This window comes from Onychostruthus taczanowskii, unplaced genomic scaffold (genome assembly GCF_017590055.1).
Source record: "Onychostruthus taczanowskii isolate IOZ18803 unplaced genomic scaffold, ASM1759005v1 scaffold21, whole genome shotgun sequence".
NCBI lineage: Eukaryota > Metazoa > Chordata > Aves > Passeriformes > Passeridae > Onychostruthus > Onychostruthus taczanowskii.
Window position 1 is genome coordinate 3,338,988 of NW_024499351.1, and position 142,677 is coordinate 3,481,664.

Consider the following 142,677-nt stretch of genomic DNA (forward strand, 5'->3'; position numbering starts at 1 on the left):
TCCTCTTGAGCTCAAAGCCTTGTGTGACTTGGAAAATAAACTGCATAGGAAGAATGAAGATGAAATTGTGATGGAGGGGCTGGAAGTAGAACTTGATATAAAATTCCTGCTAGAAACAGTATTTTTACCTTTGAACTGAATATGATTCATGCTTGTGATCTGAAGGTAGAAGGCTCTAGCTCATTAGCACATTAACAAAACCCTGAGGCATTTACTTCCATAAATGCTAATGTTATTCTCCTGAGAATGAAGCTCTTTTGGGGAGGGGGAGATGGATCTTTAGTACTCCAGTGGAGTTATAATTTTACCAATTCCAATTCGTTGCCAGCTAGAGCGGACGGAGACAGCACCGAGTGCTCTGACCTACTGCAAAAAAATGTTGTTTGGGTATTGGAACCATGTCCATTGGCCAAATGGTAAATTGCCATCTTGTTCAGAGAGAGCTGGGTTCTAATTTGTGGCACACAGCAGCATAACTTTGGTTACAAAAGCATGAGATTAGCAATGGTATGGAATGGTGAAGTGAGATTTGGATCTCTCTTTAGAAATGTTATGGTGTACCTGCTTGTTTTGATAGAGTTTGGAGTCATCTTTGAAGTAGGGGATGGTTTCTGTGTTAAGGTAGTGTTATCTTCATTTATGAGAACTGTGAAGATATTATAGATTGGATTAGCAGTCCTAATGATTGTTCTAATCATTAGCAGTCCTAATGATTGTTCTTGCAAAGAAATGCAAGTTCCCGAACTTGTGAGCAAGCAGAAATTCTCATGAGGCTGCATGTAACAAAGGCTCAAGTCAGGATCATGAGAGATGTTGGCAGAAGTGCCTTATCAGTGAGGTTCAGTGCTGTGTGAGCTCCCTTGGACCTCTCTGATCTCCTTCTGGACCACAGAGCACTCGCTGGCTGCTGCTCTTCAGGTGCCAGTTTGGATTAAAGAAAATCAGCAGTAGCAAAGGGGTGTCCCTTTCACACAGAAGTACTTGCTCTGGGTTCTGTAAGGCTGGAGTGTTTGTGTGTGGGGGGAAGTGGTCTGTGCAGCTCAAATGGGGATGGGGAGGCTTTTACATGTGGCTTACAGCTCACTAGTGGCTCCTAGGATTGAAAGTTCCTTCCTGGTACATATGAGTCACCGTGCCTGGAGGGATTAAGATGTGTGGATGTGGCATTTGGGGACGTGGTTCAGCAGTGCACTTGGCAGAGTTAACAATTGGTCTCGACGATCTTAAAGGTCTTTTACAACCTAACTAATTCTACAGTTCTATATTTCCCGTTAGCAGCTCCATCTACCGAGTGGCTGGAGTATTTCTGATTGCTGCTTTTTGCCCTGTAGCAATTTTTGTCTGGTTTCTTAAGAAATTGAAGCTTGTGTCGAACACACTGGCTCTTCTCCTTCCTCTGCACATCTCCACCCCCAATATTAAACGGTTTTTTATGAAAATCGACTACTGAGTTGCTTTAGTTTATGCAATTACGAATTTGAACACAGTACACTGGATGAAATTAGTTTCCTTAAAGATAGAGGGGCTGCATCATGAGTTTACTGTAATGTTATAGCACAGAAGATGGACAGGAAATTAGTCTCTATAAGTCCCATGGTTCACCATGACACACTAAGAAAACAAAAGTAAAATAAAAGTTTTACTGTTTTTAGTATTCACATGGCACTGATTTCTGCAAAGCAACTGTGACCTGGAAGGAATGGCTTTAAATCTCTGAATCCTCAGCAGTTAATTTTCTTTTACTGGAGGTGTGGGAATTGAAATAATGATAAAAATACAGAGGAGAAAACATACCAGAGCTGGATATTTGACTGGAATGACTACTAATTTGTACCTGCTCTCTTTAAATGAAGCCTTGTTTGAAAACTTGCAGACTATGGTTGAAACAGTTTCAGAGATGTTCTGATGTTTTTGAAGTAATTTAAAGCACTACTTTGTATCACCTACTGCACATTGCATTAAAGCCTTGTCCTCCTTCCAGGAATTCTGCATTAAAGGGGCTAAACAACAGGTAACTCAGAGCTGGTCTGAGATTTGACAGACAGCTTACTTTTTTCCACCGCATCCTAAAGACCATTGTCTCATTTAATTTTTAATTTCTATGAGATTTTAATAAAAGCCCAAGTGGCAAGAAGGAGATGGGCTAAAACTGATCCCACCCTTTTTTCTCCTCAATCGAAATTCTTTGTTAAGTAGCATAAAAGTAGCTTGAATGTTGTTCAGCAACATGAGCAGCAAGCTTGGCTTGGCTGCGCTGTGCCAACTTCTACTTGGAGTACTTCCTCTAATGTTTTGAGGAGTGCTGCTCCACAGGATACTGATGTACTCAGTTGCTATGCCCTCTGTGTTGGTGGTATAAGGGCTTCTTTTCTCATTCCATCCTATATTCTAATAGATTCCTATTAGAATCCTAATATTCCATCCTATTATTAGTTAATTCCATCCTATTATTATTATTAGTTATTAGAACATTAAAAGTTCCTGAATGACTGAGGGCCTTATATTTTGGAAATTGACACTTAGTCCAGAGCCTTCAAGGAAAAGGAGTGATAGATTGAACAGCAAATGCTGAGAGAAGAGAAAGGCTTTTCTGTCTCTCCATTATGGATGAAAGATGAGAGAGAGGGGATGTAGATAAGCAATGACAGGATGTGAAACCTGAGAAGTTTGAGATTAGTATGAAATCTGTGGAAAGTTACTGACACTGAGCTTAGTGAGCCATAAGCTTAAAGCTACTTACCAATAAAAACCATGGGGTGTAGTTATGATATTTTATTAAAAGTTCTTTTCTAGGATTTTTTTCCTCTCCTGAGGAGCTGAGAGCCTCAGGAAAGAAATGTAAACAATAACTATCTGCTGCTGTGGAATGCAACAGGTGCATCTTCCATTGGTCCATGTAGATTGTTTTCCATTGATGACGAATCACAGCCACCTGTGTCGAGGCTGTGAGCAGTCACAGGATTTTGTTATGCATTCTATTCTATTCTTGTTCTTTGTAGCCTTCTGATCTTTCTTTTCTCTCTGTTCATTTATAGTATTCATAGTATAGTTTTAATGCAGTATTTTAGTATAATATATAACTTAATAAATCAGCCTTCTGAAATGGAGTCAAGCCTTGTGTCTCCACACACAAAGAATTCACCACAACAACAGGGAATTCAGTAGGAGATTTTTGAGGTTAGGAACAGTCTTTCTAGCAGAACTGAGAAGTATTAAAGGTGGCTGAGATGGAGACTGCCAAAAGAGATTTTTTTGGGAGTTCTCTGCTAGTGTTATATTTTCATATGGACACTCCTAGTGACTGTTTTCCCCCAGTGCCTGTAGGTCAAAAGCATACTCTGAGATTCTTCTGTCTCTTTCTTGTAGCATGACTCCAAGCCCATGCCGTTCCAGTGTTTTCCCTTTGATATCTGGACAGAAGCTGGTGTCTCTGATTAAGATATGGTACCTCATGGATTTGTAGAATGGAGTATAAGGAAAAAATTGTGTACTTAGCTGTCCTAGTCATGGTTCTCCGAGAATAAAGGCTATAGGAAGATTGCAAGGTGGCAAATAATCTTCCTTTCTTGTGCTGTTTGGATAATCTCTCCATTCTGGAGCTAAGTATATGGCAGCATTCCTTCTTTCCTTATTTATTTGTGTTTGAGGGCTGCTGTTGGGTTTACAGGGCTGAAGCAGAAAGTCAAAATTGATAGCTGCTTTTATTAAAAGAAATAAAACCCAACCCTTCAACAAAATTTTCAGCTCTGTTAGTTCATTGTACAACTGATTATTCACCTGTTTCCAGGTGCAAAATGTTAGTTCTTGTTTCCTGGAAAAAAAGAGATATATTTTCTAAGATAGGGTAAATGATCTGTAGAGGAAATCTTTTCACTGTATTTATAACAAACAACCTCTCTGGAAGTGTTTCCTCAACTTCTTTGTTATACTTAATCTGTATTAAAATGGTTAGGTCTAAATTCTTACAGTTCTGTCTTAAGCAAGGGGAGTTCATTCACATTTTAGCATGTTAGGGCAGATTTGTCTCTCATGTTTACTCCATATGTTTTGGTGGGACTTTGTACCAGTAGTGCATTTGGGACTTTTGTTTTCTTAACCATCTACCTCCTATCCCCCTTAAGGTTAGCAAAGCTCAGTGTAAACATGGTGAATTTAATTCACTGTGTGACCAGTGCATTTGTATCTGGCTAGTACCTTGTCCTGATACACAGAATGCTGCCAGACTTGAATAGAGTAGATGCATGATGCTTTTTTGTTTGTTTGTTTTAATGCTTTTTATATCTTTGGAGGATAGTCATATAGTTTCCATACAGAACAGATATGACTGCAGTTGTATTTTCATACCCTGGTGTTTCCTACATTTGCTCAGCTTACCTGTAGCATAGTATTTAGCCAGAGATGTCTCAGAAACCAGAAGTGAAAATTACACAGTTCATTAAAAAAAAAAAACCAACAAACTCCAACACCCAACAAATTTTTAAAAGGCACCAACTCAGACTATATATTCTGTGCACAGAATTGGCCGCAGCTTGTTCTCTCCAGTAAGTCTGAAATGTGGAAGTGCCTGAGGTGAATCTGTTGGCATAGCAACTTAGTGAGCAGGAGAATGGCATCCATCACAGTCAGGAAAGAATGTATGTTGTGATATTGCACTACTGCCACTTGTTTGCAGACCCTCTGGGGTTCACATTAAACTCATAAAGATTCAGTTCAAACTTCTGAGAGCATTTGGTCCCTGTAGCACATATACTGTAGTTTCATGTGGACATTAGTGACAGCGTTGTCACAGTCACTCCTGTTACAGCAGGCCCCCAACCTTGTCTTTACTGTGCTGAGAACAAGCAGAAGGTCCAGTTAACCACCAGCACAATCATGTAGCTCTTGCCTTCATCATCATGCACTAATAGTTTGTAATTTTTTCTCCCAGGATTGTTCAAAGGCTGCAGATCCTAGATGGGAACCAGGCTGTTCCTCACTATTGGAATAAAGGAATTAGGAGTGCCTGTTCTCTGGGGGAGGGAAACCAAGGTGTTGCAGAGAGCATGCAAAACACTTGTACATGGGTTGCAGCATCAAGACTCAAGTTTGTCTGAGTGAGGACAAACAGAATATCAGAGCCTTACACCTGGTCAATGCAGATGTGCTGCCATGAATTGTTTCTTAAAATTTAATAATTTTTATCATAAAAATTGATGGAGAGGCTGTAATTTCTTGTAAGCCATGTCTCCAATGGAGATCTGTTTGTCTATGTGCTCATAGTGCAATTCACTGTGGGTCAAAAGCTAACAAACTCCAGTGACTGCAGTGGGATAACTCACAAAACCTTACAGGAGACAAAGAGAAACCATGCAGAGAGAACTGGTTTGTCTCTTCCTAGCTTGATGCCACCTTGTCTTCCTAAAGCTGAAAGCCAAGGCTGATAGGGATTTGAAGCCTTAAATCCCGGTATCAGGGAGAGGGGGAAAGGGAAGCAGTCCAAGGAATGCTGGTGACAGCTGCCAAGCATGCAGCAGGGAAGGCCCATGGGCAGGAGTGGGTGTCTCTCCTGGCCAAAGGTCTGGATCAGCTACACTAAAGGGGACTTTGCAAGTCATTGCTTGTGAGCTTTGTTAAGGGAAAACATAAATGTTGAAAGACTCATACTGCTGCTTTGTACTTCAGGGTTGACACAGCTATTAAGGCAATGCTCACTGCTTTGAATTTTGAAAGGCATAGCATTTGTTTCAGATCTCAGAAAGAGGCTAGCGTTTACAACATGCCACGTCCTTATTTAATCAAAGCTTTGCACGAGGCTTTAGAAGAATGGAACACACAGCACATACATTAAAATTTTACACAGCAAGTGAGGGCAGTGCTCTTAACCAAGTGAAAAAGAACCTCTCCTGGCATGCAAAAGCCTTGTATTACAAAACTTACATCTTTATTGTACAGAAGTTCTGTTCACATATTTTATACAAAGATTTATATAAATGAGATCTTTTGATTCTTTGCTAGTCTGGAATCAGTAAGGGTCACTGCATTTGCAAACAAGTGGACAGAACTTCAGCTGAAGCCGGTAAAACCTCTTTACCATGTGAAAGTAGAGCAAGTGAGACTTGAGGTGTATTATTTCTGTTTCATACACAGTCAGATGGAAGGAGATACCAAAGTCTGTAGTAGCTGCACTAAACACAAAGCGTTGTGCAAAATCTAATGATCTAATACAAAGCCCTGTGCAGGATCACAACTGTAATAGTCATGACTAATAACTTGCTTTTGAATCCTGTTACTCAGCAGTATCAAAGAGCTATCTGCTACCTCTAAATATAGATGAAAAAGTGACACAAAGATTTGGAATGTTCATTTCATTTTTCTTATGAAAATGACAGCTGGACACTTCATGACAAAAGTCTTGATGTCTCTTATTTATAAAATCTCCAGCTATGAGTGCTTTCTGGTTTCAGCTGGATTGACACATTGTCAGCATTTTCTGACATATATATTTGATCCTAGTGTATTGTGGCCTTAATTAAAGTACTGAGTTCTGTATAAAAAATGGAAATATTAATTAGAAAAAGCTGTGAATATTTGATCCTAGTGTATTGTGGCCTGAATTAAAGTACTGAGTTCTGTATATACAGTACTGAGTTCTGTATAAAAAATGGAAATATTAATTAGAAAAAGCTGTGTAAAGAACAAACTTGTCTGAAGATTTAAGTGTTGCTGATTGAATAATGCATCAAACTGTCACAGCAACAGTTTTGTAGTGACTCAAATTCTATGAATATTCAACAGAGTTGTCCTGGATGAAAGAAATTCAAAACACTACTTTCAGGGAACAGCTGAAGTCTTGGGTCTCCTTTACTAGGAGCAAACGTTTACTTTGTAAGCAAAGCACTTGATGAGCAAGAGGAAGTTGATGGGACTATTTTGCTTTACATGTCTGGAGTATCAGAGCTGGTGGTATGGACACTCAACCAACATCACATGAATAATCTTCTATTTAAGAATAATGCAAATCACATTTCTGTGTGCTTAAACCTCACCCAGGGAAGAAGGATATAGGAGCTGATAAATGCCATTTACACCTTCCCCAGAGAAGTGACTAACCAGTTCTCATCCTTTCTATCCCTGCTTCTGTCTATGAAAGGGGTGCTGCAATCCTGGGCAGCAATGTTCAGTCTTAGGATATGGGACCTGTACAGCAGTTGCTCTTGCTGTTCTCTCCTTCCTCTTAAAATCAGCTCACTCTGTCTGCAGCCTTTTTCTTGAGCATCCTCTCAACTGAATTGCTACAGGACCTGCTAGGTTGTAAGGGAAAATGCCCTATTTGGCATTAATGTGGGCATGAGAATTTGCCTTAGGAAGGGTACACTTCCAGCTGGCTGAGAATAACAATCCTCCTGTGCCAGGATTGGCTGGATTTATTCATTTCAGCATTTTTAAATGCTGGAGAGCTAGGACACTGTGGGTCTTACATGTTTTTTACTAAGATAGAAGTCTGTGAATTTATGTGTCACATGTATTGTGTGCCAGTGTACATATGTGTTCATGTGTAGAAACAAAATAAACCAAAGTATGCAAATTATTGGAGAATCAAATCACTTTTCTAGCAAAGTAGAGACAGAACTGATTCACAGCTTTCACAGCTGGAAGTCTAGAATCATTAAAGCATGTTATCTGGAAACTTCTGCTAAAATGCTGGCAGTAGTGCTTCTGCCTGAAATGCAGATTTCAGTTTGGTCAGTTTTTTCATTTTGAAGGATTCTTGCTAGGAAAAGTCTAGGAAAGAAGTTAATGGAGAAGATTATTTCTAGATTTTCATTTCAGTAAAATTTGCCCATATAATGTTGCCTTAGAATGGAGATGCAGCTGGCTAGCTCACCGTTCCACAGCTGTATTACCTCAGTGCCACTGTCAGTTCTTCTGGCTGTAGAAATCTAGTAAAGCTAGAAAACTAGTAAAGCCTTTTGATTAATAATTCAGTGGAAGAAAGTATTTCCTTGCTAATTCAATTCTGTCCTAAATCATTACTTTTCACACTATATTGCTGGAACAAACTGCGTATTAATAAGTTGTTGTGAGTGTTATCACATTAACCATCTGCATTTTAGCACACTGGATCTGTGTTTCCTAGAAACAGTAGCTTTGGGTGAAGAACAGAAGGTACTTTGGACTGCATTCTCAGAAACCACTGGCTACATACCCTCTACTGTCTGATTCTCTAAAACCACTGCCTTTTTTAATACAGTGTTTTCAGCTCATTTAGATGGCCATAGTAGAGAAGAAATTGTTTAAGTCCTTTATTACAAAGATCAAAAGTCATGTTTACCATTTACATATACAATTTACAAATTATTCACAAAGGGAATAACAGATATGCAGGAACTGACAGCTTACTTCAACCCAAGCTGGGGACAGGACAAGTGTAGTTGTTTCCTTGCTTCCCTGTCTTCACAGAAATAAAAGATGTGTCTGTTTTGTGTAGTCTGTTTGTGTTAAACACTGATCTAGTGTTTATGAAGCACCTTTAGTTGTAATGATTCAAATGCTTGCATGCTTATCTTTATTTGAAAGACTGCAGTGCATGTATAAACATGCACTGTGATCTGCACCCTTTACACTACTGAGTGCTTGGTGGTCAGAAATCTTGCCAATGAATACAGTGGTCAGGCTTGAAAATTGATTTGTAAGATTTAACTGATCTCAGCAATGTGCCATTAAAATAAAAATGGAGTTTAATATCAGAACTCTTACTCTAGGAAATAAATTAAGTATGGCTGCTGTATCTCTCAAGGATACTGTATGATCTTAAGATAGGTCTTAGCTACGTTGTTAGATGTCTTGGATAACACAACTTATTTATTGCTTCTCCTTCATCATGTTTTACACCATTTCCTAATGCTATTTCAAAGACTGGGAAACTTAACAAAAAAGAATCCTCTTTAGGAGATTTGGTAAATTAGCAAATTTCACAGAATATCTTACAGCACTTAACAAAAGGGAGAATGAGTTCCCAAATCCCTTGGTATGAAAACACAATACCAACAGTGCATTAGCTGCCATTTAGCTAAACCTACAAGTAACCATATTTTTAATTTTTGGTGTCCACGGGGAGGACAGTACGACAAAATGCTTGAAGGAACACACCGATTTTGGAGCAAACACAAATGTAAATACAGAAATCACCAATGTGATGTTAATCCAAATTCTAAGCAATGAAGCAAAACACTTCACAAAAGTTGTTACATCTAGTCAGAATAATCCAAATACTTACAACAGTATTATGATATGACTTCCTACCAAGCTATCAGATAATCCTTTACCATGAACCTTTCAGTATTCTCAGGGTGACAGACAAAGAATGTTGCAGATGCCATGGTAAACTTAAAATACAGTAATAGGCAAACATTATAGTGGCACCACCTGTATATACAATGTAGTTGCTGGAACCTTATGGACAAAGCAGTGTTACAGTATGCCTTTGTTAAGGCTTCTTGCTGGTTTAAAAAGGTAGATTTTTCTTTAGGGAGATTGTCCAGCAGTATTGGTTTCCCATCTCTTCAGTGGAAGGTCTCTTTATTGATCCACATGAGACTGCGTGTTTCGTTTGGTTTGCATTCGTACTCAATACTGCCAAAGCTGTTTCCCCATTGGCAATGATCCCGTTTGTGGTAGTTGTAGAATTTGACTTGCCAGACTGTCTCAAAAACGCCAATGTCATTAAACTGTGAGGAAGAGGGAATACCAGTGTTAGTGAGCTGATTATTTTGTTGGTTTCTCTCTCATCCTGAGAAACAACATTTGTGAAGCTGCAGAACATAAAACACCAGGTATAAGGATCATTGTTCCTCAGATCAATAAATCGAAGACCTGTGAAACCTGCTCTAGCAATCAGAAATGTTTAGCCATACATAATACATGAAGGCTCAGATCCTGCATGTACTGTCCTCTTGCACTCGCATCTGGGATAGGCGGGGGAGTAAAAATATTCAAGTTGCCACATGGATAAAGGTTACTAACAACAAGAATCAAAGCCATAATCTTTCTTAATATGACACAGCTTGTATACATTGTAGATCTGCAGTGATACAGACCATCACTTTACCTTTGTACCATACCTAGACGCTGCAGTTCCGATTGGGAAGATTCTTCTCAGTCTGAAACTTTTAATGTATCTGTATTTTGGAGTTTTGCATTTGTACTGTTTTGACTGAGATGTGCTGCTCTTGCACACCACTTACTACTTTTCTGGGATTCTATTCCACATTTTAAATGAGACTTCAGCAAGAGAATTTCTGTGTGCATATCTGTAACTGCTAGTTGGATTGTGATAGTGCAGCTGAGTAATAGGAGCGAATAAAGAGATAATCAGCTTGTTTAGCAAATAAGTGTCTAATACAGTGAAGTAGTGAGACATTGACTTCAAATTGTCTGTGCATGCAGCTTTGAAGTGAATGAGACTGTGGCTAAAATAAAAGTTCTATGGCTATAATAAAAAAGTTCTGAAAAATAAATTTTTTAAGTCACTCCTAGACACCTCGACAACATCAGAAAAACCTTGGTGAGGCTTTCAAGCATAAATTCTGATTTCAGTTTTAATAGTAATGGAAAATTTGAGTTCCTATGCCTTAAGACATAGCAGAGAATCTCAAGTGTGGGTCTGAAGCCTGTATGTATTGCCATTGGTCCTAAGCCAGTATAGCTTTTTGATTGTCTTATGTTGTTGGAAGATACTAGATAGTGAATTTAGTGCTACTGAATGGCACCATTCTTCAGTATTTTCTCCCTTTCAGTATTTCCATCACTCACGTTAATGACAGCTTCCTCACTTGACTGTTTTCCATTCTTATTATGTGCCTGGGAGCTGATCTTTGATCATCTGCCTGCTATAATCACACTTGCAAAGTCAGTATGAAAACCATTTTACAGAGAAATTTTTCCTGATTTACAAGCAGAGTCTTCTGTATCCGGATTTTTCAGAAGGACACAATTGTTGTTTTTTTGAAATTCAAGATTTGGTTTGTAAGGTGCTGCTGTGTAACATCCATTACTTGAAACCTTCCCTCCGCCCACTGTGGTAAGTTAAATTTAGTCTTGACAATAGCAGAAGTTGCTGTGTGCTGTAAGTGGAGGGGTTTTATTCGGCTCCAGTTACAAGTGTTACCTTGAAGGAGTAACTGAAACATTTCTGCCACTTCCTTTGACTAAGAAAGAATCAGATGTACGGGCTATTTTATCTCTCCCAGCAACTAAAACCTTAATTAAGGACTTTTTTAAAATCAATTGTCTTTGATAGTAGTCCTGTTACACTCATAATGCAAGACAGTAAAGGTTAAGCACAGAGGATATTACTGTGCACAGTCCACAAAACTTGTCAGAGGAGAATCAGCCACCCTCAGTGTGGAAACTAAGGAAGAAAAGGCATTTCTAGTAATATTTGTAGCAGGTGATATGACACAAGAGCATAATTTCATTTCATTCATGTATGAAGGATCTGAATTTCAAAAAGATAGATGAAGAAAGCAAATTTAATTTTCCTTCAATGACCCAGTTTGCTGAGCTACCCTGAGCAGTTTGACTGCTGTGGGTTTCCAGGAGAAGGAAAAAATTAATTGCAGAACTTTTCTACTACCATGTGGCTTCCCCAGCCTGGTACTTAGCAGAAGCTCTGTGGCATAATGAACATTCTGCACCCTCAGAGCTTCCCTCAATTCCCATGGCTCCTACAGCTGAATCCTGGCTACTCCACTGAGCTTATATATGGGCATCCCCAGGGAGGAAGAATAGACCTGCTCTTTTCAGGTCAGGCTTCAGGCTACGTGTATTTCCCTGTCTGCTCTTCTCTATCATCTGGTGCTGTAGGAGTAAATAGTTATTTAATCACTCCCTCTACATTTGCATGCTGAGATTATTTTATAGTTATTACTGTGGATACAGTTCTAGCTTCTTTATTCTATCTTAGCCTTGTCTGATCAAGAATAAAATGAGGCCCAAAGGCAGGCTTCTAACTTAGTTTGCACCATTTGCCAGACAGTTTAGCAGTTTCTGGATAGTGTGCATGATTGACCAACCAGATAACAGAAACATATAATCAGAGTCTGGAATTCAGAAACAGGATTTCTGTTTAACATGTATAAACTCTGGCTGTCATGGGTCAGATGTCTACTAGCCAGTTAAAGCAGCAACACAAAGAATTATTTGTTTAAAGTTTCAAAGCAGTTAGGAAATAAGTTCTTATGTATCTTAATGGACCTTAAGTCATTCAGATACTAGATTGGCAGTATCAGACTTGTTTTTGACTGCAGGACTGATCTCACAATCTATTTCTAATGTGAATTCAGTTTTTATGCCTAAGATAGTGTCCTTATTATTGCCATAGGATGCATCAGGATTCTGTCTGTTCTAGAAAAGGAAGTGGAGGCAGAAGTTCCTCATAGTTGAAGGAAATAGGAAAATTTAAAGCTGTTTGAAATAAGCTCAGTTTTGAAGATTCAGGAAGTAGGTATCCAAAGCAGACTGGGGTATCTGAGGCTTGTTCCCTAAATCTAGTACAGCTGTGCTTGGCTAAGGAGCTAAATGATGAGTTAAACATGAAAATCCCTACTGAGTTGCCTATATTTAATATTTAAAAGTATCATTTGTGGGTATCTAAGTCTGTACTGATGAACCTATCTATCAAGATCAGTTCCTAAAAGGAATTAAGGACCTGCTTAATGCTTGAAAATCCTATTAGCTTCATGGTTAATATCCCAGGATCTGATCTGTAAAAGCAGCTCTTTGGGCAAATATTGTGGCTACTCATTCTGATGCTGCAACAAACCATGTCAGAGCTTGTAACTGAAAGTCAGACCCCCCCCTTACATTTCATCCGTGATTTGATGTGGTTTTGTCCAAAGGAAAAGTTAAACTTCTAGATTTTCAGAGTTCACATCAGTGCTGCACTTAAGGGTGAAGGTGACCAACAAAACAGGGATGCCTTAGTCAAAGCAGATGTCTTTTTGGGAATGCTGTCCTTTCTCCTCCTAGTGCAAGGTGAACTATAACTACAACAGTGGCATCCAGCAGCTATGTGCAGCTTGTTGTGAAACAATACTGTGTTTGGTTTTCCTGGGTTTTAAAAGGAGGTGGCTGTATATAAAAGTGATTAACGTAATACTCCATATTAGTCTTAATAACCTAAGATTTGAAATAGTAATGTGATGTGATGTGGGTCTCCAAAATTAAGTTAGGCACACTGTAATTATTAGAAACACCAAATGGAGATGTTACAGTTCTTATTCAGAAGGGGATTACTATGCTGAACTATGATTCCAGAGAAAAAATACTGAAGAGCAATATGAAATCTTGTGCGCAGTAAGCAAATGTCATAAAATTCTGAAATCTGGTGGGCTTGTTTAAGCTGCAACAGACTCTTAAGAGAGCTTCAGACAAAGATGGCTTACTGCCTTGATTTCTTTTTTTGGTAGAGAAGACATGGAATATACAGTAGGAATCCCTCATAGCTATAATCAGGAGAAGGAAAAAAACCTGCCAAAACTGAGCATACCACTCAAAGAGTGCTGTGGAAATCTGCCTGCTGCTCTTCATGTCTTTTGTCAGCTCTGCTGTCTTGTGGGCTGGAGCTTTTGTCATCTCACTTTGGGGTCATGGAGCCTCTCTTTAAGACTGGGATGATGAGCCACTTAAATATGAACTTAGGTTTGTGGGTGCAGTTGATGGAAACATATGGGAAAAGAGAAGACAGCCTTGGGTGTCCTCCTGCATGCTTCTAGTCTCTGGCAAGTCCACAGGCATGCTGAAGGTGACAGATGGAAGGGGAGAGCTATCACCCCTTGTGCTTAGGGCATGCTCTGTGCCAAAAAAATGGTGCTGCCAGGCAAAAGAGAGTCCCTGTATGCCAAGGGATTGGATTTCTAGCCAAGAACCTCGATGGGAGCTGCCTGATATGTATAGTATGTCCTATAGAAGGGGTGGGATGCTCAGCGCACAAGTCTTTCTGCTAGCAGCCCAAAGGGTTTTGCAGGTCTCTGGAAAACCTTATTCCTCCTTCTGGCCCTTGCTGTTTTCTTGGGAGAGAAGGCAGCAGGACTTGTATTTTCCAGCTATGTTCTGGCCAGCGACCTTAGTGACACAAAGCAAAGAGGAAGGCAGCAGCTGCGACCAGACTTTGCCCTGGAATATTTCACCACACTCTCTCTGGGAGTTAACCCCCTGCTGCCTTCCCTCATCCTGTCATGCCAGGCTTGGAGAACCACATACCTGCATGTTGACTTGGATGGGCTGTCTCTCCCCACTTTTGGTGTGGGGCACCCCTTCTGTGTCGTAGATCCCTGTGTAAGAGGCCACTTGTGCATCCCGTGATTTTTCTTCCAGTGGGACATTAACACCGCCGATGCCCATGGTCCTACAAAAAGACAGGATCCAGCCTTTCACAGCCCCGAATTTCCCCTTCCTTGGCAGTTTGGAGCCAGCACATGGGTTTGCAGCCTGGTAGCCTCTGTGCTGGGGAAAAGCTTCAGGGATTTTAGCAGACCTGCATGTGCTGCTGACTCATTGGGGCTACTGAAATATGCCAGGGCTCTGCAGTCACCCAGGGAAGGAGTAGAAAGGAGAGGCAGGCGGGATCTGATTTCGAAAGGACAGGGAGAGGTTGGTCGGGTCTCTTCGGCGGGGCTGCTCCTCCACCTAGAGCTGGTTCCCCATCTGGTCCCTGTCTCTGCCTCACGCCGCAGCGAGGCTTGGGCATTGTGTAGGTGGGGCTTCTTCCGCCGCGGGGAAGGAGGGAGAAAAGGAGCTGGGCTTGAAAAATCTCCGGGAGAGGGTGGGGAGCGAGAGGGAAGGCAGCGATTCCCAACCGTGGCCTCCCCCCAGGCCAGCCAGGCGGAGCACAGGGAACAGCCGGAGAGGGACCCAGAAACGGGGCCACCGAAGAAAAAGGGCGGGGAGGGAGAAATCACGGAAACCCCGCGCTGTCAGCCTGCCAGGAAAAAACATTAAACGTCTAAAAATAAAGCAGCGGGGAGGGAGAGCAGGGCCGGGGGAGCCGCCCTGAGGAGGACAGCCGCACTTACGTGGCCTGGACGGTGCCGGGTCGGAGGGACACCTCGATCTTGTACTTGGCCCCTGTCAGCAGCTTGATGGTGCGGTTCTGACCGAAGCGCTGCCCGTCCACCTTGAAATAGACGGCCCCGTCGTTGGGCTGGATTTTGAGCGAGACGCTGATTTTCACGAGGCCGGGGATGTCGCCCATCGCTTGCGGCCGGAGGGGCCTGCGGGCTCTGCGCTCGTCTCGCCCCTCCGAGGAAAGGCGGCTGGCCGGGAGCGAGGGAGAGGAAGGGGAGGAGGGAGAAGGAAGAGGAGGGACTGCCGGATTCCAGCCAGCCCAGCCCTTCCCAAAAGCAGCGGATGAGATACTTGATTATTTTCCCTCCCATTAATCACGGCGTAGCATCTGGGCGGTTGATGTCTTTCCCCCCTCTTCCCCCCCGCCTCCACTTCATCACCCCGCCCCATATCCCGGGTTGGGGGGCATTTGCAGCTGCTCAGATTGCTGCCGGTTTCCAGGGAGTTAATCCGGCCCCGATTACTGCAGCCTTAATCCCGCAGTTCGTCCCGGAGGAAACGAGACGGGCCCGGGCCGGGCTCCGCCGTTCAGCACCACGGGCGCGGACAGCGGCAAGGGCCGGGAGCGCCCGCGGGCTCCTCCGTGGGGTCCCGGCTGAGGGGAGCCCCCAAACCACACCCCGAACCCCTCACCTGGGGAAGCCCCCCCCCCTCACCTGGGGGAGCCCCCCAAACCACCCCCCGAGCCCTCATCTGAGGGGAACCCCCAAACCACCCCGGACTCCCTCATCTGGGGGGAGCCCCCCAAACCACCAGCCAAATCCCCTCATCTGAGGGGAGCCCCCACAAACCACCCCCGACCCCTCACCTGCGGGGAGATCTCCCAAATCACCCTCTGATCTTCCACCTGGGAAAGGCCTCCCAAGGGTTGATCGAGCCCTCCGGGGTGGGCTGAAACATCTGTGTGGCAGCACGGAGGAGCCAGAACTGCCCTAGAAAGAGGGGAGGATGAGCAGCAAAGACGTGGCTTTCTGGTTCTTCTCTCTCCCGGTGCAGCAAAAGGTTTCGTTGAGTCACCGTGCCTGGACTGAGGGTCGCTTTCTTGACTGTCAGAGTCACCATGCCTGGACTGAGGGTCTCTGTCTTGCTACCTGAGGTCAACAGTCAACACCAGCAGGTCAAGGTTTCGCTTGGGATTATTTTAATCACTTCGTTGCAATCCTCTTATTTAAATAGAAAAAAAACCCCTACACTGTAACTGCACTATAAGATCAGAATCTCTTGTCTTGAAGTCCAATACTACTCTTTACACATGGCTGGTGCTCTTTGTTCAACAACAAAGGTCTTTGAAACTGAACAATTTACCATAATTCAACTCTCAGCCTGTCTCATTCCCATCTCTAAAGAGATTACTTTTAACCCAGGCAGGTTTGTGCCTCTTTTCCATTCTTTTTTATTTGTTCTTGTTTGCTGTTAAAACTGTAGCACCCTTATGTCTGACACAAGTAATTTTTTTGGGCCACAAGTAATTTTTTTGCCTGGACATTATGGCAGAGTTAATGGTTTTGTTAGGAGAATTTAGGTTAATCCATGTTGCACTGGACCTGACCTGTTCTTTCTTTCTCTAAAGCTGGAATGTACACGTGGTGGCGTAATGTAAACAAAGTAAATTGTAGATACAGCACTGCCCAGTTGCATTTTCTTATGCATGCAAGTTATTCAGTGATTTAATTTTATTATGAACTTTAAGCAAAAGAATATATTCTGCTGAAAACCTCTGGAAAAAAGCCCGAAAACCCCCAAAATCCTACTGAATATTCCTTGCTTAGGGTCCAGCTAAACACAGGTTTTATAATGTGTTCAGCCATTCAGGTTTCCACAAATATAGGGGCAGGATATGACCCCTGCCTCTCAGATCTGTGTATCTCTGCAAAAATACTAAACAAATAAAAGAAAAATAATCAAACAACATCCACCCCTGGTGCATTTCTCCTTATCTCTTTTCATCACTACAAGAGAAATCTCATTTTGCATTGCATTCTGCAGAAACTGCTGCATTTTGTGGCTTGTTGGCAGTTTTTCTGGCAATAAATGCCCTTTCTGTAAGTTTAAATGTAATTCTCTATGAAATCACAGAGGCCTAACCTGTGGAGAATCTGATACCATCACTTAAAGTGGTGTGTGAAGAGTAATGGCCAGGGATCAGATTTACTTGCTTCATGGGCCAGACATAACATGTTGTAGTAAATTGTGTGTAGCTGAAGACATTGATTGCAATTAGCTTCCTAAGTACATGAGAGGTCAGATCTATAACGAGAGGGTTTTTTTCCCTCATCATTTCTGTCTGAATGATTATCTTTCTATGGACACAGCTCAGATTGGGACTTCATCCCTGACCAATATTGGGGAAATGTGAGGGATAACTAAAAAAGCATCATATTATGGAATGTGTATGCATAGTAACTGTCTTACCATATGCAAGTGTAACATGGTGAGAGTAGAACATTTCTGAAGAAGAAATTCTTAATTTAGGCAATGACCTTCTTTTGATTGATCTAATAATTTTCCTTGTGTTAATACATTTACTCATCTGATCCCACCAGATGCCCTTCATCAGTATAGATCAAGGGAGGGTTTGCCTTTGCTGAATCCTTCTGGGAGATTAGTTCTGTTGCTGCCCACCTTAATGGCTGCCCATGGTTTAGTTTCAGTTTAGTTTTGGTTCCCATGCCCTTCCTGAATTATGCTTAGGACAGCTGTTCTCCAGCTCCACCACAGACATCTCCACCCTTGGATGCCCCTGACCTCGCCCTGCATGTTGAGCACCTGGCTTGACCTCAGCCCAAGGATGGAGGTGCTTGATGCTGTGGGATGGGCCCTGGCTAGGGAAACAGGCCCTTCCAGTCCCTATGGGGATTTTCTATGGGTCCCAGCTCTCAGGCTGCTACATTACCTGATGTTAATCACTTGATATTCTGTAGGGAGCAAAATATCTGAAGAAAGAAGAGTTGGTGTGGTTTTTCCAGGAGCACAGAGTAAACATGCTGACATTTACAAGATTCAAAGCTAAATAAATCATCATAGACTTAGGACAAAGTCCTATTTCTCCTAAGCCACAGCAGCAATTTGTTTCTGGGAACAAAAAGATAAAGTTGTGTCAATTCCTCATTTCTCTACACCTACATTTGAAGGGTGGGACTACAATATTTAATGTCTTTCTAAACTACAAAACTGTAGTTTTGTTTGTTTGTTTTGGGGGGAGGGTGGGGGGTTTGTTTGGGTTCTTTTTGTGCGTGTGTGTTTGGTTTGGTTTTTTTCAGTCCTTCAAATCTACTTTTCATTCCCCTGGCAGCTGAGGGAAACAGCTCCAGTCTGTTGTGTCGAGTCAGCAAGGGACATTAAGCTAATTCCCTTCCCTTGGGTAGGAAGATTGGAGCACACACCTGTGCCCTGGCAAATGCCTCAGGGCTTTTGAAGGGAGTGGTGAGTGAGCTGTACCCAGCAGTTCTACACCTCCTTTTCTTCCTAAGACTATGAAAGTCTCACACAGCCTGCAAGATGTGTACAAGATGCATCCTCCAAGACCTCTTTCTTGTGCATAGACCTTCCCTGCTGCACCAGCATAACCTGCATGTGTCACTGATGGGGAGCTGCTGTAGGGGAGAGGTGAGGGTGGATGTGTTCAATGAAGGCTAAGAGATAACATGCAGATAAAGCATGATCTATGCTTTATGCAGATCTAGATTACCTAGAAAACACTCTGGAGAGAAGTGTTTGGTCTGTTGATTGCACCTACTCAATATGATCTCTCTAGGCATGATACGTCAACTGCATAAGCTTTCAAGTATTAACATTTTTGCAGACCTTCTCACTAATGCATTAATCCTGCTGCAAAGCTCAACAGTCATTAAATATGAAAAATGTATTTTGAGGCAGAACAAGGTTGTTCATTTAAGATGGCCAAACCACAGCATTTAGATTCTAAGGTGACATGTGGTACCTGTATAGCATTCTTATGCTTGCCCCTCTTTGATTAATTTCTTAACACAGTACTAAATTTGGAAATGTTGTAGTTTGGGGTTTCTTTCCAAGATGGGCATGCAAAGCCACAATCTCTCATGCTCTAAAAATAGCCATATGTGTGATTTTGTATATAGGGAATTGTGCTAAGGCGTGCACCTGCCAGCTCTCAATTTAAAACTTTGATTCTTTTGAGCCCGCTGCCTCTGTGCAGAATGAGAAGTGTTTTTTTACTGAAATATCAGCTGGACAGTCTTTATCTTGTTTGGAAATCACTTGAGTGTATAATCTTTCCCATACAGACAATCATTTTGAACATATAACATTTGTTATAATTTTCCCTGCAAATGCAGCTTGATTTGCTGTAGTGACATATATTTATGGATATGTCATGTGTTTTGCTGCAGATTAGGTGGTTTGTGGCATTTACAGTGCAGCAAACATGTTAGAACCATCTCTGCAAGGGCTTGTGGAGCAATGGAGTGGGTGTAACTGAGAGTTTTGCCTTCCTTGCAGCTGCTGTATGGTTCCAATTTTTGGTATAAACACGTCTTAGTCCCCCTTTCTTAGATAAATGTGGTTGATCAATTTTTTTCCAGTGCTTGCAGGAACTTGTATTCTGAAGTAGCAGAAATAAAGAAGAATTTTCTGAAGAAATACATCAGCAAATTCTCCTGTACAAGAAGAGTAAACTGAGCTAACATATTCAGCTCTGCTGCAGATTGTCATATTGTGACAAATTCTGCTCATCTGATATCACGCACCTTTCCCTTCTTGAAACGGAAAGGGAGAGGACATAGTAAGTTATAGCAGATTTACACATTGCAGGTTATCTTGTCTTTCTGACAAAGCTCTTCCTCCCCTTTGTGGAGAGGTAAAAGAAATGCAGCTCTTCCTCTCTCCTGTGCCTGGTGCTGCTCTTTAGGAATGGCTGGACAAAGACCCCCATCCACAGTCCACACGCCCTTGCACCTGCCACAGCTACTGTGTGTTTAAGGACCTTTTTGCCTCTTGTGAATGATTCAGCCACATCAGCATGTTTCTGTCTGAGGGGGATGAATGCTGATTTCCCTGCAGTGGTGTGTGGTAAATGAAACCAAACCTCAGTGTTAAAGAACAGAATTGTACTAGACTTGTAAAGTGGAACAGCAAAAGAACCAGCTGAGCTTTGAGGATGAAATAGAAACAATATAGAGAAGTGTTATAAAAGTGGTTGCCTTCAGCTAACATTAGATGGAAGTTATTTTGTGTTTTGACACAAAATGAGTAGCATAAGTACCAATGCTAAATTCTGGAGCCTTTGGCTAGATGCCACTTTGTTTAGATTTACGTTTCATACCTCCAAAGGCTTTTCATGCAGGTAAGTGAGAAAAAAGAGCTTTTGTGAAATTGTGGAGTCACCATCCTTTTCTGTTTTCATTAAACCACTTTTTAGTATAGGGATTTATAGATATTCTATTGAGGAGTACCTATCCCTGGTCATCTCATATCACCAATTTATTGTGCAGGGCCCTGTCATCCTGACTCAGCACAAAGACTGAGTCAGTAGGAGCAGGTAAGCAGGAAAACCTGCACAAAGGACGCCTGCAGGGAGGGAAATCCTGGCAGGTCCTTTTGTCTTTGTTCCCTATAAAGCCTTCCAGCTCGGGATGGGGCTTCCTTTCCTCAGACCTGAGGTGGGGGAAGCAAAGTAGAGACAGAAGGAAGAGAGAACTGTGATCCTGTTCTTGGTCTTTAATCATAGCTCCAAGCTCTGAAGCATTATGTCCTCAAGGCAGGTAATAAAGGGATAATTTGGCTTCCAAATTACACTTCGAGGGTTACTGTTGTCTGTGACAACAGTATTTTTGGTTAATCTAATTGGAGAAAAGGAAAAAAGTATATTTTCCTGAAGAATTAGGGATCAAAAAAGACATCATACAGGAGGATTCTACAAGCTCCTCAGTCCATCAAACATCCTTTTAAGACTTATGGGGGCCTTCACAGAAATATAACTCAGAAATCCAGTTAGATCATCACTGCTGTGGGAATCCAGAGCATCTTCAGTTCATTCCAAGTCCTGGACGTAGTAGGCAAATTTTCTACTGTAAACGTTAGACAAGGGTTTTGATCACTTTTTAGTGGTAAATTTTTGCTTTTAGTTCCAAGGACCATGAAGTTTTATTAGGTCTATTTGAGTTTCTGTCTCTAATAATTTTAAAATCTATTTGTTGAATTCAAGTATGCTTCACAGCTAGATAATACATGGAGTCTTTCATTTGCAAACTGATGGATGATTGGCTTCATCAGCAACTAGTGCCTCTAATAGCAATAAGATCTTTACAACAGTATGACTTACGTGAGCAAAGGAACAATGTACTGAGACTGCAGCTTTTAGAAACCCCAAACAACACAGTGACAGATTAAATCACAAAAAGGTATGATTTAGAAAGAATGCACCATGACATAACCAGAATGTTTCAGGTTAAAGTGTTTAACCTGAAACGGGTAGCACAGACAGGTGCTCTGCCTGCAGAGAGACTGGATGTGTCATTTGAGCAGCAACTCATGAGAAAGACCTGGAAAAGGAAAATCTCCATTCAGACATTGAGGAAAACCCCCAGCAGTTGAGATAGTGAAGAATTGATACAGATAACCAAGGAAGGAGTGGAGTCTCATCTGTAAGAATACCACTAAATAGGCATCAGTGAGGAATATCTAGGAAAGGTCTCTGAGGGCTCTGCTAACCCTCTGGTCCTCTGTCACAGACCTTGTCAGACTTCTGAGTAAGACTTCCTTCAGAGTAAAGGCTGAGACACAGAGTCGTATGGAGAACAGGAATTTCTGTTTGTGAAAAAAGTCCCTATTTAGGGATCTTTACGCTTGGCAAATGTGACAGATGGAGTCACCCTAGGCTCAATCAACATTTATCTGAATGAGCTTAGCTGCAAAAGTGACCTGGAATCTTGTGCTTGGAAGAACACAAGAGGCCGTTTCAAGACACCATGAAGCAACCTCTTATTGCTTCCCATATACCCCCACTTTCTTCTATATGGGGAAGAGGGATTGTGACTCTGGTATTTATAAAAAAACTATGGGTTTGCCTTGTCTTTTCCCAAATAAAGCCAAACAAGTTCTGCAGCAAGTAAAAGATGATTGTACAAAGCGTTTTGTGGTCAGTGTTTTATGTAATGCACGGGTCTAATCCATTTGTGCCTATTTGACAGCTGACATATTTGGGAGGCCTCGGTATCAAATCCAAATCCTGATCAAGTCTGATAGACAAATTTCTTATGTCAGCAGAGGGCGCATCCTCGCTAGCCAAGTGAGGGTCCTCCACCTTCCTACCAGACTCCACATTCTTGCCCTCAGGGAGCTAGGTTTGGAAGGCAGAGTGAAGTGAAAGCACTGGTGCGTTGGAAGCCTATGTCTGAAATCATTTGGCACAAGCCAGGCAGCAGCAGCACCATGCCCTGTGTGTTTTGGTAGAGCTCATGTATTTGCAGAGCAGGCCCAGTTTCTTATGACTGAAGTGCTTGTTTAACTTCCCAGGACTCTGTCATCCAGGCTAGCTGTATTTGAGATGATGGAGTGTTTTGTCAGGCTGTTGTCTGTGCTGTCAGAGGCACACTATAAATACACGCGTACTTCTGTATTTCCCTATCTCTCACTCTGTAAGAGGAAATGGGCTTGCGATTAGCATTGAGAGGAACTTGTGAAATGACACAGCTGTACTGTAAAACCACCATCCCACAGACTTTGCTGCCAGAGGAACTTGACAGCCAGCACTGACAGAGCCCAGAGCAGGATTGCCCAAGCCATGGAGCGAGAGCCGATGCGCATAAGGGAGGGCTACTTGGTTAAGAAGGTAAGTGGGGTAGTTCGGACTGAGTGGAAGAGAAAACTAACTCTGAACAGGTTGGGAAGATGTAGGGAGACATACTGTGGAATCCTGGCAAAGAGGCAACAGGAAAGAGCCACAGCCTACTCAGCTGGGTTAAACATAAAGGAAGACTAGTGAGATTAAAGGCCTCGAGACAGTGTGTGGGGCCACAGCCACATCCAGTCTTTGGGAAGGCAGTTGCTGCTCCACAGCAACTTCTGCTTTGGAGTCTTTTGTAGTACAGTCCATAGGATAAAGTCTTTACTTTTATTTAAATCCACAGTGGCTTCCACTGGCAGGGCAACTACAAGGGGAAATAAATGGTGGTCAGAAAAATAACAACAATATTTAACTGCATAGTAGGATGTGGCATGTTTCCCTTGAAAGACAAACTGCAGTTATTTTAGCATCAGTCAGACACCCCCTGAAAGCTCATATCTTCCTTGGGTATCACATGAAGAGTTCTTCATTGAACATAATATGTGATTTTTTGATGCAGGGCAGCATGTTTAATACCTGGAAGCCAATGTGGGTTGTGCTCTTAGAAGATGGAATAGAATTCTACAAGCGGAAGGCTGATAACAGTCCCAAAGGGATGATCCCACTAAAAGGAAGCTCTATTCACAGCCCATGCCAAGATTTTGGCAAAAGAATGGTATGTACTTTTTTTATAAAAAGAATTGACAGTATATTTATACTTCTGGAAGCATTGAAAAGGCAAAAGGGTGGTGGCTGCAAATTCCTGGCACTCATCCTAGTGGCGATTCTCACTTGCCTTAGGAGGTCACAAGCAGGCTTGGAATTGTGCACTATTTGAATTCAGAACACTTCAAGAGGAATAATTCAGGAAGCATTTGGGGGGGTTGGTTGGTTGGTTTTTATTAAACTTCTGAGTCTGTCAGAGAGCAGAATTAAATTTTATTGGTGTGAAGACATTTTGCAGCTGAATATCAACAACTTCTGTATTAAATATAACTCTAAGTGTCACAGAATAAAGCTGTGGGAAAATATTTTGTGACCAGGAGAAGCATTTATTTTTTTATCAAGGCACAACTGGCTTGCTCAGACAGGAGGGAGATAAATGCTGTGACACACATATTTTGTTACAGGGTTCCTGAAAAATAGTTGGTAAAACAGAATTTCTCATATGAGCAAAGAATCATATCATTAATCATTTATTATTTTGTCAACTCAGTTTCATCAAATAGGCATGACATCCCCATGAATTCCTCTGACAAAGAGGTCCCCCAGAATCTGGAACATTATTCCACCACAGTATAAAGAAATTTACCACAGGGATACCTGACTAAAGATAGGAGTCTCCGTGAGAGTATTAGAAAAATAGGAAGTGTGAGACATGGCTGAGACAGTTTACTTTACTTTTTCATATAAGTAAAGTGGGGTTACTTAAACCTGTCCTTAGGTTTTGTAATAAGTGGAATCAGGATCCATTCTGTCAGATTTCGACCTGCTGGCTTTGCTTCTTCCTTCTTTTCTTTCTTCTGCTTTTTTTTTTTTTTTTTTGAACCCATATTTATAAGAAAAAACCCCACCCTGATTCTTACTAAGTCTTTTTAGACTTACATCTGTCAAGAGAAAGGGCCTGTTAACTTCCAAGCGGCCTTTGAGACAGTAAAGAAAAAGGATGGGGCTGAGAATAAACATTGCTGTTAATCCTGTGCTGATTATCTTATTGACAAGTCTCAGCACAACACTCCTTACTCTATGGTAAGGAGGGTACTATGCAAGAGTATCACAGACCTAGATTGTAATGGTAGAAATTAAGTTTTTCTCACAAAGGATTCTTCTCCAGTTTTGTGTTGGGTTTTGGCTTTTTCCTTTAACTTTCAGAAAGGCACTGCCATCAACATTGTTTCACAATAGCTGCTTGAAAATGTCAGTAACGTATTTACAATTAAGGAAAAATAATTCACCAGCATATGTGCATTCAACAAAGCAGGCACAGAGGCCTGAAGTATCTGATGTCTGCTGAAGGCAGAGTGGGAGAGATCCTCACCTGCCCAAAGGGTTCCTTTGGGATGCACCAGTCTCCAGAAGGTGCATTGTATCTTTATGGAAGGGTGACAGTCTCTGAAGATCATTCCTTTGTCTGCACTGGGTTTTCTGTTATGCTTCATTTTACATTGGGTGTTTACATAATGAGCTTTACATTATGTTTCATTTTAGTTCTCGGGTCTTTTCTGAGGGATAATAAAGACAAAGAGAGACCCAGGGGTCGAGGCACCCAAAATAGCTTTTCATAAATGAGGTTTGCTGCAGGGTTTGCTGAAGTCAGTGGAAACAATCCAAATTACTTCAGCAGGCATTGGAGCAGATCCTTCATATTGAGGTGGTGAGATTATTCTGCAAGTCCATAAACCAGTAGCCCTGGAGATGGATTTTCTCTTAAAATTTCAAATAGTCAAAAATTTAACATGTTCATTCATATGAGCAAAGCTATCACCAGGATTGTTCTTGCAAGTACTGCCCAATGTGATTAAACCTAAGTTCCTACATGTATTCCTTGAAAAGGTAGAATCTTTATTTTTACACCTTATATTTTACAGCTTTACTGTACTGCTGAATTCAATGTTTCTGCATTCTGTTCTGGCTTCTCACTAGTTACATGTCAAAGCATACAGTTATGCCTCTTATGGGAATTACTCTGGTTCTTAAGTTTATATGGCTAGAAATGAAAGTATATTTTTAGGACAGGAATTCTGTATGGTGAATAGTGGAATAATTCTCATTGTGTCAGTTTTAAGTACAGTCTCACCTGTGTGGGCCCAGTTTGGAGCAGGGACTATTGGGCCACAAACAAATGTCTATATTTCTCTGGTTAAATTTTTGAATCAGCTTGTGTATCTGCACCTGGACTTCGTTTGAAAGCTCAGAGCACATCACCAACATAATTTGTTTACTACATTAATTGCAAATGCAGGTGCTGAGGAGAAAAGAAGCAATCTTGGATTTGTTAAGCACAGATAAAGGCTGTTCAGAAGGGGCTGCAACTGCATATTTTGAGATTATATTTCAAAATGCATTAACCACTGTCTGCTGTCCTTGATTTGATGTTTGATCATTGTTTAATGTAACACAAATTCTGATACTCTTCAGCTTTTTCCATTTCATTTTCGTGTGGACAGCATTATCCTGTTTGGTTGCTCATAGTCAGATTCATCTCCCCCAATTTAAATACGTAAAATGTTGGTATTTACTTTAGTCTAATGGTCTAATTTTCTCAAAAGCAGAGAGAGGCTTGGTCACATCTCAGATTGGAGACTCAACCTCTTTACCAATTTCACAGGAATCATGGAAGTCTATCTAACTTACTGGCCTAACTTTGTAAATGCTAAAAAGAAATGACTTTGCCAGTCTTTGCCATGTGCTGAAAATGAAAACTTTTCTTAGCATTTCACTCTAGGTTGCCTCTCAGCTCTTTGAGAAGGCTATTTTTTTCCTTTGGTAATAAATCTCATCAATGCTTTGGTATTTCATTCTATTAATCTGGGGTGTTAGCTTGGCTGTTGAATATTGGGATTTGGATAGATCTTTCTGTTTCCTTTTGTCATACACTGTACATTGATTTTCAGTGTGTCTTTCCTGCATAACAGAAAAGGTGAGTATTGCTGGAAATATGAAGAGTATCAGATAAGAAAAGGCTACTTTTCTATCTGAGATGGACTTTGAGGACTTGTTGCTTTATAAGTTTGAAATGTATCTTCCATGAAATTCAGTTGGACTTCTGCACAATTTCAGGGTGTCAGAATTTTCCCTGTTGGCCATAGTTTGGAAAATGCTTGTGAGGGGCGCTCAGAAATGTATCGTTTACAAACGTGGGCAGACTCATTCAGTGTGTTGATTTCACTGATGTAAATTTGCTTCTCTTTGACAGTAGCCTTTGCTTTCCTTGCCCTAATCAAGTTGTGCTGTTGGCTTGTGGCTTAGCTTGGCATTTTTAGACACCTGCTGAGTCAGAACCTGTGATATTTATTATAACACAATTACAGAAAAAATTAGTGTCACTCATGGGAAGCTATATTTTAGAGGAAATGGAAACCTGAGTAATTAGATCCAGATTTTCCATCCAGAAGATGACTGGATGGAAATGAATTCAAACAGTGTGAACTTTGTTGGATGATTTTCAGGTTTGTTTTTTTGTTTTGGTTTGGGTTTTTTTAAGGTTATTGTTATTTTTTCTGTTTACAACTACCTCTAGATGATCTGTTCTCATTTTTTGGGAAATACAGTCTTTCCATTGTTGCTAGTGTGTTTAGATAGGTGATCCTAAGGTGTAGCCAAGGGTTGGATGTATTATCTCCCTACTAAGTCATTAAAGGTTTACTAGGCTGCAAATATACTCAGGTACTCTCTAGTGTAGGACCTTTTCACCCCTTGTGAGTCAGTAGCTGAATATGATGTGGGGTATTTTTCCTTCCTCAGACTGTTCACGTCTCTAAACATTAAAACAAATTTACATCCGTTGTAAGCCTTCAGGAGCTGGGTGCTTCTGATGCCTTAGGATTTTAATTTTTATATTTTTCAAATCCTTTAGTGTATAACTGTAAAACTCCATATAGAGTGTTAGCTACTGTCATCACATTCTGGTCAGACAGAATGATTCCTCTAGGCCTGAAGCTCAAGGACACTTCACTGTCCCAGGCCCTGAAAGCATAAACAAAAGTGAGTTGGGGAAGGGAAGCAAACTGGGGATACATGACTTCATTACCTGAAGCTGTAATTGGAGGATTAACCCTTGATATGTAAATGGACCAAACTTATATCTGCCTGACAAACTCGTGACTGTTGTCCATCTTGGGCGTAGCCCCTCGGAGGCTTCTGACTGCCCAAGGTGAACCTATTGAAGGCCATTAATAAATACCCACTTTTATTCTCTTAATCTTGTCTAGCCTCTGTTCCAAGTAGCCACTCCAAGGAATCACTTCAGCCTTTCAGCTGTGTTGAACTTCTCAGCAGAAATTAGAATCAGCAGCTGTATTGGTGTCACACACTATTGCTATTGAGCCAGAAACGACACAGATAAATGAGTGCCACACCCCATGCATTTAGAGAAGACTAAGTCACTTTATTAAGAAACCCATTCCTTTTATACTCTAGTTTGCTACGGGTGCACCTGATTGGTCCCTTAATTAAAACACCATCACCATAAGCTAATTAAGAAGCCACCCTTTTGGTAAACATATCTCCATAACACATTCCACAAGTTCACAACACCAGGTGCAGCAAGTTAAGACAAGAATTGTTTGTAATTCTTCTCTCTGAGCTTCTCACAACCTTTTCCAGAACAATGCCTGGGAAAGTTGTCTGTTTCTCTCTGTGACCAGAGAGCTGCCTCCACAGCACACCTTGGATGTGCTGGTAATGCCAGGATCAGTGATGGTGAAGTAACAGAAAAGATTCAGTTATGTGCAGTGCTTGTTCATGGTTTTCTTCAGAGTTTCTATCATTTTACTGTGTCTCTAAGGCACTTTCTGTAGTCTTTAGGCATAGGTAGGCTGTATGTTGTGGTAGTACTAGCTTAATTGTGCCCAACTGGCTACACCAAATCAACTTTAAAAAAACATCCTGTAATTTATTATTCCAGTTTGTCTTCAAGCTCACTGCGGCCAAGCAGCAGGACCACTTTTTTCAAGCTGCCTACCTGGAGGAGAGAGATGCCTGGGTGCGGGATATCAAGAAAGCAATTCATCACTTAGATGGAGGCCAAAGGTTTGCCAGAAAATCCACAAGGAAGTCCATCAGATTGCCTGAAACAATCAATCTGAGGTTTGTTCTCATGGCTTTGCTCTCCCATTTACTTCCTTCTGCAGTCAGTGTGTCAGACATGTAACCTTGGTCAGGAAGAACAAGGAGCCTGTGTGTCCATGGATTCTCTCACAGCCCTTTCTGCATGACTAAAAAGTTCAGTTTGTACAATGTGTCAGAAATGAGCTGGCAATCAGAACTGGGAAGATCGTTTTGAATATACTATAATTTACCAAAACATGCTTGTTTATCAAAGATTTTTTGCCAATAAAGAGATTTCTGGGTATAATGGAGTGCAAGAGGATGTGCCAGCCAAAGTATGACTCTTCCAGGAGAAGCATTTTATACAATAAATCATTTATTAAAAAAATATTTTAGACCTTTTGTTTGCTCTCCAAAGAAATGCTGATGTTAGCCTAGTTTTTGGATGATGAGGGGACTGTGGTGCCTTCCAAAGAATATGAAATTGGCAAGGGGAGAGGAAGAGATAAAGGGAAGCAATCTTTTAGTACTTTCCAAAATCAAGGATGACTTGTTTTCTGCCTCTGAGCTGTAAATACCAAGATAAAAATGAACTTGAAGTGTTCTTATAAGACAGTAAAACTGCACAGGGCCAAGATTGTCTGAGAGCATGCAGGCTTTGGGACAGGACAGGTTTTCTGCTCAGCCCAGGACCTTTGGGTGAACACAGAGCACTGCAGTGAACCCTCCTGCTGGGGCTGTGGGGCCCTGTGAAGGTGCCTCAGCAGTGGGTGTTCCTCTCTTCATGCTATAGTCATCACAGGCAGTTGCATTCTCAAAACAGGGGGATGTGGTGAGCCCTTTGCGCGCTCTGCCCTCTGCTCCCACAGCTCTGAGGTAATGTCGTGAGACCTCCAGGCCTTGCAACTTGAATTTTTCAGGAGATGCAGGAGATGAAACTAAGCCAAGTTACAGCTCTGCAGAGAGCTGAACGTGAAGCCCCCATGAATGACAATGACATTGTTGTACAAAATGGCAAAAGCTTTTTATTTGCTAACAGTTTCTGTGGTTCTTTTTATGCACAGCGCTTTGTACCTCTCAATGAAAGATCCTGAAAAGGGAATAAAGGAGTTGAAGCTGGAAAAAGATAAAAGAGTGTTTAATCACTGCTTTACAGGTAAGAAGCTCTTGTCCCTCTATTCTATACAATAAAGGGAGCACAGAGTTGAAAAACTAAAGAGGTGAAACAGCTCTGAGCTCTGTAGAGCACAGAGAAGTTTGATATTTTCTTGACTAACCCAGGAGATGCTCAAAGGGTATATCTTGGAAAAGTGTTCAGTTATGGCCATGGTAGACAAAGGAGAGGCATGCAATTTTAGCAGTGTCAGAAAGATTGAAGTAATCTTTTGAGCAGATTGTAGCGTGAAACACTTAAAGGCAGAAGAATTATTCCATTCTGGATTTTTCATCACCAAATGGTGTCCCGTTGTAATTCCTGTTTCTCTCAAAGTCAAATCTGTGTTTGTGCTCAAAAGCACACAGATGTAGCACTTGAGGACATTGCTTAGGGGTGGACATGGCAGTGTTGGGTTAATGGTTGGACTGATGATCTTGGAGGTATTTTCCAACCTTAGTGATTTCCAACAGCATTACGTTAGTAGCATAGCAGCCTGGATCCAGGCTTGGCTATCCTCTGTGCATCCCCAGTCTCTGTCTTTGAGGCTTCCCAGCTCAGCCCTGCATCCCCTCCCAGCTCTCTTCTCCATCAGGAATGGTGTTTGAGAGCTGTCCTGGCCCCTGCCATCAGCTGCAAATGCTGTACCTCACTGGATGGCCAGGAACCTCCCTAGATTAGCTCTCCAGATTGTTGCTAAGAACATTTTTCAGGAGATTGATGATTACATGGAGTAGACTTTTTTCCTGTGTACTTTTAGGCTTCTTCATGTCTCTATTGGTTTGTGGCTGATATTTTGTTCCTTTGTAACCAGGCACCTGTGTGATTGACTGGCTGGTGTCCAGCAACTCCGTCCGAAATCGCAAAGAAGGTCTCCTGCTTGCCTCTTCCCTCTTGAGTGAAGGCTATCTACAGCCTGCTGGGGACACGTCCAAGGCAGCTGCTGAGGGACTGTCAGACACCCCCTTCCTGGATCTCAGTGATGCCTACTATTACTTTGTGAGCAGTGTATTCTGGTCTTTTATTGTCTCCTTACTGATGGCTCTGCTTTTCTCATGCTTCTTGTTGGGCTTCTTAAATCCTGGACGAAAGATTGTACAGAAATGGAGAAATCTGTCTTAATTATCTTTGTCCTGTGATGCTCAGAATGAGCCTGCTCACTTTAATAGTTTTTAACTAGGACAGATTTTTTTTTTTTTTTCTGGCACCTTCTAAGTGTGAATTGAGTGCTGAGACTAAGTGTGGGAAATGAATTTGTAGAGAATTCTCAAAGCCTGATAGAAGGCTCCCATAGTATACATCTTTAAGCTGGGTTCTTTTTAACTTAGACTTTGTTCCTGGTAATTGTACTGGTGACCAGAATTTAACCATCTGTTTCCCTGTTGATTCAGTGAAAGAGAAGAGAGTAAATAATTTTCACAGGGCTTCTCACAGTGGCAGAAGCTACAAACCCATTTTTGTGCAGAGCCATCAAATCTGACTCAGTGTGAGTGTGCACACACAGAGCTTGCCCGTGAGCAAAGAAGTAAAAGTTTTTAATATCCCCCAGTAACCTGTCCTGAGTGTCATACCCAGCCTTCTCCATTTATTACTTCATATTCTGTGGCCTGATTTGAAGAACTTGAAATATCACAATCAAACAATGTTTGAAAGCTATTTGGCTTATGGACTTATGCTAACAAAAAAGTATGCCTTCTATAAAGTGAAAACAAGTAAATGGGTATTACAATTCTGTTTATATTTGCCACATGGAATCACTTGGCTTCAGCAAAATTACTCTCTCACTACTCATTTTTTTTCCTAAGTATGTTTGTGCTAGGGAGACTTTACCTGTTCAGCAGAGACACTCCTGGTAAAGGCAGCCTTGTGGCCTCCTGGGATGCTTCTTGTAGCAGCCCATGTGTACCCTGCTTGCTTTTGGATTATTTTTAGATTAATTCAATACCAGTGTGGTGTGAGGAGGCTGCAGAAAGTCAATGTCTTGACTTGGTATCATAGAAGTGTAGTCCCTATTCACATTAAAATGTGTGCATGGTGATTTGGAGAGCTTCTCAACTTCACTGGGAGGCTCTTCCAGTAAAAGGTTAGATTATTTAATAATAACCACAACAATAATATCTTCTTTGGGGTGGCAAAAAACAGCATGGAGGGAAGCCAAAAGATGCCAGATCAGTACATGTACATAAGCATGCAGCAAGTGTGTAACTTCTGTACCATTTCTCTTGTGGTCTTGCAGCCAGACAGCGGATTTTTCTGTGAGGGATATTCCAGTGATGATGATGTGGTCCTAAAAGAAGAATTCAGAGGCACAATTGTCAAACAAGGATGTTTGCTGAAACAGGTCAGTGTTGCCCATGTTCCATCCTGTCACTAGGATGATGTTACATGGGTGCAAAATTACTCTTTTACAATTAAAAGATTTAGGTAAGAGAGAAACTACCTTATGGCATCTCCACACTTGGCAGGTTTTGTCTCCATCTCTCCTGCCTTTGCACAAGGAACACTTGCTGCAGCATGGCAGCAGGACTCTGGACAAATATTGCAAGGTTAATTGCTCTTACCACAAAATAAAACAGTTGATAGCTTTAATTAGAGTCCTAACACAGAAGATGTGACAAGTCATTGGTACAATGCAAAACTGAACTCCGGTAGAAAAGCTGCCACTCCTGTGTCCCTCTGGACACACAACTGGATTCAGTTGCCAGTTTTCATGGACTTTTTCAGCATGCTTGAGCAAAGGAGTTGTTTCAACCACTAATATTTGATGTGTAAGACAGAAGATAACTGGATACCTTCATTTCCAGCAAAACTTTAAGCAATACAGTGAATGTCATGTTTCCAAGGCCGCTGCAAGCAGACATCAGTGAACTGAAGGCAAAATCAGGATTCTTCAGTGAATAAAATGGGTCAGGTGGAAGGGGCCTGCAACAATCCTCTGGTTCAACCACCTGACTACTTCAGGGCTGACCAAAAGTTAAAGCACATTGTTAAGGATTTTGTTGTCCAAAAGCTTCTTACACATCGACAGACATGGTGAATTGATCACCTCTCTAGGTAGCCTGTTGCAGTGTTTGACCACCCTCTCTCTAAATAAATGTTTCCTAATATTGAGTCTGAACCTGCACAGTTAAAATAGTCTTTGAGGGCCTAAGAACTTTTTGGTGGTGCTAAAAAGTATTTCTCTTGTTTAATCAGTTTACTCAGTGGAAGAAATTAGACCCACGCCTTGCTGCTCTTTTACTCTGTCACATTCTTACCAACCTAGTTAGTAAGAGCTTCCACGCACACAGGAGCTAATTGAGAAACTTGTATTTTGAAATGCCAGAGGAAATGATTCATGACAATCTTCCACCAGTGTTTGTCTGCACTTAGTTAGCCCTCAGTGAGTTGTGGGTCACTGCCTGGAAGGGTCACAGCTTCTGCTGAAAATGCTTCCACACCCATGCTTTTCCGTCATGAAAACGGGCCATGAGGCACCTATGTCCATATTTCTGCCTGAGCCTCTCAGCCGTGCGCCTTCCAGGGTGTTTAAGCCAGATAAGCATTTTTTTTGTTATCTTTGCAGGGACAGAAAGACTTTCAGCTCATCCTTGTCAATAATTCAAGGTACCTTCCTGCAAGGCACTTTGCAGCCATGTTTTCTAGCAAGCAGTTAAACCCAGTTCTTACAGACCTCATGTGAATGTCATAACTACCAGACTGTGTGATATGTTTAGGGGAATCTCCCATGTTGAAGTGTCTCCGTTTTGCACAAAAAAAAAAAAAAAAAAAAAAAAAAAGAGAGAGAGAAAGCAGTTTGATAGCCCAGTTCTTTGCAAAAGATTGGAATGTAGAAAAGGCAGATTCAAGTCCTACTTCAATGAGTATTTCCTGTCCAGAATATTCAGGTTTTTTCCCTTTTGCATTTGCCTGTCCTCTCATGTGTGGGTAAGATTTGCATGCAGGCAAAGCAGCTGCGTGACGTTACTGTTTTGAATTTTCCTAGGGACATCGGAGGAAGAACTGGAAAGTGAGAAAGTTCGTTTTAAGAGATGATCCTGCATATCTTCACTATTATGATCCTGCTGGAGTAAGAGAGATTTGTTTTATTTCCCTGTTTGTTTTGAATCCAATGCCTTGTAGAAGTACCTGAATGGAGTAATTTACATGCAAATGTGACAGGGAAGATCTGGCAGGACAATGGGACTGTTCTTCCACAGCCTAGCCATCCTCTGGAAAAGCAGAGTGAAGGATAGTTTCTGGGGCTGTCAAGTCAGGGTGGCAAGTGCCACCCAGACCTGGGAATAAGTAACACTGATCTGTATTTTCACCTCTTATTTGTGATTAATTAGAATTAATGTGTACTCTCACTTGATCAAAACAAATTAGGTCCTGAGAGCAAATGAACACAATGCAGTAATTTTGCAGTTTATATTTGAGGTATTTGTCATGCTAGGCTGAAACATGGCATTCTATTTCTTGTGTATTTCTAATGGGCGCATTCCCACACTAAATGCTCTGCAGACCCCGAATTCTAAATCACAAGAGATTCCCTATTTATTTGTAAGCCTTTCTCTTACCACACCCTCAACCCTCCATGTCAACACAGACTGATGATCCCCTCTTCTCTCAGGTGAGACATACTAAGTAATCAAGTGGTTTTGTCTCCATTCTGGAAATGTAGCCATATATTAACATCCTAGTGGTTTCAGAAGTGCTGCATTTCATTTTGATTTCACGTCCTCCCCAGGGAGAAGAACCACTGGGAGCAATTCACTTGAGAGGCTGCGTGGTGACAGCAGTGGAAGATATGCCAGACAGTAAGGAACCATATTGAATGAGCTCTCTAATAAGTTTTTGGTATAACCCCCCCCCCCCTTTCAATCTGCCTAAAATCACAAGTGTTTTTTATTCCAAAGCAATCTATGTACAATGATTCAGTAATTCTAATAACTGATCTCACTCTTTCTGTCTGAACTACTGGGGAAGGCACTGTGGTAAAAGTAGCAATAAGGATTTTTGTATATTGTCAGTACTTTGAGGAAGGCTGGTCAGAAGGATGACACAAACCCTGTGTTAGAACTGGCCTTTAGGCAAAGTAAGCTGAGTTTGATCTCTTTAGTTAATGAATTTGGAATGGAAGCTTCATGCTAGAAATGGTTATGCTGACAAATAGTTACTGTCCACCTTCTTTTCCTTCCCAAAGCTAGAAATTGTGGGAACAGAAATGGTGTTGCTGCAAGGACAAAGAAACATTAATTTCATGCATTCTCCTCTCCACAGGAGAGGCTGGCTATCATATCCAGCAAGAAAGTTTTTTGGCACCTCAGAAAATAAATGAATATGACATAAACTCAAACATCTTATTTTTGTAGCTGGCAAGGCATGGGACGGTTTGGGGAATATGATCTGTCTGCAGGATTGCAGATCCTTCCATGATTTGAAACCAACAAACCAGTGACTCCTGAGGGTGAAACGTGAAAAATTCATGAGTGTTTTGCTGAGAGAGAGAGAGACTCATCTCTTGGACCCAATCTTTGTGAAGGCCTGATCAGGCTCAGCTGTAAAAAGAAAGGAGACTCCCTTACAATGTGTAAAGGAGGAAATACTGAAAGTACAAGACTTTTTTCTCTCATAACTGACTTTCTTATTTTTCCCTTGTAGCCAAGAAGTATGATGCCGACAATATCCTCTTTGAAATCATCACAGCAAATGAAATCCACTATTACTTGCAAGCAGCCTCATCCACAGAACGTACAGAATGGATCAAAGCAATCCAGTCTGTTTCTAGGACTGGTAAATGAAGATGATCTTCCAACAAGACAGAAAAATTAAAACAGAATTTAGCATTTCACCAAGAGAAAGCAGTATCATCCCAAAGAGCTTGTGTGTAAGGGTTGAGGACTGGGTGGAAGTTTCAATTTTATAGTGGGCACTAGCAAACTAACATGTTTCCACTTGTGTTATGGTAATATTTTACTAAATTATAACATAGAACATGCCATATTAGTGTGTTGCTTAATCAGTCTACCTTGACAAGGTTGTACCTGTTGCTACAGCTGATAGTGGGAATCTGACCATTAACAGGGAACACAGTCATGTCACTGACAGAGAGTTCCTCAGTTAATCATTCTCTTCAGCCTGTGATGTGTTTCAGGATTTTCATGTAATTCAGTCTTCTCCAGACAATTTTTACACTTTCTTCTTTACCAGATCTTGTTGCTGCTTGTTCACTTATACAAATAATGCCATAGATATATGGAAAAGAAGTGAACTCATTTGGAAACTTGATCCACTCCTTTCCAATCTGGCAGCATTAAGGGAGGGAAGAATGCAGACAACTATGGAAACATCATGTGGAACCAAGTAGAACTCCATGACAGCAGTATGAGGAAAAGTCTCTTCCCACAGTATTTCAAACACAAAGCAATCTCACTCCAAACTCCATATCACTCAATCTTAAACCTTGCCAAATTTCTCCACAAGAATTTGCCCCGAGACCATTGTTTCCCTTTATTTGGGTCTACAAAGCAGATGCTGGGTTGTTAGGTATGGCACTCTATTTGAATTAATAATCTTGCAGGAGAAGGGAAAGGATGCATGGGTTGGTTACTTGAACTATGGATTGAAGGGGTATTGATTAGATTTTCCTTTTTTAACCTCCAGCAACATAAACATACTCAGTCCTTGATTCTGTGCCTTAGCAATATAAGAGAAACCTTGTGCTCTTAACTGAAATAAATATTTTTATTTGATAGGGTCAGTTCACCTGATCAATTCTTGCATTTTTGTCTGACTGTATATCAAACAAATTTCTAAGTCTTAAACTCTAAGGAGGAGTTAAAAATCAAGTTAATGTCAGATTGTGCATGTCGGCTGTTCCTGGTACACACTGATGTGTGAGTGAAGGAGACTTCAAAATCTTTAAAACTCTGTTCATAAATCTAATAAGGTACCTTATACTTAAGAATTCTTATTGGGATCTCTTCCATCTAAAAATAAATGCAGAGCTAAAGCTTCTCTCCAGTTGTGCTTAATTATACCTGTAGCTGAGCTAATGAGCCTGAAACCCGGTTGCCTGTCTTTACTTATCCCAAAGAAAACACAGCCTTGCAGGAGCAGCAGGCTGAGACACTGCATCATCATGTCCACTTCCTCTGGCCAGCAGAAATCAGCTTCTGGCAGGCATTTCCTGTCTCTCACGCAAGCTATCGGGATCGTTGAAGTCTGATGTGTCATTCTGAGGAAGGAAGACTCATGGTAAAAAGACCCACTTTTTGCTCAGCCTGCTTTCATGATAATTTCTGCTTATTTTTGCTTTTAGAGCTCACTAAACCAAAAATATCCAAGGGCACAGGAAAAGAGAACAAAAAACCACCCCACACAACCAAATAACAGAAACTTGTCCAGCTTACTAAAGGAGGGACGTAACTACCAAAATTTAACAAAAATTAAAATGTTTTACCAGTCCATGACCTTATAATTTTAAACTTGTGCCCAGTCCAATGTATGGCTGTCTACCTATAAATGGTGTTTTCTCACGCAGAGGATGATAGTCAGTGTATTTATGGGAGAGTTCTTATGTTTGTACCATCCTATACTGGGGTCTGTAATCGCATAGCTAGTGCTTCAGAAGACACATTCCAAGGGTTTGTAGGTGCCTCTGCTTCTTGGCAGCAGTGAGAAGATCATGTCCAAGGAAATTCAGAATTAAAAAGCAACTACATTATCTATCAGAGATGATAATGCCAGCCCAGTAACTCAGAAGGCATGGAAGAGGCACAGATCCTGAATACTGGTACAAAGAAGAGAGAGACAGCTTTGAGAAAGGAACTACTAAACAAAAGGGAGGAAACAGAAGAGCAGACCTACGTGTGTCATGCTTCCTCTAACTTTCACCCTCTAACTATTTAAATCACACTTCTACCCCACCCTCAGCAATTACTACATTAGCATCGGTTTCTTTTTTTACTTATAAGAAAGACCTAGTCTAAAGGACAGCAAAATAAACAAACCATTGTAGATAAGGATTGTATTTATTATCTTCACTTACTGGATGACTTGTATAATATAACCTCATATAAATATCCTCTTAAGTTCATGTTTGTCTTGCCACAACTTGCACTAAGCAATTTTCCCTCCCCTGGAACACTGCCTATGTACTTACTACAGTCAGAGTCAGATTTTTGGGAATGTTGCCTAACCATGCACCCATAAAAACACCCACACAGACACAGCACTCCTGCTTCCATTTTAAAATGAAGTTTAAAAGAAAATGGTATGAAGCAAACCACAAACACAGATGCTGAAAAAATAATAATCCCAGCCCAGCAAGCTTTCAGCTTGAGTCAGTGTTAGTACTTATAATCCAACAGACAACACATAGGAATGTAGTTTGGACTTAATATGTCTCTAGCATTTTTTTCAAAGAGCTGTTTACTTTCCCTGCCCCACAGCTTTCTTCTGAAGGGTTAGGTGATAGAACTTTCTTGATGAGTGTAGTTATTTTGGTGCTTTTCTTTGCAGTGTGCTGTCTTTGCTTTTTATTTGAAAGAACAGTTAACAGAAAATGTGAAATGTCTACTGAAAATGTGTTTTAGTAATAGAACTAACTAGTTTACTTCATAATATTTAATCAAAGTTGTTTCATAAAGACAAAAAAAACCTCATTAAGGCCTCTGAGGCATCTAACGTTTACTGTCAAACCTCTCTTATAGAAAAGTTTTATTTTTCATATCTTCTCACAATATTACATAGAACTCTTCAATGCAGTAGTACCTCTTCTGTCTTTGGCTTGGAGTTCACTTTACTATAAACATTAAATACCTATTTTTCCCCCCTAAATTTTCTCAAATATTTGAGAAGTTAAGTTCAAACTACTTGCTTCACAGGGCTTTTGATAAGTGCTTTTCACTGTTTGAAGTGCTCCTCCATTTGTTCTGAGCTCAAGCTTGGGCAAAACTGAAATCCAGAAAAAAATTCCCTAAATAATCTTTTTGGTGAGGGCCAGAAACATTTAAGTAGGGTGGGAGTTTTTGGGGGAGGGCAGGGGGGTGGGAATGGGTTTGGTTTTTTGGTTGTTCTTTCTCTCTTTGTATCTTTTAAAACTGTAAGAGACTACAGGAGGAATTTGAAAAGGGAAAATACGTAGGTAAGAGTCCTCTGCAGGTTGTTGGTATTTCTGTGGGTGCCTTCAGTTTGTGTTTTGAAAAGTGTAGATAACTTTTGTTTGAGTTGTGATCTTCTCGTTGATGTATAGAACTTTTTCTATGCTCAAGGTGAACTCTGACTGAAAACAAAGTTCTTCTTTTGTTGTTACTCATCAGACTTCTTGAAATAGAACTTCTTTATTTGGCTTCAAAATAAGCTTGGGAGGGGGGTTTTGATTAGAACATAGCACTTCCTGCTTTGCATTTAGAACCAAAACTGTGGCTTTCCATACTTTGTTTCTGGTTCTTGTAGATTGCTTATTTTTTTTTCCTTCCAGTGCAGTAAAAAGGAGACTTAAACTGTATAAAGAGTGAATAAAATGCTGCTTTTCATGCTTCATTGGCCTTCCATGTTAAATTTTATGGGCAACATTAAAACTCTTTGCTTTCCTGCATGGACTCTGCCTTTGTTTTAAGATGACAAAGTCTTTCCCTCCTTTTCTTCAACTCATTAAAAGGTGACTGAGCAGGAGGGAGGAAAATAATAAAAGGGAAATGCTGATAAACTGGATGGAATTTTGCTTCTGGCACTTGAAAGGGAGAGAGATGATGTTAGTATTATTTTAAATCTGCCTTCAGTATGTTTTTCACCACAATTCTGAATATTAATAAACTGGAGTGATCAAGGGAGAGGAAAGAGACCTGGGGATTGACTAGTTTAATTAAAAAAATCCCAAACAACTAGGCACCCTAATCTTCCTACATCCTCAAACTCTGATATAAAAAGACACAAAAATACTCTTGGCATATTGCCATTAGCCTCTCTCTCTATCAAAAATACTAGAACAGCCTATTGCAGACTAATAGAGTATCAATTATGTAAATCAATGTATGATCAGTCTTTTCATGTACCTGCTTCCATATTGTAAGGAAAAGTCTGAAAACCCTTTCTTAATCAGCAAAGAATATCAAAAGAAAATCAAGAAACCATCTCTTCTGTCCTCCATTGCTTCTGCTTTATGTGTATGTAAGTTGCTGTGTTTCCCAAGTACATGGTGGGTAAAGTACAGTAACAAAATCGATGCACATGTGTGAGATATTTTTGAACAATAGGAAGAGTTATTTAGATCAGGCTTTTAACACTCTTATGTAGCTTTTTTCTAAAAGGAAGTATTTAATTATTCTAGCATACGACTGGTAAAATAAGACTGGTTTGTTGGTTTGGGTTTCTCTTAATTAATATTTTTTACTTAAAGAAATGGTTTATTTCCCAAGTTACATCTTCAATTTTCCCTTTCTTCTCTTCCGCCCTCCCCCATATCCTTCTTCTTATAACTATTTTGACCTAAACATCCTAAAACACAGCTTGTGTTTCTGCTTTTAGGCATCATAGAGTGGATCTTGGATGAGAAAACATAAATGCCTAGTGTCATTGCAGAATTGCTACAACATACCATGTGTTTTTTAGTCACGCCCTTAAAACAGTCAAAACTTCCTCTCTCCTCCTCATACTTGTGGGCTGTACATAGATATGTGGCTCCTTTATGGGTATTGGGTTTTGAGCAGGTCCCTGGTGTTGCTATCTCTAAGTACACACATCGATGAGCTGCATGTTAAAATTACGGTTAAGAGCAGTGTAACTTAGTGAAACAAATTGTCTGCAGACCAGTGATGTTCAAAAATAAAGGTGCACTAGAAAAGCCAATTTAGTCTGGTCAGCCACACTGGGTGACTTTTGGCATGCTTTTTGTCATTGGCTATGCTGTTAAAAGGCTATATAGTGTACCTGGTGAAACCTAGGTGTTAGGATATCCCACTTATATTTGTTCAGTGCCCTTGTTCTTTAGCAATGTGATAAAAAAGTAGTGGAAACTATTGAAAATATTCCTTCAGTGGAACAGACTAGTAAAGCTCTTATGGGTTATTGCAATATTTCATTTATTAGTTGCTAGATACTGCTGCTGCAAAAAAAAAATACTTTGTCTTTCTCAACTTTTTTCCCATATATTTTTCCCATATAAGGTTTAAAGACATAAGGTGGCTGGTTTATTTTGCTGAATAATTAATATATAATACTGAATATTTTACTGTTCCCAGCTTGCTCAACCTATACCTTCAGTTAAAGTCTTCAAGCTGAATCATCCAATAGGCAGCTGACAGCAGCTTTTTGTTTTGGCATTCTGAGACCATGGAAATGTTTAAAAAACAATATTTGGTGCTATTACCTCATGGCCACTGGTGTCCTGTGGCATCTGGAGAAGCTTTTGTGTACAGCTCTGGTATCTCAGCAACAAAACAGCCCATGCAGTCAGCACCCCTGGACTGGCAAACAGCAGATCCTTTGCCCCTTAAGGTTTTTAAAGTTTTTAAAAATGCAGCTTTAACAACATTTTTAAACATGAGTCAAAACCAGCCAATGTTGTACCTAATTTGTGTGCTCTAGCAGGCTGGATTTTATTCCCCTCTGGCTTTGTAAATCCATAGTTGCTGGGCATGGGTTGGCAGTGCTGGACAGGGTGATTCTGAGGAGGTGGGGGAGACTGCAGCAAACTGTGCCAGTACATAGAATTATCCTCTTGGGTTTCATCTTGGTAGATCCTCCAGGATCTCTGAGTTTGCAGTCCATCACCTCCCTCCTTCCCTTTCAATCCACAATTGTAGCTTGGGTTTTTTGATTTACCAGAATAGCAGAAGTGGGTTTAGCCCTTCATACTGAGGCCTCAACCCCTCCCACCCCCCTACACTCAATTCTTGGCATTGTGCTGATCAGAAGATGCTGCTGACTTAAGGGGTTAAATGCAGCAGGTGATTTCTTCTGTGGTTTTGGAGATGGACTTTTCTGAACAACCAATAGGGTGAAAAACAACTGCGAAGTGTCAACGTGCTCTTGGGAAGCCAATATACCTCATCCCAAGTTCACTTGGAGGGAAAATAAAAAAATAACACCACCATCACCTAAGTCCTCTCAGCTGTATGCTTTTATTGGCTTCCCGTCAGCTCTGGTGGGCTGAAACATCTGATCACAGTCCTGAGCTCAACTGTTCTGCCTTCAGTTGGGATAACTTTGTCACTTGGTACCATTCAAAGATGATCAGGATTAACACATGGTTATTGGCCTATTGGCAGAAACACTCGACTAAATTAGCCTTGAAATTTGAGTGGTCTGATTAAAAGCCTGTGGTGATCAAATATCTCGTGCATACTTTTTCATTTAGTCAGTTAATGGCGATGGCCCAAAGCCACATCCTGCACCATGATGAAATACAGCCACACTGCCAGCGAGTCACTTCAAAAATGGAGTACTGCAGCAATGAGTAGCTGCAAAGAAGGTTCTAACACCAACAGGTGTTATTAAAAACACCACAGGTGGTTTTTGGAGATGTAGAAATAAAATGTTGACCTGGTGGGCCCTCCAGCTGAGCTTCAGTGCTGGTCTTTTTGATATCCAGCTGTGCAGCACCTCACAGGGTTTCGTGCAGGAGGGAAGCCTTTTTTTCTCATAGAAGCCTGGCTGGTTTAAGGCTTTGTTGCATAGTTGAGTAGTGTGGGCAGAAAACATTTGCAAACAGCTCTGCACACAAAAACTTCATGTGCTTTCTCTAAAAGGCTCTGTATCCTAGGAAAACCAGGTGGGAGGACGGTGAATGGCAGGAAGACCAGGTGATGCCTTATGAAGGCTGACCTAGAACAGAGACTAGATGGAGCTAAAGAATAAAGGAGGTATTTATTACAAGGCCTCAATGGATTCACCTTGGGCAGCACAAGAGCCCAGCCAGGGCTACACCCAAGACGAACCCAAAATGGTCACAAAAAGGACAAGTGGTCACAGGGTCTCACAATTTTATAAGTTCTGGTCCATTAGCATATTGGAGCTAATTGTCCAATTATAGCTTTAAGTTATGAAGTCACAGCTTTGTTTTTCTCTGTTCAGTCCACTGTTGTTTATGCTCTTGGGCCTGAAATTTGGATAATCTGTCCTTGGTCCCCAGCTAGAGAAGGAATTGTTTTGTCTACCTGTTCTGTGAAGAGAGCTTACCATCCCCTAATATGAAGCTCAGAAGTACACTCTAAAGCAGTACAGAATCCGAAAAATAGAAAAGCTAAAACCTGAGGCATCACAGGTGGAAAGCCTAGGTGATGGACACCTCGGGCACCTTTCTGCAGCTGCCACCTTCCAAGTGACAGGGGCATAAAAATGGCATGAGAATGGAAGTTCAGAGGGGTTTGCAAAAGTAGAACTTTGCACTTCAGCAAAAACATGTGGGTAAGAGGTAAGCTCTGGAGCAGAAAAAGGGTTTCACCAGCCAAGGTGTGAGGGCAGCTAATGCGTGCCCCGGGTGGTGTGAGCTTTACATGTGTGGTTTCAGCTGCTGAGCATGCTCTCTGGGGAAGGACACCCACATATGAGTGCTAATTCAGGCATTGGTACAATCTGCCTATTTCTGGCATTTCAGTGGCTTTTGTTGGCAGGCAGAAGGGGCAAGAGATGAGCTCAAACCAGGTGGTGCAAGGAGTGCACCACTGGATGCTGCTGGGATGTCTTTAAAGGGAAGGGAACACATCCATCCTGCAGCAGAGATGGGAGGCTGAGTAGATGCTGCAGGGGCAGAGAGTAGAACAGATGTAATGAAATCTCCAGGGGGAATTAAAACCCTTAAAGGAAGGAGTCAGAGTAGGGAGAGAAAGAAAAGTTTGTTTTTATGTGGATTTGTACTTAAATACTTTTTTAATCTCAGTCATAGATTTTTCACAAGAAACATACACCACTGTTACTCCAGCTTTAAAGATGCAGGCCTTGTGTAGTTGCATAGCTGCATGTTTAATTACTTGTTTTTAAAAGGCACAGCCACCTGATCTGAACAGAGGCAGAGACACAGCAGATACTGGGGACTCTTAATGCTCATTAAAGAGAACGAGAACAGGGAAAAGCTACAGCTAAGTGCACAGTGAAGTAACTGTTTTAGGATTCAAACCTAATATTATTCTGTTTACAAACTGTATCCTGAGACAAATACACGAGAAATTACAGCATAAGTAAGAAAAGAAAAGAGCAGGAATAGAGGATAAATGTCAGGGATTTACAGACTGGAGGTAACAGAGAAGGCTGGATGAGAAAGGTGAGGGACTAGATCCATTATTGTGCAGTTTCCCTATGTTATGATTAAAAAAAAAAGGGCAGTTTTGAGGTGATGAGAATGTACTGCTAGTATTGTTTTCTTCTTGATTATATCAGATGCACTTTTTGCACTTCTAGCTCTCTTAGGGTAACGGAGTGATGCTGCCCAGAGGATTCTTTCCAGTGTCTGGATCTGTCCCTTGCCCAGCCTTCCTTTGTGGGCTCTCATGTGCTACTGATACATTTCATGTCAAAAGATCAAACACACCTTGGGGGTTTTTGGGGGTTGGTTTTTTTTTTTTTTTAATATAAAAATCATATCTTCCAAAACAAAAAGTGCAAACTGAAATTATAATCAGCATATTTTTGACAGTGCAGTAGAACATTAAATTTATAAATATAAATTACAACAAAATATTTAGTTGCCTTTAGAATTTTACATAAAATTAATACAGTAAAATGCAAATTTAAAAATACAGACAAATTTTTTTTATAAGTTTTCACCATAAATTCATAACGAGCTCAAAATCAGTTTCACAACTGCTGAACAGTGTGTCTGCTATTGGTAAAATTTGTCTGAGTTGCAAGAATCAGCACTGGTTTATCATCTCTCAAGTTCTGCTTCCAAGATTTCTCCCCACGTGTCGACATCCATTGGATACATGCTTTTCTCTGGCAAACTGAATTGTGAAGGAATGTTGCTGTATTTCCCACTAAGCCATTCTTGCTTCACTTTGCTTTTCCAGTAGTTTCTCAACAATGTAATCTGGTGGAAAAACATATAGTCAGATCTCAGAAAGGAACCAATTTAAACTGCATTCAATATAACAAGTTTACACTAGAGGAGTAGTGCTAGAAAAGGGATTTGGAATGTGCTTTTGGATACCTAGACTTTAAATCCAGGAAGGTGAAATGCTGCCGAGAAGCAGAACATGTTCTACTTCCAACTTTTCTGTTCCAGCCTCAGTTCTTTGGTGGTCAAGACGAAAAACCCAAACCAGGAATTTGTCTTACTCCTTAAAAAAGGCGCCTTCCACTTTCTATTTAGGTTGTGACCTTTCCTTTGTTGGGAGACTGGCTGGGTTCTTCTCTTCTGCCAGCCTTTAAGGGCAAGAAAATGTAGACTTGGTGTGTTTGTAGCTTCTATTTCAAATGCCCTCCAGATAAAACAGACAATCAGTGCAGGGAGTTCTGGAAATTGCTGTGCAAGGGTAGCAAGATCTATACACTGAAAGGGTAACCACTATCTGCTCATGTCTGTGTCTCACATTGCAGAAACGTTACTGAAATGTCACAGTCCAGTGGCTGCTTTTGTTTCTTTTGCTGCTGCTTCTCTCTCTTCACCCCTCCAGTGCTCTCAACCACACCAGCTAAACTAAGGTGAGAGATTACCCTATAGCAGGCCCAGAGTAACCTGTGGAACCAGCTACCCGGTCTACCTGGTCAGGTCCTGATCTATCTCAACTTCCAGGCTGGATTCAACAGTGAGAGATCATTCGGCAGGTTCTGGAGCTGAACCTGCTGCAAACTGCTCAGAGCAGTCTGTGTGTGGGGAGATTTTCTAAACAGTTTATAAAAGCTCCTGCTCATTTCCTTTCCTATTCCCCATTTTTTTCCTCCTGAATATGTGTCACTTGAGGTAAATTGAGACAGCACTATCCAGGATGATTTTTCAGGAAGTCATTCCTAACCAGCAGATCTGTTTCCACAAAATAGAACAGGAGAGCACACACTGCCTGTCGGAGTTCTGTTACCCAGTCCCCGCCGGCCCCATCTGCGGGAACTTTGTCCCGTGTCAGGGCTGGTGTATGACGAAGGTCAGCGCTGAGGCTGGGCGGGGCAGCAGGAGGACTTATGCCGAGCCGGACAGGTTGTGTCCTGGGTAGGAAAAGGGACAGCTTTGCTTTATCTCCCAGTGTATTTTACCATATGTCCCTCTGCCGGGATGCGCTAGCGAGCCACGCTGTCACCGCAGCCGATCCCCCACAACCTTGGGATGGGTGCGACAGGCTGATGTCATTTCCTTATATTTTCTATTGGCCCTCAGCATTCTCGTTTATGTCACTGCCGGTGTTCAGCCGCTGGAGGTGGATTTACCTTCCAGGAATAGCCGTTCCCTCGGTCGCAGTCGATCTCCCGCTGGCAGACGGCGCGCACGGCCAGGCAGTGGTGCCGCCACAGCCGCTCGTTGCTCTCGATGACGCGGTGCCAGCCCTTGCACGTCACGGACGCGTGGCACAGGCTCTCGACATCCAGCCCGCTGAAAATCCGGGAGGTGATCTCGGGAGGAAGGGCAGACACGAAGTCACCCAGTCCTCCTCTTCCTCCCTCGGCGCTGTCCCGGCCGGCGGCGCGCTCCGCGTCCATCCCCGCGGCCTCGGAGTGGGGAGGCGTCACTGCGGCCTCTCTGTGTGCGGCCGGCCGCCGCCGGCAGCGCTGCGGGCTGGCTGCCTGCCTGCCGCCATGTCCCCGTCGCCCGCCCGCCGCGGGTGTGCGCGTGGGGCGCTGCTTTTGGGGCGAATCTCCGCAGTTTCGGCACCACGGAGGCGGCGCCGCCGCACGGCCCGGGGAAGCCGCGCGTCACGGGGCGGCCGCGCGTCATCAGGCGGCGGCGGCTCCTGCCGGGCTCGGCACCACCTCCGTCCCTGTCCCGGCGGCTCCGGCAACCCCGAGGTGAGGCCGGGCCGGCCCCGCAGAGCCGCGGGCCCGAGGGAGCGACCCCCGCTCCCGGGGCCCGAGTGGTTCGTGTCCGCAGCCGCGGGGTTCGAGGGGGAGCGCTGCAGCCCCGAGGGTGTAAGGGGCAGGGAAAGCTCGGCTCCAGCGGAGGGCGGCGAGGATGATTGGGAGAGTGGAGCATCTCTCGTAGGAGCAAAGGCTGCGGGAGCTGGGCCTGATTGGCTTCGAGAAGAGACGGCAGAGAGGGGACCTCAGTAATGAGTATAATTATCTAATAGAAGAGTGCCAGAAGGATGGACCAGGCTGTGCCCACTGTTTCAGAACTCTGGAACAGGAGGCAATGGGCAGAAGCTGATGCACAGAAGTTCCCCCTGACTATAAGGAAGAAGTTCTTCACAGCCGTGGCTGTGCATGGAACAGATTGCCGAGAGAGGCTGAGGATTGTCCCTCAGTGAGGGTATTCCAGAACCATCTGGACGTGATCCATGTGTTCTGGGATGACCCTTCTTGAGCAGGGAGCTGGGGCCAGATGACTCCCTGTGGTCCCATTGAACCTCACCCATCCTGGGGTTTGGTGAGCCCCTGCAGAGCTGAATGGCTGGGGGCTGAGCTTAGCCTTTGGTGTTTCTCTTCACAGGGCCACAAAGAGCAAGCTCAGCTGGTCAGCATGCGGTCTCTGCAGTGCAGAAAGTTCTGGAAGGGTTGGCAGAGACTCCCCAGTGCTCTGTGCAGGGAATACTGCAGCAATTATGACTTGTTTTTCCCTGATTATTTGTGCTGGTGAATTAAGTAGTGGAAAGGCAATGTGTTGAAAGAAAAACAATTGCACTTTGGGTGAGCTTTCATAACCTAAAAAGCTTTTTAGATGTTGTGGCTCTGAACTGCGGCTTTTGAAACTAGCACCTGCCTGCAGCCTCAGTGCTGCAGGCTTGTAGCCTGTAGTGAGGACTTGATGAGAAGTGCTTGATTCATTGGGCATCTGATCCTGAAAACTGCATCTTAAAATCATTGCCTGACTTTTAGGATAGGATCAGATTTTGGAGAGTGTGCAGATTTACCATAAAGCAAATTCTAAGATGCAGTTTCGGCTTTCTCAAAGTTTTGTCATGGTAGCAACCAGTGTTAATTAGGTACTTAAGCCCCAAAACACCACAGTTGTGGTCAGCAGTTATTAGAGTCTTTTGTTCAAAACCCTTCAGGTGTGAGGTAAAAGGAAGATGCATTTATTTCCTCTGTAAGGTGATGTTAAGAGGATGTTGACAATCAGTTTCAAACTGCATTTGTTAATGGCAAACATTCAGACAAACGTTTGTGTTTGAGTCAAAAGTGCCTGTTTATATTTGTAGTGTGTGAATAGATCAAACTGATTTTGTTTTGTCAGAAAAACATCAGGAGGCTGATGCAGAAGCACCAACTGTTCATGCTGTTGAGATGTCCTGTATTCCACTGTTAATGGAATGTTCCAGCTCTGAGGTACAGGGAGCTGCAGAAACAAGGAATAATGATGCTACCTCCAGATTTTTGGTGGGTACTTAAGTTTTTAAAGAAGTTTAATATTTGTAAGCATGTATTGAAAGTTAAGGAGGTGTTATGTTCTCTATACAAATGAAATGTCAGCCTTTGCTGTAGTTGAGATCCCTGGGGTGGACTGGCTCAGGAAATTCAAAATGATAGTGTTGTTTTCAGTAAATAGTGAATGTGACTTTGGTGTATTTGCATTGTTTTTACAGAGATTTAGAGTCTGGTTACTTTCTGGAGAAATAAACTGTAGGAATGCAAAAAAGGCTTTTATGTTTGAAGGGGTTTGGGGTTTTTTTTCTTGGACAAGTAGGCTTTTGTTAAACTTGCTCTTTCTGTTATATCTCTGTAGGGAAACTAGAGCAAGGTGGTGGTAAAGCTCTTCTATGAATCTTTAAGTTTGTAGCCTTTTACATATTTATTCTAAAGATCTAAGAAGTTCTGTTTTATTTTGTTTTGTTTTTGCTGAATGAAGGTTCCAATAAATGTTGTTTTTCTGAGTGGGTGGAAACTCAAAAAAAAGTGAAATATTTGAGCAATGGTCCCCATAGAAAAAGTAGGTTGTTACCCAGACTGCTTTTGAAGGGCATAACTGAGTACAAACTGTGGTCTAGTTTCCCCCCCATTCTTCTGTAACTGGATAAAGGCACTGAACAGTAAACGTTCTTTCAGGTTTCTCTTTCTGATGGTAATGAAAGCAAAGAGTCAAAATCTGTTCAAAGAAAGAGAGTGCTTCCATCTTGGATGCTGGAAAGAGATCTGGTGGTGCAGAGGGTTTCCAGGCCTGTTATGACAGGAGGTAGGTTTGCAGTGTGATAATGATTGCATTCCAATATGCATTTCTGTGCTTTGATATAATTTTTTGAATTATAATGGTGGTGGTAGGAAGTATTAATTTTCTACTTCTCTTTCCATGCTCTGTGTGGGACTGACAAAACTTGTGTTGTCTCCTTTGTCATCAGTCCTATGGGAGTGATAGAGCTCTTTTTCATCACTTAATTTTCTTTCTGTTCTTTTTGTTTTTTTGCCAGATAATAAAATTTGTGCAGCTGAGTGTTGGATGTTCAGGGGCCCTTTCCTATAAACTTGCCTACTTTGTATGTAAATTCTAAGTAGTTTCTGTCTCTTTAATTCCTAACATTCTCCACACCTAAGTCACTGATGTTTTGCCCTTCTAAATTTAGATTGTTAATTTCACAGGTTTTAAAGGCAGAAGGGTTTGGGTGGTGTCGCATGTTAGATTTTTAATCAGACTTGGTTATTTAGTCCAAAATTAATTCCTAGGAGGAGCAGTTCATGACAGCTGATAGATTCTTACCAACTTAAGGCTAAACTAGTGTTGCGTTCCCCCCTGTTCTTGTGGGAAAAGAAATTGCTGGATGTATCATGTGCTGCTGCCGCTGCCTATCAGCAGTGGCAGCAGCAGAAGGCTGTGTTCAGTCGCTGTCAGTGGGACACACAAGGTGCCTATGCATTGGTACAAGCTCAAGAAGGCTTTCTAACCTGTCTGCCTTTGGTCCTGGGAGCTTCTAAAACTGCCATTAGACAAACTTTCTATGTGGCATTTATTGCCCGTGTGACTTTTATTGATGGAACAGGAGGGCCAAAGAAGTGATAGGGGGAAAGTATTTCTGTCATTCTCTGTGCTGAACACAGCACACCCCACCCTGTTTGCCCTTCTGTGGGGAGGTGTGAAGTGGTTTGGGTGCAGACTTGAGTTTCCTTTGCTGGTCAGTCCCAGTGTATGAACTGTGGCTGGTGGGTGTGTGTCTGCTCCCCTGTGTGCAGCAGCTCTACTCTAGTGACTCTTTCCAGCTGCTGTTTCTGCTGAGATGCTGTTGTGGATTTGGATCTTAATATCCAAGCAGGACCGCAGGAGTATGTTATGCAGTGTCTGGCCAGTTGCTTCTTCCATCCTGTTGTAAATACAGGTGTCTCTGTGCACTGATGAGGGCAGCTGTGGCTTTAAACACCTCAGTCATGTGCCATCCACCACACTGCCTATGCTTTTCCTCAAAAGCTAGTTTGGAAAAAATTATAAGATGACAAAGAAAATCTGTGTTTCAGTATTTTTTTTTCTTTCATCTCCCTTCTAAATCTAGACTGTTCCCTCCTGCCATATTTATATAAAAATTGCATAGTGTTGAGTCCTGTACTGGTGTGATAGTTTTCTTATGTTTGTGCTTTTGTTTTGTATTTTTGGGGGAGTGGGTTTTTTTTGTCTATTTGTTTGTTTCTCTGCCAGTACTTACAACTTTTGTTATATGTTGGGGTCCGCTGTTATTTGTCTCTGCCCCGACACAGGAAAAGTGGTTCTGGGTGGCCGCAACCTCGAAGGATGAGTCTGGACTCTCAGGTTTTCAATCTTCAATCTTGTTTATTAATTCTTATCTACAAAGCTTTTCTTTCTGCCCAGCCGAGGTCCGCTCAGCAGGACAGTCAAGTGCACTCTCCCCCGCCCACGGGACGGTTGTGTCTTTTATAGTGAAAATTACGTATATCATATTTACCTTTAATTCCCAATACTTTTCACCCTTATAGACAAGTGTACCTTCACCATGAACCAATCCAAAAGTGCCAACATCATCACACAAAATGGAAGACATGAAGAAGAAAGAAGAACACAGGACCACGCCCTGAATCCTCCATCTTGTCTTCATGACCCCCCTGTACCTATTTTTCTAAAATCTATATTTCATCCTGTAAATATACTATTCACACCCAAGAAGCTCTCATTTCCTCACACACCGATTTTTCCACTTTAGATGGATCAAAGTCAAGCCACCAGACACTTTTGGCAACATTCCAAGGTCTCCGAGTCCCCCAAGGGTTCTCTCGGTGACTCTGGACATTCAGAGTGATGTGTTGAGTTTCCACAGTTATATGTGTGAATATAATGTTTATTTCAAAGACTGAATGCTTTGGTTGTGTTGGTGTTGAGATTAGAAGCTGTGTGGGTGAGATGTATCTCAAGGCCTGACTTTGGGGGAACTGGGGATACATGCAAACATTGGAACTGTTTAAAAAATCTTTTTCACAACTGCTGCTGTTTCTCATGCCATTTGCCCAGTGTTCTGCTTTAATGATTTCTATTGTCAGGATTTCACTAAAAAGTTGCATTCCAAAAGTACCCTTTTTCTTTTTTTTTTAAGGTAGTAGAAAGAAAAAAGGCCAAGGAAGGGGAGAAGGTCATACAGAGTCATTAAAATCAGAAGTACATGTACAGCCGAAAAAAATATTAGCTTCTGAAGAAACTACAGAGGATTTTGAAGGTGGAGAGCGAGATCAAGGGAAAAGGAGCTGCCTTTCTATCCCTGTTCCTTCATCTCAGGTAACTTTTTTGGCTCAGGGCAGAACCATGATATTGCAAAAAATGAGTATGTAGTTGGCAATGTCATGTTGAAGGTTGGGTCTACAACGTAACTTTTTGTTCTATGAGTTCTGGTTATGATTTGTTGTTTTGAAATACCAGTCCATTGGTTAGCTCTGTAGCAAGGATCATGGAAGCCTGAGAGATTTGGTTTTCTGCATTTCCTTCAAAGGATCTGGGACTTGGGCCCCAAATGTCCCACAGAAGTACCAGACTGAGAGCTTTGCAGCAAGAGGCAGGAACACGTGGGCCAGAGCACTGCTCTAGGAGTGGCTGGTGGCTTTTTTCTGAGAATCTTTTTGGGTGGGTGATGGTGTGAAACTGATGCAGCGTGACACTGGGCTTTGCCCAGGCTATTGCCATTCTGTTAGGTGAGGGTTTATGGTCGGATGAGGGTGGTGTGTGGCTCAGCAACTGCTGTGTTTCAAAGGAAGGTAGCATGGAGTCTGCTTATACCACCGTCTCAAAATCTGAGTCAAAAAAAGGAAAGGGGAAAAAAAGTAACCTGAAACCCAAAATGATATTTGGCAATGAGTAACAGACCCTTTTGTCCAGCTGGTCATCTCTCTGTGACCTCACAGTACAGCTGCATTTATAGGCAGTTTAATCCTTACTGCAAGTGGTGAAAAGAGAAGGATCATTGCTAAAGTCAAACAAAGCATATTCTGGTGAGAGCAAACTGAGGGTTTCACTGACTTGTTTCCTTTAAGTGAACCACTTGGGAAGGTGTTTTTAATGACTGACATTAAATTTGCCTGGGTGTGTTACAGGATCTGATAAAATACTTAAAATGCTTCTGACACTGAAAATTATTGGGGTTTTGGTTTTAAGGTTAATTGAAACAAACCGTGCATGGAGACCAAGTAGTAGTAGTTGTTTTGGTATAACAGTGGTCCACTGGGTCCATTAATAACAGCTGCTGATCTATTTTCTCTTTGCCAGGTTATAAAATGAGTGACTATATAATGAATTATTCAATTTTGCAATTTGTAAGTAGGAAGCCTTACTTATTTTCACCTAATAATTTCACAAATCATTTTAATTTCAAGTACAGTTTAAGAAATTGCTTTCAGGACTTTGCAGAGAAACTGATGTATTAGGACAAGCTAGAGTAGTAACCATAGAGAGCTCTGAAAGACTGTAATTTGGATATCAGAGCCTAAATCAGGGTTCTGCTGTCTTGTTTAAGGCGATTGAGAAAATGTTCTGTAGGGAAGAAAGCAAAAATATTTGAATTGTTGTGGTTGGCAGCAGCCACCGGAGGCTGTCCCAGTGCTGAGTGCTGGTGGTTTTTGGTTTCCCTGGATCATAGCCTGGTGTGTAACCAGGGAATCAGTGTGAGCCTTCTAGCTCCTTATGTACAATACAGGCAATGAGTGGAAATACGTGGCAGGGAACTCAGAAGTGGTAGTGGCAAATAACAGTAATTTATGCTTTCTTTTGCAAAGGAAGGCTTATTTCTTAAATTGCAGTTGATTGCTGAGCTGTATTTTGGGAGTTGTCTTTGTCTCCTAGTTGAGCCACTAAATATGGTTCTGTCAGGATCATCTGATGTTAAAGCTGACTTTGCCCTTTCTTAATCAAGTTGCTGCTCAAATGTAATTGGGTTTGGATAACATTTTATGAGACTTGCTTGGAAAGGAACAAAATCAAATAGGAAATCACTGGTTGATTTTCAAGCTCTGCAAAACACACCTGTGTAAACTAAGTATAAATTTACTGGAGGAGAAAGATAGATAATAATCTTTAGAAAGCACAGACATTTGCATAGTTCTATGATGTACAAAGTAGTCCAGCCTTGAATGTAATATGCTTCCAGGTAACGTCTCAATTGTCAGGACAGTGTTTTTTCCTCAGCTGTGTATCTCAAATTCTTTTTCTAAAGAAGACATTTCTTATTTTAAATGTACATTTTTTTTTCCAAAATTTAAAATGCAGTTTGTGTCAAAGCTGAAATATTTGCTTAATGGTGTCTGTGACAGACTGTTGTGATTTAGAGTCATGAGCTGAAGCATTTAAGATGTATCAGTGTGGGATTAACCTCAGGGTATGTGTCCTGAGTTCCCATATATCTTCTATATAGATAAATACGTATATACTCCTTGTATCTTGGTGCTTAAATTATTAAGAAGCTCATGAAATTAGTAAGTGATTCCTTAATAATTTAAATTGATTCATGGGCAGGAGTCTACATTCTTCTACAGTCTACTACATCGTCACCTGTATAATTCCCATTAATTTTTTAGGAGCAGTACTTTAAATTGTGAGTTAATTTAAACTGTTCACGACCTGAGGTGGTGAGAGAACAGGTCATGTGAGGGAAATGAAGCTGAGGGAGGAAGCTGTTAGATAAGATTTTCTTTTAAGATGTGTTTTTCTTTTAAGATAAGTTTTTCTCTGTGTGTTTTCTGAACTTGAAGTTTTCATTCAGCAGCTGTGTTTAGCACAAACTTGAGTTTAGGAAGTGGAGTAGAAGATTTTTAAAGTCTAAATCAGATGAACTTTCAAGGTCCTTTCTAACTTGGGCTGTTCTGTGACTGGTTTTGAAAGCAGGGATGATGAGGCACAGTTTTACTTCAAAGCTTTTCATTCTGAGGAGTGTAAATTTTCAGTTTCTCCAAAATGTAACCTTGTTCCACAGAATACATCTGGATTTCCTCTTGAGACTACCATGAGAGAGATGGAAGGAAGTGGCAAGATTGGAACAAAGAACCCTGGAAATTCTCTGGAAAAAAATGATAGGCAGCTGCATGGCAAGTGGTCTAAAAGAGTAGGTCAGATTTCCAGTAAAGACAACAGAACTGAGGAAAGAGAAAACAAAGAGCACGTTGCTGGTTCTACAAGCCAACAAGCTCACTGGGACAGGACTTCACAATATCTTGGTGCCCAGGAAGGGATTCTTGAACCTGATGCAAATCTGGACTACAACACTGAGATTTCTGATTCAGCCAGAAGTGCAGATGCTTCAGAAAGCTCCAGACAGGTACAGCATAAGAGGATACCTTGCAAGTATGGAAGTGGCTGTTACAGGTAAACAAAATTAATACTAGCTTGGTCTAGCTTGGTATTCAGAAATAATGTATTAGCTATGGAAGAGAAAACTGTAAAGTTGTTATAAGCTTTGATTTGGAAAAAAATCTTTTGTTGAACAGGGGTCTGATGAGAAAGAAATAGCAGAACATTAATTTTAGAAGGGTAAAAGGAGAAGCTAGGATGCCTTGCTAACTCTGAATACAGCCCAAACAAGGGATGAAGTACTTGAGCAAACTAAAAGATGAAGTGTTGCAGGAAATAAAAGATAAAGGTCCATTATAAAAGGAAAAGAAATAAAAGACCTGTGTGTATGGTATGAGGTACTAGCAGGGAGAAGAGATGTAAAAGGTTCAAATGGCCAACACAGATCCTGTAGGTTTGTTTTTTTAGCAGATGAGACTTATATGAAAGATTATTGTGTTTATTGAAGTTACTGCCGGCTTTGTGATCTGAATGTTTAAAATACTTATTATTTGTCATCCATACATAATCAAGAATTTCTCTTACTATAACTTGGTGTTTCTGCAGTTTTTTTAAAGCTTTCAGTCACCTCTAAAACCAGAACAAAGCAGACTTAGAACTCGAGGTTAACCCTTATCTGGACAGTCTTTGGAAATACTGCAAGTGAGGAATAACAGGGGTTTTTCCTATTCTTTTCACTCATATTCTTTCAAGATGGAGGTGGTAGAAGATTTGTCATACAAATGTTCCAGAGAAGTTCCAAAATACCAGTGCTGGGTGCCTGGCCTCCTGCTAGTTCTTTCTGCCCAGAAAAGATCTGTGGTGTCCTGTGGTGTTATATTGGAAGGAAGGCTGAAATCTAGAGGTGCTCATAAGTCTAGAAAATGCCCAGTGACCTGTGATCTACAATTAGGAGACAGTTTTGAGCTCTAGATAATCCTATGTACTTCGTAAATACAAAAGACAAGGCTAATCCAGGAAACAGCGCCATCCTATGACTTTTTTTATCTTCCCCCAAGGGGCTTCAGAAATAACAAAAGCAGTGAGTTCGATTAGGAACCAAACAAGCACAAGTGACTGGCTTCCTGTAGGTTTGGTAGGCCTGATGCAGAGATAACTGAATATCAAAATGGTAAAGCTGTTGTGTTGATCCAGTATTGCAAATGCAGCCTCTGGTTTGCTCCAGCTGCTTTGAATTTTGCTGAGACAGGTTTTGCCCTGTGTGGGTATTAAGGAGATTTAATGCTCTGCTATGAAGAAATACTCCTTATCTTTAGTAAGGCAATTCTTAGGTACTGGTAGTAGGGAGTAGGAGTCTGTATGTGCACATTTCTTCCTGGGTCTCTTGATTGTGAAACATTTGGCAACAATACTTTTGGAAAGTATTGCTTTATAAAAAGAAAAGAATGTTCTGAAATAAATAGCAGTCTTACTTTGTCAGAGAAGTTTGTAAATAGAGAGAATCAAAAATGTCAGCTTTGATCTTCAGGAAATATTATGAAACCCAATTTGTTTGCTTGCAGCAAAAGCAATATGCTTTGTAGTCTGTCTTTGTATTTGCTTTTAGTTCAAGGCCCCTAAGTAATGGTTTGTGTGTGGTGGCAAAAGTGTGTTAGAGCAAAGATTAAATGTTAGTTCTAGTTATTTGAGTACATTTCTGTTAGCCTGTAGCAAACATTTAGCAAGTAAATTTGTAACCCATAATTTAGTTTCTTCATTTATGAATTTGAAAACACTGCTTTTGAAAGAGTTAAACTTGATGCACACCTCTTGCCCCAAGGAGTCTGCTTGTCACCTTTGTTCAGTGTCATTTACTGAGGTGGCCAAATTCAAAGGAGCTGCTGTTATCATTAGCAGACAAAGTGCTCTGTGTATGTTGTAGCTGCCTTTATTTGTTGTCGAGGAACTCACCCTCTGAATGCTGTCATGTGTTTTTGTCTGCTGCTTGCTTTTCTGAAGTTAGCAGAATAGGGAATTACAAATCTACCGCCACCACCCTTTTTAAGGGCCATCATAGAAGAGGTATAGTAGACCTGAACTCTTATCTCTGAAACTGGAACTCACAATTTTTCTTCCACTATTCAGTCTTTTTGCTATAGCCTGGTGTGCAGTTCTCTGCTAACTGGGGGTGTGTAAATCTCTCCCAGAACTGTTTGGATTTGTTTGTGGGTTCTTCTAAATACTTTGCTGTTTGTTTGTTTATGAAAATAAGTATTTTTCCTTTCACTCAAAGCTTGCAAATCTGGCAGCTAAACCCCTGCATCTGTCTTTTTTTTTTTTTTTTTTTTTTTTTTTGAGTCCTGTGTCCTATATTTTAATTAAGAATTAAAATACAGAACTTACAAGCTTGTTATGTGCAGTTATGGCATAACTTCAGGCTTGAATTGTATGGCTTTATAAGCAGTGCTGGTAATTCATTACATTTTCACTAGGAGGTTCTTTCAGTAGCTGAAGAAATAAGACCATGAGATGGCAAGGGGTCTTCTGCATGGGATTGTGAGGAGTCAGGGATTCTGAACTGATTAGTTAAATTTGCTTTATAAAAAGTTTTTAAAGTTGCTTTTGATAGCTACACAGATGAATAACTGTCTTAAATATTTTACTGAACAATACTCAAGTTCTGCTTGAGGATGTTTGCATTGATTCTGAAGAAGTTTTAAAGTTTTATTTGCATAGTTTTAGTTCACACACTTTTCTGCATCATGAAGTGTTGAGTACACAAATTTAGAGTTTCTGTGAAAGCAAAGCTGCAGTAACTGTGTCCATATGTTTATATGAGGGCAACAGTAATAAAACTTTCTTATTAAAATAGCCTTTTTTTAAAATGGTTACTTTTCATGCAAGTAAAGCCTAATGATTTTATTTTGATCAAATGAATTAACACATTCCTGTGCACTGAGGCTTTGTTGTGAAAAAATTAACTTTGGAGTGCAGCTTACAGTGTGATAGATGTGCTTCTGTAACTCAAATTTCTTCATGTCTACAAATAAATATAAAAAAACCCCAAACAAAACCTTTAAGGAAGAAGCCTTAGGATTTTTCTGAAAAAAGGGAAGATGTTTGCTTATTAGCTATGCACTTCTCTGCTTCCTTTTAGTTTGTGGGGTATTGTTGCCCTACACATAGAATAAGTATAAATTAGCCAGGTAAAGCTAAAATAAAATAGGATGTTTCTACTGAGCATCTGAGGCAGGACATGTTCAAGAGATAGGACATGTTTGAGGTGCTCCACAGGTAATGTATAATTTGAGGAGCATCATCTAATGGCCCAAGACTCCTGAAGCCTAGTGACAAGGACTTGTACATCACAACTCTTCTGTTGCTCTTCCTTCTTGCTCCCCTACTTCTTTTTCTTCCCCACCCCCCCATCCCTTCAATAATGGCTGTTTAGTGTTGTCCAAGTAGGTCTTGAAGCAACGTTTTAAAAGGAAATGGGTATCTCCTAAAATACAATAAATCTGTTAATTGACAGCTATTAGTCCTTCTTTCCATGGCAACTATTATGCTATATGTATCTTGATGTAGGAATAAGGATTAAAATTAATTCAAAGAACATCAGTTGCTGCTGTATCCCTTTCAGAAGATAAATTGTATTTCATGTGACTGAGAATTCTTGCTATTACTGCAAGTATGTTAGTTCTGTGTATTAAGAAAACAAACTGGCAAATGGCCTCTAAATGATTTGGTTTCATCCCATTTATTTTTAATGGGGAAAGAAGCAGGCAGCCAGTCTGAATTTGTCACAAGAAGTGATGTTTCATGAGAATTTGTTGTGGAATAAAAGACTGCAACCTTGCAATAGTTTCTAGTGAAAGATTATTCAATTATCCTATAGTTTATAGAAGCAACAAAAGACCAGGACAAGAGGCCTATCACCTATGTAAGTAGATGCAAGTTACACTGAGCCTTTGATAAGTGGCTTATGGAAGAGTTTATCTGTAGCTTGCTTGTGGAGTTTCCTCAGTGAAAGATATCTGGCAAATGGAGATTTGAAGAATTAATACTAAATCGCTGGTATTTCTCCAATGCTAAAAGGAGGTCTGAATGGCCAGCAGAGTTCACAGTGTTTAAGTCATCCTTTTGTAAAAGCTGTAACAAATGTTCTTTTGTTATAGTAGTAGTTGAAATGCTAAAATGAATATTGACTCTCCTCTATGAAGTTCAGTAGGGGTACTTGTGAGTTTAAAGGAGTTTCTCTGATCAGTGAGGAAGTTGCTGTGTATGGAGGTGGCTGCACATGTCCTTGACATGTTCCATACCTGCTTCTAAATGCAGCTGTGGCAAGCCTAAGCTAAAGCAGTAACTACTCTGTACCTGAAAGTTGTTATTCCTCCTGCTTGAGGCAGGCAGCTCACTTTTATAATTTGCACAAACACACTAGAGGTTATGTGCTCTGGGAATGATTGAGGTAATCAATAAAGTATTTTGCAGATGTCTTTTGGAAAATAATTTGTTTAAAAATCTCACATTTCTTGCTTCTCAGTATTACACTTGGAAAAAAGTCTACAAGAAATTATAGGGAAAAAGTAGATTTGCTTTTGCTACTACTATGTTGATTTTGATGTAATTTTTTTAGTCTGTTTTGATCTGTCACATGAATTTCTCCTGAAGTGGGAACTTGATTTTCTGTGTTCTTTTTAACTCCATTTACAACAGTTCTAGAAAGAAGACAACTCTTCTTTAAGTGATATTTATGACTGCCTAGTCTTGAGTGGTGTGTGTACAACGCTCTTGCCTAGAAGTGGTAGAAATGTTCTTTCAGTGATGCATAAATCTGTGTTCCTTACATGTTCACCTCTGATTCAAGTGTTGTAGAGCAGGAGGTTGTGGATGATGGTCTTAGGCTGTCCTCACTAACACTGGTGTGACTCAGCTACACATGAAGTTGTTAATGTCTTATGGTGCAACTTCATGTCAGCATGCTAATTTGTAATTCAAATAAAGCCTTTTGTGCATGTGTTGGAGGTCTGAAACTTAATGGGAAATAGGAAAATTCCTGGTTTAACCTCTGTTACAGCAGGTGCTAAGACAAAATTTCTTCTTCTGTTGTCCTGAAAGTAAGGCATACATTCTGCATCAAGTTAAACATTAAAAGCTGCTCTTCATGTAATCACAGAAAAATGAGCTGTCAGTGATTCAGTAACATGTTTTTTATATCCCCTCTTGTGTTGAAATGGGTCGGTTTCAGTGTGTATTTGTCTTTTGCAGGAAGAATCCCATTCACTTCCAGCAGTTCAGTCATCCTAATGATGATGACTATCACAACACGGAGATGGTGGCTCAGGATGACGATGACAGCCGGCCCGAGTGTCCATATGGAACAGCTTGTTATAGGTGAGAAACACGTGCCAAGTGGCTCTTCTTGTTGACAGGTTAAGAATGTTCTCCCCTGCAACTGCAGAAGGACAGTAAAATAATGACTAATCCTTGATGTTTACTTTGGCTGTAGCCTTCCAAAATTTACTGAGGTCAGACTGCTACCCTTAAAGCACCCAAGTCTGTACGTATTTTTAACATTAACACAGTAAAAATCACTATTTTGGTAATCATGTCAGCTGTCAGAGATGAAAACTTGACTTCAAAGAGCCTATTCAATGACCTGGAGATCAACACTGTATCTCTTTTCAACATTCAGTAAATTGTTCTTTTATATAAGCAGTTTATTGGTACATGTTGTTCTTGATCTGTAACTTTTAGTTTAAATTTTCCTAATGTATTTGTTGTGATTTTGTAAAAAAACTATTTTAGTCAGTACTTGACTTAAAGCATAATTGAGGTAACAGCAATAAAATATAGTTTGTGGCTGACTGCTGTTTCTTTTAAGCACTGTTGATTTTCTTCAAAATATTGTTGTATTCCATTGTTTTTCAGTATCTAGGTTTTACATATTTAGCAGACTGAGTAATTATCACAATGGACAAGAAGGTATATTTTGAGGTAATAGCATTTTTATGGGAGCATATTGAAACTGGTGGCTTCTGTTAAAGATTGTTTCTGCACAGAAACATTTTGTCCTGGAAAGTGTGGTTGTCCTAAAAAGCATGGTCTCCATGAAATGCAACAAAATGAGGACAGCTCTTAGGAAAAAGCCTTGGTGATACTCAGCTAATGCAGAAAAAGTGGTCCTCTTAAAAACACCTATGAGATGAATTTTCCTTCTCAGGCTGAGCGTTACAGACTTACATCTGTATTGAAGTTGCCAACATGCTTCTCAGGAGTACAATGGATCTAAACCCCAAACTGGCTCTCCTTCCAGATGAGACAACCTCTGTGTTGCATTAGTTGGTAATTTCTTAATCTGTGTTTCATTCTTTGGAGATAGAGGAAAGGAGGTACCCATGAAAAATTAATAATTCTTTTGATGAAGCAACAGATATAATTAGAAGGGATTTTGTGTTAATTTTGTTGTCCTTATCTGTTGGCTATTAACTGACTGATCTAAATGCTGTGCCTTGAAAATTATCCATAAAATACCAGGGAATTCTGCACTTTTTAAATGTGGAACAAGGTGATGGAATCAAGCTTTTACTGTTTTCTTCTTTGCAGGAAGAACCCCCAGCACAAGCTAGAATACAAGCACAGTGCACCTCCAGGTGAGCCAACTTGTTCAATATTACAGAATCACAGAAAATTCTGAATTGGAAGGGACCCACAAGGACTATCAAGTCCATGTCAGTAAAATGCTTTAATCTCCCTTTAGGGAATAAAGTTGCATTTATAGCTCCCTCTGTATTAGGATTATTTTTTTTCTGGGTTTTTTTTTTAAATCAGAAATTCTCAGGTAAGATAAAATTTTAAAGTATTCTGATGCTCTAAACAAAAGACTGCAACCATATCTGTCATCTTTTTTTGTTGGTTTTTTTTGCCAGTGATTTTCTTACTGTGAGAACTAATTCTTGCATATATGTTCTCTTGAGGCCTGGAGGGAATATAACTAAAACTGAATTTGAGTTCCTAATCTAACACTTTGTAGTCTTTTTATATTCTAGTAACTTGATTTGGTGAAAAAACATAGGGGAATGTGCTGTTTACATTTTGTCTGCTCTTAAAGATACTTCTTGGTTTTATTTTTTTGGGGTGCTTTCTCTTGATTATTGGATTGGAGTTTTTCCACCTGAAATCCCAATGTGATAAACAGTAGTTTAGCGCAGAACACTTAGGAATATGTCAGGATAATGCATTTTACTTTGAAGATTCAGGGCTATGACATTATTAAGAATAAATAGCATTTATGGAAACAGTAATGTAAAATATTTAAATGCCCTAATATATTCCATTTTCCTGCTTAAAAACCCACAGTCAGAATTGATGGCATTTGTCTACAGATGGCAGGGGTAATAATTTTAAGAACAGTTTATCTGGGTAATCTCTTGGGAATGATTCAAGACAAAACCGGTATTTTTGGGGCATTAGAGTAGCTTTTATACCTGTAAGTAGAGCACAACCATTTCAGCATTTGTTTAATTGGTCAGTTTCCTGTTGTAGCAGTTTTAAGAATAACCCTTATGGCAGGGTTCCCTCTGTCCTGACTGACAACTTCCCTTTCTTTAGTAGCTGGAAGAGGAACACGGCAACGAGCTTCAAGCAATGGTGAGTGTATTCTGTAGTTGTGAGTGGGCACAGCAGCCTGGGACACAGTTGGTCTGCTCTGGCTCTTTCAGCATTTAATAGTGCTGGAGATGCTTGATAATACTTAGCTGAGGGGAAAGTAGTCATTATTTTAGTAAAATCTTTCTTGTTTTCTTACAAGTAATAGTCCTTCAGTTGCATTTGTGCCAGTCTTCCTGGATAATCACACCTGTATTTTCCTAGAAGCAGACAAGAAAACAAACATATTTTAAGGAGAGACACATATGGCTAAATGGTGTCTTCCATCTTCACTTCTTACACAGCAGCCATAATAGGATGAAAGGAATCCAGTATTTCATGCACAGCTAGTTAAGGTTGCCTTGTAAGGAGTGATTGCTCCTGCAGCATGGAGATACTCACTCTGACCTTTAAATAACTCCTGGGTGATAATCTGTGTGCATGTGCTGATGAACTTGCTTACTCTTACAGTAAGGTATTGATGTGTCAGGGTTGTTAGGATCAAAGTATAGAAGTTTCTGTATGTTGGGGGTACATAGACTCAAGTTTTAAACATGCTGTCTTGGTTTGAAAAGACAGATTTCTTCTAAGGAAGGCAGGAGCCTCCCTTGAAATGGAAAATATAAATCCTCTCTCTCCGAAATACTATAATTTTGAAATTAAAAGGCTATCAGGCAAAGACATGGGCATAGGAATAACAGATCTTTACTGGGAAAATTAAAAATACAAATGTAGTAGTACAAACAAAGCAAAAACCACTGACAGAGTCAGAACACAACCTGACACCCTGTTGGTCAGGGTGTTGGTAGCAGTCCAGTTGGATGGTGGCTGCAGTCCTCCTGCAGTTACAGCTGTGGTTCTGTTGGAGCAGTGATCCTGTAGAAGGATCACCTTCTTCTGAAGGCCCAGTGATGGTGTAGATGGGCCTGGTCTTCTTCTGGGAATCCAGTGGAGAAAAGGCTGCTTCTCTAGGAATCCAGTGGGAAAAGACTGCCTGTGGTGTTCCAAATCTCTGATTATATCCAGGTAGGAACGCTTGGCTCCTCCTCCTGGGTGGAGCTTCTTGCAATGGGATTATGTCATTTTATCAGTCATGCAGTGAGACTCAGTGACCCATTAACAGAAGATATTTCCCAGAGAGAGGATTGGTTGTGGAACAGATAAAAAAACTTCCCAATTAACAGAAGATAACCGCCCCACCTCTAACAGATAGGAATAGAATACCCACATACCTTACAACCCGGGATACATGCTTAGGTCTGCTTCCAGGATTCTTTTGTGTCTTGTCTTCCAAATGTGAAGCTTCCTATGCTTTCTGAAATTAAGTGAGCTTTAAAGAGCAGTCTGAAAGTCTCATGCTGTGCAGTCTTCACTTTCAGTGGCCAGAGTAAGGCAGGAGGATGTAGAACTGTTGCATTTTGAGTGGGAGTGGGAACTGGCTTGCCTTCTTCGAGATCACCAAAGAGTGGCTGGGAATTTCCTAAAGAAATCTTAAAAATAGATCTGCTTTCTACAGAAAGTAAATAAAAGTGCAAACAGTTGTAGGTAGCTTTCTAGGCAAAGTGTTTTGGCCTCTCTTTCTCTTCTGGGTGAATGCAGGAGGTTGTTTTAAACTTTCCACTGAGAAATTTCTTTGTCATACTGTTTTCTTATCAACTTTGTGTGCACTTTGGCTATCACCAAATACTTGCTGTGCACCAGCATATTCTGAGGCATGTTTGTTACCTGTGAGCTTTAGTGCATCCTGTGATACAAGTACCATCCCCATCGTGATCAGAGGTCCGTGGTAGAAATTTGTGTTGCAGAGTGTTGAGGCATGTACTGAGTGGTGAAGATTTCAGAATGAAGCAGGCTGGGCTGTGTGCCTATCTAAAAGTCCAGATCTGTTCTTGAAGGTTTTAAATTGCATCTGTGCCTCTCATAAGAGCATGTTCCTTACCCAAATAGTAGGGTGCACCCTGCCCCCCTGAGTGTGCAGCTGATGGTCAGGCAGGGGTGACTCTGAAGGAAGAAGGGCTGCTCTTCTAGCATGTAAAACTTGCACACAGAAGTGAAATTCAGTCTGTCAAATTCAACTTCTCTTACTAAGAACGAACTGTGGAAGAATTGATGTTCTGCACGCACAGGAAAGAAGGGAATTAATTTATTAAGTTCTGTTTATATTTACTGTTTTAAAAAAATGTAATGTTTTGTTGACTGGTTTACTTAGCTCTGTGGAGGGCAAAGCTTATTAAAGGTGGTGCTCAGCAAGTTCACACCAGAGGCCATCATACCACATCCTGCAGGGTCAAAAAAACAGTAAGAACTCCATTAACCTTTATTTTGTCATATTTGGCACAGCTGCACCGTTAGACACAGCAGGATTAAATTCCCTACAAATGTATTTAAATTCCACCAGCCAAGAAAAGAGGGGAGCCCCCACATGACAGTTAACATGTTTAGCTTTTAAGTCTAATTGCTGCCAGAATTGCCTGTAGAGAATGTTCTGAAAAATGATCCGAAGAAAATTACTGGGGAATAATTGTAGGGAAGGAATTGAAAAAAAGTCAGAGTTCTGCTGTTGTTAACTTGTAACTACTGAATGACTTCTCTAGGTTGTTGCTGCTGAGATGAATAACACCCTGTAGCCATGGAATATGCAGGATTCTCCTACATACTTTTGTGTAGGTTTTCTAGCAAGTTGATAAGCTCACTTCAAAATAGAATGCTTTGGAAGGAGCAGTCAGCAAGCTTTTTTTTCCCCACATCAAGAAGATACTTCCGTAGAAAGTTTCAAGGTCATCTTTATAGGTAGGCTAATAGAGAAAAGGCAGAACTGAGCTTAATCATCAGCTTTAGGGGCTGCAGGGCTGAATTAAACTACAGTGGAAAGAATTGGAGAGGAAAGGCATAAAAGGAAGTGTTTCACTCACTGCTAAAATAAAAGTGTTGATATATGGGGAGGGAGAACATAGTATGCACTTCTTACATTTGTAAGAAGAATATTAAAGGTATCAGTATTTTGCCAGCATTTCTACTTCTGTTGTAAAATGCCACTCACAGTGCTGTGAAACTGGCAAAGGGCTTTCCTTTGATAAGGAGCTCTTGGGCATATTATTCTCATAACCTTAGTCTGAGAAGGGGGATTTCTTTCTTATTTTATTCAGCATTTTCATTTTGACCCCTCCCCTCCAAGATATACTTAATTCTGCAAGGACTATAGTCTGTGATTCTGCTAAGAAATTCTGCTGGTCATGGGCTAACACAGTGTCCTGGTTTGAGACAAATTGGGAGGAAACATCCTGAAATGAACTTGCCCTCCCAGTTATGGCATGATTAATTTCCTCTGAAGTCTGTTAAACAACAAGCCAGCAAGCATAAAAAGGAAGGTAATTCTGGAACAGGAGCATTCCCACTACAGAAAAGTGTTACTGAAAGAGACTGTGAGGTACTGGTGGTGGTGTTTGTGTCTGGAGCTCTGACCTGAGGTTTCAAGAGTTTGCTGAGAGTTGTTTATGGGTAATTTAAAGAGTTAGGATTTGGGCTGTGGTCTGTAGCTAAAGAAAAAAACCCATATTCGTAGTTTCATATGAAAGCTGGTGACAACTGCTCAACAGATAAATTAGCTAGACCGATATCATTGCGTGGTTATTTCTAGATAAGGTAAGAATGGAAAACTGGGAGGGTGGGAGGCAGAGGAATGAACATGATTTTACTCGGAGATGTGACTTAAGGATAGAATAAGACATAATTGGAATATTAACAGACCATGGCTAGTTATTTAACAGAAGAGGTGTCACAGATGCATTTCTGAAGGAAATGACTTTCAGAAGGGAAACACAGACTATCCAGCATGAAGGCAAGTGGAGAACATAGGAGGTGAGTGATCTAGAAGATTTTCTTCTCTCATGTGAAGCTGTTAGCTTCCAAAGACTAAGAATATAAAGGATGGATGGATGGATGGATGGATGGATGGATGGATGGATGGATGGATGGAGGCAGAAAATCTAGGGTCAGAGTAGCCACCTAGCAATAGAGGCTTAACTGGAAGATAGATGTACTGTTTAGGTGATTCTTTCTTGTGAGGAGAGACACTTTACTATGTGGACTCCGGGAGAGATCTTGTACTCTATATTTATTAGTTATGAATACATGACATTTTTGTCCCTACAGGAAAAAGGGCTGTGAAGAAGGATGGTGTCAATGATGGTGAAGCCAACGACTGTGACCTCAATGACCGTTTTACAGATGAGGAGGAGGAGGAGTGTGAACCTACTGATGAAGACTCGGACTGGGAACCAAGTTCAGAAGAAAAGGATAACGAAGATGTTGACACACTTGTGCAAGAAACACGTAGATTTGTTAGGATCAAAAAATAGCTGCTGAGAACAGCCTTATAGATGTCCAGTGTGGTTGAGTTAAAACATGGTTGTACAAAGGAGAGGAATTGTTTGAAATTTTTTTTGTCCATGATGTAGGCAGTACAGGAAGATAATAATTGGGTGAGAGGATTCTGCAATGCCTTTCTTATCCATGTGTATTATTTGGGGTTTTGGGGCTGGTGTGGTGTTTATTTTATTAAGTTGTGGACCCAGAGGATAAAGCTCTGAAAATTTTCAGTTTTTTCTCTCTTTTTGTTTTTTTGCAATGCCACTGGTATCTTGTATTTTGAAATACAGTTCTAAAGGTTGTTAAAACTTCATCTTCCTGTGCTTGAAAGAAATATTGGTAGGAAAGCCTAAGCCATTTTTATTGTTGAGTTAGTGCACTTTTAAAACTTCATTATTCTGCTTCCATCTTTCCCAGGTGTTGTTTTCTTGGTTCTCTTGAAGTACAGTAGTCAAATACAGGTTTTCTAAATCACTTGAGAACAGGATCTCAATGTATTGATTGGCTCAACAACAAGTGTTATTTGCTCTAATTACAACAGTACCTCTTTCTGTGTACATCACTAAACTGTTTCCAATTCTCAGCATAGTCTTGATGGCTGCATTTTTGCACATTTAAACTTGTAACATACAGTGGGAAAAGCATGTAACTGATTTCTAAAGACATTGTTGGAAGATCTTGCCTTCAGTTTGTTCACCCCTCTGAGCTTCCTGGAAAGTAAGTGAAAAGGTTTTACTATATTTTGGGACAGATGACTGGAGCCCTGTGAATTTGGCACCTTTTTTGGTCAAAGTCCTGAAGTTCAGCAGGAGGAGCATTCTAGTATGGCTTCAAGTAGACATCCAAATGCACACCAGCTGGTTTTATGGACTTTTCAGGAGGACTTTGTGGATGTGCCCTCTACAGCTCCAATGCCCTGGTTTTTGACTGAGCTTTTGTGCTTGTCTTGTTATGAAGCGGCTCCTCTTACAGGAAAAACTGCCAAGGGGGAATCAAACCAAGCATTGCCTGGGCCTTGCCACTGCTGCGTTGAGCTGTGTGCAGGTTCAGCTCTCAGCAGCCCTGAGATCTGCTCCCATCATGCTGGGGCCATCTTGGTCAGGGAAGTTTCCCTGTGAAGGAAGCTGCTGCTGGCCTCAGGGGAAGCTGCCTTCATGGCCAGGAGGCAGGAGAGCACAGACCTGGCTTGAGCTGGCCTGTGTCACAGAGGAACTGTCTCAGTCCTGCCCAGGAGGCACCTCCACAAGCAGGTGCATGCAGCTGCCACAGGCTGGAACGGTGCTCTCTGGAGGAAGAGGAGGAGGGGGAGCCAGCCTCCTGCTGAGGTGTTGGCAGAAGGACAACCTGCTTTCCTCTGGGGCACAGGAGAGGTGTGCTCCAGGTTGTGGGATGCAAGATGGAGCTGTGCAGCCTCAGGTCCCAGCAGTTCAGAGGCTGGGCACTGGGGATGGACCTTGTGGACCTCAGCTGCTGCCCATTTCTACCTCGAAAAACCACATTACGCACACCCCCTTGGCGCTTCAAAACTTCCATTCTTGGAGGGTCATCTTGTTCCTTACAGATTCTGCTGAAAGGGGAAGCATTCTTTTTGACAGATTTCTCAGGTAAAAATAAAGCGACAATGTGGCAATATTATATCTGAGAACTGTTGGTAAGGAAAGGGTATGGACCCAGCTAGAGGGGGATAGAAAAGAGAGGAGAGAGGGAGAAAGAGAGATTGAGGGAGAAATAGAAGACAGGGACAGCATTACTGTCGGTACACAGGGTCATCCCACCATAAAGACATAAACTTCTGACATCGTGGATTAATTTTCCTGACACCTCTATTTTCTGCCTCCTTATCACATGGTCCATGTTAAGGCTTCCAAGCCCCTGTATTAATTTTTCACCCTGTGTGTAACATATGTTGAGACATAAAGAAAAGTCAAGATTGGTTCCTTTCAGGTCCCCTCCCCTCTGCCAAAAGAGAGGGCATTCCCACAAGGTGAATTCACTCAGTAGGGTGAAGAGATTCCTGTCTGCCTCTTAGGTACAGTGCCATGTCAGGGCCCTGTGGTGGCATCTGGCATTGGGGAAAAGATGCCATGGGATTTGTGCTGCCTGTGTGTCTCTTGTTTGTTGGGCACACAGGGAAGGTGAGGGGAGAGTGACCAGAGAAGCACAGATGCAGATCCTGAGTGAAACAGGAGCACTCCAGGGCATTTGAAGGGGCCACCTTGTATCTTGGCCACAGTGGGCCTAGTGTGAGTTGCAGGTTTCTTCAAAGGCTGAGAAGTGGGTTGTGTGTTACAGTGTGTAGTGTACCATGTGATATTTACTGTATTTTATTGTTAGGAAAATTAATTGCCAATGCCTGAGGTTTATGTCCTAAAAGGAGACAGAGGAGTCCTGCAACAAATAAAGGGAGAGGCCATGGAATATTTCCCATGAGGTCTCTCAGATTGCTGGAGGATGCAACCTCCTCTTTATCCTCATTTCCCTGCTTCATTTTCCTCTCCCCCTTGGCTGAGGTATTTGAGAAGTACAGACTTCCTGAACAGCCTAATACAGAACCCCTTCTAATGTGCACCCCCCTACCCCCTTCCCCCATTTTTCTTTGTATTGCTGTTCTTTTTCTCCAAGTCCAGGAATTTAGAATGATCTTGGATGAGCAACAGTCTGTGTCAATTAGTGGGATTCCTGTGGAATTTGCTTCTTTCACCTATTTATCTGCAAGCAGACCCACTGTTTGTAAAGACACATCCCTCTCATTTCTTTCATTATGGTGCTAGATGTGTTGTGTGCTGTCATTCATGTTTAGTGTAATTTACGTATTTTGAATGTATTGCAGAGTATGTACTGCATTATATCATGGTTTCTTGTGTAGCTAAATCTCTCAGAAACCCTTTAGCCTGCAGCCCCACAGGAGTCCTTCTCCTTGTTGAGCCTCAGGATCCCTTTGCCATGAGGCTAAGCTCTTTTTGGAATCTTATATTGAATTCTATTGGATTCCTTCATCGCACTGCTGCCTAACTCTTACTGGAGTTGCTAATCACAGCCTCACAGAGGAGTCCTTGACTGCATATTGCTTATTGACTCTTCCAGTTTCCTTCTCCTCCTGGTATTTTTTGGAGAGTGTCACCACATGGCCCTGGAGGAGTTCTTTGCACCTTTTTGGTGTTTTTTAGAGTGTTTTCCCATTTGGCTTTTTCAGAAGCTCTGCCTTTCAGGGGTGTTTCACCCTGTGTTTTTTTTCTTCATTTCTGCAGTGCCTGCCATATACTGGAGCACTTTACAGAGCCATCCTGGAGCAGTATGTCACCCCATGTGCTTTCAGAGTGCTGTGCACCCAGATCCTGTTTCTTCCAGTGATTGCTTTCCATGTGTTACCTTCCACATTTTTTCTTCTGCAATCAGCAGATGAGCAGGTAGAGTTTTCATGCAGTTTTGACATTCCTTTTTAGCTCAGGGATGCCTTTCTCCAGGAAGTGTTACCATCTTAGTGTTTTCTGTCACTTAGTCTTGGTTTTGAAGAAGCAACTTCAAAACTTGGTTTTGAAGAAGCTCAGCAATGTTTCTTACTATCCATGATTATTTGGTGACTTTTATACTGGGTTTTTTTCCACGTTCTTTTGTTCTGGCTGGGGTCATGAAGGTCACTTTTAAAGCTACAGGAATTCCTGCCTTGTCAGTGGTTTTGAGGAACAACTGAGGGAGCTGGGTCTGTTTGGCCTGGAGAAAATGGGGCTCAGGGGTGATGTTATCAGTCCCTACAACTACCTGAAAGGAGGTTGTAGCCAGGTGGGGGTTAGTCTCTTCTCCCAGGAAACAGGACAAGAGCACATAGTCTTAAACTGCACCAGAGGAGGTTCTGGTTGGACTTTAGGAGGAATTTCCTTCACAGGAAGGGTTAGACATTAGAATGGAGGTGGTGGAGTCACTGTGTCTGGAGGTGTTTTGGAAAGACTGGCACTCAGTGCCATGGTCTATTTGATATGGTGGTGTTTGGCCAAAGGCTGGACTCAGGGATCTCAGAGGTCTTTTCCAACAGAATTGAGTTAGGGCTTATCCTGGCAAAGCCTATAGGACAGGATCATAACCGAGCGTATGAGAGAGCAAGATCTCCATGAGTCTGAGGGACAAGTGTCTATCTTGCCTCAACTCTCATTTTTTCTGCTCAATGGTGTGTGTTTTTCTGCACAAGCGGTACGGAGTATTTAGAAAGGGAACAGCCCAAACACCCAGCATCTGTCACAGCCCTGCCAATAGAGGGAGAGAGAGAATGCAGACACTACAAGCCTGGGTATGCAGCTGTCAAAAGCTGAAGTATCTGTTGCTACTTGGAATCATAGTAATCTTGGGAATACCTGCTTGACGCCATTCCCACGGTGTTTGTTGTGAGCTGATGCAGTTTGTGGTGACGCTGCAGAGGCAGCAGCTGGAGGGTGCTGTTGCCACGGAAAAGGCTCAAAGAAGAAGGATCACAGCAAAGTCTTAGCTCCTGAATGAGTCAGTCAGTCTCAAGGGAAATTTTCTGTGCTGGCTACTTTGATGTACGCTGGCCTGGGATCTTACAGGTCGTCCCCCTTTTGCAGAGGGACTTTTGCTTTAATGACACAGCCTTTGTTTTCTCAGTGCCTGTTGCTGAGAATAGCTGCTTTTTCTTCTCCTAATGCTCTCTTAGGCATTTCAGGTTACCATTTTAGCTTCCAGGTGCACCCAGGTTTATGTTTTTCACCGTGAAGGAGCAGAGATTGGATTTTACTCTCAAGTTATCCCTGGAGAAGCTGCTGTAGAAGGAAGTGAGGCTATGGAGCTGTGCTGCAGGAGGACAGCTGAGCAGTGATCTGGTGTGGTAGCACCACAGTTGTGCATTTGGCAGCAAAAATTGGAGCTAGCCACAACCGAGACGTGGTAGCATCTGGTTGATCCACTGCATGGTGATCTAAACACTGCCAAAGGATCTCTGGTCCCACCCACTCCTCATCCATGACACATGGCACAATTCTTGCATGATGGAGCCCTTACTGCACATGTTTTCCTAGAGCTTACAGTAGGCAGCTTCCAGCAGGCAGGAGTTGTGCTGGAAAGGCACATCTTTCTCCTCTGAGACAGGTGCTGCCTTCTTCCCAGCTTGTGCTTGTCTTTCTCTGTTTACAAGCAGAGCTCCAGGTAGGTGCAGTCCATAATCAATTCCCTCTCTAAATGTTGTCCTTTAGTAAGTTGTGAGGGTACAAAAAAGCCTTATTGTTCTTTTCTTCCCTGCACAGCTCATGTAAGCCCTAGGGAATGCGGGGTCTGGTCCTTCAGACCCTTCCCTCCTGCTCCCCCCTGCCTGAGGTAGCCACTTTGGTCATGGCCTGTTCCCACTCCCTGCACACTTCAGGAGTATTCACAGTAGTTTTTAAGTGACTTTTGGTTCCCATGCAAAGCCCTGGGCCTCTGCTTGCTGGAGCTCAGTTTATGTCTCTGAAAGTGCCCTGTTTTGGGCTGTTTGGAGTCGGTGCCGACACAGGCTAAGGGTAATGTGACTGCTTCGTGCTTGGATCAGGGAACAGAGCTGTCGCCCTTCCTCAGTGGGAGTCACCCTTTCTCTGTGGATGCAGCTCACAACAAATGCAGTTGAGGGCAAAGCATGACTTCTCCTGCCCTATCCAGAGGTTCAGGCAGCAACACTGCTTTGTTGCTTGGAGGATCTCAAAACGTCAAAAATACAGCAGTCCCAAAACCTAAACCCTCAGCAGGGGCTGTGAAGGATGCTGCTGTAATACCCTTGGCAGGCACAGGGATGAGAACAGTGGTTAGGCCAGACCACAAGAGCTCTCTTGGACTCTTAGAGGTGATTTCCAGAGTTTTAATGCAATTCTTTGTCCCAGATTTTGTTCAGTACTACATTTCTTGGCAGAAATTGTTTTTTTTTATTAACTCGGCCTTAGATGGATTACCCTAGTGTGGAAATTGTTAGTTGACTTGGTTGCACCAAAACCATGTAGGGAAAACAGGTGGAAGGAGTATCACACACTCTAATAACAGGCAGTAATGCTAGCTAAGCCCTTACAACTAAGGCAGGTTTCAGAAGGAACCATGAGATTTCAGGTGAGATTACAAGATTAAGCCTTTTGATAGTGAAATACTTCAGCTCTCTGGTCCTTTAAATTTCTGTGGCAGGCTGGAAAACAAATGGATTTAGTACTTACCCCTGTTCAAAACTGACATTTTGAAGGATGATTTCAGTCTTTGTTTTGCCTAACAGCAAATGATGAAATACTCTTCAACATATATTTAAGAGCAGCTAATGATGAGAGGCTTTGAGAATTTGAATGGATTTGAATATCCTTTTGCCCTTAAATTTAATTGGTCAATTTTTCTTCAGCAGCAATGGGATCATTCACATTACTCAGTTGGATAAGAAAGTGATGGCTAAGAGAAAAAGACAAAAAAATAATTCAGAATGCTTATACTGAGGCCATGTTTTATTTGCAGGGTTTGCTGCTCACTTTAAATTCACAAATAGGCAAGTTATTTACCAAAACAATTTACTCCAAAAGTAGGCACAACCACATACTTTAAAACAGGAAGCATTTGTCATCACAACAGAAAAGATTTTATTTCCATACACAGAATTCCATGATATCATACATGTAGTTGAAATGAGTAGGTATTACTGTTACTGCCACCTGCTTTGTCACAATTACCAATTAAGAAACATCCAAACTGGAGTTGCACTAAATCAGAAGAGTAAAAGAAGCACTGTGGAAGGAAAAGCAGAATTCATCTGGAGTTGTTGTGTCATACCTGAGCAGACAATCAGCTTCTCAACTCAACCAGAGGCTGGCTCGCTGAAGCCTAAGCCTGTCCTGCTCCCAGAAAGATGGATGGATCATCTTCGGATCCTTTGTATTTTGGCGTTTGTTATCCTTTATCGTGAAGGTGCACACAGACTTAGTAAGATGTCTGGTTGGATTTTTCCCACCACCATGCTGTAGGTTTATATGGATCCCACTGATAAGGTAAAACACATGAAACTCCATCTGAACACAAGAAAACACTTTTTCAGTGAGTAAGAGCTGTTGAACACTGACACTGGTGATCCAGGGAGACTGTCAGCATTCCCTGGAGTCAGTCAAAGCCTAGCTGGACACAATCCTGGCTAATGTGTGCGGAGGGATAGGCTAGACAATGTGGAGATGTTATTCCCAAGTTCTACAGTTTTGTGATTGATTCTGCGAGGAGCTCAGCATCTCAAGGCAGCAGAAGCTAGCCACAGGGTGCCTGGAGGTGAGGGAGTAGATCCTATTCATATGTATCTGTGGCATTTCCAAATACATAACAGAGTTAACACTCTCCATAAAACTAAAGAGTGGAATATTGATAAAGCATTCTTAAACAAGGTGTAACAGGAAGAGACTTGAGGTTTTCACTTGACTGTGGAGCAGATTTTAGCTTTCAGAGCATGTGCCTTTCATAAAAACATGCTGGGCATATTGTCCAATGACAATAGAAAGCTGGTGGTCTCTAGACTTTAAGAAGCTTCATTAGGAGGGGTAAACTGAGAGGTTAGAGAGTAACAGGAAGCAACATGGGCTTTTTTGGCATCCTTTCTCTTCTGAGCAGAAAGAAAAGGACACCAAATAGCTTAGAGGTACAAGTCATAAGCTCAAAGGTGTTAAGAGGTTTCTCTTAAGAAACAAAGAAGCATCACTGCCAGGGTCAGCACTCAACTTTTCCATCATTGTAGTTCACTCTATTGCATTCATAAACTTCTTTGTTCTTATTAAACAACTATAAAATTAGTGTCTACATCCCAAATTGACAGATGTATGAACTGAAGCACAGCATCTGTTCAAGCTTAAGGATTATCCAGCAGTCCAGTGAGAAGAGTTCTGGTGGGAATGAAAAGTAGGCTGCTTTTTTGAGGGCTCTCACCAGTGGTGGGTATTCCTACAGACAAGGAAGAAGCTTCTGAGAAGGTATTATTTCCTATATCCCCTCTCCAAAAAAGGTGAGATTAGAAAATCAGAAAATTTATTGTAGTTTTATGCAGTCTACTTCCTCTGTGACTGGCATTGCACTTGTTCTCAGGTCCAAATCTGTGCTAGATTTGCTTCCCTTATACGTTGACCTCCATCTGAGCAGCATGATCTTCTTGAAGTACTTCATGGTGTTGTTTTTCACCGTTACGAAGCACATGGTGTTTATCATGCTGTTACTCATGGCGATGCACCTGACTATGTAAAAGGCAGTAAGATAATGCTTCTCTTTCACCAAGAGGGTGGGGAAGAAGTCCCGGACAATTGTGAAACCATAAAAAGGTGCCCAGCAGAGAACATAGGCAATCAGAATGCACATTAGTACCATTACAGTTTTCCTTCTGCACTGAAGCTTCTTTCTGATTTGTTTCGTCTGAAATCCTGGGACAGTTTTAAACCAAAGCTCCTGAGAGATCCTGGCGTAACACAAGGTCATTGTAATCACAGGTGCTACAAATTCAATGCCAAAGATGAAGAGAAAGTATGATTTATAGTACATCTGCTGGTCAACTGGCCAAATTTGGCCACAGAAAAATTTCTTCTGGTTTTTCACTATAAACAACACGGTTTCAGTAGCAAAGTATGCAGATGGAATAGCTACAAGTATGGAGATGACCCAGACCAAGGCAATGAGGAAGGTTGCTGTTTGATAATTCATGCGGGGTTTCAGTGGGTGAACAATGGCCAAATACCTGCAACAGAAAAATATATTCAAAACACTGTTGGTTAGAACACACTTCAAAATACATGCAAACAGAATTGCGCAGGAGGAAATTGCTGTCATTCCTGAGGGGAGAGCCTGAACATACACGTCTGCAAGGACATAATCATCTGTAAGAACATGTTGTGAAGTAGCAGCCTGGAGCTGAGTTACAATTTTGTATCACAACTTTTCCTTTTAAACAGGAGCAAGAGTTTGAAAAATGCAGTATTACACATCTAGTCAGATCCAGGGAAGAAAACACAAACATGTTGAATCAGGAAAATGTTTTCCCTAGGCAGAGAGCTACTTAAATAGCTCTTTTTACAAAGCAGTGAAATATACATCACAGTGTTTTTCTTATTTCTGTGGTTATTCCGTGGGGTGCAAAGACCTGAAGGTGATGCTAATGTATGGTTACAGGTGAACATGATTTTAAGCCACCCACAGAATGTGTATCTATTTTCTTCCTGTGCAAATCCTTTTTGTGTGTATTCTGGAGGTGACTATTGCTTATTCGTCTTAAATATGCAGTATTAAGTAATATGGCAAAGCAGAAAACTTGAGTTAGATATTTGCACTGCTTAGGACTGTGAAGCTGCAAGGTTGTAGTATTTCTGCTTGGAGGAGATTTTTATCAGAGGTCCCAGTATAACTGTATTTAACCCAAAGTATTGTTTCAAAAAGTGGAATTTCTCATTCCTTTGGAGTATATTCCATCTATATATATTTAATACATAGAATAGCATCCATAAGATATATTTATTCTAAAGTAAAATGGAAAGTCAGCAGCACTTTGCATCAGCCAGTTCTTGGAAGCAGATAAATTGTTCATGGCTCTTAATAGTGCAGGGTAAATGTCAGGGGACAGCAAAATGAGTCAGTCTCATTGTGGAGCAGAAGGTTAACATTTTTACATCAGGTCCTGGGGAAGTAAGTTGTGGCATAATGTATGTGTATGCATTCATAAATGTGCATATCTGCTCAGCAGAACATTTGGCTGGATGGGATCAATCTGTCCAACAGAGTCCAGAGGAAGCTTTTGTGGTGGATTTCCTGATTGTCATTGCTTACCACACTTGGGCTGTTACCTTAGAGTGGTTCTGCAGTTCACAAACTGAATTCAGACGAAATTATCCTGGAAGATGTGCTCCTAAAGTGTACATAAAACACACCAAATGCCCATGGGTGTTTGGTCCAGGGGAGCCAGCTAAATATTGCAGTGCGGACATTAGAGCTTTAGACATTAGACATTAGACTACACGCTCTTCCTCTTCAGATGTTGTATTTTTCCTAGTGCAGGTGTGGCCTTAAAAATGTGAAATTCCTATTTTTTCATGTGAATAGACATGGACAAAGAAGAAAGAGAGCCTTCCCTAAAGAAAGTCCTCAGTGGGACAGACTTACTCACTTTACACAGCTGATTCCTTTTAAACAGTCTAAACATGGGAAGACTTTTGTTAGGAGCCCGTTCCTTTTAGAGACAGAAGTCAACAATCCACATGACATAACTAACATGGAGTAGGTGATTGTAAACAATGGGGTTTCTGTCTGTTTACTAAACCAATAGCTTGCAAAAAAAAGAGAAAGAAAAAAGAAAAGCCATGAAACCAAAACAGCGTGTTCTTACAACAAGCTTCAGTGATTAATCTTGTTAATCAGGCTTGTTTTTAAAGATGTGTGGGAAGATATGCTATAAATCTGATTTCTTAGCAGACATAAGGGCGCCATGACCCATTACTTCATCAGCCTGGGATGCACTGGCAGAGCTTTCCAAGAAAACCTTGTAGAAGCTGAAAAACTGATAGAAAATGGTAATGCATACATGGTAGTGTTTAGAAGCTTTACCTTGAGTCCTCATCTGCTGTTGAAAGCCTATTCTGTTAGATGCTTTTTAAGGATTTGTTTTGTAGGAGCTGATCGTCCCCTTGCCCACATCAGGGAAAACATCTCTGAACTTCTCCAGAGTCTCTTCATAGACTTCCATTCACATCTGGAACAGCTGACTCAGCCATACACAAGCTGCATCTGTACAGCCTTCAGCAGGGCTAACTACTCCTGACTTTTGCATCAGGGACTGAAAACTGCAATGCTACACTAAAGTTTGAAATGGCACATGAGAGAAATTGGGGGAAAGAAGAGGAAGAGTGGGAATCACATATGTATGTGCAAAGGGTCTACAGAGTGGTGTATTGTGTTTGTACATGAAAGAGGTCTTATGATGATGACTTTTCTGTAAAGAGTTTACTGAGCCCATCTCTGGCTTTCTGTGAGTCAGTCATGTCAGACTTATGTCAGCACCAGACTGATGCTCAGTGCCTTGGTCTGTCAGAGTCTGTGGTGCACAAGGCTGAGAGAAGAGTCCTGAGAAAGGATACAGTTAAATTAAATTGTTAAAATTCCTGGAGTAAAAGGCAGGCAATCTCTCAGGACTGCAGCACAATTGGAAAAAAATTCTTCACTGAAAGAGTGGTCAGGCATCAAAACATGCTACCCACTAATAGTTCACAAAAAATGTGGATGTGGCACTTGAGGACATGGCTTAGAACTTTGGAAGCTGTGGCTACAGCTTTGTGCAGTGGTAGCATCCTACTTACCTGTCAACAGCTATAGCCAGGAGAGCATTGGTCGAAACATAGAGGGAGACAGTTCGTAGGTAGTTGACCGAGGCACAGAGGACATGGCCGTGCTCCCAGGACAGCTGCTGCACCACGTAGTAGTCCATCTCAAAGGGGCAGCACACGATAGCCACGATGAAGTCTGAGATGGCCAGGTTGGCAATCAGCAGGTTGGTGAGGTTTCGCAGCTTCTTGTAGCGGGCGAGAGCAGCAATGAAGATGAAGTTGCCAATGCCACAGACCAGCATGATGCCAACCAGGGCAACCCCGATCACAATCTTGGCTGTGAAGAAGGTGCGGGTTTTGGTCATGTCATCTTCACTGTCCAGTGGCAGGTCATAATCACTGTAAGTTAAATTGAAAGGGAAAGAGAAGTTTCTCAAAGAGGTGAAATCCCCATCATGGATGTTGTACATTGAAGCAAAGTTGAGGTGGGTGGTAGCATTTAGGTCATGTTCAGTTTGGTCCATTGCCATGTCTGTCTTCTTTTGGCATGTGCAGCTTGGCTGGCCTTCGATGTTTTGTTAGCCCAGCGTGGCAGGGCACAAGAGTGGCAGGTGAGAGACCTCACCCAAAGCTTCCTTTTGAGCAGTGAGTAACCTTGTCTTTGTCCCCAGAAGGTTGTAGGACAACAGCCTCACTTGTCTCCTTCTGTGGGAGCAAAAAGAGGAAAATGTTACCTGAAAGGAAATGACAGCAGAAGTACTGATCTTGAAGGAAAGCAATAGCCACCTTATTGTCGCACAGATCTGTTGCTGCATGTGCACAGAAGGAAGAAATATCCTGTGAAGGGATGCTTCTGTTCTCACAAAATAAATGCTTCTAGTTGTTTCATGCACTTTGTTACAGCAGCAGTTTTATTTACCAGCAATGAAATTTTCACCAGGCAGTGAAATGACAGTCTAGGAGGAATGTAAAATCTAGTTCAAAACTCTACCAGCCCGCAAGCCCATGGTGCTGTCATCGTTGTGCAAGGTAAAAGACACTAAAATGACAACTCATTGTGCTGTAAAGCATTTGATGTGCCTTTTGGACAAAGTTTGTGCTTTATTCTGGTTGTTTCAGAGTGATGTGGTAGAGGAGAATGAAAAGAGAACTGATGTTCTTGCTTCCAAATACATTTCTTAATGAAGTAAGAGCTGCAAAAACCCAAGAAAATACTAAATCCAGCACTTTCCTTTTGGCAGCCATTAACTGAGTACAGGACAAAATTTTTATGCCAGCATAATCCATTATCACTTCTGTCAAACAGGTGAAGCTCTGCCAATTTGCAGCGACAAGAATTTTGTCCCATCAACCAACTTGTAGAGTTTAGCTGTGAAGGCAAATCTGCCATTCACAGGGAAAGTGTTTCCACAGAGAGTGAAAGGTGAAAGTGAAAATCTTCTGTAAGCAAGACAGAGTGCCTTGCATTTTTGATGCTGGGGAAGAGCAAGCTTCCCTCTTTGTACTGCCAATTGTACTAAAAAAAAAAAAAAAAAAAAATTCCCACACATAGGGAAAAAACCCCATTTAATCTACTCCTTATTTTTGCCTCTCTGTATCAAAATGCTGAGAGGGCATCTTCTTGTATCTCTTCCCATGGTCCATCTAGGCATCTTCACACCAGACTCCTAGCTGTCAGGACAGTCTCACCTCATCCCAGCACAGCATCAGGGAGCATTACTGCTTTTTCTGCCCTAAAGCAGTAAGTCCTCGGGTGTCAAACGCTACTGAACAATAGCAGTCACGGCTACAAAGGGTAATCTGCCTAGTGGAGTTGTTGCTCCCTACTTTCCCTGGAACCACCCTCACACCTGATGTACTGACACTTAACAAATATCTGTCAGAAACTCTTACAACTTTGGTCACCACATTGTTTTTTAAACTGAGCACTGCAGAACAGAATAACAGAAAACCAGAGCCTGAAATGAAATAGTTCTGACAAGGGACTGCTTCAGGAGACACCTCCACAGCTGCCTGGAAAGGTAAACATTCATTTAAGAGAAGTGCTAAATAAACACTTGGATGCAAAATCTGTTGGCCAAAGCAAGGGGCAGTATCTGTGTCAGATTCCACTGCTAAATACCAAAAGAGCTGTAAAACAAATACAGACAACACAACAATCTACAAACTGACATAACACTACCAGCAAAGGGTACCTGCAGTTGCACTCATCTTCTTGGAGGTCTCAGGCACCCCGTGGAGAGTCACCAGGTTTCTTCTCTGCACGTGCTGCTGTCACTGGAGGAGAGAAAGGATCACTGGAAGTAGCCCAAGGACTCCGCTGAGCGCTGCTTTCTCTCCCATTAGGTTAGCCCTGTGCTCAGGGGAGGATGGCTCCTCTGCCTCGGTGCCTGCATCTAAAGCCTTTGCTCAGTGGGAGGCACCTTGAAGCTGTCCGTGCATTTCTGATTTTAAAGAGGCAGCACGATCTGGAGACAATAGACCACAGCCCTTTTGGGGTTCCTCTGCCTTAAACCCCCTGAAAGCATGGAACTGGCAGAGTGTCTTTGTTAGCAAGCCTGAGCATGGGACATATAACCTCTGGTCTGCCCTTGCTCTCCGGGTTTTGCCTGTGCTGGGCAGCAGCAGCCTGCACCTGATGTCCCAAGAAGCAAAATACAGACCTCCCACTGGAAAGGAGGGGGAGGAAGGAGGGTGATGTGCTTTCCCGGGAACCTTTCTCTGCGTGTCTCTCTCTGGCTATTGTCTTTCGGAGTGCAGCTGCAGTAGCTCCAGCAGGAGGGACACACAGTGAATAGTCGTAAATCAGAGGACCCCTGACAGGTTTCCTTGCCCTCTCAGGGAATTACTCAGAGCAGAAAAGCGGCAGTGAATCCTTAAAGACTTGGTGTCCTTTGCTACTGCTGCCTCCTCACTGCTCTAAAGCACTCACACCTGAGGGAGCAGTTCTTTTGCTTTCCAGTTCTCCAGAAGCAAAGGAAATGTGCGGCACATCACCTGTCTTCTTCACCTCCAGACTTACTCACTTAGCTGACATTTTCCAAGGTGCATAGACACCTTGGGGACACATTACACAGTCCCCAGCAGATGAGACCATCAGAGGCTGTCAAAGGTCATGAAGGGCATAGGAGGCTTGCAGAAAACTTAAGACTGTGTGTCCCCAATGCACATTCACAATGGTGGGCTCTTGTGAGTTAGTGGGCACTGAGCTCTGGAAAAAGAAGGTAAGGAAAGAAACCTGTGAATATAAAATATGTCTGGGGTAAAAGAGCCACTCCTGTGGCATTCCTTCCAGAAAACTTGAAGATTGGAAAGTCCCTAATGTCTGCAGATAGCAGAGAGCATTAAGAATTTCACAACATACTTTTCTTGCCTTTGTTTTGAACAGCCAGTTTAACACTTGAAAATACACTAAGGGATTTTTAATGTCCTGAAAGGGTGCAACCAGATGAACAACGAGGAAATCAAATCCAGTCCACCTGTTAAATTCTGTCACAAAAAATGTAAATATAGTAAATATGGAGAGAGAGGCAAAAGAAACTGTGTACATCAGAGCCATGTTAAAATGATCCCTAAAATGGGCCACATAAACCTTAAATGCCCCTGAAGAAAAGCTGATATGCCAAAGCGAGCTTTGCATTCAGAATGTTCGTGATCTCTTTAAGACTTTGTTCAGCTGTCTCACATGAAGTTATCTAGTGAGCTAATCAACCAATATGATATCCAGATATTTATATTCCTTTAGGCCAAAACCTCATCTGCTGCAGAACTGTCTCTCCCCATTGACTCAAAGCAAGCTGGCATCAGAGCCTTGGTAACTCCAGATGTGCACTGCATGTTCAGTGAGAGCTTCTGTACAGCAGTAGTTCATCTCCTGTGCTCCATGTGCTGTATGTGTCAAGCTGTTTCTCAGAGAACACCAGTAGCATTGTGAAACAATGTGATTTACATGTGCTGTGCAAGGCAGTGCTTTGTAGCTGTAGACTGGGAGTCACTGAATAGAGAACAAAAGCAGTGGTGCTGGGAACTGTCCTTGGGCAGAGTGGGAGTTCAGGAGTGGGTCTAGAGCCTCAATGACTGTCCCAGCGCCCTGCCCCACTGCAGCAAGGGCTAATGTGGGAGTCTAAGGGCTCTAAAGCCATGGGGTATATGCAGCAAGTGTATGCGCATGGTTCAGGTGTACGATTTCTGCAGAGGACAAGGTTTCTCCTTAATAACATTAACTGATGATTCCCCAATGGTGTCACGACATCAACACAGCATCACAAGGCATTTCCTGGGACCAGTGTTACCAAAGTGACACATTCAGGCTGAGAAAGAAAAGTTGCTACTGTGCTGTGCTGCTGTCCGAGTTTCCCTAACTCCCTCGGGCAGGGAGGAGGTCGCACCGGCTGAGCTGAAGGCACGGCAGCCGACAGCCGGGGGGGCACTCCCACTGAAAACTATAATGGAAAATATTGTGTTGGTTTTGTACGTGTTTGTGTTTGGTGTTGCATTTGGCCTGGTTTTTGGTAGCAGGGGGGCCACAGAGGTGACTTCTGTGAGAAGCTGCTGGAAGCTTCCACCATGTCTGGCAGACCAGTCCCTGATGACTCTGAAGGTGGACATGCTGCTGGCCAAGGCTGGGCCAAACAGAGATGATGGTAATGGCTCTGTGATAACAGATTTAAGAAGAAAATCAAAGCAATGGAGGACACAGTTTTGGTTTTTTTTTTTCTAGTCAGAGAAGAGGAGGAGCTTCCTCTGAGAATATGTGAAGGAAACAACATGGAGACACCAAGGTCAGTGGGGAAGGAGGGGGAGGAGGTGCTCCAGGTGCCAGAGCCCAAATTCCTCTGCAGGCTGTGGTGAGGCCATGGTGAAACATGGTGAAGGCCATGGTGAGGCAGCTGCACCCCTGCAGCCCACAGGGATCCACAGGGGATGCAGAGATCCACCCACAGCCCATGGAGATCCATGGGGGAAGCAGAGATCTGCCCACTGCCCCTGGGGATCCATGGGGGATGCAGAGGTCCAGCCACAGGCCATGGAGGAGGTGCCCATGCCAGAGCAGGTGGCTGCCTGGAGGAGGCTGTGATCCTTGGGAGAACCAGTGGAAGGAGAGGGCCCTGCTTCCAGGCTGGAGCAGCCTGGCCTTGGAGGATTGCATCCCGTGGGAAGAGACCCACATTGCAGCAGTTTTGGGAGGACGTCTGCTTGTGAGATTGGGCCCATATCGGAGAGGTTTGTGGAGATCTGTCTCCTGCAGGAGGGACCCCAAGGCCTCACCGGGGAAGGGCTCCTCTCCTGGAGCAGCGGAAGAAAATCTTGGGTGACAAGCTGACCACAGTGACAAACTGCCCTTTCTCCCTGCATTGTCAGTGGGAAGGAGTGAGGGGCTGGGGAAAGGAAAGGTGGTTTTTAGGGATTATTTTACTTCTCATTATCTTCCTCTGATTTTGTTTGTAATAAATTCACTTTGTACCTCTAGGCTGATCCTGTTTTGCCCTTGGAGTATTTTCTCCCAGTCCTAACTCAGTTAATGAAGCCTTCATTAAACTTTTCTCTTTCCTCTGCCCAGCTGAGGCAGGGGAGAGTGAATGAGCGATTTTCATTGGTGTCTGGAATTTGGCCAGCATTAAATCATGACAAATATTCACATCCTGTTTATTTGTTTTGATCATTAGTATGCTCACAGGTTGAATAGGGAGGTTATTTGGAGGCTGAATGATGCAAAAATAAATGCAGTGTAAAGTACTGGTTTGGAGACTGAAATCATGAAGTTCTAAACCCAGAATTTAGCCTGGGAGCAGACCTGAGGACTCAAGCCCTTCATTTCAAAACAGCAAACTCAGCTACTGTCTATTTTTTCCTAATTGCTAAATAAATTGGACTCTGAGTGGAGTAATTAATCTTACCTAAGCTTTGCATAAAGCATAGCTGGGGTTTTCCAAAGGCTGCTAATTTAAATCAGGCAGTGAAATAGGACAAAGCATCAGACTTGTGATTTTCTGGGAAAACAAGCAAACAAATGGTGGAGGCACACATGGATTACAACCATGTGTATTTCTGCTTAGTATCCCCAGCATTTGGCCCAGGGGCTTTATTCAGTCTGAGAGTCTGTAACTGGTGTTAATGAACACTACATTTACCTGCAGAAAGTTAGGTGTATATATATTTTTTTTAATACATGGATATGTGCCTTGTGGCACAAGAGGAAAGTGACTTTTGGATAGGGTTTGGCAAAAATACTTGGCACAACAAAGGAGTCCTACCCTACTCAGCTGTTCCAATGGTAACTTGGGATGTGGAAATGTCCTGGAAAGCAGTGAGTAGAGAAGAATTTGACTTTATTACTGGATTATGTTGCCGTGTTAGTTTCCTTTTATCACTTCTGCTTCCTTTTCGAGTGTACATCACTTTGTGTCTTGGGAAAAGGCACAAAGCATGTGAAGGAACCATAAAGCAGGCTGTCAACAACCACAGTGACACTCTGCCAGGATGGCTGTCAGCACTACAGGAACAGCAGATGTGGCACTTCCATCCAAATGGTCTTCTCCTTTCAGAGCAGCAGAGGTTTCTGTGGACAAGGTGGCTCTCACATGACACAAGATTTAGCGGGGCTGCTCAGGGCTCACTTCATGTGCAAGGTGACACAGGGGCAATCAGCAGCTCTTTTCCAAGAAGCTCCTTGGTTTTCACTTATCTGGGTTTTTTTCCCCTACTTTATAATTCTTTGACAGTGTCTATTTCCTGCTTTCTTCATCTTTGTTCATCCTTTTGTGACTGTGTAGGAAAATGGTATTTATTTTGCTCACTTCAGCTTAGCATGGAATTTTGTGAGAAGAACCTCCCGCCCTCAACAACAGTGTATGAAATATGTAAAAATAGCTCTAAGAAGCTGATGTTTTGACTGTTGCTTGTCACCCTCACTAGAGAAGCAAAAATAATAGCATTTGGGGCAGGGCAGGAAACAAGAACCAGCCCAGGGACTGTGCATGAGTCTTGATGCCACAGTATATGACATGAGTGACCGCAAGAAAACCATTTCAGTCTTTAAACATTCAACTTTTTGTTTCATTATTAACTATTCCTTTGGGGTTTTTTGATGTATTTTTAGGTGTTTTTTTTTGGTTTTTTTTGGGTTTTTTTGTTTTTTTTTTTTTTTTTTAAAGGAACTTCTGTTAGAACAAATGTCTGTTAGCACAAACCCTTCTCTTCAGCAGAAGGCCTCTGCAAGGCAAATGTTATAAACCTCAGGATTATTGTTTAATCTGTACTGCTGTTCCTGGGCTGTGTTACATATACAAAAATGTTGGGGTTTGGGATTCTTTCTCTTGCTTCTTTCTCTCAGGGATCTTCCCCCCATATGTATTGCTAGGAGGTAATAATGACTGGGTACTTAAGAGAGATAAAAGCAGTTGCCAGGCTCAGAGGAAGAGGGCACTGGCTGCACTCCTCTTGTCTGAGGATTTCTCTTGGAGGGGCAGAGATGCCAAAGAATTTGGCTGGGGAAAACGGGGGGCAGCTGCTAGGGGGCATTCCTTCTTGGTCTCAGCATTCAGAGGGAAAGGAGGCTGCAGTTGCTGGAGGAAGAGCTCACCACCACTGCAGGGATCTGTCTTCTGCTGCCTTCTACCATGAGTGGAGCCATAAGAATTACCATAAGAGCGGCTGATGCACTGGGATCTTATTAACACCCTGCCTCACTAAACAAAGGAGCCGTCACCATCTCCCCAGGTGCCTCAGGGGACATCCCGGGATCTCTGAGCCGCTCCAAGGGAGCCTCTGCTGGCCCTGTCTGGGAGCCACTGCCCAGCCCCACCGTTTCTCTGCCACTGCTCCGAGGTGCCTTTGCTGCACTGCAAGCACTCACCTCCCGCCCTGCCAGGACCTTTCTGATACATCTCATCTACCACTCCGGAACTTCGCTCATCCCTGCCTTCCCAGCTTGCTCCTCCAAGGTTCCAGCTTTTGCTATCCTGAAGGGGCACCAGGATGGGCTCCCCCGTGATTCCTAAAGGAAGCCTTTTCTCCCTCCGCTCCTGCCGGCTGCGCCACCCTCACCGCAGGCAGAGGCACAGCCACACTCGCGCCGCAGCGCCCCCTGCAGGCACGGGGGAATCACTGCGTCGGCCGTGCCCGGCCGGGAGCCAGCAGCGCCCCCGCTGGCCGTGAGCAGAACTGCACCGAGGGGAAGAGAAGGCCGGACAGCATTTGTGGCTCTGCTGTCAGTGCCTGGCTGCTGTTTGTTCGCCTCGCTACTGCTAAAGAACGGGTTTTCCTTTTCTCATATCTTTGCCTAAATGCCCCTTAATTTCAGAATTATAATAATTTGGAGGGAAGGGCGCCATATTTTCCATTCCAACGGAGGCTCCTATCGTTCTTGGCAGACACCTGTCTTTCAAACCAAGACAACAAATAATTTGTGAAAAAAGTGGTCTTGGCCTGATGGCAGATAAGTTTTTTAATGTAGAATTTATACCTTCTGTATGAAACTATTAAATGTCTCTTAGCTGCATCAGATAGAGATCTAGTGGTCCTATTTTAAATTCCTTATTTTTTATCTGACCCAGATCTGAAGTCTGCATTTGGCCTCTTCCTCAAGGTTTATTCAGGTTTATAAAGACCCCATATTCAAAAGCCTTTGAATTTAGAAACATCCATAAGGAGCTTAATGTGTCCTATATCTCATTCAGGCTTGTCACTCCTTTGGATTTTCAGTCTTTGTTGAGTTTGGATTTTACTCAGAGACACACTTGGTTCCTCTTCTCTTTTAGTGGGTACTATGAGCTGTGGAATTTTTTGGAAATGAACCAGCTTTTTAATTGAAGTGTCAGTAGGAGATAGATCCTTCCAAAAACCTGCCAATTTCTTTGGTGGTCTAAGTTGGAAAAAATGGATGCTGCATTAATTGAAAAAATTAAGTGTTATCAATTCCAGCTACAGTCTCAAATTTAAGCTCAATTTTCAGCACTTTGCCATTGCTGTTCTCTGTTAACAAAGTGATTATCATCACTGCAGCATCTTCTTTATTCTGTTTTGTATTCAGTGATCATTACTTTCTGTTCATTTGCTGCGGACAGAGTCCTGCTCCTTCATGTCTCCTCTCTGGAATATTGTGGTGGATTTGACATTGCTATTTGTCATTGACAATTTGGTATTTCACCATGACAGAGAGAATGGTTCCAAGATTTTCTTGAATTCTAACTCAACAGAATAATGCTTAATGGTGGTTTCATTTGAGGCTACCCAGAGCACGAAAACACAATCTTGGTGTTAGGATGAGTCATAAAAAGATGGTGTCACCTAATTTCTGGTATAAAAAAGGTCTCATGGTACTTCTGATATGGTGTCAAAAGTACAGGGCTTCATCATCTTCCTCCTCCTCTTATTTTTGAAGACTGAGAGTAGCATTGTAGAAGGGACAGGAGATGAAAGGCATGCCCATGTTCCCCAAACTAGGTGGAAATCAATCAAATCCATGCCAGAAGATGTCCATCCATGTTTTGGGGTGGAGTCTGCGTCCCCCCAGGCACTCCAGGGCTGACTGCTGACCATGTGGCTGGCAGAGTGGTGGAACAGGCTCCTGTTCAGGGCTCTGTGGAATATGGCTTATTTATGATCAAAAGGAGACATTTGCTGGTTTGTCTGAGAGGGAGAGCTTAGGGGCATGGATGTAAGAGCCAAGGGCTCAGCAGCCCCCTTCTGGTGTGCTGCACAGACTGATGTACTGCTTTGGGGCAGGAATGACAAAGCCCCCACAGTGTGAAAGGAACCTCTTTACCATTTGGTAGTGGTGAGGAGGAAAATGCTCCCTTCTCTCTGCTGGTGGTCACAGTTGTCAGGCAGTTACACCCCCGTGTTTCTTGTCTTTAAAAGTGCAGCCACACGTTCTTGTATAAAAATCCCTCTTGTTCAGTCATAGGATTGATGAGTAGGATTTGAGAAACACTGAAGTGGGGAACCTTCCTATGGATGTCCATCAGGATGATGTGCTTGAAGACCCGCTGAATAAGGGGTCAGGGTCCCACCTGAGTCAGGTAAGATTATCCATGCTCTCCTTTTTGTCCTATTAGCTGTAATAAAAAGCACTTTAGGTGATAATGTATGAAGTTTGAATGCCTTGCTTACCGGAATCACAACGAATTAGCACCTCCTGGCACAAAACTGTGGTGGTGCTTTCCCCAGAATATTTAGAAATGCTGTGGACAAATTAGAGGCAAGAGGAGAATGTGGCATGGCTAGAGCTGTGTAAAAATGGGTATCACTCAATTCCTGAATTGAAAGTTCCTGAGGAATAAAATGCATGCTAAGTCCCAGCCTTTTCTAAGGGACCTAGTTATAAATTGTTTCTATTTGTTAGAGATCAAAATTGCCAGGGAATTGCCCTTTTGAAATCAGACCCCGTTAATTGTGATCTTAAAAAAACCTCAGGGGCTATGGCACAGTGCCACAAAAGTAGCTCAGAAGCACTGTTCAGCCCAAAGTCACATCTCTCAGCATTGGGGATGTCATGGTTTAACCCCAGCTGGCAATAAAGCCCCATGCAGACACTCACTGCCTGCCCCCTTCCAGAGGGATGGGGGGGAAGAATCAGAAAGAAAATTAAAAAAAACCACCTTAGTGGGTTGACATTAAGAGCAGTTTAATAATGGAGGCAAACTTAAATATAATAACAACAATAACAACAAGAATAGATAACTAAATCCTAAGAAATACAGCTACTCACCACTTGCTGACCAAAGCCCATCCAGTCCTCGAGCAGTGGTCAGCCCCTCTCATCCAACTTCCCCCAGTCTGTCTACAGGGCATGATGCTCTGTGGGATGGAATATCCCTCTGGCCAGTTCTGGTCAGCTGTCCTGGCCGTGCTCCCTCACTTGTGCTGCTCCTCACTGGCTGAGCAGGAGACACTGAGAAGTCCTTGACTTAGGGCAAGCAGTGCTCAGCAAAAACAAAAACATCAGTGCATTAACACTGTTCTCATCCCAAACCCAAAACACAGCCGTGTATCAGGTGCCAAGATGAAAATGAGCTCTATCCCAGCCAAAACCAGGACAATGGATGAATCAACAAGAATACAAGAAGAAATTCAGCTGTTCAGAGGTCATTTGTATCTCCTGACTACTGATCCTGAAGTGAATAAGTTTCTCTTCCTCTCCTCTCCTCTCCTATCCTCTCCTCTCCTCGGAAAAAGTCATCCCATGAAATATAATGCCCAAAGGCCAGGATAGTGGATCTAATGCTGTTTGTGAACCAGAGCATAACTGAACTGATGTGAGAGACCCTTTGGGGGTGTTTCTGTCCACATGACTGCAGAGGGAGGCAAGGGAGATTACCCCTTCCAGACGGGGAGTTAGCTCCCAGGCCATGGGATGCAGCAGGACGGCCTGATGGAGGACAGCCTGCTCTTTCCCACTATTCTGAGCAAACTTGTATTTAAGTGAGCTTGGAATTTTAAGACCAAAATTCTCCTAGAAGAAATATTTAATCTGAGCCTAGCTGGCCTTTAAAAATTAAATTATTTATTAACTGATTTGTTGTCATTAGTCATCAGGATATGCACTTGTAAAGACACTAGATAAAAAAATTATGGTTTCCCAGTACCGTAATTTACTGTACCCCAATTTAGATAATTTTGCTGCAGGGACTTCACTTGGAAGAGAAAAGAATGACTGACTCATATATTTGATATATGAGTATATTTGATATATGAGGATATTTGAGTATTATTCCAAAGCTTTTTTCTCACTTCTCATGCAAATGCAATCTGAAATCGTGTCAGATTCTTTTCTATCCAATAGCTGATCTATTACTTTACCAATGGAGATTTTTTACCATTTTACTATTTTCTTTTGCTGCTTGTGGAGCCAGCTGCATCTCCCAGATCTGTAGCCCCTGTTGCACCTGAGACAGACTTTAAAGAAAGATAAAGATGATCAAAAGTCACCTGCTCCCTAGTACTCAGGCACATTACGCAATGCTCTTTCTGCCAGGGCAAATGGATTTTTCTGAGCTTTCTGCATTGATTTCTTGAGCAAAGGAACATTTTTTTGTTTCTGTTTTTGTTCTGTTTGGCTAATTAAGAGGTCATTCACTACAGCACACAGAAAACTAGCACATGTGTAAATTTACTTCAGCTTACTTAGTGAGAAAGATACCAACATGATGGTGGGAAAAGCTGCCTTTGGGATACAAGGAACCTGCTTGTGTCTCCTGCTAAGAAAGGGCAATTCCAAAACATGCTCTGAAAGTCAAAGAACCCGTGCTACCCAGAAGACTTCAAGTGTCTGTTGTCTTCAGGGTGTGCTTTTTTTTTACAGTAAGATACTGCATCTTCCAGCCCCTGTACACCTGACTAAAGAGATTTAAGTCAGGAAATTTAACACCAGGCAGATGGAAGTGTGCCAAGTCTCGCTGGAATGGAAGCACCTCCTCTGCTGTATTTGTATCAGCCATAGGAAAGTCTGCAGGTATGGCTGGCAAGGCAGCAGGAAATGACAAGAAAAGATTGAGAACCCTCAGCTCTACCAATAACAGGTCCTAAAACCAGATCCACTTCTTATTCTTTAGGTCTGTTCAGAACAAAGCCACCCTAAGATGATGTTGACCTGCTGGTTTTAAAAGAACATCTGGTGCTGGTGGGGTGCTCTAAGGCTTGAGCCTTGATGCTGAGAGGGAAGAGGTTGAAACAAATCCTGTAATTAAAATGGCAGGCAGTAGAAATTGCCAGTCATTAAAACTGGTGGTTTTTTGCTTTGTAAAGTTGAAGTATTGGAAACGATTAAAAATTAATCACACTAATTGGATGGCCTGGGATCACTCAGATATGATGAACCTCTCTAGAACTCACTCTGGCAGACAAAAGAGTCACTGTTAAGATGGGTGGGGTAGAGGGAGGTGGAAAGGGGCTCTTCTGTTTGAAGCATGATATCTGTCACGGTTTAATTTATATTATGGAGTGATGTATTTCAAACCACATTGAAGCTCTCACTGTCTGTCAATGACAGCCTCACATAGTGCCCATCCACAGGAAGAGGCAAGATCAGTCTTCAGAAAAATTGATGTGCATTAGAATTTAAAGAAAATTCATTTCTACTCTTTTCCAGTAAATATTAAGCAATGGATTTCAGGAGTGACTCAGATACGTGACCAAATTTACAAGCAGCAAAAAAACTCCAAACCCTTGAATTTTCTATAGGTTTTTGCAAGTTGTCAATGCTGGATCAAAGATTTCAATCTATTTCCTAAAGGTCCAATTTTATTTTTTATGTCATAATACCACTTAATTCCTGAGAGATCATTTCAGTGAATTGGATGGAACTGTACATAAATGACTGAAAAATTCCAAACCTCCACTATATATTAAATATTTATTTCCAGACCTGCTTTAGGATATCTCTCTCCTCCTCTGGATGGACCTGAGTTTTTGTCTAGCAAACCACCCTTGCTGAAACATTTACTTTGAGAAGTGTACTTTAGAATGGTGGATTTTATTTGGATTCCATTAACTGCAGGCTCAAGAAAATTTCAGGCACTTAGTCTCTAAGCAGCATCTTATCCTCTCTGGTCTGATGTGTACAATGATAAGAAAATGTGAAATCATATACATGTTCTGGATTTAGGAATGGTATTAAAATAGGTAGGTAACAAAAGTCTCTGATGGAAGAATTGTGATGCTTTGAAATTAATAGTTAGTCTCGAGATAGATATAAAAAACCCCATTATTACATCTTAAAGGAAGCTCAGTAATACAAAATTACTTGATGTTTTTTGTAATCTGGCATGTAATTTTGCCATGAGGCAAAAATTTCTCCCAAATGAATTTCAAAGTCTGCACAACAAGGAAGGGGAAGTTTAGAAAAATCTGCTACTCTGTGTCTTGATGATGCTACTCTTGTGTCTTGACCAGTATCTGGTCAAGGGCACAGAACAGAGGCTCAGATGGCCATGCTGTTACTTCTGCTGTTAGTATTAGAATTTAAAGGTTGCAGAAATTATGTTTTCAACAATCTCTGAGTTCTCATATATAAAGTTTGGGACTGGAATTAGAAGTCTTTTCTGTTGCCTTAGCTCTTTACTTAACGGGTAATTGTGGTTAACTTCACTGCTTTCTCACTTTGAAATGCAAGGATCATTCCAGTGGTGGCAATATTTAAGAGGCAGAGGTTTACTGGTTCAGGGTTTAGAAAGCAACTGAGCCTGACCAGTTTGCATTGGGAAGGCAGCAACAATAATGTGGAATTAGGTAATTGCATTGCAAGTCAGTGGCTGGTGGAGGAAAATAAGGGAGGTCTGAGCAACCCTTGGTCTGGTGTGAGTGCAGATGGGTGATGTTTGACTTCCATTACCCACAGGACACAAGAGATGAGCTGGGAAGTAGTGACTTAAGTGAAACAAAGTCAAATTTTGCAATGCCTAGGAGAGACCAACATTTAAATGAAGCTTTTGGATTGGAATATCACAGTTTTTAATCTGGAATATCACAGAGGGAGGTATCAATTGTTGGATGATATCCTGAATCAGACCAACACTGATCAACACAGGAATCTGTCAGTAAACTCTTAGCTTGGCAATTCCTGGATCGTACCAGGAGCAAGCACTGAAATTGGTTTAACGTTTATTTTCTAATAGTTTGGAACCACAGCAGGTGGTGAAGGGTCTGGAGGGGAAGCCACTTGAGGAGCAGCTGAGGTCACTTGATCTCTTCAGCCTGGAGGAGACTGAGGGTAGACATCATTGTGGTTACAACTTCTGTGAGAGGAAGGCTCTGATCTCGTCTCTGTTGTGTCCAGTGACAGCACCCCAGGGAATAGCCTGAAGTTGTGTCAGGAGGAGTTTTTAGGGGATATCAGGAGTAGGTTTTTCACTCAGAGGGTGGTTGGGCACTGGAACAGGTTCCCCAGGGCAGTGGTCACAACACAAGCCTGACAGGGTTCAAGGAGCATTTGGACAATGCTTTCAGGCACAGGGTGGGACTGCTGGGACTGACGTGCAGAGCCAGGATCTGGGACTTTGATAATCCCTGTGGGTCCTTTCCAACTCAGGATATTCTATGATTGTATGATTCTAAATGTTTCAGGTACTTTTCTCTCTGAAATTATTTTGCCTGGGATAATAACACAGTATTCTGTCCTTGAGATTGAGTTCAGTTCCCACAATATGCAGAAGTAACTGCTTTTTGTTTTGAGAGACTGTGGAAGGAAATTTGCAGAAGCTGTTTTCTTTAAGTTCTTCATGGCCCTTCAAAGCTTTTTCTATTGAAATAGCCCTTGAAAGAAATTTCTTAAGGAAACGATGAGTGGCCTCTGCAATGAGCCTAAATGAGTTGTGAAGCAATGACAGGATACTTGTAGAGGAAACATTGTTCAACCCCTCGTAGCATGACAAGTTGCTGAGATTCTCTGATGTAAATGCCAATGATTTGACAACATAATTCTTGAACAATTATTGGAGAAGACAGCAACTACGTGGATTAGAAGTCAAGGCTGAAAATGTGGCACAAGGACATGCTGATCTAGAAGAATATGGCTCAACTGTATTGTCCAAACAAAAGATAATCTTTCTCCACATCCCCCAAGCCCCTGATTATTCTTTGTGAAAAGAGTATTCACATGGAGCTTTTAAAAATACCATAGAAATTAAATTACTCTTCTGCAAAAGAGCTATAGGAATGTGGCTGACAGGAGAGCTACAGCTGTCCCCAGGAAAAATCTGAGTAAACAGGAGCAAGTGACTGGGGGCAAGTTCTGTTCTGAATTTTACACTTGTCTGAGTTTGAGAGACAATTTAAAAGAGGACACTGGAATGAGTGTTGTCTCCTCTACAGGACTCCAATAATCCCTTTCCACCAATACGAAAGGAATACCAACAAACGAAAGTGAAAAACCCCAATGGTTTATTAAGAAACAGAATGCCCACAAGCCAAGGGAAAAAAAAAAAAGAAGGTAAACAACTGTTAGATATTAAGCTGTCCGACCTTACCCCATGCACAAACACTGGGACAAAAGACCCAAAAAGCCACAGAAATACCTGTTCACAACATGCGGTGCAGGATGGGGCCTTTCTCTCGAGGAAAGGAAAAAGCCAACCAGGGGCTACGGCAAAACAGATGTAAGCCCAGTGGAAGGAGCTAACAGCGGGCCTGTTAGCCAAAGGAGCAAGAAGAAGCTGGGAAGCAAGAAGAAGCTGAGAAGGAGCTCTCTCCAAGGCTGTAACCAAGGAGACCAAGAGAAGTGAGGAACTGAAGAAAGATAAGAAGAGAACTTTGCAGCTGGAAGTATTTTTAGAAAGTTAATTGAAGTCACTGTAACTTTTCACCAATGGTATTTTGTTGATTTATTGTGGCCAATAGTTAGGGTAGAAGAATTACAAACAATTAGGAAGTGTATAAAAGGTCAGGCATTTTCGATAACAAAGAGTTGCCATCTGAGACTGCTTGTAGTCTCCGCTTTGTGTCGTGACCGCCTCGACAGCGACAAGCCCAGTGGCTTGTCCAGCACTGATCTCCTCCCCACAGCAGGGCTCCACAGAAACATCTGGGCTGGAGGCTCAGTGTGTTTTCTGGGCCCAGCTGACAGGGCTTTGGACCAGCAAGGCGCCGCCTCGCTCCTGCTGGCGCCAAGTCCCCGTCTCTGACACAGCAGCTCACCTCAGGGCAGTCTAGGGCTCGCCACTGCAGCCCCTCTGCACCAAGGCAAGGAAAAGCTTGGGCCAAAAAAATAGATTTTCAGTCAAGCAAAAACACGTTGCCCAGAGACATGAAACAGCTGGAGGAGTGATGCTTCAAAATGCACTTCCTTGCTCCACACACACTGGTCCCTGGCCTCAAAGATACAATAGCCATTTTTTGGGCACAAGGCAGATGGCTGTGGAATACACTATCCAAGAATACATGGAATCATGGAATGCACTCACTTCAAGATGATACTTCATATTAATTTACTCACTATAAGAAAAATGGCTTTCCAAAATATGTTGTTGTGCTTTCACGTTTTGGACTGTGAGAAATTATATTCCCTTTCCAAAAATTTAAAAGGTTTATTAAAACCTTATAAAAAAATACAACAGAAGACTGAATAGAGAAAATATTATGGTGCTGGGAGCAAAGGATTTTTCCCACCATGTGCTCATCCACACAATGGATGTTGCACCTTTTAACCCTTTGGCCCCTCCTGAAGTTCTGTCCATTGACTCCTTCTTCGCTGTGCAGTGGTGGAGATCACTTCCAGACATCTTGATTGGAGGTCAGGTGTTGCCATAGTAATGAGCCGACCCTCCCAAATGCCCCAGCTTCCCCAGCCATCCTGTGAGAACAATGCAGAAGGGGGAAACAACCACAAATCTATAAAACTGCTCCTAGCAAATACATAATATTTGCCCTTTAATTGTGAGAGTCAACTATTTCATTACTCATTTATCGCAAGAACTTAATTCTTTGTTGGGCTTTCTTTTCCTTTGGGAAAAGAGTATTGAGAGTAAATTATTTATATTTAGGGGGCAGAAAAAAAAGCAAGCTGTGTATTTCAGTGTTTCATCTTGTGTTCTTTAGCAGGCAAAGAACTTAAGCTAAAACGTTTTCAGCAGCCATTCAGTCAATTAAAAAACCCAAAAGCAGAATGGCAGCTATTGTAATTGTCAGGAAAATCTACAAACATCAGAGGTGTATGTGTAAAAAGAAGACAGAGGAATCCTTTATTCGAATAAAGGGAGAGAGTCCACCAGGGCACATGCCCAGGGGCTTTTCTCTCTCAGGGTTTGGGAGAGTGCAGCCTCCTTTTATCCTAAACTCCTGAACTGCCTACCACATACTCCCCCTGAACCTACTGTTTTATCCCAAAGTTTAGCCTTGTGTGGGCTCCCTTGTCTGTTTCAGGAGCCAAGATGTCTGGGCTCTCTAAGAAACCTGCTGCCCAAAGTCAGCAGAGACATTAAGACCCAAATGTATTTGTAAAGGCATTAACACACATCTTTCCTCTCATTAGTTTCTGCCTTCTGGATTGCCAAAAAGCAAAATTATAGGTGACTGTAAAAGGCTTCATTGGAGCCAGGCAGTCAAAAAATCTGAATACATAGAAGAAATTAAGTCATCTGCTTTTGTTGGGAGCAGGTAGAGAGAAAGTTGTTTAACTAATCACTAATTATAATTATAGTGATAATTAAATTACCACCAATATTAAAGGATGATTTGTCAGCAGGTGTATTGCACAGGAGATCAGTGTGGACAATTGAAAATTTTGTGTACGATGGAAATGGGACAGACTACAAATCTGGAACCCCACTGAGGCAGATGACCCGCAACAGAAGTTTTCTTCAATTAAAACTTCTGGTGACTTTGAAATTTGTGTTATAAAAGATGCTTTGTTTCTACAGTGCCCATAGCTCTCTCACAGGGATAGTGTCTGATGGGACCAGATCTAATGACTGGATGGTCCAATACCAAGCTGCTGATTGTAGCTTTTAGTCATGTGGGTTTCTGCCAAGCTCCAAGCTGTCAGACAAAGTGGGGTACCTAACAACATTTGCCTCTTCTCCATGAGTTATTCCAAGATTTAGAAATGCCTAGAGAACGAAAGTATCTAGACCTGTTGCAGTGTGTTGTCATGATATGCCTCAGTTCCCCTGGTTTCTCTCTGAAGTTCCCTTCCCCAGGTGGTGTGTCAATCACCTCTCCTTTCCCCCATCCTGACCCCTGCTGGGCACTGTCTGTCAACCCAGAAATTCCAGGGGAGCATCGAGTGATTGGCAGGTTCAAAGGATGCTCTCCACCCCCTGGGGGCCATTGGCCCATCCAGGTGTCCTTCTGACCTGAGACCTCCTCCCCCCATACCTGGCAGGTGGTCCTTGGTTCCCCCCTCCCCCTTGGGTTAAAAGGGAAGCACACCATGTGCTGGTGGGGTTGTTACTGCATTCAGAGGCCATTTGGCCTAGAATAAAATCTCTGGATTAAACCCTCCATCAGGACCACCTCCTTCTTCACCATTGCCTTAAAAGGTTTCTTCAGCACAGGGAGGCTTGAGGAGTGACCCTCTTTTACCAACAAGCCCCAGCCCATAATACTGGACCTCAGACTGGAGCTTGGGACATACTTGGACTTGTCCCCACATGCTCAGCTGTGACCACAGGTAGCTATATAGTGTCTCTGGGGGGAAAAGGCCTCAGGTGCCTCTATTTGGTTCAGCAGCAGGGGCCAGACAAGCCAAGGCATGTCCTGTTCTGTAATATTGGTAAAAAACCCAATACGGGCCTGCCACTCCACTTGCAGTGGAGCCCTATCCAGCTGGTTTGTGGGTGTGTGTTAAAACAGCTGGATCCCATTTGTCTTGGCACACTCAGTGCTTTTACTGTTGCTGGCAGGAATGGTGAACACTTCCCTGGCAGGGAACAGCAGTGTTCTGTCCTCAGGTGCTGCTGCTATTCCTTGAGCAAAATTAACAGAGCAGAGGCATAGGGAGAACGAGCCTCTAGAGCTGTATTTGCAGAATTAATTTGCAAGATTAGTCAGGAAATTTATAGGATTGTTCCAACACTTTGAAGAAAGATTAAGAAAATCCTTGTAATGTTAAAGCAAGTTACAAAATTTTCCAAGGGCAAAGGGATTCTTATAGTGCCTATTTGTGCACTCTGTAAAATTAAGATAATACTAAAAGATAATGATACTTAACCCCTCATCATTATTTTAGTCTTTTAAAATACTTCACTTCTCTCTAACCTATATAACCTCCAGAACTGCAGATTCTGAGATTAATAGGCTTTGACTCTGAATAAGCAGCAGTGATTAGGATGTTGTAGGAGGGCCTGGCTGATTGAAATAGTTGGTGTAGAGATAGGGGAAAAAAGGGGAGCATTAACTGTGCTGAAGATATGACCTCCCTTTGCCTATTTCACAAAGAAATTCTTAGTTACTAAAAGAGGTTAGGGTATGCATAAATGCCAGCTCAGAAAGCTTCATGAAGGTCAAAGCAAAGGAGGTGTCTTGGGTTACAATGTAAGGCGTAACCAAAAGTACATATTCTACTGCCATCTACATGAGCTGTGGACAGTATTCTTCACCTTCTGTATGACTCAGCCCTGATAACTCCCTCTGGGCAAGCAGCAGCCAACTTGGGGGGACCATCTCTGCTAATGGGCCATCAAGGCCTCCCAGAATTTCTCATAAAATTGTACCATCCCCTTGTGAGATGCCCTGCCCTGGGAGAGGAACCAAACTTTCCTACCTGTATATACTGGGGCTTGGGACACCACAATACCACCACAGGATTCCAGAGGAGAAGAGCTCTCAATAACCATCACTGGATTTCCAGAGAAGGACCAGACCTTTCTACAGGATCACCGCTTCAACAGGACCACATCCATCACTCCAACAGGATTGCTGCCACCACCCTGACCAACAGGGTGTCGGGTCATATTCTGATTTTGTTGGTATAAGCCAGTGTTTCTGTGCTATTGCCTTTATTGTAATTTTCCTATTAAATTGTAGTTCTGACTTGGCATCTCTCACAATATGTTTGTGCAGAGTTAATTCCTCCTGCTGGCTTGCCATCAAACCAGTTCACGGGGATAAGCAGAAAATAAGATTCGTGCTCTTTGATAACATGATTATTTCCATGAAGTGCTTTCCACACTGCTTAGACATCTGGCTGGCCTGTGATGACCATGTGTCCTGATTGTGACTGTGGTGTTCCTACTGGCATCTGGCTGTGCAGCTGTGTCCTTTCCTCCTGGCTGAAAAGCTTGCTGCTCTCATCCCTGCCTCAGCTTCATCAGTAAACTTGTGCTGCAGTTCACTTCAGGCTACACTTGGATCCTTTTAAAGGTAAATCTTGACAGAGAAAATGGCCGTTCCTAACACACTGTCAGACAGCAACAGCTCTGTCACGTTGACTGACTTGATGCTGAGTAGCTCCAGATGGCTGGTCCAAGTGTCTTTACCTCCTTTACCTTTAGACATCGCTCCTTTTCTGGCCTGGGACTAGAATTTGAGGAGATACTCCCTTCATTTTTTAGAGAAATGCCACTGGAAGGGAAAGCTCCAGGCACCTCTTTTGAGTTGGGCATTTACTCCCATAACACAGCCTACTTAGTCACTCAGCAGACTTGTGGGTGGAAGCACCACCAATTTTTTGAGATTCAGTCTGTACAGGAACAGACATTGCCACAGTACCTGGACAGATCTGACGGCCTTGGTCGCCTCTGTGTTTTTGCATTAAATGATGGATATTTTTTGTTGCAGTTGACCTTTCACCAAAGTATGAGCAGGTTAAGACTGTGCCATGAACACACAACTGGCAGAGAAAGTGTGCAGGGGAAATTTTGCATTGAGAAATTGTGGAAAAATTGCCCCAGGGAATCTTTTGAAACCAATGCCAACCTTCTCTAGTTTGAAAACAGCAGGACTTCTTGTCAGAGAAGTGTCAGGAAGTAGCCAGAAAAGCTGCTACAAAATGGAAGCCAGGTACGTGGGTTATGTATTTCCATATAGTTTCAGTTCTTTCACGTGGGCTGTAATGTGTTGGAGTCTGGCTGAAAGTGCAGTTCCAAATCATGTCCATTTAGTGTCTTCTGTCAGAAGGGAAAGAAGTAGGGGCAGAACCTCCTTGGGAAGAGAAGCCTTTCTGGAGCTCCCAGCTGTGCTGAGGCCATGTGTTCTCCCACATGCTTTCCCAGGGTCAGCACTTGCTCTCCCTCATCTTTCCTGGGGGTTTGTGTTCACAAGGTCCCTGTGAGGAAATTCTGGGCCATTTTGGCTGTGGGAAATGAAACATTATATGGAATGTTTGAATGTGCTATTGTTTTTCACCATGAATCTAAGAAACTTAACCTTCATCCTTGTGTGGTGCCTATGCCTGTCTTCATAAAAAAACATCAATCATCTTCCTTAACAAAAATGTGTAATTTACTGCCAGGTAATCACCCCTCTTGTTATATACTGAGGGTGACACTGCTTTAATCTGTGAAAATGCCTCTTTGGAAAGCACATGCCAATGGATGAACTCATTGAACTTCTGATTCTCTGAAACCTCTTTTATAACCTATTTTAAATCTGGTTTAGTGGATTGTTTGTGAAAGGCACATTTCAATTTCCAAGGGCATGGTGCTGTGAATTCATTGCCTCTCTGTTTGTTCTGCATCCACATGAGTGCTCTCAGGGAATGTTCACGTAATCAGTACAGCCATTTCATGCAGGATGGATCTTGGAGGATCTTGTGAGTTTCATTACATGTAAAATAAACTACTCAGCCTCTGACTTTGGCTTTCCATTCAGTAATGCACTGTGTATATTAAACATGCCACTGCTTTGAGTTTAGTCAAGCACCAGTAATACCTCTGGTAACATTAAAGTGGGATAATTAGTCTAAAATTTAGTTTTACTCCTGCTGTAAAAAAAGGCCGTGCCTCATCTCTCTGATAGTCTGATCTCTGTATTTGTTACCTCTCAACTGTTTGCAAAAGTGTATGTCAAGTTTTTTTCGAAACTTAATCAGAGGAAACACTTTTCTTTCTGTTTCCTTTTAGAGATGCATCTGTTTAGTGTCTTAGAGAAGCTGCCCTCACAGATTACTAGATAGTTAATCAAAGCTGAGGCTAACACTTCAAATCCAGCTGGTTTTGGCAGCAAATGCTAGTGGGTTATTAAATGCACTTAGCCTGGGTTTCATATGCCTGAAAGCAGTCCTCTTTGATTGTGGAGGAAACAGTTTTCAAGTTTGCATTTACCTTGTGTTTATCATTGCTCTTGCTCAGACATTTGCGCTTTCAGAGATTTGCAGTGCCCAGCTGTTTGCAGCATGCAAGGTGGAGAAAGAGGGAGAAATCTTCAAGTGGTGTAAAACTGCTGTTGATTCCTTCAGTTTGCAAAGCTAAACAGTAATCTGTCCACTCTTACCAAAACATGGATTTTAATACTGCTGGTTTTTTTTGTAGGGAATTCCTGGAAATATGAACAGTGGAATAGGGCTCTGGTTTTCCCTTGTGGTTCAGGATTTTTCACACTAAAATGTAGTATATTTTAATTAGAGATGTGTCACTTAGTGCAACAAAGTTTATTAAATGGAATAAAACTTCAGTTTTTTAGCAAGGAGAATATGGGCTGGGCTTCATCATGCAATAATTTCTAGCCTTTGGGAGTGGTGTGGCTTAGCCTGGTCACCTTTTGCCTAGGCTTTTGGAGGTGCTAGGTTAACACTGTTGCTGTGCAGAAATATTTTCCATCATCTGCTGGGGGAAAAATCCCAGTAGTGGGACAATCTGCCTTGGTTTCCCATGTTTATACAGCTTTGTTTTGCTGTCTTGCTAAACTTTCTTACTGATTTTGTTCCTGAACGTCTCAATGCATAGCCTGGAAGCTAGACATAACACTACAAAGAAAAGCCTTTCTGGCTTTTCTGCATCTGTGACAGAAAATGTGATGTTCAGCTGGTGTGTGAATTTAATGGCTATGAGTAGATTAACCTTGATCCAAAAGAGGTGATGATCGTCTTGATTTATAACAAGCAGTTATGTTACCAAAGAGAGATAATTTGCTTTGAACATTCTCCTTTATAGATGTACTGTATCACTTTAGCTGCTGCACACAGACAAGTTATCAGGATTTTTCTGTGTAAACATCAAGTAACCTCCAAAACAGATAGCTGGCTCTATTTAAGTCTCTATTTATCTCACATGGGAATATCTGATACAGGTGTTTGATAACTGCTGTTTATCTTCCTCAATAAAAGGAAGCTGCATAGAGAATATATACAACTTCAGCAAGAAGTTGTATAGAGAATATATACAACTTCAGCAAGAAATTGTATATATTCAGGGCAATTATGTTGTGTTAGCACTATTCTGACCTGGCTCTGAAGGAATCTTATTTGGAAATTCTAACTCTTTGATTACCCAAAATACTGTTGCTACACAAGCAGTATAGAGGGATTATATTTGTTAGTAATAAATACTATACTATAAATACTATATAAAGTATAATACTATAAAAATAAATACTATAATAAAGAGAGCATTGAAAGCAGACATAAGCACTAGAGAGCAGATCTGTTAACACTGAGCTTTGCAAGTGTCAGAAGGCACCTGACTGTGCTAGTGCTGCATGGCAGCTGAGATGCTCAGTGACCTCTAGTTTTAAGTGGATTTACGATTTTAGAGGCTAAAATAATTTCACTGGACTAAATGGGTTATGCTTTCAAACAAAATGTTATTGCCTGTCTTGCCATATCTTTACAATTGGGAACTGCTAATGGCTTCCATGTCCTCATGCCCTTTTCTTTAATTCTGCATGTTGAGAGGAATAGCAATAATGGGAGAGTATCTTGGGCTCCTGGGACAAGAGATGAGAAACTGTTATTAATCTCTCTTAATAGCTGTGTTTTCAAAGCTGTCATTTGTTGAAGTTCAGTGAAGGGCCAATTGCTTTAAAATGGTAGGAAACAATTAGAAATACAATCTTTATTAAAATAAATAACTGGTGATAGATTATTTTAGTGTTCTGTTCTTACACCCTGAATTTATAATACAGATTTTATAGACTTGCTCAAATTGAAAGAACAAAGTAGCATGTTTGGAGTTTAGGTTTTTGTGTTGTTCCATGTTACCTGAAAATAAAATCAAAGATCTGTATTTCAGACAAGCTCTAATTGAAATTTCCATCCCTTCCACATAGCAGATTCCTTGGCAAGAGGAGTTTGAAGTTGCTGATTAGGTTTGAAACTTGGCTTTCCACCACCAAATAGATACAGTAGGGCTGAAATTCTGTGCCAGGTTACTCCTACAGGATGTAGGGAGGAGCAGGAATGGAATAGCTGGAAAGTTGGATTGTGATTTTGCCCCCAAATTTTAAGGATCGGCATGTGAAAGGCTTGTATTTGTGAGTCTGTTGATGAAAGGTCATTAAGGAGAAGTGCATCCCTCAGTTTCCTGCATGACCACAGGAGAGTCCCAGTAACTCCAGGTTCTAACTCCTAAATTCTCTCATCCAGAGTCTCTCAGAGGCCATCTGGCAGGAAGACAAAGGATTTCTTGTACACCAGCTTCATCTCAACACCGGACTGGAAACACAGCTGAGCTACTTTTTAACTGGCTCTGAAATGAGGTCTTTGTACTGAAGTTGTTCTTATCTGTACTCCAACACAGCTTCCTAAGGCTGGCTGGCCAGTAGTTGTATTTCAATAGCTTAATGTTCATGATCTTACTGGTTATTAGTTGTAAATCTATATATCCCCAAGTTTTTTGCTCTTCTCCTTCTGCCTCACAGTTGGCACTGTATCCACCAAAGTAGTCTTAGGTGGAGATGCAGCACTGCATCTCTGCACTGCTGCAGAGATGCAGTGCAGAAAACCGAATTAACTTCACCGCTTCTCCTTCTGCAGCCTTGTGGCTGAACACCTCCCTAGCAGGGTTGAATTCAGCACAGAAAAGTGACAGCTCAGAGTGATGCCTAATGATTTTTGTCTTTTTTTTTCTTTTATATATTCTCTGCATTCTTCACACATATATTTGTAGCTTTGTAGTCCATTATTGCATTCATAGCTAGTTTTCCTAGTACTTTTCTCTACCCTGATAGGCAGAAAGGCAAAATATTCCAAAGCCCCTACCCTGTCTTGGTTCTTCTTAGGAACCAAGGCCAAGAAACAGTTCCTTGACACACATTTTCATCAAGAATGTTTAGGCCTATCTGAGGGGGAAGGATTTAGAAGGGACTTGGACTGGCGGGGGAAATTACATCACCACTTGTGCTCCTAATTGGTGATTTTTGTCAAATATGATAATTTGCTAAACCTATAAAGCTGTACTCACCCCTGTGGGGGTGGGCTTTTGTGGACATTTTTCATATCTACCCCTAGAGGCCTCCAATAAAGATCAACCTTTATATTACCTCTTATACTAATATTATCTTGCAAGTGTATGTTTCTTCATTTGTAGGTTCTTAAGGCTTCATGGATATTGTGCTTGTTGGGCACCAGCACTCAAAGCAGGCCTGAGTTTTCTGAGCCTTCTTGTTTTCTTTGGGAAACAGATTTATCTGTGATATAAAAGAGAATACTGGAGCTTAGCAAGATCTTTAGACACAAAGGGCACAAGTCTTCCTTATTCTGCACTTATTTAAGGAAGATTTGTGGTTTACTGGTGATGCAGGTGAGTTGCAGAACATCACTTTTCAATAGCACTTGTCCTGCCAGTGACTCTGTCATTCATCAAAATAGCAGGAAAGAAGTTCTCTGTCTATGGTAATGCTTAAGCTACAAGCTAGAGGGGTAATAAAATTGCAGGCAGGCTGCACGTTAGAAGGGTTATTTATATGAAGAGCTTTGATAGTCCTTTAGAATCTGCTTTTCTTCTGATGTGGAAAATTGCAAAGGATGTGCAGATGGGACCTTTTCGCAGCTGGATGTAGGCACAGCACACTCTGTTAGCATTTCTGGCATCTGTGCAGCCTGCACGATAGCTCCTGTGTCCAGCAGGGCACTGCTGCAGCTCTGACTGGCTGACATGCCCTGCAGGAGGAATGGGGGGAATCCCTGCATCCTGCCTAGGAATCACATGGGTACCTGGGAGGTGGCATCAGCACAGGCTCTCTGAGCCTCTTCTAAGCCATTTCCACTTGGCTGAGCAGAGCAATGAACATCTCATGCTTCAAGGCACCAGTTTTGTGATAAAAATAATGCAAATAAGTTGAAATTTGTTCTCTTGCCTACTGTGTATTTGTCTGCTCGCAAGAAAATCACCATTCATTTGCTCTTCTCTTTTATAATAAAGATGTTCTTTGAAGCCCACTGATCTGGATTGCTTGTGCATTAGGCATGGAAAGACCTGCAAATTATTACCTGGCTTTGAAACTGAAGAGGTAATAAATTCATGAAAACCGCTTCATGTGGCCTAAGATAGTTAATGTTGGAGCAGGTGTGATTCACCAGTATTCCCATTTTTCTGCTAGACTCTGTGAATTTAACTAGGATATTGTTGAAAGAGGCGGTAATTCAATCTGTAAATAACTTTCTTAATAACACCTTTTCCATGCTTGGTTTCTCTGGCTGTTATGTTCCCTAGTCCAGTTACTGCTGAAGGGATTGCGAGGTGTGAGGAGCAAATCTGGCTGTTTGAGGGAGCAGCAGTAGAGTTAGGAGAAGGGGCAGGCAGCACCCACATTGGCACTGTAATTATGGATGTATGAGTGTCACTGGAGTAGCAGAGCACCTGCCTCACAGGCATTGCATCAATGCTTTCTTCTTCTTTCCCTCACTGTCAAAGCTCCCAGGAACTGGCCTCTCTTTTGGCATTTTTTAACTGGATGACATTTCCAACCGCTCCCAAGTGTATGCTCTGCAAAACTTGTGAAAAGTGAATTGCTGGGTTCAGTTTCCTAGTAAAAGAAACGATCCTGTGGCTGTAGAAATGTGAGGTTCTAGTCAGTGAAGAAATATGTATAGTAGTGAAAACCGTGATAGTTTAGTACTCTTAAGTTTCAGAAATAATTTTGTCCTGATCAGATAAGAATTCAATTATTCAGTCATAAGTTTAAAATAAACAAAATAAAATCCATGCTGGCTGCATGGTCCAAATTCGACCATGAATAATAGATAATTATTCTGAAAACTGACTAATAAGTCTAAGAGGTGAAGGCTTCTGACTAGAATATACTTAATTATATGAAAATATATTATTTAATAGATGCTCTAAGAGTTTATTTGCCACTCTTCTTGTCTCCAAAGAATTGTGCAGAAAGGACCAGTTAGTATCCAGTGTTTACTCCTCTTTAATCCATACAGTTGTTGTATATTGGTGGTGAATAATTTCTTTTCACACAGAAAACACCCAAAATGAATGGCAACATGTCTTTGTTTTTCCCAGGGAGGCTGAATCTCAGCACTTACTATTTACCCAGCCCACTTTCTTGTACTGATCTGATTGCTGTCATTACTTGTGGTTGTTACAAAGGGCACAGATACTAACAACTATAACCTGTGCATTTGGAAAAGACATCTGTTTTTCCCTAAGGTGAGAACAGATGCTTAAATTTTCACATAATCTGATATTCAGAAGGAGAGAGCCTTGAAGTTATGTCTGTGCCAGACAAATTGGCATTTGTCTCTTGAGATTTATATATACTGTGGACGCAAGCACTAGGAGAATGAGCTGTTTAATGAGGGAGACTGGGAGGAATTGTGAGTTTCCAGTGGGTTCTCTTTTTTGTAGGGGAAGGGAAAGAAAATATCATCTTTTCAAATATACCCTTAAACCCTTGAAATGTTGAGCTTTCATATTTTTGTTTAGGACTCTTTCGTGGGTGTTGCAGAGGTGTTGCATAACAGCTATGAGTATCTTTCCCTGGGGAAAAACTAGAAATACACCTGCTGAAATGTTCCTAGTGCTGGGATGTTATTGTGCATCACAGATTGTTGTCAGTCAGATCCTGTGCACGGAGGAGCCTCTTCTGCAAAGCACAGAACACTCTCCATGGATCCCGACTTTGAAAAAAAAAGACATTTCAGGTCTTGCCCATTGGAAGTTCAGACATGAGGATTTTCTAAGCAGCAGAGTCTGCCATGCTGCACATTTGGTCTTAAAAGCAATTTTCTTTCTTCTTAGTTAGGATGAAAGCAAAGCAAATATTCTCAGCCCTGAGGAAACTCTTCTTCCTAGGAATGCCTAAGAAAATTCAGTGGCACAATGTAGCTCTTGATGACTTTCTAATCATTAGCAAAATTTTGATTTTAAAACAGAATTGTTGTTTTTACAGACAATTTTTAAAAAATTATTCCCACAATAGTTTTTCTCTTCAGTCCCTGCATTGTATTGTCACTAGTGAGGACTAGTGACAATAGAAGACTAGACTAGAAGGAGTGTATCACAAGCTTTTGTCTGGATTTATAGGGTGCTGGCATTCAACACACTGAAGCATGCTGATCTGAAACTCTTACAATTTGGAATGAATAATGTTGGAATGATGCATGAGCTTCATTGTAGCTGTCATGCTATTTCCAAGAATTTCAGTCTTAATGTCCTTTTATTGAGAATGATATAATGCAGTTATTTGACTGTGTAATTAATGTCCTTTTATCATCATGACAAAGAGTTACCATAGGATGATGCTGAGAAGATTTGAGGTTATTTTATTGAAGTTTTTGTCTTCTCTGCAGTTCATGACTGTGAAACACACATGAACTACAGGAGCAGTTGCACCCTGCATTTAGATGAAGACAGTTTATGCCCTCTATTCAGCTCACAACATTTTCAGACTCAAGCTGGATGATAGATGCAGGAGGAGGGTGGGAAGCAGAGAGGAAGTAGAAACTCAGGGGGAAAACATGAGTTCAAAGCAGTTTCATTTCTCAGCAGACACTTTTACTGACAACGCTTTGGGGGGTTTTGACAGCACGGAGTTCTTTGCAGAGGAGGAGTCCAAATTATAACTTGACAAACCTGTCACTGTAAAGTGGAGCCAGGGAATCCTACTCTTCTGATAGCCTTTCTGTGCCATTGATATGTGGATAAATTCTGTACAGAAAAGTCACGGGCAAGGCCTGTTTCTGATGTCTTCAGCTGCTATTACAGCTATATTGTGAGAGATCAGTTAGAGAGGGTTGTGCTGAAGAAGGACAAACCTTAGTGGAGTTTTTATTGTGGCAGAGGTGCAGGTGTGAATGCGTGAATGTGTGGTTTTATTTGTTTGGGATTTTTTCATTGAACAGCTGCTATGAAAAGCTCCCTTAGGGCAGGAGCTGTTCAAGTGTAGAGGCAGAAAGGCTGATGGTTTCTGGGGGGCACCCCCACAATAGGGCAGTAATGATGTGCACATTTCAGGAATTTTTAAAAAGATAAATGAGATGCAGCAAACTTCAGTGCAGACCACATGTGTTGCATGGCATTGATTACCCAGTATAGTATTTTTTCTCCCATAAATTACCTAGTTTTGCATTATTGGTCAATTATGTTGCATGATCATCTAATTACATAGTGAGATGACAATCAGAAATAATGCTACAGAAGACCATTAAAAGCCAACTTGATGTGCCTTTCTCCACTGTAAACATTAATTGTTGGCATTGTTTCTCTCACTACCACGTCCACTGTCTGAGTGACAGCAGTACAACTCACCAGTTTCATATTTCTCTTGTGTCTATATAGAAGAAACGCTGGAAAAAGCCACCTGTTATTTTAAAATCAGCATTGAGGAGTTCCTACTGTGCACATGTGGAATTAGAGCAGAAAAACTGCAAAGTGCAACACAGCTGAAGGCAGGTCCAGAGCAAACACTCAGTGCCAAGCAGTCACTCAAGAAACAGTTGTGAGAAGCAATGGAACAAGAGGCTTTGCAGGCAAGATTATTGGCACAGCCTTTGAAAAGAAGGTAAGATTGTTTGGTTAGGGTGTCTTTGCCCTTTCAGCAAATAATTTATATGAGTAATGAAGGGGTTCAATGATGTGTTCATGTTGTTCTACAAAAAATTGCTCAAATCCAAAAAAAAAAAAAAAAATAAAAAAAAAAAAAAAGTAATTTCCAGGTGTCTAGGCCAAAACACTTGGTATTTTTCATTTACTGAAGGTTTCTAGAAGTGTGAAGGTTCTTTATACATGATACTGAAATGTACTGAAATAGGAATGGTTTTTCCCCCTTTGCTTTGTAACTGCCATTACTTATGTAGTAGTAGTCTTCAATTTGTTTGATATGGGTCATGCCTTTTTAAGGCTGGATGTATTTAAAGGGGAAATCTGTAAGATGTTTATCAAAGAAGCACCAACCAAAATTTGGATTCATCCTCATTTCAGCCAGTGTGAATTACTGCAAGTAAATACATATAGAGATGTAGAAGTGGGTGTGAGACACATTCTCAGGCTTTACTTGTACCTCAAAAGGGTAATAAAGGCCTCTTCCATGTGCTGGTGGCAGGGTGAATAGATTTTATGCAAGCGCTTCCAAGTTTGCACATCTGACACAGGCTGTACCTTTTTTCTTTCCAAGACTTGGTATTTTATATTGTGAGTTATCAGATAGATTGACTGAATTTATTTCTACTTCCAAGTGAAAGAATAATAGTTTTAGCAAAAATTTGATAATATGGTTGTGAATAGATTGCTTATATAGAAATGCTGATTACACTTTTTAAATGAACATCTGTGTGAAAAAAGAATTCTTTCTGTAAGTGTTTCTAGTAACAGCAGCACATGGATTTTGTCAAAGTGGATGGTTATGGGTGTTGTTTAAACATTATAAGTGTTTGTCTGAGGTGAGAAAAGGTAAAATACTACTTCTGTTTGTCTTCTTGTATCTCTTCAACAACATATCTAAGATAACTCTTACAAGTTAGGTTTAAACCATCTTACTTTGGCTAGTGGATTGGTCTGATGTCCCTTCCAACCTAAATTACTCTGTGATTCTTACATTTATGTGAAATCCCCTTGTATCTAAAGTTGGCTAATTGCTTACTCAGGCCTTGCTAGCTGCTACTTCACTCCATCCTCCAATTCCACCACGACACGATTTCTCAAATACTTGGAAGGGATACAATGGAAGCAGGAAGATTCTCCTTGCAGTGCTCAAGTGCTATAACCTCATACAGGCCTGTACTGTCATTTTGCCACGTGTTCCACAAAGTAGTGGTAGGTAATGCAGGAGGTTTCTTTCAGATTGCATTTGCTTTTGTCAGGTGGAGACTAAAAAAAATACGCATATGTGGTCCTTGGTTCTTGTCCCTGAAGCTTTGCTGCCTTGTCAAACGGGGAAGTGAGAACCTGGAGCCTTTGCTACACATTAATGTAAGGATTGTATGCAGAAGTCTGGTAACAAACTTGTCCCAATTTAGGATTTCTATCTCTGTTTCTAATATTCTTGTAATCCCACCAACTAGCCGTTTCTGAGGGGGACAAGTATGTTGAGGAGCATGGCCTTCAGACACCCTTGTTCCTGTTGGAAGTGCTAATTCCACTTCAGCTGCATCCGGGGAGGGAAGGTGCTAGGTGACAGCACTCTGTTATTTTAGTTCCTTGATCCCTTTATATCCAGGAAATAAGCAGATTATCTCACTCTTGTTTCTGCTTTCATCCCTTTCTATTTTAGTTGAGATGTGCATGGGACTTCTGCTCAAATATACTTAAGACTCTCAGCATAGGATGCTGAAGGATAAATTCTGTGTTACTTGTGGGATGAGCTCATGTGGACCTTTTCATTCAGCTTCTCACAAGCTGCACATTGCAACAGCCAGTTTATTTCTGAAATCTATACCAGCTCCCATACTTTAACACTGCCTCAACATCTACAGTTCAAACAAATCCTCATTTTGCTTGCTTTTGATGATATAACAGAGAGGGACCTTGGCCTCAGATAGAGCTTCAACATGTAAGACAAATCAGAGCTACTGAACAAGAGACCTGTGGCTTTATTTTAAAAATAACAAAAAAGAGAAAAAAATACCACTCAAAAGACAATCAAAGTAAAGATTGCCAGTGCTTTTCCACTTTCTTCTCAGGGGTAAAAGCTCACTTCCTCCCTCTGTTTTAGTCACCCTCCTTAATGCCAGATAGACTCAATACCAGGATACTTGGATGGCAGCACTGTAATGACGCTGAATTTATTAGGTCACTGTGAGGTTTTCTGGCAGTCAGTATCAGGCCACATGAACAAAATTCCTGTGACGTTAATAAGAAATCACTAAATTGTTTATTTGCTATAGTTTTCCTTTCATTCCTCTGATTAAAAAATGTTATTTCATAGAAACAAGTTTTTCATATTCCTTCTCAGTCTTCTGCATTCTTGTTTAAAAAAAACAAACCAAAAACCCCAAAACCCCAACAACAACAAGAAAACAGGAAATCCTTCCAAGACCCAAGACACCCAAACTAAAACAAAACCAAAAAGATCACCACCAACAACATAAATCAAAGGATGGTGTAATTCTGATTTATAGAAAATAAAAGGAAAAAAAATATACCAGGTTGTCTGTGCTGCTCTGTGTACATCACTTGGGAGCAAACCCAGTTACAAAATTTGTGCTGTTTCATAATTACCCTTTCTGCCACAGGAGCAGCCCTGAACCCTGCAGGTTTAGCACAGTTTGGGTGATGTAACAGCTAGGTTATCTGCCCTAGCATTTTCCCTTTGGAATAAGGCGTGGCCAGAAGATAATTTGCCTGAACCTGCCACTAGTAGATTCTGCCAAGGGTTGACACTATGTTGCCCTTTTCAGTCATATGGCCTCACTGGATGTGGGAGGAGTTCTGAAAGCTGGCTAAAACTCAGGTGGTACCATTCCATGTAATCCTTTATTCATATGAAAAGACAAATTTTTTATATGATTAGTAATTTAAGAAAATATATTCATTATCCTTCTTCAAAAAGCTTCTATGAAAACACTACTTCAGTGATGAATTTAATTCTCAAAAAACACAGCTAGTAAGGCCATAACATACTTTAGTCTAAAGACAACCCCACGACACTTAAGTTCACAAATATTACATTTTCCATTGTTGAACACATCCCCTTGCCAAAATCAAGTTTTCTCCAATTCTGCTCTCAACTCGCACATATATATCAAGATTAGGTGTCAGTTCTTAGAAATATTCAGGCACCTCAGTTGCTCTTCTGATCAAAACCCATGAGCAGGATAGACAGCTGTAGGCTGTCCATGGTTTTATTTTCACTCATCCCTACTATCTCTTCGTACACTTGGATGATAAAAAAAGATGTTGGCACTTGAGGGGATTTTGTGCTTATTTGTGTGTGTATGACATCTGATTCTCAGGCCCTAGGGACTCTCTGCTACTGCAGTATTATAAGGAGCTTTTATAAATTACAACCTCATTGCGATGGATTGCCATAAAAAGGCTTGGTTGTAAAGGTGAATCAATTTTGTTCTGCTGTTAGAGGGATTAAGTTGATAAAATGAAAGAGAATCTTATTTTATCTTCAAATTTGTGTAGTCATTAAGAAGGGTTTTGGTTTGTTTGTTTTTTGGTTTTTTTTTTTTTTTACTGCTGAGAATGGATTCTCACAGCCTCTACTATAGCAGCCCAGATCCTGGAGTCTGCCTTTTGCTGGGCCTGTGCAGTTCTTTGAAAAAAATAATTTTTCTAGCATAGAGGATTGGAAAATAGTAGGATCAAGTTTAGGAAACTCAGTGTGGCAATCCCTGCTCTCTAGACATCCAAAGCCTGTGTTCACAACTGAATATGCCTTGTCCTGCAGAAAAGATAGGGAAGTGCAGAGCTGGTACCAGTTACTACTCAAAATTGGCTTTCAGTGGTCTTGTGTGTTGCAGAATTTCTTCCTATCCTTGTGCTCTGTTGGCTGTGGTTAGGACCAGTGTTTGGCTTTTGGGATGTTACTGAGTGGTCACTGTAAACTGAAGGGTTTAAATGGAGGAATCCTTCAGACTAGCTGGCAAAATATGGGATGAAAAAGCAAACCAGCTGAGGTTTATTTCTATTTGGATAAATTTGCCACCCCTGCAAAAAGACTAAGGATTGGAAACTGGATTGCAAAAAGGCAAAAAAAAAAATGTTGCTATCAGCTAGTTGTTGGTAGTTACATGAACCTTTGAGTGCCTGTAGAAAGTGCTTCTCTACTAGTGAAAACAACTTACAAATACTGTAGTTGTTTTCTTATTATCCTGATAAATTCTTTTCTCTGGGTATCACTGCCCTGCTTTCTGCTGTGGCAGCTTGACTGCTGCTAGGTTAAACCTGAGTCCCTACACTCCAAATTAGATTTTTTTTTTTAATGTATACTGAGATAAATTTAATTGCAGAGCAATGCAGAATGCTGATCACTGAACATCTCCCTGAACAAAGAGAACCCCAGAAATCCTAAGCCCAGCAATGTTGCTTTAGTAATTTCCAACATACCTGCTCTGAGAGAATAAAGCACATTTACTGAGACACGTGTAAAGGAGTTGAATTTCTCTTTTTATCTTGAACTTAATGGCATGAACAGTCACCACTCAGTATAGCAGATACAGAGAATGAACTAAAACCAAGCGACCAAGTTCAGGCAGTAATTTTTTTTCATCTTTCCAGTAATTTTATGCATTTGATCTCTATTTTCTAAACATTCTTTCATGCTGATATTAAACATACTTCCACTTCTTATATTTGCACCAAAGCACCTCTGTTAATATTTTCTATGAATTAAAATCTCTAAACCTTTACATTTTCAAAACTGATTCAACATTTTGCATGGCTAAGATACAGATCTATTTACAATATGGTTTTTTAAACTATTCATATACAATAGCTTTTTTTTAAAGAGAGAAATATTTATTCAAGGCTTTTTGCACACTTCAGAAGATGTTGTTTTGAGCCGTGTATTGACATCAGGGAGCTCGTTATCATTTTCATCATAACAACAGTGATAACCATGATAACTACTTTATGACCAATAACAACAGCTGGCCAGAGTGTTTTGAAAGTATTCAAATTTTTTTTTAAAGTAAGTACAGAACAATGGTTTTCACAGACTTTTCATCAGTTTTTGTCATCTTTCAGACAACATTTCAGATCATTTCATTCACATTTGTCAATCCTTAATTTTGGAGAAAGGAAATCAAGTGACATTCACTGTTATGGATGTAATGAGCTGACTCTCAGAGAACCAGCACATCAGAGCTGCTCCTGGAGAGCTATGCAAATTCTTCTGAGCATCATCTTTCATCAACAAAAGTCAAAACAATCCTGATTTTTTGAAGACTTTGTTTCTATACTCCCTGATTTCACAAATTTCACACACAAACCTGACGCAGTGCTTTAACTGCTGATTGTTCTCTCAACTTTGGAGTTTTATCAACAATCAAGGAAAACTGCTGACTGATTAATTTTAATTCACTTTGTGGAGATGTTTAGCAACTTTTGGAAGAAAACATTATTGTTTGGGCTGAATGCATGTTTACTTAAACAGACAGCTGGACTGCCAGAGTGAAGCCATTCCTCCAGAGCGCACAGTGCATTTTAACAGGCAGGAGGTTTGCTCCCACATGAATACAGTCCTAATCTCCCTCAAATCAAAATCTTTTTGATATGATACTTTGGATTTGGGCACTTTGAAATCACCTTGTTTTAGAAGCCACTTCAGAGCTGAAGTATCAGCACCTTAAAATCTTAATAGTCACCTTTACTCCCATTCTTTATTCTGTATATTTCAATTGTATTGTTTGAAGGACTTCCTTATACAAGGCTCTGCACAAGCCAAACATCACTCAGTTCTGGGGAGTTGCCCTTGTCACATTGTGCTTGTGAGGAAGGCTGTGTTGTCCTTCATCAGCACCACAGTGGAAGATACCCATGAAAGCTCAGCACAAGAACATCAATACTCTTTGGCAAAATAACCCAGAAGTATACGTGTTTTGATCCTGATAGTTCTAATCATCCTCATCTCTAACCATGGTCATTTTCTGGGAGTTTACTTCTGAAAAACTGCTTTTTAAAAAAAGTTCATTTTCTAGAATTAAACTTTCCATGGAGGGATTCCCAGAAGACCTCTGGGGTCAGAGTATGGAATATTTTCCCTCATTTTATAGAAGGTGACTTGGACAAGGTGACTTTGGTGATTTCCTGTAGTTCTTTGTGACAGGCATCGTATTTCTGCACTCTTACTGTCCATTCACCACAGACCTGACCTTTCCTTGAGGCAATGATCTTAATATTAATTCCTTACTCATGAATATTAGGAGAGAAGAAGAAAGGAGCAGTAGAATGGTGGAAGACAAAAAAAAAGAAAAAAATTTTTGAAAGATGTTCTAAAGAGAAAGGTTGAACTGGGGTGGTCTTTCTTGGCAGCAATGAAGAAGCAGCACAACAGCAAGTGTCTTTCAAGTTCATAGTCAATAAACACAAGAGATAACAATTTGGAAGAAGTAATTTCAGCTGTCTGGGCATCTTACTGTGTGTTCCATTAATGGCAATATATTTGCAGTATTAGTGGCTCCTTAGCTGGGAAGGCTGGTCACACAGGCAACAGCCATGGAAAAGCAACAACACAAGGGGATGCTTGCAGAGTGGGAGGAAAGTACCCGAGATTTAATGACCTGAAAGTGAAATATTTAAGATGTAACTACATGAAGAACCGCAGTTTTCCCCTCTTTGATTGTATTTGAATAATGAGGACTGTATTATCTGCAAAAGAACTGAAATGTAAATAGCAGCCATGGATTTGTTTTCTTTAGTCTCAAGAAGGGACATGATTTGAAATGCAGTATTTGATTTAAAGTGTCTCTCTGAATTTGAGAAGCAAAGAAATAAACTGAAAAGTGCTTAAGTCAGGGGGACCAAATCCCTTGTTGGTATCTACACAGATGTACTTCTAGTTCATTTCAGGGCAGTTGTTTTGATTCTTTCCAACTGTGTTGTACAGGAGTCCCAGAAGCACTGGGCTATCTCACCTGCATGTTGGGCATGATTTTTAGTAAGACACCCCCATGCATCTCCAGTGAGGGAGTGATATTTACCCTGCAGCATTTGCACCCAAGGCTGCCTGACTGGGAGCACAGAAAGCCCAGATGGTTGGGAAAGGATGCATTTTACAGGTTTCTGTCCCTTCTCTGGCTCAAACCACCATCACCAAGCACAGTCTACGCCAAGAGCAGATTTTGAATAAGGTGCTGATTGCCCAGGGACTGCTGTGCTGCACAGCCAGTCTGGAATATGCTGTTTGATTGGTTTAATTATATAAAGTATGCTGCTCTGATATACTAGGGTTGCTAAAAGACAAAATTCCCAGAAGGTAAGTTGGTCTTTAAAATTGAATGGCTGAAAACAGCAATTTAATTAAAATTTTAGTACTTCTGGGAAGGTTTTTTGATGTAGGCAGAAGGGCTAAATTTACTTTGTTATGATCATTTTCCCCTAAACACTGGCTTGCTTGGACTGACGGAGGCTGAATACCCTCTGCACCCCACATGAATTTCCTTCAGTTGTCCTGCTCGCAAACCAGCTCTGTCCTGAAAATAAATGTATAGCATAGATTCCTTTCATTTCTAAGAAGAATAATACTTCTCCTAGGGAGCCATGAAACTGAAATAGATTTTTTTAAAATGAAAGCTTTTTCATCTTCAGTCTGCTCCTAGATGCCACTCAATTGCAAAAGGCAGAAAGTGTGACATGCAGGTTGTCCAAAAATGCCACCTTTAAAACCACTCAATCTGTTTAATACTCAAAGGCTATTCTGCCATTTTACTGTAACGCACAGGGGTGCTTCAAGACTGTATATTTTTTTTTAATTCCAACCTTTTCTCCCACAGACCCAGGAAAGCTTTTAACCACTGTCATTGAGGCTGGTGGCAAAATTGTTAACTACAATTTTCTAGCAATATACACATTCCTTAACTCTGCTTTCTCAGAGTATATCAGTATATCAGTAACTTCCACTCATTCTTCTGTGCCAGTTGAGGATCTTAACATGTTCACTTTTTTGCAAGAAAGTAAACTTGATTGTACTATGGCTTAATATAAAATAATGAGCTTTACTGGTCTTATTCAGCCTTGCCAGAGATTTTTGCACTTGAAATTTCATTAGACTGGAGTGAGAGGGTTTTCTGCCTGAATGCACCTGAAAGGGTATCCACCCCAACATTTGCTTCCTGTGTCTTTTTTGGTCAACTCTGTTTTGTTATAATTTTGCAAAAATGCAGAAGAAACTTTAGATCCAACAGATTTAATCAGTAAGAATTTCAGTGTAGAAATGCTTGTAGCTAGAATTTAATACAGGGCTCAGTTCACAATGACTAAAAAGAAAGGCATGAAAGGGATTTTTTTGAGGCTGGAATTTTTTCTGGAGTTTGTTATTCTGGGTAAAAAAGTTCAGTTGTGATAATTATACAACTACAGTACTACAGCTAATGATAACATATGAAAATGTCTGAGGAAAATATACTAATGCTATTTGAAAGCAGATTAGGGGCTCTTTTCTGCCTTCCTCAGTCCATCAGGGTGGTATGTCTAGACTCTGCAAACCTTCTGTTAATCATGTTAAGAGGGCCTAGAACAAAGCAAACTCTTTTGCTTTAACAGCAGACTGCTGAATATCTCTGTTTCTGTGATAGACATCTTGCAAGGTCAGCAAGGGTTAGTCAGGTCCATTTTGCCCTCAGTCCAGTCTGGCAGATCACACAGGCCTCAGGGTGCGGCGGTTCTGGATTTCTTCTGCCCAACTAACTCTCCCAACACTGTTGGCGAGAGTGTGTGGCTCCCAGACAGCTGTCGAATCCGGGGTGTGGCTGTAGGGCACAGCTGCTCCATGGCACGGGTGGACTGCACTGGGGGTAGCACTGCACTGAGAGTAGGGACAAGGAAAACGGAAACATCTGCTCTATGTTCTACAAAGCCGTTTATTCCGCAGAAAGTCAGGGACAGAAACACACTGAATCAAAACCATACACCAACTTATAAACTGGGGAGGTCCCAGGGGAGGATACACTCTTTAGCCAATTGGGAGAAACTGGGGGTGGAACACAAGGCGGGGAATACAATGTTTAAACCAATGGAGGATTACAGGGGAGGAGAACAACTTAAACAAACCAATGGGGTTTTGAGGGATACAAAATTGATACGGAAGTTTCTAGAGAAAGGGGCAGGCTTGGGGTGGGACTGACATTCAATGGGAGGAGGAACAGGAAACAAAAGGGCAGGTCTTTGGGGAGATGGACAACTAGGGCAAAAGCAACAACGCAGGAGGAAAAGGAACAACCCACTGGTTATAAAATATGCTATAACAATACAAAAAATGATATAACAATACAAAAGCCCTGATGTTGTGGAACATGGTTTTGATTGTAATTTGGTGCTAGCAGTCAGTTTTATAATCGACTACTGACTAAAACTGGCTACTAGGACTGAATTACAATCAAAACCACGTACCACAACATCAGGGCATTTGGAGCTCTTGAAATAAGGGCCGTATATCTCTTTATCTTCTGCATAATGTCCTTAATCTCTCTTCACCAAATAAATGCCACTGCTCTACTTTCCACTGATCTCATGCAGTAAAAACTCTTCAGCATTCCTGGAGAAGCAGTTCATTTGACAGGAAGGAAACAACTGTGCATTCTGTGGTCTTGCATTTCTTTCTCTTTGAGAAATTAAACAATTTTGGTTTTAAAACACATTTAAAATATTTTAATTAGAAAAAATCTGTTTCTGACTTAAAAGCACACAATGAGTACATACTTACTAGACGTGTAAAGCACTTTCATGCTTTTCCTATACGGTACCTTTGAAAATACTGAGGGTATTCATTTTGTATTTTTTACTTCTCTACCATAGCAGAAGACAGACCAGCCCTGCTTGATATCTAGTTGCAGAGGATCAAGAAAAAAATTACATTAGTATTTATCCACTGAATAGCTAGAGTATCCTCTGCTCAGGTAAAGCTGACCTTAGAGTCTAAGTTTTTTTTTTTTTAGTAGCACATTTCTTTGTTGTTTATATCAGTGTGTTCTTTGTAATGGTAGTATTGTGGTGATGACACTGTTATGAATGGCACGTGACCAGCTCTAGTGATTTCAGCTTTGTTGGAAACAGTCTAGGTACAGGACCCATGGGGGTGTGCACACACCACTGCTGCTCCCAAGACAGCATGGAGGAGGAAGAGGAGGATGTCAGCTTTGTCATCCAGTGGAGCTGGCTCTTCTCACAAGAGTCTCTGAGTAGATGCCTGTTGGTTTCAGGTTCATAATCTTTATACTCCTCTTGGCTTGCTCTGGTTAGAGTCATGAAGGCAAAAAGTTCTGACCAGGGTGTTAATGTTGTCTTATGTTTTGTCTGGTCAGAGGTGTTAGTTTAATTCTTTATTTGCATGGTGGTCCGTTGTTCTAGGGGCTTTCTCTAGGTAATCCTTTTCTGCTAAGTCTTATGGGAGTTTCATATTTGCTTACTGGGTGACATAATCTTCTTTATGGTCTTGGGTGGTTCGCCATTTTAGATAACAGTGGGAGCAGCTAGAGCAATACCCGACGGAAAGGGGGATTCATGTAACTACAAAACATCTAACAAACAAGCAAGAGGGATCTGTACAACTGTAGAATATTCAACAAACAACTAAGGGGGATTTACAGAACTGTAGAACGTTCAACATTGCAACTTTATGTTAACTCTTTTAACAATGACCTTCATATCAACTCCTTTAACAATGTGTTCTCTACGGTACTCTTGACTTCCACCAATAAAGAGTTCCACGACTATTAGTACATGCAAGAACTGGGGAATGGACTCTGGAGAAGACACTTTCTTTAATTCTCTGATTACGCATTAAAGTCTGGTGGGTGAAACAGGCCCTGATGTCCCAGAAGACAACAGCACCATGCTTTTGGACAGAACAGACTGTGACATTAAACAGGTACCTGGGATGGAAAAATCAGAAAATGTCTTGCAGTTGGACTGTTGGCTGCTGAAGTACCTTTTAAATTGGAACCCGTGCTTGAGTGAAGTATATCTTTTTCCATAAGCAGGACTGAAAGTTCTTTGCCAGAGTGGAAAGTGCCAGGGCTGCTGAAAATCCTAACTCCTGTTTCTTTCTCAGGGTAAGGTTTGGGGTCTTACATCCTCCAGAGATCAGGGCACTGAGGTCAGGCACCAAAGCTCTCCTTCTTGAGAACGAGAGGTGTTTTCTAATGCATCTCCACTAGCATTTCCTATGGACTGCTGCTAAGCCTGTAGCTCCTCCACTTTTCATGACTTGCAGACAGAGACTCTAAATTCCTGGAAGTATATAAAACCTATATAGCCCAGGAATGCTTGTGTCTCTCATCTCCACTCTGGGTTGTGGTGATGTGCATTTAAACAGTGTTTTAAGGGTTAAATGCTGGCCAAAAAAAAAAAAAGGTTGCAGTTCCATTTCTGCCAATGAGAGATTAACACCAGTGGATGAAAATGAAAAAAGCCAACCATTTATTGACAAATAGAGTGCCAACACAGCATGGGAAAACAATTGTGGAAAAATGCTGCATGTTGATTTGTCAGACCTTGCCCTCCTGTGGATGGGTTCAGTGCTGGCCAAATCATCAGTCCACCCACTAGAATTATTTATTCATTTCCTGCTGTGAGATAGGATTAGGAGGAAGGCAAAGCAGGCTCAAACTTTGAAGGGTATAAAGAAAACTTTATTAACAGAATGAAAAGAAAAATTCTAAGAAATCAGCATAAACCTGATGTGGTAGAAGACTTCTCCTCCACCCCACACCTTCTTTTCTTTCCCACTGACAGCATAAATAGACAAAACCTGGGACTTTTAGTCAGTTTTCCAGCTCTAAAATAGTCATAGGTTTTTTAAGGCATCACCATGGGTAGAAGAAGCTGGGACACACCCGTAATTGTTAAACACTGAACCTGTTCATTGCCATCTAATTTCAAAAGGCTTTCCTATTTCCTACAGGATGTCTCCCTGTATTGCAGCATGGGTATTTCTGGAAGGGCCAGTGTGGCGCTTAGCGCATGTGGTATGAAGGGACATGTAGCATGTTTAAAGTAACTGACAGAAAAAGAACACTTATAATGTCATATGAAATTTCTAAGGTGTTGCACAAACATTAATTATTCTTTGCACTTACTGAAAAGACAAAAACAGCTGTTATTAACAAGCCAACACAGGTAAGAGCCATGATACAGTTATTACTGGTTTTATATCTCTTCCAGATCATAGGATCATAGAATGGCCTTCATGAGAAGGGACCTTAAAGATCACCCAGGTCCAACCCCTCTGCCATGAGCAGGGATGCTTCTCACTAGACATGGCTGCTCAGAGCTCCATCCAGCCTGGCCTTCAACACTTCCAGGGATGGGGCATCCACAACCTCTGGATGGCTTGTCTGATATCTGGATCGGGAAGTTGTCCCCTACACGCTCCAGCACTGCCCTTGGTTTCTTGCAGCCACCTGTATTACTTTCTCAGCAGATGCTGGTGAGGTAGGTGTTAAAGAATACATTCAGTGCAGGTGACTCAGGATGCAGCTGCAGTAAAAGATGCAGGGTGAGCTCTGGTGGGGGGCAGGAGCCCAAGCCCAAGGCAAGAGGCCATGAACTGCCTTTTGCATTACAAAGGCACAGGGACCTGTGGGGCAGCCAGGGGACTCAGAGACACAGTATGATGATGAGCCCAAACCTTCATGACCTTAAATGGTGAGGGGATGAAAGCTCTGGAGTTTCTTTATTCAAGCTTCCTCCTCAGAGGCACCAGCTTGAGTTGTTATTTTTTTATTTACTTACTGAATCGTGATTAAACTGTTTTGAGGATCTGGACATCTGAGACTCTGTTATAGGAAACCCAGGGTTAAGCTGATAAGGAAACCTGGTCTAACTGTGTGAGAGTGGAGGATACAGCTGGGAAAGCCTTCGGTCCCACATGAGGTGATGTGAGAATGACTCCAGAGTGGCTCTTGGGTGATTGGACAGGGAAGTTTCCTTAACACTGAAAGCCCCCTTCCTAGCCTCTTGCTTCTGAAAAGCCCATAGCCCTCAGCTGCAGTGCAGTTGGGGAAGTTGGGGAAGTGTCCCAGCTTGCTTCCATCATGACAATTTGATCACAGCTAGGTTTGGAAGGGACCTAAAGGCTCATCTCGTTCCAATGCCCCTGCAATAGGCAGGGACATCTACTAGACCATGTAGCTCAAAGCCCCATCAAGCCTGGCCTTCAACACTTCCAGGGATGGGGCAGCCACAACCTCTCTGAGAAACCTGTGCCACTGGCTTACCACTCTTATTGTCCAGCACTTCTTCCTAATATCCAACAGAAACAGCTTAAGGCTATTCCCCCTCTTCCCTCCCTGCCCTTCGGAAGAGCATGCTTCTTACAGGCCCTGGCAGGTACTGGAACGGGCTCTAGAGGTTCTAAAAGGTCAATAACAGACAACAGCTACTGGTCACTTACCGTGACCCTGGTCGGTCATGAGCCCAGCATTCTGGAGACTGGGAGTTAGAGGGATGGACCAATCAGCAGGCTCCGAGGCAGGTGACATCACAATGACCGAAGAAGCACCTGGGGCAGTTGGAGGGGCAGAGCATCAGGAGGGCAGTGCAGAGTGGGCTCCTCTCTTCCTTCCCTCTTGTCCCCTTTGGGTACTGGTGTCATTCTCTGGAAGTCACCCAGGACCTTCTTGAGTCAGAAGAGGAATGCCTAAAGACATGGGTAGAAATAGTCATTTGGTAGACCTTCCCACCTGTGAACTCCACAGACTTGGAGAGATTGCAGACCTAGTGGCTTCTGTTCGCCTCTCACGCATCCGTAAGAAAAAGCTAGCGCTGGCCTTGAAGAATGAAGGCTATATTCCAAAACTCCTACAGCTTTTCCAAGTCTGTGAGAGTGTAAAGAACACTGAAGGCTTGCATCTTCTGTTTGACATTGTGAGAGGAATTTTGTACCTGGACAAAGCCATTCTGTTTGAGGTGATGTTTTCTGATGAGTGTATTCTGGGTGTTGTCGGGTGCCTTGAATATGATCCTTGTTTGGCTCAGCCAGGATGGCACAGGGAATTCTTGACCAAAACAGCAAAGCTTCAGGAGGTTATTCCTGTCAGAGACCCTGAAATCAGGCAAAAAATCCGCCAGACATCCAGGGCACAGTACGTTCAAACCATCATCATGCCAAATCCATCGGATTTTGAAGTGGGTTTTCTTTCTACCCTCAATTCCTTCATCAGCTCCAGAAAAAAGCAGATTTTACACGCATTGCAGGTAAGTGTTTTTAATGTGGCTTAGATGGAATCTGTAGAGATTCCTCTGGCTGCAGTTTGGAAATGGTTTAAAGCTGGTGAATACTGTGTAAGTTAATCACAGGTACTTTCATTTGCAAAATGTTTTGAATGCTTTCCCTTCTTTCTGATAGCTTGGATTTTTTGTATTTTCAAAATGGTAAATTTCAGGTGAATATCTTAATACTTTTTATGGGCTGTAACAAAATAAAGTCCTTCTCTTTGATTGCCAAGCAAACCTTTGGAGCTGGTTTTGTATAAGCATTTAAGGAACGTGCAACTTCCAGTATTTCATTCCAGGGACATTTATTACACTGTTTTCCATGTAAAGCAGAGAAATGGGTGGACAGATGCTGCAGATCCAAAAGAGGGAAACTGATCCCCTTGGGATGTTCACAGTGTAGTGTGAATGGTGCAGGTACAGTAGGGCCAAAGTTTTCTCTTGGTTAGCACTTTTTATGTCAGAAGTGTACCAGTTGATTCCCTAGCAGTTGATATGCAAAGTGCTATGAGGGAGTCTGAAACAAATTAGGACTGTCCTTTTCTGTCCCTTTGATGTGTGTGAGAGTGTAACAAATGCCACAGGGAGTCTGTGGGGTTTGGCAGAACTGCAAAACATAGGGGTGGCATGGCAGAGAAGGAAAGGAAATGTCACACTGTAGAGGCGAATTTAGGGATCATCCCCTGTGCCCAGCTTTACCTGTGGCTCCGGTGTCCTGGAGATGCTTCAGCTGCACAGGAGGAGTGCTGAAAGACTGGAAATGATCCTCCTGGATGTGTACTTACCATTTGCCTTTTTTGTGATAAAAATAATGGCAGTGTGGAAAGTTTGACTTTCTGCAGTGTGGGATCCTAGAAAGATCATATTTTCGCTTTCCAGAAGGCACTGTGTAATTTGTGTTCTTTTTGCATGCTCCACAGAAAGATGAGAAATTTTTGCCTGAAGTTTTTGCACAATTAACAAATGAAGCTACAGCTGGTGAACAACAATGTGAATTGGTAAGTCAGCAGTCTTGGTGGTTCCTCAAAGGCTTTAAATGAGAGGGATGAAGTAGAAAGTGAAACTGTCCTGAGAGTTCTGCAGTCTTCTGGAGAATCAGGCAGTACAGCCCCCAGTACAAATTGTAACTCTTTCCTCCTTTCAGAGAGTTTTTTGACTCAAATGCACAAAACTTTTTTTTTTTTTCCCCTTGTGCACCAGATGAAGTTTTTCAAGGAATTCTGTGCCTTTTCTTTCATTTTACCTGAGAGAAGAGATAAATTTCTTCAAACTCTGGCAAAGCTGGGATTTCTTCCAACTCTTGAAATGTTAATGGTAAGTGAAAACTTAGAACTGGTTTTAATAAAACTAGAAAAGCCCATATAGCTTTTTTTTTTTTTTTTTTTTGCATTCCCCATTTTTCAACCCAAAACTTTCACAAATCTGCTGAGCACCTTTCTGTAAGTGTGATGGAGAGTTTTGCTCTGCAGAGAGTGGAGGTTTCTGGTAATGTCCAGAATCCAAAAGCTGCCTACAGTTCTGCTCTGGAGTAGCCTGACTTCACTGCTCTTACTATTTTTACTTTTCAGACTTCATGATGGAGAAGTCTGAGGGCCATGAAGTCCTTGTGACAAGGTAGTCAAAAGGTGAAAAAGGCTTTTTCTTGTGGAAGCTTGATTGTTGTTTTTTTATCAGACAAAATCACATCCATTAAGGAAAGTTCTGGATTCTTCTTGCCTGTAAATGGGCACAGAAACTGTGGTACACCTTGATTTGTACAGCTGGTCCTTTAGTACAAAATTAATAAATTGTGGATAACAGGCATAGAATATCAATAAAGTTAGATATTCAAGCAAGTAGGACATTGTGAATGTTTCCAGCCTATGTTACGGCTCTCAAATGCTCAGAAAGCCTTGTGTCCTTTCTAAAGGAGGAAAACAGTAGGGAAAGGATTTGCCTGGTTCCTTGTTGTTTTTCTGTAACCATATTGTCATGTTTCTTATGAAAATTTTTATAACTGAATGTTCTCCAGTTTTTAAACTCCCTACTCTTTACAGCTTCACGTGATAATGAATACCAAACTTGATTTACTCTAACTTTTTTTTTTTTTTTTGTGAGGGAATGGATGATCTGCAAGTTAGATCTGCTGCTACAGATATATTGTCTTATCTAGTGGAATTTAGTCCAGCCACCATTCAACAATTTGTAATGCAAGAGGCCCAGCAGAGTGAGAATGTAAGTAAAAATGGTTTGGATTTTGTTGAATATACAAGTTTTAGGGCAAACGGGAAAATAATCAGCAAAATAAAACCTAAATTTCTGTGTTTTGTTTTAATTTCTATTAAAAAAAAAATTCAGAAAGTGGGGAACTCCTTCCATTCTTGTGAGTAATCATTTTGTGATTTCTTTCTTTGGGTTTTTTTTTGCAGGATACCCAACTCATCACTGAGGTCATTGAGCAGATAATCTGTAATCCCAACCCTGAATTTGGAGGAGATAATCAGTTGATGGAGATTTTGTGTGCTCTGATCGATCCAGAAAAAATGCTGGCCATAGCAAGTGTAAGAGAACATGAATGGCAGAAAACATGATACTGTCTTGGCAGACTTAAAAGCCTGATATTCTCTATTGCTGTTATTGTGGGCAGAGGATAAAAAATTGTAGTGTTTGTTTAATTGAGTGGAGTGTGGTCTGATAGCGACTTTAAATAAACAAAAGATAAGCTAATTTTGCTGATGGCAGGTATGTGTCTGGGGCATTGTGCCAGTATTAAACCACACAATCCTATGTGCCATAGCACTGTCTGACCACAGCTCTCTCATCTGGATGATAAATCCTGAAAGATTTTAATACGTTGTTACATACCAGAATACCTGTAAAATGGTTTACAGGTTGTTATGGGCAAAACTACATGCATTTCAAAATGGTTTAAGGACACTTTGTCAATCACTTTGAATCATGGATGTTTTTCCCAGTATATATATTCTCAAATGCTGGGGATTCTTTTAATGATAGCTCAGTTGTTTGGAAACACAAGAAACAAAAGTTTGTGCCAAAATAAAGAAATTGATCTTGTGTGAAGAGTGTGCTGCAGATCCAAAGAACTCAGTAGAATTCTTTGTAGGTTGTTTCTTCTGTTAGTACTCTTTTTTTGTATGTGAATGCCAGTGTTTAATGAACTTATTGTTGTTTTAGAATTTAGAAGTATTTGAATTTCTCGATATCTTCTACGACCGTTACATTCATGTTCTTACAGCGCCGCTTCTGGCTGATACATCAGAAGAATGGTATGAAACAGGTAATGAAAGTTTAATTTTTTTTTCCCTTTGAAGGGCCTTACAGTCCTGCTAACAGCAATAGACCTGTGATGCTTGCTGGGAATACACTTGCTGCAAGCTGCTGTTCCTCCAGGGACAGGAATTCTGGGGGCAGGACTTTTCACAGCCCTTTCCTGAAGCTGTGAATGCTGACATAGCTTGATGGGGCACTTTGTAAAGATGCACTTCCTTCATGTATATTGAGAATAATGCCATAGTTTTACTAGTCTAATTTTAAAGAATATTTACTGTAAAGGCAAAAAAGCCACAGGTGTGTTTGTTGTTTTGCTCTGACCCAACGTCCTGCTTCCCAAAGCAATCCAATAGAACAAAAAGTCCACTAAAAATATGTCAGGAACTGCAGTAGCAACTGACCTCAGTGTACTTTGACAGTACATTATTTATTTTCTTGGTACAACTTATGGCATTACTTTTTCTTATAGATAATTATCAAACAGCGGAAATACTTGCCTCAGTTTTGAAGCTGTTGTCTTTTTGTGTGGAACGGCACAAGTATCACATGAAGATTTTCATTATCAAGAAAGATCTCCTAAGAAGAACACTGGTTCTGATGAAATCCAAACACAAATTTCTGGCCTTGTGTGAGTATGGAACTGTCGTGATTTCCTTTTTCAAGGCTTTGTGTGTCCTGTGTGGAAGGTGTACCAGTACCAATGTACACTTGAACTCAGAATTCCTGTTCATTTGCTGTGTTTTACAGGCTGCAATTAAGTAATTTGGAAAAATTGAGGTAGCAGCTGTCTGTAAGCACAGACCAATGCAGTTTGTTGTGGGAAGAAGATTGTTGTCTCTTTTGAAGTCTACAGGGATCCTTTCAAATCTTCATTACAGGATCCTTTGTAATCAGATTTCTTGCCTCATTTCAGTGGAAATTGTGTCCTTTCTTAATAATGTCCTAAATCTGGTTCTCCTTATGGAGAGTTAATGAAGTTCTGTGAACCAGGATCTTTAAAGACTTAGGGCTTGTTCTGCGAGGGGAACAAGGACAAAAGCACAGCAGGGAGTTAACAATTTAGCTTCATGCATGCTGGAATGCATTGCTGCTGGACTTGAGAAAGAAATGCATGGTTCCTGATGACTTTCAAATACCCAGGAAAGTCCAAAAAGGAATGAAAGATGACCTGTCAACAAATGTGCTTCTGCACTTTGGGGATGCATCTTCCTCTTGGGGTAACATCAGGTTTTTCAATTCCTCCACAAGAAGGTGAGAGCCTGGCATGCGGTTGTTGAATGCTTGAATGTCTTTCTTCACACAGGTGCTCTTCGCTTTATGAGGAGGATAATTGGCCTGAAAGATAAAGTTTATAACCATTACATCACTGTGGGAAACCTGTTTGAACCAGTTGTAAATGCTGTGCTGGACAACAGGAATAAGTGCAACCTGCTCAAGTCTGCCTCGATAGAGCTGTTTGAATTCATCCGAAAGGTGAGTTCAGCAGCAGCCTTGCACCGTCCCGTCCGTGACCTAGCAGGGCAAGAGGCAAAAGGCAGAATTTTCCAAGATAGCAAACATCCTGTTTTACTGGAAGGGTCACAAATGGAACTGCGACATTGCTGAGTCTATAGTCCAATTCTAAGGGAAGTTTAAGAATTCTTTCTACATCTCAGCTTTTTTCCTAAGAGTAAATCTGATTACTTCCCGTTTGCTCTTGACAAAAATATTTTGGTTCTGGACAAGGAATCATTTGCTTTCCAAAATAAAGTTAAAAGCTTTCTGACTTTCTGCTTGTGAACATTTGAGACTGAAACCCTGTTTTGTTCTTATTCAGGAGGATATTCAGTTCCTTATTGCACATATAGTTGAAAACTTCTCGGATGCACTGGACTCTGTCAAATACATTCACACATTCCAGGGACTGAAGACAAAATATGAGCAAGCAAAAAAGCAAAAAGAAGCAAACTATGAGCAAAACGAGAAACTGAACAGGTATGGCCCAGTCTCTGTTTTGTGAGGCTGCCAGTGACTGCCATTCTGCAGGCTTCTGGTTGGTTTTTAATTTCCCATAGAGCAGCAGAAGCAGGTGGCTGGGATTGGGGTTGGATTTCATTCTTGATGAAAACTTCTTGGGTTAGAGTAAACCCCCATCTACCATTCTTTGAGTATAACTGGTGTGGTCAGTAGATTGAATCAAATTAGATCAGTTCTGTTCAGAAAACTTTCAGATTATGAAAAGCATAATTTTGCTTTGTTCTTCTGAGTTAGGATCCAGCTGCCTCATTATCACCTGGGTATTTGTGAAGCTTATGGTGCAGATGGAAGCAGGGATGGAGCTGGATTGCCTCTTCCAAGTCACTTAATGGATGACATTTATGTCCTGTCTGAGTCTGAAACATCAGGCAAAGCTTCAATCACTTGTTCTCTGTCTCTTGCAGGGTCTCCATATTGCCTGGTGAGACATTTGTCAAAGAAGCAGTAGTCTCACAAGATGAAGATGGGCAGTTCAGTGAAGGTGAAGAGAAGGCAGCTCCAATGTCGCCAGCAAGCTCCAATGGCTCCCATCCAATGAACACAACCCTGACCACAGTGAAGACAGCCCCCAAGGTGGGAGAGAACTTTCATGGAAGCTCCTGTCCTCACGTAGGACAGCAGAGCAGCCTTGTGGAGCTTTACTGGCTGTAATGGGGCACAGTCAGCAATAGCCTTGTACAGGATGCCTCAGTTAGGGACAAATTCACCCAAATCCCTGACTAGTTTCACTAAGAGTGAAACCCTGACAAGTTTGGGGTAAGGTTCAAGGAGGATAGGGTGGGACTGGAGTCTGTTGTTCATCTGGTGGGCACAGGTTAATTTTGCCTCTTCTGCATGATTGAACTCCTTGGTTTTTTCCCTGCCCAGCTGGTGCCCTGTGTGTGTGATATACAGATAAGATTGCCTTTTTTGGAATCTATTCCCCATCAGGGAATTAATAAGTGTTTTTAAGCAGACAAAATGCAGGAAGTGATACCTCCTTTGTGCCTTTTACAGCTGAGCATTACTTGAATCTTAGCTTCTGAGCAGCTGTAGAAAACTGTGGCAAGAATTTTATTGCTCACCCCTAAGACTTAGGGGCAAAACAGATGCACAGCATGTAGTTTTTCAATGTGGGAATATAATTTCTTTTTTTCTTTTTCTAATTATCAGAGAGGTCTATTTGAAATATTTGGTTATCCTGATGATGAAGATAATGAGACATCACCAAAGAAAAGAGCTCATCTGGATTCCTAAAGGAAACTGAAATTTTAAAATATGAACTTTCATTATGGGTTTTCCAATGCTGCAACTGTTTAATGTTAAAATACGGAACCACCTGCAATCCATCACATAGATCTCTCTTTTAATATATGTTATTATATAATAATATAATAATAATATAATAATAATATAATAACAATATAATAATAATGTAAGGTAGTGGTAATATATGTTTATAATACATAATAGTAATTGGTAGTAATGGTAGTAATGGTAGTGGTAATATATGTTTATAATACAATACAATACCATATAATATAAGTAATATAATTAATATTACAAAATATAGTAGTAACATATGTTAGGTCCATTTCTCATGGAATAGTTTAATGTGAAGCCATTTCTATGTTTTGGAGATTTAGATAATAGTTACTTTAAGGTAGTGGCTAGTTTTAATTGTAGCTCTTGTTTGGAAAAAAATTGCTTTCTGTATAGATATAAGATAGTTTGTTCCATCAAAAAAGTTTATTTTGTATTAAAGATCCCAATGTACCTGTTTTACACCACTGGTAAATATGTGGCAATATTAATGCTGAGCTGTAAAATTCAGGAATTAAAACTGGATTCTGTAATTTCATAAGATGTGTTATTTGTAAGTACTATTTTAATAAAAAGTTACATTAAACCTGACTGGGTGGGTTTGCTTCTTTTCCTGTGAGTTACTGTTGTAGTCAGTGATGTCATGCCTGTGCAAAGGCTAACCCCACTGTCGGCTTCACTTTCAATCTGTCAGGGCCAAGCCAGAACAGGATTTTAAAAAGATTTCTACTCTTTTGAAATTGAATTGCAGGTGACATCTCAAACTTTGCAACTAAAGCGATTATTTTTGCCTAAAGTTGCTTTAATTTAGCATATTTCAGTATCTGGTTGTCTATAGGCTCTGAAGAGGCTGAGGCCAGTGGTTGAACAAGTCTGCGCTGCAGGGATGCTCAGCAACCCTGCTGCTGAACACATCAGTGAATTTCCAGCATTCTGGAAAGTCAATGTCCATGTAATCTGAAATACTGACATATAAAGTACTGAGTTGCTTGTCTGAAAGTTCTGTAAAATTACAAAAAAATCCTTTTGCTTATTGATGATGCAATTTATTCTCAAAACATCCATATTTTCTTGGAGTCTGTGATGAGCTTCTTTAAACCAAGTTGCTTCCTTCCAACTTCTCTGCCTTTGAAATGAATCTTCACCTTGAATCAGGGTGAAGCCAGCTTGAGCTTCTCCAGCAGTCTTCCTGTCCTGTGCTTCCAACCCTCCCACTGACTTGGTTTTTCCATGGGAGGCAACTTGGCATATGGTGGCAGCACCCACCCTTCTGAGTGCCTTGTCCTTCTGGAATGTATCAGCATCATGTCACTTCTGTTCCCTTGGCTAAGGGATACAGAGGAAGGATTTCATAACTTGAAAACTCCCAAAGAAGAAAAAAATAACAGAGCAAATTTTTTACCAGTGTAAAATAAGACTTTTCAATAGAAAAATGTTTTTTTCAATTCAGCTGTGGGGGAAAAATCCCTGAGATTGATGGGAGCCTAAAGAGTAGGTCACAGATTAGGAGCTAAAAAGCGTTTTAGCCATTCATTGGTTAAGTTACTGGTTATCACAGATGTAGCATTTATTCCTATTAAGCTGCAGCAATCCCCATTAATATAACACTTCATCTTGCATCAGGAAAATGGGGTTTTCCAAAACATTCTGTGTGCCTATCTGAACCACATGCTAAGGCCATGCACTTGAGAAAACTTACTTTAAGATTTTATACTTTGGTCATCTTGGCTGGGTATGAAATGAGAAAAGAAAATAAGCAATGAGGTGCACTGCCAACCCAAATCACTTCAGCATAAAACTGTAGCATATGTGTCAGAGCACTTTCTTTGGAAATCTGTAACAGAAACTCATTTTTTATTCAACAGTATAAAAGAAATGTTCAGCTCCCAAACCTTATAGATCAGGGGGAAATTTAATTATTATATCTAGAATAGTTTGTTATACAATTTTTTTAATCACTTATTCTTAAGGTTTCTGTGAGGAGCTGTCCTCTTGACTTCTCAGAGCTGATAATTACTGTGTCTGGAGAGAAGGGATAAAGAAATCAGGTAAGATTATCCCTGAAATGAGATGGAGTGCTGCAGGGCAGGAGTGAAATGCAAAATTAGGTAAATTGAAAAGAGATGAAATTTAGTTAAGTTGAGACATTTTCTGCCGAAAATAAATTCATATTAAAAAAAAAAAAAAAAACAAAAAAAAACAAAAAAACCAAAAAAAACTAACCCAAAACCAAACCAAAACTGACCAAACTAGAAAAGATGTTACAACTGTATGATGGGTCTTGACCAAGGCTGGCTTTTCAAGGTACTTTAGACTTTAAAATATTTGAGTTGTTTACTTCAAATGTGTGTGAACAGATATCACCTCCCCTGCCACACATACAGGGAAATTTGGACCTCACTAAGAGAGAGTGCAGGAGCCATGAAGTCATGAGTTCAAGGTGCTTCTCTGAATTATCTGTCTATTTAAAAAGATTTCTCTCTGCTAGAGAAATCTCTCTGTTACAGAAGTTAAGTAAATCTCTCTGCATGGGATGTAAACCACGTTACAAACATTTCTTTGTGGTTATTTAGTATAATTCCTGTTGGTGACTGTCCTATTCCAAATCAGAGAAGGGCAATAGGATCAACATTTCTCTAAACAAAATTAATGTGCAACCCTTATATTACTTGTGTTTCTTCTCTCCAGAAAGCAGCAAAAATCTGGGTGGTTTTATCTCTAAAGGTTCGATGTATGAGTGGACAAAAAAGTTTGTATTTTTGCAAGCTGAGGTTCAGGAATACACTAAAGACGTGGCTCTTCCATATTTTCCAGCTAGCTGTGGGATCAGGAGGGCTTGTTTTGGGTGACTCTTGTGTATGTGCTAGACACTGCCACAAGAAGTACATGCAGCTTGCAGACTGCTCACCACATAAAGCTACTTATTTCTAGAGCCTTCTCTCTACTGACAGCTTATATTCAACATTTAGGAGGGACTAAATCATGAAGCTGTATTTATGGAGAAAAAAATGCAGTGTCATCCTCTGAAGCTGTCACATAAGGTAATTCTTTGTTTCAGGAGTTTGCTGCAGATGTATTTCTGTGTTGTGCTTTGACAGCTGAGAGTGAATACACATCTTAAGGTGACCCTGGTGTTCTCTCTCTTCCTGTCTGTATTTCTGGTGGTCACAGGTAACAAAGGTAGAAAGTATCACTCTGTGCCATATCACCATGCTTCTATCACTGAGACCTCTTTTTTGTTTGATTTCTGTGGTTACCATTTAGTGAAATAAAACACAGCTTCAACATGAATGACCGAGATGTCAGAAAAGCTATTAATAGTGATTATGCAATTTATGCTTTTTATGCCCTGAAAGTATTCAAAGCATTAGATTCCTCAAATGCCCAAGCCAAATTAGATGGGGGGGTTTTGGGTTTTTTGGTTTTTTTTTTTGCTTGTTTGTTTTTGTGGGTTTTTTTTGTTTGTTTGCTTGTTTGTTTTGGGGTTGTTTTTTGTTGGTTTTTGTTTTGTTTTCTTTTCTTTTATTTCCTAATTTTCTGTTGTATCTTAATGTTTTTCATCCTCTTCCTCCTGTACTCTGGAAGAGGTCCACAGCTGCCTATACCTTTCCTCGTATACCTTGACACCATATTCTGCTGCCGTGCCCCCACCTATAAAAGGAAGAGAATGATTCCACCATAAGAAACCACGGGAAAGTCATAGGAAAAAACCAGCATGTGTGAGCTAAGATGATGATGGATGATGCTCCGAAATGGAGAAAAATTAATAGTGAAGGAAGACAAAGGAAGCAACTGGAGGGTGTCTTGTGGCAGGAGGTTTTTTAGAGTGCCAAGAAATGGGTGTTGGATGTCCGTGTGGTCTGCCTTTATTAATCTTGTGGGCTGAGCAGTTCTGAGGAAAAGTGATTGCCTGATAGATATTTGCCATGACATCAGTGGGGTAAGGTTACAAACAATTCATCTCGTTTAACAAGACAAATATGAGAAATCAGGAAATAAAAATGACTGGATATTGAGCTCTTTTATTCCAAATAAGGAGGAACTCTACCGTGATTAATCTGTTTTATCAAAATTGGGAAAACCAATAGAAAGGCAAGTTTATAAGCTTAAGTCACATACATGTTCTAGTTTCACCTAATGATTTCATTGTGTATAAACTTTTTTCATGCCCAGTAGGAATAAAAAACCCAGCTCGGGAAGGGTTTCGTATCAGTCATTACGTTATTGGCTTAGGAGTTCTCAGCTTTACTACATGAGGTGGAGGGGACCAGGAGTAAGGGTGCTCATCACTGAGCTCCCAGCCCTGCTAGAACAAATTTACCATTGCCATTTGAATGTATTAAACGTTTGTCATGGATTTCAAAAGATCAGAGTAAGGAAGATTTATGGCAATTTTCAGTATGACTACTCTCAATGTATATAAATAATTATATCTGATATGTGAGGTAGATTTTTTTTTTCTTGGCTGACCAGTAAGTCAAAAAGCAACACTTCATTGATTAGTAGTTCCTCTCCCTCTCTCTGCTTCCTTACTAGATTATAAACCTACAGAAATACTTTGCTACAGACAATTTTATTTACTTTCTTTTTATTTCTTTTGTTTATCTTCCTGGTTTTATCAGAAGATTTAACTGAAAAATATCACTCATTTGATGCATAATACTACAGCCAGGTTCCTAACCTAGATAGATATCTGTTACTACTGCTTCTTCACCAAGTTACTTTATCTCCAATCCTGATTTAATTCTCAAGGAATAATTTTGTATGTGTGGATGGTTAGATTCAGAAATTTACTCTCTATTCACATGTTTTCATTCTTTTATAATTCTCTCTTGCCCTTTGGCTAGCTGCTTCCTCTCGAGTCTTCCTCATCTAACATCTTCAGATATTAAAGAGAGGAGAAAGGGAGCTTCTAGCCTCCCCTGAATGTCATGTATGGAACTGGGTTTTGAGGGATTATTTTGGTCATTGAATCTTTCCATACTTAAATCACCATTTTGTCTGGGGGAATCTCTCCTAACATGTTGAAACATAAAGCTGCTCACTCTGTTGAAATCTAGTCAGGTCACATCATTGTGATGTAAAGAATTGCTGTAATCATGTTCTACAAATGTGGAAATACAGCCCACACAGACAAATAGCAACAGATCCAGACTCTGGTCAAGAGCACTAAATAGAAGGTGTTAAATACCTTGAGTTACTGAAAACTTCATAGGAGATGATTCTGCTCTCGTTTAGAGCTCAGCCCTGCCAGGAGAAATGCTGGATACTTAAGGGAAAATATCTTTGTAATTCTACCAATGAGAAACTGTGAGGGATTTGCCAAGAGGGGAAAGCTTGCTATTAAGCACATCCTGCAGTGAGAGGCAGTGATTTGTTATATTCCAAGGGCGCCTGAGGTGGTGAGCCTGAGGAGGAATAGCTGTATGCAGTCACAGGTGCCTGAGCCTTTGCCCTCACACAGGAGCTCAGTGCTGGCATGCCCTGTTGCTGTGTTGATGCTGACCTGTTGTTTCACAACTATTCCATATATCATAATCCATGATATTTCAGTGGTGCAGTTCCTGCCCTTGGGTCTGGTTCTGCAAGGTGTTTTAAGGACCGAATTTGAAATTTTATTTTTCAGTGCAGGGCAGAAGGATAATTTTCATACATTTATCAAAAGTGGAACCTCTCCAAATTAGACATGGAAGTCAAGAGGAAAAAAAACCTTTCCAGTGTAGCAAATGGCTTCAAACTCCTCAAGACAAGTTGTCTGTTCCTTCAGTTCAGCAACACCAGGACTCAGTGGTCTCTGCAAAATTGGATCTGAAAGCTGTGTTAGCTCCTGAGTTAACTAACTCAAGGATAATTAACTCAGAGTTAATTAACATGCCAAACACATGTTACTGTGGCTGTACAGCTACTGAGATCCCATTATGGTATTGGGATATATTTACTTCCACTACAGCACCGTGGACACATCCATGAAATTTATCACAGTTTTAACCCTCTCTTTTAGATGCCACATTGATTCAGTTTCCCCTGTGTCACATTGTAAAGCTCTCCAGAATCTGGAGACCTTTTCTTAACTTCCTTCTGAAACCTTCCCAAGGCTGCAGTGGCATGAACACTAGACCAATTGTCTATACACAGGTAATAACTCCCTACTGCAATCTTGACAGTCATCTACTTGTCAATCCTCTACAAGAGGATTGATGATGGGGAGAAGTTGATGAGGAGAAAAGGTGGAAAATATTGTTGTAATTGCTTTGTACATTATTGCAAGAGTTTTTAGAAGGGGGAAAAGACATTTTAAAATTATTTTGATCTAAAATACTATAAAATATTGTAAGGAAGAGGACTACTACTGTGAAATATTTTGTTTATTTGTAGAGATTAATTATTCTTGAATGCCATGATGGTAAGTTTTCAGTTAGCTCTGATCAAATGGCTGAAAGCCAAGAGTTATTTCCTACCCAAGTTTCACTTAGGCAGACAATCAAGGGCATTATCCCAATTATACAACAATTATTTTGGGAGAAGAATGTACCATTTGAATCCATAAATAATGCATTTCATCATCTTAGCATTGTGAAGGGGGGCACTGGAGCTTAGTAACTGCAGACTTCTGAGAAATTGCTTTGTAAAGATATTCAAAGATGCCATCATGGAGGCAGGTGTCTGGCTCCTGGAAGTCAGATGGCAAATGGATATTTTTTAAGTTCTTCTGGATTGCTGCTTTTTGTCCGAGTGCCACCACTGCTGCATGGTCTGTTGTGTACTTTGGGGCAAAATGGGCTCACAGTCAGAGCTGCTGCTTGGGCCTTCCCCTACATTTCCAGTGACAGACTAACCAGCTCCTCTCTTGGCAGACTCACACCCGTCCTCCTTGTTCAAAGTAGCTCAGTGTAATGCTGGAGATGCCAGTTATCCCTACAGACAGTCACTCACACCATGTTCTCACAGACAGACCTGAGTTTTTCATGTTGGACCTTCCACTTCTGAACATGATGGCTTCCCCCAAGCAGTTCTATATTAATGCACAGAGTGCCAACAGGGAAAATTTTAGTGTGGTATTCACCCTAGAAAAGTAATTTAATCTGGAGTCTATAGGTGTTTAGTGGGAAAAGTATCCAGAAATGATGAATTAAAAGCTCTTAAATAAAGCAGAGTAATATCATGTTTTAAAAGACTATGTCTTAATGCACAGGAATATCAATTACATTGGCATGTCCTGATTTTTATTTTTCTGAGCTTTAGTACTTGCTATATATTATATGATTCTATTTAATTCTGAACATTTGGTTGCCTGTATTCCTTGTGTCCTTTAGCTTTCCTGAATATGAAAGTGGAGGTAAAACTTGGAATATGGACTTCAAGAGGCAGATTTTTTACGTATTTATACAAGTAAATGCCTCATCTTTACTTTGTCTGTTCTTGTTAAGGTACTAAACTCTCTTTCCTCCAGCTGAGGTTTCCAGAATGTAAAAACATCTCTTGACCTCTGCTAATGCAAAACTGGCATTTGACCAGCAGCATTGCTTGGCCATGACATTTCTAGAGTAAACAAAAGCCATCCCTGTGATCACCAGCTCACTTATTTGTCTTGGCTCTTTCAGTTTGTGAGGTCCATGGCAAGGTCTGTAGCAGGGCATCTTCCCCGACCACATGAGAGCGTATCTGTTGCTCCTTAGGTGATGAAATAACTCAGGGCATCTCACATATGCTCACCTAAGCCTTGGTGCAATGACTCAATCAAGACAGTTTGCCCTGCAGTGAGTTATTTCAGCACCATGGAATTGATGCTGTTAAGTGACAGTCAACACATGTAGAAAGATAAGCTGGAATTTCTGACAGACGCTTCACTTTACAAACTGTAAAAGCTATACCAAACTTTCACAAAGCAGAAATCTTCTGCCCATTCCCTGGAAACATGTGAAGCTTTCTCCCCAAAGTCATGACACCAGCTCTTTGTGCTTCGTCTGCTGGGGATTCAGTGAAAGGACTCTGTGTACACTATTGTCATTTCAGTGGTAAATTTTTAATCTAAACTATTTCTTTGCTATCTTTAATATAGGTACCCTAATCTTGTGCACTGTTTCATGCAATCTGCTAGTGGTTCTTTTATACCGTGTAATAAGTAACTCTGTTGAAGGCCTTTTTACTCTTAATCTCCTATCTATTCAATAAGTAATGCATTTTATAATAGACCTCATCTACCATTCTTGACAGCTTGTGGGCTGAAGGGATTTAGGTGCGAGCTTCCTAAATTCAAGCTGCTGCCAAAAATCTTAGCCTATGGCAGGGCTTGTCTGAAGCTCTCATTTGACCCATAACTATGTCAAATAGGAAAAATGGGAGAATGCTTTCTAGCACAAATCTCTGACCAAGATTTCAGTTCAAAAGCTCAGATTTGTGTCTCACCCACCTTTCCTGACTTCTCTGGGCCAACTGACAAGAACATCCTATTATAACCTAGGTCCTAACTGGGATTGTCTTGCTGTCTTCAGTGAAGCTACTGTAGAGGTGTCTTTTTGTTACTAAGGGAGTATAATTTACTGAATAAATTTTGATGAGACAAATGAAAGCCAGCAGAAATTAAATGTGGAGTTTATAGATTGGAAGATTGCTCCTAGGTCTAAAGTGCCATTTAAAAATGTTTTCTGTAAGACATTGGGGAACACCCAAATCCACAGAAAGGGAAAGGATAAAAGTCAGAGCTTCATCCCATTTAATTTTTAGAGATTTTTCTCTATAATGAATATTACTTGTCTGTTATATTCATAGTTGAAGAGTTTGTATTCATAACTTCTTTCAGTCATCAGCTCCTTAGCTCTAGAGTAGACTTTTCCCCAGTGTGTTCAAATTAATATATATAATATTTCCCATATGCAAGTATAAGATGCACACACTACTTGGTTCCTCAGACACTATTTTCTAGTGAAGTACTGAAAATTCAAGTACTGAAGACATTTTTTTACCTGTAGTTTTCAACAACTGAAATCACAAAACACTGATACCTCTACCAGTGATGATGCTATGTAGTATGTATGTATGATACGTAGGAAATAAATATTACACCTGTTCTAAGTTTTAGAAACAATGTACATGGTTTGTAAATTTTCATCTGGTTTTGCTTTATATTGATAAATCAAGCCTTGTTTTTGATGATATCCAGACAAAAATGAGAGAACATATAGTTTATGTAGATTAAGATGAAGCTTGTTTATAGACATTAAGAAAAAATTGCAAATAAAAGACCCCATTCAAGACTTGATTTCCTGAAGATCTCTCAACCCCACAGAAGTTAGTGGGATATATTCTCTGACAGCTGCCCTATCTGAGTATGGACACTTAATTCTTCTATGTACTCAAAAGTTTCAAAGAAGGTTCAGGCATTCTTTGGAAAAATGGAGACAAATGCTGTTGATTGGCCATGTAACAGTCAACTGTATTTTGTACTGATAGGCTGACCTATCTCTAACCAAAATATTCATGGAGCATCTCTGAACAGTTTCAGCAGTCATCCATTATAGATTCAGGCCATGGTTTGCAGTCTCTATTCATACTTGTTTTGATTCAGAGCAGCAAAAACCTATGCTTTGCAGCTTAAGAGAGTAAACCCAAATGCCACAAACCCAGTGGGAAGAGAAGGCTAAGATTCCATCCCATGTGGAAAAGTCTGACTCCTTGCTCTGTGCCCATGCTCTTCCATCCATTTCATGCTGGATCCTCCTCATATGGCCAGGCATGAACCTACGCCTGTAGGTTCATGAGGTCCTGTAGGGCATGAGAGTGCAAAAAGAGAAAAGTGAAAAAAACTAGGGGAAAAACAACTGATACCAAGGGACAACAAATAACAATAATTAACAGGCTACAGAACAGCCTGCGTCCATATTCACAATTAGAGGGAGAATACTGACCTCTGCAGACCTTTGGTTTGACATATTTTACCTACTTTCAAGTTATTATCCTCAGATCTGGAGATGGTCAGAATGAAACTGTACATTTGTGCAAAATTTGCTCTCTAAGAAAGGTCTTCTACTAACTTCTGGAGGTGAGAATTTGGTGATGCTTCAAAGTGAGAGAATTTACTTTTCTCTCTTTGCAAAATGCATGACTTCACTGATTGCTTCTTCTTTTGTGAATATTGATAAAAGGAGTATGAATTTTAAGAGTGCATGAAATAAACAGTAGAGGAGGTAATTGAAAGCTGCTCCCCTGCTTTTCAGGATGGAAGGAGGGAGTACAGCTGCCCTTTACTGCAGGGAGACATTGCTTCTTCTCATTCCTGCGCTGTCCCTTGTTTAACCCATCCTGGGACTTTTTGTTTAATGAGAAAAATAGCCAAAGCCAAGTGCTGTATGCTGTGTAGCAGATTTTTTTCTTGTGCAGCTCTCTGCCTTAGGCCACCTCTCATGAAATTTGGCATAAATCGGTTTTAATTGCACTTTCAAATGAGTTTATTATTTGGGAGGATGGGAACTTGTGTTGTGATGGATTATTGTGACCAAAATACACTGCTGTCTGCCAGTCTGCAGAGGAGTGTAGAGCAAAATCATGCTCTCTTCATATGGAACTTTTCTCTACTGCTGATACTGTTCTCTACTCCTACAAAGCCAGGATGCCTCTTCTGTCTGGGTTATTATGATGTTTTGTGTACTTCATCCCTCTGACAGAAAACAAACAAGTTTGTGGAAAACAATCTGTGGAAAGAAACTTGGAAAATACATTGTTTTTATCCATTATCCAGTGACAAAGTTATTTTTTTCTCATATTAAAGTAGCTCACAGCACGATGTTCTCACACTGAATAAACTAATGTCATAAACAAAACATGAAAACGTAACACACTCTGCAAAAGAAGTGGATTTTCTACCCAGCTATCTATCTACAAGCTTAAGAGGTGTACAAAACGTCTACCCAAATTTGGCTGATTTTGGGATGTGAGTTTTGCTGGAAGAGAGAAATAAATACTAGGACTTGTTGCACATAAACTGTGCAGTTGTATGGACTTCATTGCTGCAGGACGTCATGGCATAACACAACTTCTCAAAGTTTTTGTCAGCATTTTATTTCATGAGAACAACTCCCAATTTTTTTAAAAATGGAATATTTAAGTGGTTTTATTTTTCTTTACATTTTAACGAATGTAGTAAAAAAGTAACTATGATGAAACATATCAGAGCATTTTGATGATGTTCCCATTCACAGTGTCAGCATTTTGCCTTGAGATGAATGTCAAAGCTGGTGTTCCATGCTCTGATTAAAGCTAAAAGAAAACAGCAGTTATTAAAGACAGTTCACACAGGAAAACTGCTGCAGGTTTGCAAGTTTAGTAAAACATTAGAACAAGCTAAATGCTTCCCTTATTTGAAATGGCTAATAAAATTTCGATGCAAATGCAGCCAGATTTGCTGTAGGTCTAAGTAGCACTCAGAAATGCCTCCCCAGGAAGCACTTTCCAGGCTGAGGGGTATCCCTAACCTCTGTTTTGGAGGGATGCTAATGAGGGCAGGACCTCCCATCTTGTCCCAGCACTGCCCCTTTACATTCTGCTTGTTGGTATCTCAGATTCTGAGGCTTCTCCTTTATTCACAGTTTGAGAAATGAAAGTCTGGGTGAGCCTTAGGTGATGTTTTGTGAAGGTGATGGGAGAGGAGGAGCTGCTGGGAAATAGGGGTTTTTCTCAAGTTTCAGTTTTTCAGGAATGTGTTTTGTGCATCCCATGCTGCAGAGCTGATAGTCCTGTTATGGCTTGTGAACCCTGAATTCATGAGAAAGGCTTTTTAAAGTGAATCTTGCAAGAGGTTTGTCAGTTAGAAATCATTAAAGATCCTTTCTGTGATCCTACAGCAAATTTACCAACTTTGCTCTTTGTAGCATCAAGTACATTTCCTATCTGTAGCCACAGGTGCTGGCATCAGCTACCTATTAAATTGCCCAGTGTATTTATTGTTTGAGTCAGGGGGCCAGAGGGAACAAGTGAAAGGTAGGTTCGGCCTAACTTGCAGCTGAAGTATTTTGGAGGCATTCTCTATACATTTTCCTAGTTCCCTGGGTTTGCCTGGGGCTGTGTTTAATGATCTGTTATTTGACCAAATCAAAAAGCTCTGCCTCTGTGTGAGGGTCTGCCAACTGCAGCCAACAAAAAACCTGTGGTTAAAATTGCATCTGTTCCTCCAAATGAAAGCTAATAATTTTTTTGATTGCTTTACCTTTAGGCACAAGGTATTTTCAATTAATAAATAAAGAAGAAACAAATAAACTTTAGCTGAGACACGTGAAACACTAATTTTGCAGACAGGTGATCCTTCTGAAGACCACAGAGCATCTATATTGTAGTTACCTGCTATTATTAATTTATCTTACAGCAACAGCTAAAAGCCTCCACTGAGACTGGAAACAAAATTCTGTGCTATACCACAGTGAGAGGCAGCTTCTGCCCCAAAGGATTTACTACTTCAACAGAGAGGGGGAAATAACAGCAAATGTGCAAGGAGCCTCTAGGAAACATGAAACTCTCACATGTGACCCTCTGTAGAGCTCTGTAGAGTGCTTTTTAGGAAGAGCTTTGGTTCCTTTGGTTTCCAGAAAGAGTCAGAAGCAGCCCTCATCTGTCATGTGCTGCTAAGGAGAAACATGACACTGATATTTTGCAGCAGAAGACAGGAGTTTAGGTGTTAACTCCATAGATATGCTGTGAAAACTGCAGCCTGCTTCTATCACTTTGACCTCTTACTTGTAGTCACACTAATTAAAAACCCATATTAAATGTTTTTCTGCTCAGGGACTGTAATTTGCATGTGCTAACTAGAACGATGACTGTAATATTTTCCAGATTCACATGTGATTTCAGCTGAGTTCTCTGTCACAGAGGTCCTGGGAACAAGTTACAGTTTAGGAGCAGGATTTCAATTTTTATCATACTAGAAAAATCCATGGTTTAGCTAACTGGGAGTGACACAAGCATCAGTGACTACTAGTGACGAAGAAAGGTCCAGCATTTGAATCTCATTTACCAGGTATAAATGTTCAATTGCTTTTACCCTGTGCTCGTGGACAATTTAATGCCTACAGAAAGTTATAGGTCAAGCAAGAAAATATAGATTCTCCTTGTGCTGGGAATGGGTAAAGGGATGGACTCACAGAGCATGTAAAAACATATCTTTGAGTAAAAGGTGACTTATTTCACAAACGGCCTGATTCAGAGGGTACAAGAGTGTTTTCAACAGGATTTCTAATCCTGTGAGTCACCATCTGAGCTGTAGAAGGGTCTTGGAAGTGCCTGTGCTCAGTTTGGAGGTGGGAGTGGCTTCTTCCATTGTAGCTGGAGCGAGAGATGTACAAACTGTGCAGCTTCCACACCTGGCTCACCCATCACCATCCTCCAGCTTTCATGATGTAAATAAGCACCCAGAGCCTGTTTCAATGCAATCCAGGGAGGCTTCATCATGTCTTTGCCCCAAAGAGGATAAGTCCCCATAGCGCCACTTACTGCAGCTCAGTAGCTCCTCAACCACACAAAGACCTGACCATATGGAAAAGCTTATCCTGCCTGTAGCTCCCACGCCGGTCTGTCCAGATGCACCTGTAGCATCACAGATTTTC

General features: G+C 41.3%; 6 protein-coding genes across 7 annotated transcripts; 3 read left to right on the plus strand and 3 right to left on the minus strand.

The window, feature by feature from the left end:
- Positions 1-8,267: 8,267 nt before the first annotated feature.
- On the minus strand, positions 8,268-15,331 carry CNRIP1 (cannabinoid receptor interacting protein 1). Its single transcript, XM_041404355.1, has 3 exons — positions 15,054-15,331; positions 14,242-14,386; positions 8,268-9,707 (listed from the first exon to the last, which is right to left on the minus strand). Exons 1-3 carry the CDS (start codon positions 15,230-15,232, stop codon positions 9,543-9,545), a joined length of 489 nt encoding a protein of 162 aa, XP_041260289.1. The 5' UTR covers positions 15,233-15,331; the 3' UTR covers positions 8,268-9,542.
- A 7,484-nt stretch (positions 15,332-22,815) lies between these two features.
- PLEK (pleckstrin) lies at positions 22,816-39,356 on the plus strand. Its single transcript, XM_041404274.1, has 9 exons — positions 22,816-22,912; positions 23,427-23,582; positions 28,533-28,714; positions 29,740-29,831; positions 30,643-30,827; positions 32,065-32,169; positions 33,814-33,897; positions 34,558-34,627; positions 35,472-39,356. Exons 1-9 carry the CDS (start codon positions 22,865-22,867, stop codon positions 35,609-35,611), a joined length of 1,062 nt encoding a protein of 353 aa, XP_041260208.1. The 5' UTR covers positions 22,816-22,864; the 3' UTR covers positions 35,612-39,356.
- A 5,001-nt stretch (positions 39,357-44,357) lies between these two features.
- Positions 44,358-46,601, minus strand: FBXO48 (F-box protein 48). The gene is made up of 2 exons (XM_041404275.1): positions 46,170-46,601; positions 44,358-44,838 (listed from the first exon to the last, which is right to left on the minus strand). Exons 1-2 carry the CDS (start codon positions 46,437-46,439, stop codon positions 44,677-44,679), a joined length of 432 nt encoding a protein of 143 aa, XP_041260209.1. The 5' UTR covers positions 46,440-46,601; the 3' UTR covers positions 44,358-44,676.
- Positions 46,601-66,815, plus strand: APLF (aprataxin and PNKP like factor). Of its 2 annotated transcripts, none has more exons than XM_041404273.1 (9): positions 46,601-46,745; positions 48,130-48,272; positions 48,939-49,065; positions 51,419-51,597; positions 54,278-54,666; positions 59,839-59,964; positions 61,177-61,223; positions 62,182-62,220; positions 66,370-66,815. In XM_041404273.1, exons 2-9 carry the CDS (start codon positions 48,180-48,182, stop codon positions 66,573-66,575), a joined length of 1,206 nt encoding a protein of 401 aa, XP_041260207.1. In that variant the 5' UTR covers positions 46,601-46,745; positions 48,130-48,179; the 3' UTR covers positions 66,576-66,815. The 2 variants fall into 2 exon arrangements, with proteins under 2 accessions (XP_041260207.1, XP_041260206.1); XM_041404272.1 differs by having other exon boundaries at positions 46,621-47,409.
- A 7,602-nt stretch (positions 66,816-74,417) lies between these two features.
- On the minus strand, positions 74,418-78,563 carry PROKR1 (prokineticin receptor 1). The gene is made up of 2 exons (XM_041404426.1): positions 77,892-78,563; positions 74,418-75,286 (listed from the first exon to the last, which is right to left on the minus strand). The coding sequence occupies exons 1-2, from the start codon at positions 78,386-78,388 to the stop codon at positions 74,590-74,592; spliced, it is 1,194 nt and encodes a 397-aa protein (XP_041260360.1). The 5' UTR covers positions 78,389-78,563; the 3' UTR covers positions 74,418-74,589.
- A 39,828-nt stretch (positions 78,564-118,391) lies between these two features.
- On the plus strand, positions 118,392-128,434 carry LOC121335914 (serine/threonine-protein phosphatase 4 regulatory subunit 3B-like). The gene is given in 13 exon segments (XM_041404492.1): positions 118,392-118,461; positions 119,086-119,150; positions 121,779-121,920; positions 121,923-122,479; positions 123,418-123,495; positions 123,698-123,811; positions 124,595-124,711; positions 124,906-125,037; positions 125,672-125,774; positions 126,237-126,395; positions 127,071-127,240; positions 127,584-127,741; positions 128,188-128,434. Coding segments are annotated over 13 exon segments (2,112 nt in total).
- The last annotated feature ends 14,243 nt before the right edge of the window (positions 128,435-142,677 follow it).

What these genes read in the sequence shown, in the direction of transcription:
- FBXO48 (XM_041404275.1), bottom strand. Translation starts at nt 46,439, where the DNA reads ATGGACGCGGAGCGCGCCGCCGGCCGGGACAGCGCCGAGGGAGGAAGA. An exon ending in GGAACGGCTATTCCTGGAAG is followed by an intron (nt 44,839 to 46,169) that starts GTAAATCCACCT and finishes TTTTTCCACCAG; the next exon opens with ATTACATTGTTGAGAAACTA.
- PROKR1 (XM_041404426.1), bottom strand. Translation starts at nt 78,388, where the DNA reads ATGGCAATGGACCAAACTGAACATGACCTAAATGCTACCACCCACCTC. An exon ending in CTGGCTATAGCTGTTGACAG is followed by an intron (nt 75,287 to 77,891) that starts GTAAGTAGGATG and finishes TTTCTGTTGCAG; the next exon opens with GTATTTGGCCATTGTTCACC.
- APLF (XM_041404273.1), top strand. Translation starts at nt 48,180, where the DNA reads ATGTCCTGTATTCCACTGTTAATGGAATGTTCCAGCTCTGAGGTACAG. An exon ending in CAAGCACAGTGCACCTCCAG is followed by an intron (nt 61,224 to 62,181) that starts GTGAGCCAACTT and finishes CCCTTTCTTTAG; the next exon opens with TAGCTGGAAGAGGAACACGG. An exon ending in GCAACGAGCTTCAAGCAATG is followed by an intron (nt 62,221 to 66,369) that starts GTGAGTGTATTC and finishes TTGTCCCTACAG; the next exon opens with GAAAAAGGGCTGTGAAGAAG.
- CNRIP1 (XM_041404355.1), bottom strand. Translation starts at nt 15,232, where the DNA reads ATGGGCGACATCCCCGGCCTCGTGAAAATCAGCGTCTCGCTCAAAATC. An exon ending in CCCGGCACCGTCCAGGCCAC is followed by an intron (nt 14,387 to 15,053) that starts GTAAGTGCGGCT and finishes GTCTTTTTGTAG; the next exon opens with GACCATGGGCATCGGCGGTG. An exon ending in CCATCCAAGTCAACATGCAG is followed by an intron (nt 9,708 to 14,241) that starts GTATGTGGTTCT and finishes TCTTCCTCACAG; the next exon opens with TTTAATGACATTGGCGTTTT.
- PLEK (XM_041404274.1), top strand. Translation starts at nt 22,865, where the DNA reads ATGGAGCGAGAGCCGATGCGCATAAGGGAGGGCTACTTGGTTAAGAAG. An exon ending in AAGATTTTGGCAAAAGAATG is followed by an intron (nt 23,583 to 28,532) that starts GTATGTACTTTT and finishes TTATTATTCCAG; the next exon opens with TTTGTCTTCAAGCTCACTGC. An exon ending in ACTATTATGATCCTGCTGGA is followed by an intron (nt 33,898 to 34,557) that starts GTAAGAGAGATT and finishes CGTCCTCCCCAG; the next exon opens with GGAGAAGAACCACTGGGAGC.